The sequence below is a fragment of the Nannobrachium achirus genome (genome assembly GCF_963921795.1).
Source record: "Nannobrachium achirus genome assembly, chromosome: 18".
NCBI lineage: Eukaryota > Metazoa > Chordata > Actinopteri > Myctophiformes > Myctophidae > Nannobrachium > Nannobrachium achirus.
Genome location: NC_137825.1, coordinates 22,746,759 through 22,874,821, shown reverse-complemented (window position 1 = coordinate 22,874,821; position 128,063 = coordinate 22,746,759). Strand labels below are relative to the sequence as shown.

Genomic DNA, 128,063 nt, shown 5'->3' with positions numbered 1-128,063 from the left:
GTCATGCTGTGCTCCAGAGTCCAAACCACTTCACTCTGTGAATATTTTTCTCTTAATTTCTTCTTAAATTCCACATTAATTAAAACAAAAAGATCTGGCTCAAGGCCGGCACGGTTGTACCTTATTTAATCTCTCTCATTATTTTGTTCTGTCTGTCTGTCTGTCTGTCTGTCTGTCTGTCTGTCTGTCTGTCGCGCTCTCTCTCTCTTCAAATTGTGTCCAGTGTTTTATGTAATTCGCTAAAAGGCGAGACCAGTATGTTATACCAAAACTTTATGGGTCAAGTTTATTCTCCTCAAAAAAATGACAAAGGCAGGGCCCTTAACCAATGAGGGGCAGCGTTCTTGGTGACATCACCACCAACAAGTGCGACCCGATATAAATAACAACAACATGTGGGCTCGAGACCAGTATGTTATATCAGTATGTTATACCAAAACTTTATGGACCAAGGTTATTCTCCTCAAAGAAATGACCGACAGTACAAAGGCATGGCCCTTAGTCAATGAGGAGCAGCCAAAGGGTAGATCTTTATGCCCATACATGGTGTTCAATGCGAGCCCACACTGTTTCGTAGGAACGGTATTTCTAGTTAGAAATGATATAAAAACCTAAGATATAAATGAAGGATACTATACTGTGCAATGATTCTATTCTTTTTTAAGTATATATATTCTGTATATATATGCTGTTTATTGTGGCAGCAGTGACTCAGGGGTAGAGACAGCAAAATCATCATGTATTTTGGATTCATGTCAATTTGTGTTTTCAGATACATATTTAACCACTTCAACTGTCAATACTTAACTTGGCATTTCACTCTGTACTTAGTCTGCTCTTTCTCCCCTCTACACCAAAGCTCTTTGCCAAAAATGCAGATCTTGCGCTGCGAGGCGTTGTGAGTTTGTAGATCGGATAATTTTGGCTAAAGTAATCAGAATACGGATGCTAGAATTCAAGAGGTTAATATAAAAAGGAGAAAAAAGTTTCTATCACAAAGATTTAATTTGGATGACCCCCTGTAGTAACTCTGACACCCTAGGGGTCCCGGACCCCCTGTTGAAGACCCCTGTCCAAGAGTATTAATGTCGAAGTGTCCTTGAGCAATTAAGACAATGAACCCCTAACTGCTCCCGATGAGCAGGTTGGTGCCTTGCATGTTTTCCTCTGCCATTGGTGTATGAATGTGTGTGTGAAAAGCACAATCTCTGTAAAGCGCCTTGGATAAACGCACCATTTACCATTTATTGAGTTTTGGGGAATTTTACATTGGCTACTCGGCATGAAGCCAAAGCCATGAACTGAAGCATATAAACAAGGTGATTCAAAATAGCCAAGTGACTGGATAACTAGATAAGTACATGCTGTGATAATGAGTGATACAGATACATTGAATAGGGTACAAACACATTAAACAGAGTAAAACGCCAAAAAAGTCCACTGGGAAAAGGCATAAGGGAAAGCACAGTCCTGATAATGAGGGTAGCAGTCTTTTGTATACCAACACCGCCATCTACTGGTGAATGTGCCTACTGGCAATATAAAAATGGACAACATCAGTAGCCTATAATGGGTCGGCCGGGTATGCATCTGATCTCCATTCTCTCACAGATGAGCCAGTTTGTTTAAGGTTTAAACACCAAACACACACTGAGAACAAAGACGATGGTCATAGTTGGTCATAGTCAGGGATGCTGCTTTGAAATGCAACATTCTGTCTTTGAAGAAGCACTGAAGCAAGGATGGCTCCCGTAAAGCCTAGGATAATTAATAGCTGAACATTGGTTAACAAGCGACACGGTAGGCTAAACTTTTTAAAGTGGCAATGTGTAGTAGTAGTACTGTTCCCAATGTAAAAAACTGTAATGTTCAATGTTGTATTCCTCATAATGCAATTAAGTGACCCCGAGATTAAAGTATTGTGTTGAGGGCTGTGAGGCAATAACCACGTAATTACCCGGATCAAGTCTGTGTAATGACTTCCTTTCCTCTGGTGAACGTCTTTCATAAGCAGCGAACAATTGCCAATTAAGAACCGGACGGATTAAAAGTTTTGTAATTTGATTTTAGGCTATTATTAAGTCTGGCAAATGAATTGTATAATTAAAATTAAGACTTTCTGACACCTCGGGTTGAAAAGACTTTCCCCCCCAGAGCGTGAGGAAATTCTAATCTGAGGGCAAATTTCAACAACACACTTTAATCACTTCACAGCGTGTTGGGCTGAGAACAAGCCCCTGCGATTGATTCACTGTAGGCTACACCTGTGTTCAAATTTCAGAGAACTCAAAATTAAACCCAGTCATTGTCATTTGGAGACTGCACACTTGCTTCTATAATACATTGCATGAGGATTTGCACAATTCAAGGCTCATCTGAATGCCGTTAACCTGCAGTGGGTGAGTAAGTGCGTGTTCTTCTTCCAGATAAACAGAGATATACGTAGGCTAATAATTGGCTGATTTGATTGACCGACCGTTTTTGTTACTGCTTGTCAGAGCGCTATCCATGGTGCTGAATTCGGCTACCTCTCTCTTTAGCCTCTAGAGCTGGGGTCTTCAACAGGGGGTCATCAGCGTTACTACAGGGGGGCCACCAAATCTTTGTGATAGGTCATTCTTTTAAATTAACAACTTCAAACCTGGCATTCTGAGGAGAACTTTAGCCAAAAATAGCAGATCTACAAGCTCTCAATAAGAGCTTGTAGATCGGCTATTTTCAGCAATTAGGTTTGGTGTAGAGGTAAAAAAGAGCAGACCAAGTAGAGAGTGAAAGGTCAAGTTAACTGAAAACACGAATCCAACATAGACTGATGACAGTGCTGTCAAACAAGTCAATCTATCTGTGAAATCGATGAAAATTTGCATCACACATTTATACAAAATGTAGACAGGGTCCCTGCTTCATCTTTCCTCTTAGCTAAGGCCTGAAAACGTTGAAGACCCCTGCTCTCTAGAGCCAGTCTCTGCTTGACCTCTCTACTTTGCCATTACAACTCACTTCACTTGCTTGAGTTAAGTAATGTAAAGTTAAGTAAAGTCCAACAGGGCAGGAATTTCATGGAGGCCATGTGGTCCCTCAGTTTGTGCCTTCTGCCCCTCAGGAAATTATACTGTACTGTATGCCCATCCCACACTGCCCCATCTGATTGTTGTATTTACTCCTGTGTCTCTTTCCTATTACTACAGTTGGACACCAGTGTCTTTTGAGATTGAGATTGCACATAATAGCCTGCACTGGAGCCGACCATAACTAAGTTACGCCATATGTATTACAGTATACCAGTAAGACGCCTAAGGGCGAAAAGCAACCTTGGTCGTACCATGTCTTGGCCATTTGGCCAGTGGTGTATATCGGACCAGATACCCATATATGGAGACCCCTGATACCCATACAGTACATGGAGATATGCTGTGAGACCCCAAACATGCTTACTCAGTTATTCGTTATGTGAATGTCCTATGACGTCTATGATATCTGACATCATACGTACAATTCCTAATATGCCCATGGAGATCCCTGTCTGTAGAACCAGCCACACAGATATGGGCTGTCTTGGCCATATATGGATTCTGTTAGTGTGGTATGTGGCCGATGTGGCATCCATATATGGGCATTCCCATATGAATTCCTGATATGGGTTTAATATTGATGACATCAAGGATCTCCATATACTGTAAGGGCATAAAAGGGATTATGTTAATGTGGTTCCCCTGACATCTCAGTGATGTCAGAGGGTGATGTCAGAGTGTCAAACCGAGCGTACAGGAGACATGACACAAAGACGTTACACAGAGACAAGATGTGACCGTTTTCATACTAAACAACAAGGTTTCGTTTTACATAATTTGGTGGTGGCTAATTCTTAAACATTGAAGACCGTTTTTATTGTAGCTTGCGCAATAAAGATGGCTCCAACTAAGCTACCCCTACAAGCACCCCAGGCCATCACCCAGGTTCTACAACACAACCCACACAGTATGACAATAAATGATCAAATAGAACACAGACACCAATCAAGTACTGTGTTCTTGTGCTGTGAAATCCTTCTAAGCCAAATTGGCACATCTTGGGACACACAGCATGCACCTGAGGGATTTAACCGTCCCCCCATACACCCAACATGAAGTACTGGAGGTGCTGAGGCAGTGAAGCCTGTGAAGGCTGGGCAGGACCTGTGGTGTAGCGGTTGCACTTGTTAACAAACGGTTCTGGCAGTAGGACCACAATAGACCAAAGGAATTAAGCTATCAAGCTTTTTGGCATTTCTCATTTTGACAGATTTGTGCAGTTGTATGTTTAAGCATATGATCTTGGTCAATGAAGATGACAAATCAAATCAGTCAAATCAAATCAAACCAGGCCTGGAGTCATTGCAGGGTCTAGGTCGGGAGACCTTATAATTGGCCTTTTGCCAAGGACCAGATAGGTAGAATGTGTAGGCTACTGAAGTGCTTTATCCATTTCCTACACCAGAGGGCAGAAAGCAATCACTTAAAAATATTCTCTGCTTGTTTGTATTTCAATCCTCCTCCATAACAGCAGTTGCACTCCAGTCCTGTGATTTTTATTCTAACAATGTCTCCAGGTGTCCGAGGTATGAAAAACAAATCTCCGATTAGAACATTGGAATGAAAATCCTTAGGGTCCCCAGGCACACAAAATAACACATCATTTTGATGTGGATACTTTTTTGTGGACAATTTTACATACAGTACATTAGTTAAGGATTTATTAGTAATCTTTTAGCTCTGTGCCTCGTCTCAGAATGCAGTAGAATGATGTTGCTGTGTATGAGAAAAAAAATATTGGGGTTTTTCATAACAGAGTATAATAAAATTACAATAGTATTGGGGAAAAAGTGATCTCAACCTATTTGCATATTTTGTTTTCATGTGCAAGAGCCAGTTGGCTCGCCGAGGACGTTCTGCCCCAATTAGTGCTCCAACCACCTTCAATCCCCTTGTAATTCACAGCTTACCACAGAACTCAATTCATGTCTGTCAGAACATATAGAATTGGACGTCAAGCTACACTCGCTGTTGAGAAGCTTCAGCATTTGTTAGGAAATTAGACGTTCGTGCTCTCTGTTTTCGTGCAACATTGAATTGCCAATTTTTCGTGTGTGGGAAATTCATATGGTCCTTAGTCCTGGCAGTTCTACGGTGTGCTGTTAACTGTCTCGCGGATTGTATAATGATTGTTTCTGTCACTCAGGCATGCAAGAAACCAACGTTTGCAGCTTGCAAAACAAGAAGAAGAAAAAAGGGAAACTTATATCTCAGTGTCTCAGTTTTATTTCTACAAAACTCCTGTATGACTTAGTGGACCCAGTGAACAAAGAGACGCTGAATCAAGTACAAATCCCCTGTATTCCTCTCAGGGCAGTAGGAAACCCTGTGGGCTCCATGATGACATGGCTGTTCAGGGAGCTTAGGGACTTAAAAAACACACAAGGCATTCTCTTACAATGCAATAGATCAATTCACCTGCCCTTGCCAGTAGTCTCCTCTCTCTCTCTCTCCATCTCTCCCACACTCTCTCTCTCTCTCTCTCTCTCTCTCTCTGTCTCTGCATGTGTCTCTCATATACCATACACCATGGTACCAGGAGGTACCTGGTACCATGGCGCCTCCTTACATAATAGTGTGGAGTGGTTCGAATTGGAAGCAGTTTTGTTTGTGAGCCAGTGAGGTGAAGGCACTGGCTGGCCGTTTCAGGTTTGATTGATTTTGTGGGAATCACAGCAGGGTGCTGGATGTCAGTGTTTGGCGGATATCTTCTCCCCATTTTATAAAAAATATATCCCTTGTCAGGTTGGATACGCTTTGAGGCAGAGGGCTTTAGCCAAACAAGCTGTCATTCCTCCTACCACTTGAGCTATTTTTTTTAACTCTGTTTCTACCCATCTCTCTCATCCTATCACCTATCCAAGCGAGCTCACCCTCGGTCTCTCTGTCCCATTACAATAAATTAAATTCAACTCAATTCTCTCTCTTTGTTTGCTGTCTCTTTCTCCCTAGTGGTGTCTCTCTGTTGTTCTCTTTTGCAGAATCTCTCTGTTGAGGTCTCTCTCTCTCTCTCTCTCTCTCTCTCTCTCTCTCTCTCTCTCTCTCTCTCTCTCTCTCTTCTTTTGCTGTCACCCTTTCTCAATATCTCATTCTCTGTCTGCAGCTCTCTCTCTCTCGTTCTTCTCCTGTCCTCATGGAGCTAGTGAATTAAACTATAATGAAACATCGTAGTTGTAAGGACTTCACAGTGTGATAGGGGACAGCCGTTATGCAAACAATGCCCTATGTCTCACAGACACTGACCTTTGACATTCCTATAGGGTGGGGTTCTTTGTGCCGTTTTTCCGCTGTGAGCACTTTCACTTCTCACGTTTTTGCACTGACCAAATGGAGACTTTTTTGATTGGCATTGCACTTATAACTATCACTATAAGTTATTTGTTTTATGACGAGATACGGTGAGACATTATGAAGCACTGACTGTAATGGACACCATTTGTTTTATCTTTTATCGTTGCTCTGTATTGTTTATGTTTTTTGCCTTGTATTGCTGTACACAACAGTACCTTTTCTTTTTCTTACAATTTACCTGTAACTCTGTAACCTTAATTGCTGTGCCGCCTCTGGGTGACTGAATTTCCCCCACAGGATAATAAAGGTATCTATCTATCTATCTATCTATCTATCTATCTATCTATCTGTCTGTTCCTAAATAAGCAGTTTATGCGTCTATGTTGATAGAACCCTTATCCAATCAATTAAGGCTACAGTTTTCCTGAGGATCGGTCTGCTTGTTCTTTCTATGCACGACAAGTGACTCCATCATCAGGGGGCATGACTGAGGCTCCTGCAGTGCCTTTGAGTATCTAAAGATTCCATCACCATAATGCCATGCAAAATGCTTGCGGCAAAATGGTTTATTCAGGAACTTTGTTTGATAGCTTGAGAAACTTCCCATTAATCAATGACAACTATGAGACACAGGGCGGTGACTGGATAAAGGCTGTCCTCTATCACTCCGTGAAATCCGTTACGACGACGGTGTTTCATCAAAATTAATTTGCTAACTCCGTGAGGACAGGAGACAGCTGCAGAAAGATACAGAAAAACTGAGAAAGAGAGAGAGAGTGAGCCAGAGAGAGATAGGTTGACATTTCTCACTAACCATAATGTCAATTTTTAAAATGGTTTTCAGTTATTTGAAAAGAACCTCAACCTTGAGATGTGAAAAAATGTAAAGCCCCATCCCCGGTCAGGTCGTCCCTTCTCTCTGTCCAACATAGTTAAACAGTTCCGCCCGGAGCATCTGTTTGTGATATAACCTACTATGCAATGTTATCCCTTTTGGACACATACTGTACTGTAGAAATGGGCCTTATATAGGCTGAAGATTCAGATCTACAGAATATTTCAGAACATAATTGTGGTGCTCAAAAGGCTGTTATGTGTCGACTTCTGAATCTTCCACAGTTAGTGGGTTTAACCTCAATGCAAGGGAAATAAATAAAACAAAACTTTACAAAATGTACAGAATAAATCACAATCAACCAACCGCAAAGCAAAGCAAAACTCCAGAGATGACTGCACGCGCCATAACCTTGGAACATTCACAATGCTTTTTGATTGGCTCACTATTTATTTGTGCAAACACATGGTTTTGTCTAGTCGTTGGAGAGTCTCCTGCGGCTGGATATTGATTGTACTGTACTGTTTCTATTGGACCAGATCTCTATCTGCGGAGGACGTTCCAATCCAGATGTGAACTTGTACTTTTTGTCTTTCCACAGGACTCTTGTCCTCCTGCAGTTGTGTGTTCTGTTCCGTTACTGCTAAGTGAGGTGTGTGTGTGTGTGTGTGCAGGCCTGCAGGGGTGTCACAAGGGGGGGGGGAGTGGGACTGAGTTACTAGGGCCCAAGGTGGAGGGGCCTTCATTATTTTATACTTTAGCTATTGAAAAATAGCAGATCTACAAACTCACAGCGCGGCACCGAGTGCGAGCTTGTAGATCTGCTATTTTTGAAAAGTAGTGAAAATGTGTGCAAATCTTTGAATGTATTTTTTAAGCGAACATTTGTAACTAAAATCTTGCTTCTGGGGGGGTCCCTGTATCATTTTGGGGGTCCTTCACATGAAAAGGTTAGCACCACTGACATAGAAACATATAAAAAAAAGAAAAAGCTGTAAGCTTGTATATCTGCTATTTTTTAGTTAAAGCACAAAATATGAAGTGAATCCTTGTACCCAGGGCCCAGAATTTGGTGTGACACCCCTGTGTGTGTGTGTGTGTGTGTGTGTGTGTGTGTGTGTGTGTGTGTGTGTGTGTGTGTGTGTGTGTGTGTGTGTGTGTATGTGTGTGTGTGTGTGTGTGTGTGCGTATGTGTGTGTCCAGGTCAATGCTCTTCATCCGCTCGCATCTTAAGACTTCAGCCAAGTGTTTCACAACAAGCGCTGCACAGAATTCTGATGCGACCCCATCTGTGCCTGGGTGAATAATTTCCTCCCAACAACTCGATGTCCAGATGTACTTCAGGGGTGCCCGTGGGTACAGTAACCTACACAGCCCGTGGATATCAGCATTGTCCAACTCCGGCATAAACCTTGTTCTTCCTGTCATAGCCCAGTAGCACACATACTGGAAAACAATATATTAAATGAATGTCGATTTGATATACTGATGTGCCATTTCAAAACTTCACACATCATGCCATTGGCAAGACAGTGGATTTTCAGGGGATTGGCTGAACATTGAGCTTGTAGATCAGCTATTTTTGCTATTTTTATGACCTTGTCTGACTTAAAAGTTTAAATGTACCTATGAAAGTGGATTCTGCTTTCAATGGGAAAGGAGTGGTGTCTTGCCATTTGCGAGTATCTGCAAAAATAAGCTCCATTGGGAAAATCGCGCTCTTTCGAACGACCATCATTTTGACCAGAGGGTTAGCGACTCACTCCACGGAGGTTAGGGTTAGGGTGAGGGTTAGAGTCGGGTGTCGAAAAGGAAAATAGCAGTAAATACCGAAGAGTTGAAACAACACATCTGTAGATAAAATAATCCAAAACACCCGGACACTGTCATCACTTGCTCAATAAAGAAAAAGTTTAATAGCGGTCAAGGACCTTCTTAAGTCATTCAGATGCCTGAACAAGGTCCTTGACCGAAACGTTGTGCTATTAAACTTTTATGATGGTGCCTGACAAAAGTCCTTGACCGAAACTTTGTCTATGAAACTATGAAAAGTGATGACTGTGTGGTAGTGCAGGTGTTTTTGAATATTTTATCTGTACATACAGTATACTCCGCCGATGCACCTGTCGCAAAGATTTTATATTTTATAAGTGTGCAAGAGACTTTTGATTACCAGTATTATGTATACAAATTCTTTGGGGAAAATGTTGTATATTTCGACACATTAAAAAATATATTTCTTCTTCAAAGTGCATTTGAAGAGAGATGCTGAATTAAGCACTTGGGTAAACAGTTAGCAATACTAAATATTTGTTTTATTTACCGTAGACTTCCCAAAGACACGACACATTTAGCTATTCCAATTAGTCACTGTCTGCATGTCGGTCAATGGCATGCATGCACATATGGTTGTTTGTTTCTGGTCACATCCAACTGGAGCTCATCCCAGCTATCAACATTGAAAGAATGCAGAAGAACACAGGTGTCCTGGAGAATAGGAAACTGGGGGTTGCTCAAGCACACCGAGACGCAGGCCACCACTTAGCGTAGCGTAAAGTGACCACCTCCAACAGCTTGATGAATGGAGGGAGAGCCTTTGCTCCATGTCGGTCACCTGCTGTGCTGAAACTGAAGATGACAAGTACCTATAGTGTCCGGATGTCCTCGACTTCCTTTCCTATCAGCAGGCAGCAAGGTTTTCCAGATACGTGACAGCTGCAATATCGCTTTTGCAGGGAGGGCAGGGAGGGCGTCTAGGGAAGCCATAATAACTCGACAGAGATATGATGTTGTCATTGGACGGTTATCAGAGCAGTTTTGCAGCCTGTGCAGAAATGCAGAAGTTCATAATACCTTTGTGTCAACAGGTCTCTCTGCAAACAGCCTTTGAATCAACAAATCGCTTGTGTTCTGTCAGGGATCGAACAGCCATGCACCTCACATTGTAGGAATGTCCTTACATTTCCCCTTTAGATCTCACTCGTACTCAGCCGTTTTTTTGTACATCATCCGCAGCCTGAGAAATACCAGCCACAGGCCAGCTGGCCGTTAACTTTCCCTGTATTGATTAGCTCGCTCTTAAGCCCGAGCTCAGACTTCTAAACTCTCCGCGTCTCACTCCATCACTGGCCGTAGGTTTAGCCTACATTTCTCTATTCACTTGAACTGCCAAAGGCAGAGTAATTCAAGAAAACATGCAATCGGAAACTGGAGGCTTATGTTTCGGTACCTGGTCTGTCCAATTACAAAGGAGGAGGAAAGCCGTGAGCGCTATTGTGCTGTACTCATCAGTATCAAGGATATGAGACCTCTAGAACACACCATCAGATGAAACAGGATAAGCCGCACCCTGTTTGTGAACCTGCTCCACCGATCAAATAAAATGCGCCTCCACTCAATTTCATATCCTCCCATGACCTTTATTCACGAATAAAGCAAAAACCCACTCCTGCGTTCGACCAAGATCGAAACAAATACCAGCATCTGCATCCCAAGCGTTCACCCAGTCTCGTTCTGGCATGGGAACTGTAGACAGTAATCAAGCTAATTAAAACCATACCGCCAAACCAAATGCTAGGGTTTCTGTGGTTAAAACGGTTTCGCGGTTATAGCATTACTTGATGCATGCAATAACACGGCTGATATGGACCGTGATAGGCTTGTGTTTCAGAGCACTGCACGACCAGGCTACAGTGTTACATTTATTGGGCCAGCTGACAGTGCACCTTGGGACTCCGCTGCCGTGTTCCAAGCCGGACATCAGCCAAAAGCTGGCCAACAGAGCTAACAAGAGTCCAAGCGTACTGCTTTGCACGTGTGTCTGTCTGGAGAGAGAACCGCCGCCACGTCTAACATGGTTTCCATAGACACTCTGGGAGAAATATCAATACTTCCAGTGGATCCCATGCTTTATTACGTTACTTGAGGGCGGCTGGAGTTTAGAGGCCGGCTGGTAATCAGAAGGTCACCGGTTTAACCCTCTGCTCGAAGTGCGTCCCTGACCACTTAACCCCTAACAGCATCCCACTGAGCACTCATCATAGCAAGCCAACTGCTGGGTGAATGAAGAAAAGTAATTTCCCCCTTGGGACAATAACATACTCCCTTTTGTCTTGTATTTTTCTGTCTGTACTGAGAACAGACGTATGTATGGCGAAGTGACCACAACGCTGCTTTCTGCACATTATTTCCAGGAATATGCATTATTTTTGGCTGTGTTTGTAGAAGGGGTGAACAGTTTGTGTGAACAGTTTGTGGCTGCAGGGGTGGTGCATTCATTCGGTTGCATGCAGGGGGGGTTTGTATAGAAACACAAGAATCTTAACCCCTAAACCTGACTCTAATCCTATAGCCGTAATCGTTATTCAACATACAGTAGGCGTTGAATCTTCTCAGGCCATCCCATACTGTTCTCAGATCTGAGAACAGTCAGAGACAGAGAGGTCTGAGGAGCTGGCTGCCTCCTCTATTCATGTGTGAGAACAGTGCTGCTTTTGCTTTCCCCTCTGGCTTTACTTGTCAACTGTAGTGAGTGGAAGCGGAGTCGTGGGGGGTGTGGGGTGGTGATGTAGCACAAGCACATATACAGCCCAGGCAGTTTGACGAGTCATGACCACCAGGCAGCTAGAATCACGATCCTGGGCCCAGCTTAACGCAGAGCTGACAATAACCAAGGACCGTCAGTTCTCAGTGGTTCTCAACCTGTGGGTCGGCTGTCCCCAGATGACAGTAAAGTGACAAAATCACTTAATGTTAATACAATAAATAAATAAAGAGAATATAAATTGAATGCAAAAGGACCACAGCATCAAAAGGAATCGACAAATTACAGAACACTACCAGTAAGACGCCTAAGGGCGAGTTCACGCAGAGGGCGAGGTCGTGCCAGACGGAATTCGCACAGGACAGAATTCATTGTTAATATATTTCGGATCAGTTACCCATATGGAGATCCATGTATATGGAGATATGGGCATATTGGTTGGATCGGCAGCAGTGGTGCTTTGGGATTTTCTTTTCAGGGCGGACGGTCATTTATTAACGTCACATGCACGCGCCTCTAGAGGCTATTTTAGAAAGAAAGGATGTCAGCAGATCTAATGGTGGGAAAACAATAGTTTTCTAGTCTTAATTACATATGCATTGTTACTTAAGATTTTATTTTCTACTTTCTTTTAATTCATTTAGAAAATACAGCGCTGCAGGCTAGAGAAACAAAGTTTGCCTTGAACGAATCTCAAACACTAAATACCACAGTAATGGAGCCATGTATGAGGACACACACACATCGACACACGCACATGCAGGCACAGCTGGAAAACTAGGTGTTAAAGTAGGCTATATCCATATGAATAGGGGGGACTTGGGCTTGAGGACGCTCACACATTCACCACTAGAAACCTGTTATGCAACTGATTAAGCCACTGATTAAAGTATAGCTTGTAGTTATCACGGATTTGCAGGGTGGGGGGTTGTCGCGGCTCTCGCGCGGGGGGGGGGGGGGGTATGCATGCGTTTACACGCTTGTGCACCGTTCGGTGCTGTCCATGCGTCTGTTCATGTGAGAATATATTGACCACACGGCGTCCGGTCGCGTAAACGCTACTGATCGGCAGTTCTACAAAAAAGTACAGTAACGGCAGGGGGAGCAGCTAAGAACATAGGCAAATATCTGAGCTATCCGTGTGCAAAAGTTGCAGTCTGTGTGCTGTGAGACCCCAGACATGTTTACTCGGTTACTTGTTATGTGAAAGTCCTATGATGTCTATGATGTCTGATATCATACATACAATCCCTTTTATGCCCATATATGGAGATCCCTGTCTGTAGAACCAACCGTGAGCTGTGAGACCCCAGACATGCATTGATGTGTGTCAGTATCTGTCTCTCAGTCCTTGTCCCCTTTTATGGGCATATTGGTTGGATTGGCGGTTTTACTGACATTATTTGTTTTGTACAACTGTACATCGGGGATCTCCATATATGGGCATACAAGAGACAAGGATGGAATGTGATGTCACAATGTGATGTCACGGATATCCATGGTTTGAACTTTGATGGTGATGTCACAACAGTGAGGCGTCACGACTCTAAGACTCTACGGACAAGATGTACCGATTTTCAGTTGACTGCGACCTACGGTCAAATAAAAACTGTATCGTCAAATAATATAAGAAAGAGACTTTTTAGAATTTTATCTTGTATCTTGTAGAGCATCTATTTTCACAATATTTATCAAGTCATAGTCAAATGTAATGCCTTAACTCCTCAATTCCAAGTGCTTGTCAGGGTGGGGGGTCCCCAGTTCAAATTATTTTGGGTGGTTGCAGCCTGAAAAGGTTGAGAACCACTGCTCTATCTATTGATCTCAATTTAACCTATGTAGAATGACAAAAATAAATTCTGATAACATTTAGATTCTTTGAGAGTGATAGCCACATTGTTGATTCAGCACTCTCCGATGTGCATACTGATAGGGTGGGAACATTTTCACATAGTACTTGACCATGAAATTAAATGACTACGTTGAGTTGACAACATCAGCATCTACAAATGTAGATGAGGTTTCCGCTCCTGAATGTTAACAAACGTTTAAACTATAGCCTTTGCAAATGTGAAATTAATCAATAATGAGCAAACTTGCACAGCTTAGTGTGCTATCAGAAAGCACTTTCTGAAAACACAGGAAAAAAATACATTCTGATAATAACCAACATCGTGTTCAGAAAGGTCGTGACACTGCATGGGCTGTATACTGTATATCTGCCAGTGCTCCAGGTCTCTGCAAACTCCCCCGTCTCGGTTTGCCGTGCACAAGTGTGCAGGTACAGCCCACGAGGGCCACGAGGTTCCCCTGTGCCTAATTAAACTTTGGCTGTTTGACTAGGGTTTCAAGGAAGCCCCTGAAGTCAACCAGAGAGGCATCTCTGATTATGTTTGCTTGGAAAGGATGTGAACTTTTTAATAAGCTCATTTACAGAAGTTTTGCATTTTACGTACGAGTTACTGACTTTTTTGGGGGCGGTATTATTCTGAGAGGAATAGAAATGAAGTCAAGTTGGCACTCTGCCCTGTAGTCCTTCCAGAGAACAGGCTGTTACCAGTCAGCACGACAAACACTGACTCTAAAATGTATGCACAGTGACAGTTTTAAATTTGAGTACACACCCTGTGAGTCACCCTTGAGGGATCATCCTGCACGCTGTGCGGTTGAAGCCATTCTTCAGCGGGGTTTTATTTTTTATTTTTTTTTATTGCATGCCCAGATGTCGATAATGCCAGTAGTTGAAGATCCACCCCTATAATGAAATGCACATGCTTGGAGCAGACCCAAGGCAGATTCCAAGGTCGTAATATGGAAACTTACTTGTTATGGATCCATGAATATGTCACATTGCTTTTTTTTGTTGGACGTGTAAATAACAAATGATACGAGGTAGCGTGTCCCTGTCGGGTGGGAAGGGATCTGTTTGTCCTCTGTCAACTCTCAACATCCGATTTAGTTAATGGGCTGCGAGCCAGTTTGACACGCACACACAAGCACGCACAGACTCACACACGGTTGTATTTGATGGATGATCACAAAATATGTGTGCGTGCACGTGAGCATAATGCCCGACTTATATTATGTTGCACGGTGGTGTCAGGAAATAGCAGATTTACAAGCTCACAATGTGTCATGCTGTGACGCGTTGTGAGCTTGTAGATAGGTTTTTTTCCGCTGTGCGACACCCCTGCACAACTCTTAGTTGCGCAGGCTTGTGTGTGTGTGTGTGTGTGTGTGTGTGTGTGTGTGTGCGTGTGCGTGCGTGCGTGCGTGCGCGTGTGTGTGTGTGAGACTGTGTACGTACATATGTTGGTATGTGAGTGCAGGGGCGTCAAAAGGGGTGGAAAAGTGGGACTGAGTTACTAGGGCCCAAGGTGGAGGGGCCTTAAAGTGATAGTTCACCTATTTTTGACATGAAGCTGTGTGAAATACTTGCCATTAAAATAGTGGTTACAAATGTATTAATCCATTACCAGAGTCCCGTGGTCAGAGTTCTGGTCAGTTTTAGATGAATATAAAGTAGTTCCGGTGATTTGGCAGGGGCTCATGGCCCAATCATTAAAAATAGATGAATCCACAAAACTAGCTTCAGTTGTATTGTTGACCTATTTCTACCAAATAGACCAACTTTCGTTCAACTTTGACCCCTCTGTCACATGGTACTATTTTTTGTGTCCAGTATCACTACGCCGCTGCAACATATTTCCCCAAAACAAGGTGCTTTGCAGGCAGCTGATCAAAACGAAACCTTGCTCTATATGGTAGAAATAGGCCAACAATACAAATGACGCTAGTTTTGTGGATTCATCTATTTTCAATGATTGGGCCACGCCAAATGGCCCCCACCCCATTGGAACTACTTAATATTCATTAGAAACTGACCAGAACTCTGACCACGGGACTCTGGTAATCAATTAATACATTTTTAACCACTGTTTTAATGGCAAGTATTTCACACAGCTTTATGTCAAAAATAGGTGAACTATCACTTTAATTATTTTATACCTTAGCTATTGAAAAATAGCTTTTTGAAAAGTCATGAAAATGTGTACAAATCTTTAAATATACTTAATTCCCCCCATGAAGAACTTTCATGGAGGGGCCCGCAGTGAATCCTTGTACCCAGGGCACAGAATTCGGTGCAACACCCCTGTGTGAGTGAATCGGGGAAGCATCAAGGAGAGTGGGGGGTTACCATCACTCTCCTCATGCAAATATTCATTGGCCTGAACCCAGCGCTTCGAAGGAACTTTGGGTTCATTACAGTTACTTCAGCTGCACATTTTTCACAGGCTACAGCTTAAGTCAAAATCTGGGACACTAAGGTCGCATTGTTTCGCAGTCAGGTTTTCCTCTCATCCTAAATTACCAGTATCTCCACTCCAGAAAGGAGGGGGAAATCGCGCGCGCGCACACACACACACACACACACACACACACACACACACACACACACACACACACACACACACACACACACACACACACACACACACACACACACACACACACACACACACACACACACACACACACACACGCCTCACTTTTCTATAATCAGCTGAGTTGTAAAAACACCCTAATTTAAACCCAGAGTCAACCAATCTACTATTCTGGGCTCTAGAACAGTGCTCCACTTTGGTGCCCTCCTCATTTCCCAACCCGTGACTTATTTCATCTGGTGAACCTCTCTCCCCACCTCCAGGATTTATATCGGCACTGAACGTACCGAAAGCCAATCCCTCGTGAATCAAAGCATGGATTCCCTATTCATTAATTATAAGGTGGCAACGCCTATGCAGGCAAAGTGAGGGATTTTTAAAGTACGACTGCAGCTCTAACCTGTCACTTCGCTCCTTGACACCCAATTAATGAGAATCCAGCCGGGGATTTTCTCTCCTCTAAAAGAGATTATGGAGGGAGCAAGGAGCTGTCACTCGGCCGCCCCTGGGTGCTCTTTTGTGAGAAAGACAGCTATTGTCACAACATCCCTGCCTCCCAGCTGCTTGGCTTTGTAGCTTGAAAGGCATGCCATTGATATGGCTGTTTGTTACCTTGACTCATTATTTCCACCAGCTTGATACGATTTACATATCTTTACGTTACTTAAAGGGACTACACCATGAATTCAAAATGTTTTTCTTGTTTTTTGGTCTTCCCAGTGTCTTTTCCAGCCCCCCAAAAACCCAATTCATTAACTCTAAGCCTTTCCTTTCATTTCATTTCAGTGATTTTCTGAATGGGCGTGTCGGAACGGAACTCGGCCCCATTCTATGTCACAGGGGGCTCATTTCCTATTGGGTCCCGTCGAGAAGGAGGCGGTACTTTTTGGGAGGCTGTATTCTATTGACTATATATATATATATATATATATATGAGGTGGAACCATGAGGTAAAGTGGTGCTAAAATTGAAACGATACAGAGAAGATTAGCATGGTGCCAAGCTAAAATTGGAACGATACAGAGAAGATTTGCATGGTACCATGGTATCTTCTCTGTATCGTTCCAATTTTAGCCCAAAGACAGCACCCCGTTGCCAACAAAGGGCATGTTGGTATTGCATCTGAAATGGCTTGGAATTAGAGACAGACAGAACATGAAATTTCAATATCTGAGTGGTTGTTTAGGCTAAAACCTGTATAAAACCGTATTATGGACCAATATTTATATAATATATATATTTTTAAAAGCATGGTGTGGCCCCTTTAAGCCCACTGTAAAGGTTTTTGAGCCGTACGTGCTAACCGCTCTTACATTTCACTTTTTTCTTTATTTTCCTCAATCATTGCTAAGAGTGTTTGTTCAGTAACAGGGGTCTTCCTGTCCCTCCAGGTCTTTAGTAAACTGAACATGCATTGAAATTGGAAATGATGACAAAGAAATGAGCGGACAACATTTTAACTGTGGGTATTATTAAGTTTCGTTTAGGCTTCAAACATTCAAAAATATGTCTACGAAAATAGCTACAATAACAGATCTATATAAGCCTGTAGACTGGGAATTGTATACATTTGCATTGTATAAAAAGAAGAAAATTGGAGATACAAGGTTTCTGACTAGCAGTGGACAACAGAATGAAATGATGGCATAGACGGTGAGGCGAGACCTTGACCTTTTTGATCCAAAGGTTCATCATGTCCTCAGGGCAACCTACAGATCACTCCCACCAAGTTTCATGAAAATCTAGCCATCCCCTCCCCTGTTATATTGCTTCAGTAATTGACCTTGATCTTTGACCAAAACGTTTGTCATCAAAAAGTTTAATGAAACTCTGTACATTTGTTCTCAAGCTATTTAACAGAGAAAAGGACAAATCTCCCTATTTCAACTTTTCACGTTTTATTGCCCTACTTCATTAAGAGAGTAGTAGTGAAAATAGCAGATAACAAATTCACAATGGCTATTTTCAAAAATGTTATATTAAAAATGAAATGTTTTATTAAAATGCTCCCGTTTTGGACGTGGGGGTATTTCTGAATGGGGATGTTTCTAAGTGGGGGTGTTTCTGAATGGAGGTCTGCCACCCTTCTGTTGATGCCACAGCCAATAGACGAATACACGGAACAGCAATCACAGCTGCGGTGTCAAGCGGCTCCGCTTCGCACCACAACTACGCGGCAGCACTCTGTGGATTCGTCCAGCGGCGTAGCCACGGGTGGGCCTGACTAGGCCTAGGCCCACCCATTTCGTTTTTGTGCCCACCCAAAAATAAAAAATAAATCGCGGAGCTGTACGGCGCGGTGCGGCGTGGCGATGCACGGCTATCTAGGAAGCAAAGAAAGACACCACAGTTTGATTTGATCATAGTTTAGTAAATTATGAAGCGATATTTAAAATTAAAACATCTCCATATTGCTTGGGAAGTCCACATCCATGACAAATGACTATATTATGTCCCTGTAAATAATTAAATGTTCGCAATTTTAAAATAGCCGATGTACAAGCTCACATCTGTGCCCACCCACATTGGGGAGCGTGTCGCTGTTACTACATGTCATCTTTTCGACACCCGACTCTAACCCTCACCCTAACCTCAACCTCCGTGGAGTGAGTCGCTAACCCTCCGGTCGAAATGACCCCACATTGTGCCAAGCCTAGCCAGTTGGTAAATCCTGGCTACGCTGCTGGATTTGTCTATATAGAGGATAGACGAACACGCTTCTTAATATAAAGTGGAATATAACTATTATACTTAAGAAGTAAGAGGCATTCAGTCAGCATACAGTACACTACAGGGGAACTGAAATAAGTAGTAGTGAACTGCAAAGTCAGCCCAAATGCCCATATGTCTAACTTTTAATTGACTATAAGCACGGAGAGGAGTATTCTTGTGTTCTGGTGGTGTTCATGGTGTCTTCAAGCTCGCACTGGGCAGCCATCCTAATTGCTCCAGTAATACAGGCTTTCTTGCAAGGAGGCCTCACCAGTATGTCGTGCGTTGGGAGCAGGCTGACATTCTGCAACGCCGTAGTTATTTTAAGGTGTGCAGAGTGGGAGGATGTATCTTGTCTCGACGCCTCTGTGTCAAAATCACAAAGCGAGCCCCCCTACCCCACGCCTACTCCCCATCCCACCCCACCGCTATGGCTGCCGTCCCATCTCAGCCCCCCCCCCCCCCCCCCCCCCGATTTTCTCTCACCCTGCTTCCTCCCTCCGCGACAGTTTAGCTCAGCCGAGGGGAGCTCACAGGCGTGGTGTAAATGAGGAGTGGGTGAGAGTGGTGCACGCCTGCCTGGTTGGTTAGGGATTGTGCCAGCTGAGCGGTCTCCGGCTGTCCACCCACACCAAAGACCCTGCTCTCAGGGGTGTCGCACCAAATTCTGGGCCCTGGGTACTTTAACTATTGACAAATATGCAGATATACAAGCTCTTGTAGAGCTGCTATTTTTTTAAATCATGAAAATGTGTGGTTAGTGGGTTTTTTTTTAAAACCTATGTTTCTATGTCAGTGGTGCTCAAACCTTTTCATGTGAAGGACAACCCAAAATGATACGTATTTGGCCATCTCAAAATTTGAGTTACAAGAAAAAAAGAAAACATATTCAAAAGATTTGCACACATTTTCACAACTTTTCAAAAATACTGCGCTGTGAGCTTGTATATCTGCTATTTTTCAATAGCTAAAGCATAAAATAATTGAGGTCCCTCCACCTTGGGCCCTAGTAACTCAGTGCCAATCCCCCCCCATTGTGACGCCCCTGCTCGCCCGTGCCCACGCCAAACCCTCTGCCCCAGCTTCCCCTGGCTCTATTCAGAACCTGTCCACTGGCTGGCTGACGCCTTTTGATCGTGCTGGGGCGTAAAAGAAAAAAAAACAGTTTCCATGCAACCTTTTTGTGAGCACAACGTCCACCTTCCTCTTCCAAAATGCTCTTTGCTCCCCCCCCCCCCCCAAAAAAAGAGATAATGAACCAACAGTCTTAAAGTGTTCAGTGCAGAGGCTCAGCGGTGAGCAGGAGGCCCACTGAGCCTGTGCCACGAGGCCACGCCGCACCGCATGATCTTTCCCTTAATTTGTTTTGCCTCAGGTTGATGAAAATGTCAAGCGCCATAGTTGTTTGGTCGTTGCGAGTTATTGCTCCGTGGAATCCCTGTACTCCCGATGACTAATTCATTGAACACCTGCGAGGCAAGCGGCTCCGCACACTCTGTTAACAGAGATGACAGGTGTTTGAATAACACCCAGGTATCTGCTGTCTCTGGTGTTCCCCAAGATTAAAAAGCACGATAAGAACAACACACCTTCTCATAGATTCCATATAGTTTCATCGTTTGACAGCACAATCATCAGTGTATTTTGGATTCATGTCAATTTGTGTTTTCAGATATTTTTAACTACTTGAACCGTCAATACTTAATACACTTGACCTTTCACTCTGTAATTAGTCTGCTCTTTTTCCCCTCTACAACAAAGCTATTTGCCAAAAATAGCCGATCTACAAGCTCACAACGCCTCGCAGCTTGTAGATCAGCAATTATTGGCTATAGTTCTCAGAATAAGCACTAGGCTCAAGTGGTTAACACAGCGGGTGCCCATGAGGTGTCTACGCGACAATTTCTTTGATGTCGCTGGAGGCCCACGGCGCGTTGGACGCGTTTACTGTAATTACAGTATAACTTTATATCTCACCGTTAGGTCGGGGCTACGCCTGGATGTAGCCCATTAGCCGCTAGTCGCTTCGAGTCGACACTGAGAGCATCGCGCGGCCGCTTTTCTCCGTATACTCCAATGCATTTCCCCATCTTTAAAGCCCTTTATCTCCGATGTTTGTTTTATGGCTAAAACTGTGGCCGCGTGCGGCAAAATGTCCAAATTTTGATCGGCAGTGAACAGCTATGATCAACACTAGCCCATACAGTAAGTTACACAATAACATCCTGTCTGCGCTCATGTGACCAAGTGACGTCATCACGCATGCATTGACGCAACAGGGCCTCGTATTCTTCTATGGAAGTGCTATGGGGGCACTCAGAGGGGATGACTGGCGCCACCTGGTGGGCAGTCGATGTGTTAATATAAAAAAATACGAAAAAAGGTTTCTATCACGCAAAGATTTGGAGGACCCCCTATAGTAACTCTAAGGACCCCTAGGGGTCCCGGACCCCCTGTTGAAGACCTAGGCAGATAAATGTAACTGAACTCAGTTGTGTACTCTTGACTTTAGCCTTTGTTATTGTTATCTCGACTGTGAACTACATGTTGCGACAATACAGTATATACAGTGTATACTGTACTGTAGATACAGTGCTGCTGCTGGCATGCAGAATAATGTGTGTGCGTGCGCTCGCTCGCTGTGCGTGAGTATAAGAACGAGAGGGATAGAGAGAGAAACCGACAGTGGGAGAAAGAGCCCGTATTATGCCAGCATGCTTGGGTGTTTGTGTGCAGGAATAAGAGACAGAGACAGAGAGAGAGAGAGCCAGAGCCAGCAGAGAGCGAGGTACGATGAGAAACAGACAGCGATGATGTGATGAGCTCTGACACACGGGGCATAGTTCCATCTCTGTGTTGCAGCATGCCTGGATGCTGCACTGAGGGAGAGTCACTCTTGTTTTACTTAGATCTGCTCATTAATGTGTAAATCACTAAGTCCAAACAGGTCTGGGCATCACACACAAGAGGAAGAGGCACAGAATGAAGCCGTGATGATGTTTTCTTTGACATTTCTGCGCCACGAGTACACCATGTAGATGCTTATAATTGCTATGCACCCTTATGTTGTCTCAGCGTTCAAAACCCAAGTCAGGCGGAACTGGCAGCGTTGGTGACAACCAACGATTTTCACAGCAGTCATTGCTTTCTTTCTTTTTTTGGAATGCAGGCTGCATCTGTCACCGCAAAAAAGGTATAAATTGACATGTCTCTTTTTGGCTGAACTAGAGCCCTCTGGGGTGCTTTACTGAATTGCAAATGGGTAAAGGAACTTTTAACTCCCCCAGCCCTCCAGGAAAAGGGCAAACCTTTTACTCCGGTTCCAAAAGTCAGTCCCTGCCCTAGACAGAGTGGGAGGAGATGTAGATGAAAGCAGATCCTGTGGAGCAAAGTGTCAATGTGTACTACAACCCAGACAGCCTCTCATATGCCTTCGGTGTCTCACTTGTACCCCACTCACTCCACAAAACGACTGTGTGGTCTCTCCTTAGACCAACATTTTGTTTAAAACTTGAGGAAATCTTTTTTCCCCTTCTGCTCGAGCCACCTGACATCATTTAAAGAGGAAAATCACTTTATCTCTGCCTTTCTCTCAGTCCGTCCATCCATCTTCCTCTCTCCTCTCTCTCTCTATATCGCTCCCACCCATCCCTCCACCCACTCCTCCCTCCCTCCCTCCCTCCCTGCATTTTTCCCAGTCTGAGGCTTCCATGGACCCTCTGGCTCCGCTGCCTAGGAGCACTCGGAGAACTTTGTGAACTCCTCGTGTTGGGAGTGGGAATAAGGGGGAGGCAGTTGATTGGGATGCAGCCTGTCGGCAGCAACGGCAGCAGCAGGCTCCTGTGCGGACAGCGGCGGGACCCGGAGATGCCAGAGACGATGATGAACCACGGGGCCACGAGACCCTGGCGCCTCAGCCCCTGCTCCCTCGCCCTCCTGGCACTGCTGGGGATCCTCGCAGGGCCGGTGGGTCACGGCTATGCCGCAGACGACGAGGATTACTACATACAGGAGCTGCTTTCCAGGGATCCGTACAACCGCGTTCAGGAGCCGGAGCAACAGCCTGTGGCCTCGGCGTTAGACAGCCAGGAGGGGCCCAAGAAGAAAGCGGCGCCCAAGGGCAAGGCAGCCAGCAGTGAGAAGACGGGTAAAATGCCCAGTGAATCCAAGCCAGGTAAAAGGCACTTACACATGCAGCAAAGTCCTCAGTGTTGTTAGTTTAACTGTGAGTGTAAAACCTGGATTCTTTTATGTGCAGCCTTAAGGTCTTATGTATACTAAAAGCCGATTCAGCCCCTCTGCAAATTCTATACAAAGCATAGTCAAAATAAATAGTATTTCTGGTTACTGTAAACCATGCATCAATCATAAGAGAAATTGTCTGTGACAAGTTGTGGGCACAACTTCCAGGTTAATAAAACTCTTAACAGTTGACCGTGATGTCAAATGTCATGATGCCATTACTTTGTGATTGCTAGTCAAATCAATAAAGTCAACGTTATTGGTATAGCACTCTTTCAAACAGAGTTACAAAGCGATTCACGCAGCATCAAAGGAAATATTGTGCTAGAGACAACAAAGAGCATCGAATGATGAATGATGAAACTTAAAAGAACATTAAAAGATAAGTCTATAAAAGTAGAACTCATCACTTATTTTCTCAAGCTATCAAACTTTTGAAGTAGTAGTTGAAAGTGTATTGTTAATCCTCAAAGCTTTTAGTTTTTTAAAGTAATTCTGATAAACGTTAAATATAGAGATTAATTGGACAAAATGTTTTGATTAATTGTTAATGTTTCTTCTGCAGACCAATGGCCATGTCTGTCAACACTGAATGGTAACAGAAAGTCAAAAGGAATGACTGCCATTGTGTATTGTATTTTACTTAGCACTTGCGCAAGCAGATCAGGACACATTTGAAATATGATTTGAAGAGGATAAAGTTGTTCCAAGTCAAAAGGCAAAGCAAATCGAAGAACAGATTTTCATTTCATGAAAGGCAATAATACGGCCTACTTTTATTATCCCCAAAGTCAACTGACATGCCCCAGACACCCATTCCGCTACTTGATGAATTGAAATGGAAAATGTAAGACAGAACCCTGGTGTCTACTTGGAGCTCAGAGGACCAGCAGCTGAATTCAATTCAAATGGTTGGTGATGGATGTGCAGAAGAAAGAAAAAAACAACAATAATACCCTCAGGTAGCCGTACCTCACCCCTCCTTAGACAGCGATCAGAGAGCCAGGGTTCTGTGTGGCCTCCACAGCAATAAGCCTATCCACTGCCTGCAGCTCAGCGGCGGTAAGGATTGCATTAGCAAAGCGTGTTGTGCGGAACACACGTGAGCTCCATAATTCCCCCCCTGAAGACAGCAAGGAGCCTGTCATGAGCCACGGGCCTTGCAGCATGTGCATGGGCCTTGCAGGCCTTGCACATGAAAAGGTCGAGGACCACTGACATATAAACATAGGTTTTTCAAAAAAACGTAGAAGCACAAATGTTCACGATTTTTCAAAAATAGCAGATCTACAAGCGCATGCTGTGAGCATGTAAATTTATATCTGTTATTTTTCAATAGTTAAAGCACAATCTAATGCGTAATAATGCGTTCCCAGTCTAAATGGGTTAAACCCCCTCCCCCTATGAAGAACATTCATGGGGGGCCCGCTGTACCCTGTACCCGGGGCCCAGGATTTGGTGCGACACCCCTGAATGGCAGCTCTGGAGGCAGGTTTCCGTCCGGCCCGCTGATTGGCGGCTTTGGCTAACAGGCATGAAGGTGGTAGAGGTTGGTCAATGGCAGATAACTTGAAGCAGCTGCAAGGACAGTGACTTAATGGTTCAGGCATCCATGCATCAGCCTCAGGGTCACCTGCATGCTAGTGTGACTAGAGAAGGAAGGGCCATTAATCAGCTTCCTTGTCACTGTTGTGAGTTGTTAAAGTATATGCATCATATTATATCAACAACAGGGTGCGTTAGTCCTGTAGGCCCATGTACTGTACTGTGTAAGGACAAAAGTGTAGTGCAGTGTACCGCGCTGTATCGCTGTATCTCGTACATTAATTTGTATAATGTGAATCCTGGCAACGGTTGGTCAACCTGACATTTCCAGGTTGGCCTGATTATTGTCAGCGTTAACGAAGTCCATTATCGCGTCGCCGCTGCTCCCGTAGTAGCACAATCGAAATCCATTAACCTAAATCACATGCAGCTTAAAGCATTGTTCGGTGTGCAACCTGCATGCAGAGTAGGCTGACGATAAGGGCTTTCAGATGTGTAAAAGATTGTTATCGCATGGGGCCTATCATGACCTGACATTCAGTCAAGTAAAATGCACATTCCTGGCTCCCATATAGTTCCTCTAGGAATGTAAAAACCCCTTCCACACCTCCCGGGTTCATGCTGGGTATTCATCGCTTTGAACCCCTCAGGTAGTCGCTTTAATAAATGGGATCAGTTAAAAGTTAACACTGCTAAAAGGATGTTTTGGCTTTTTGTCACTATTGGCTAGGAAACTCATTTTGATTAATTGGAAATCACCTACTGTAGGGGGAAGCCCCCCTCTCACACTCTCTGGATAAGAGACATCTTGCATCTCGTCTTAAACTGGAAAAGATTAGATTCTCACTAAGTGGCTCCTCTAATAAGTTTGGGAAGGTATGGGGTCCATTTGTCTGGAATTTAAATCCATCTCTGATTGAGTACATGAGGTCTGGTGGAGCGTTGATATGATGGGCTTGCTGTGGCAGGGGTGTTGTGCTGTTATGCGGATTATAGATGTGTCATGGATATGTGCCGTTTGACTGATGATTTGTTTTGTTTTTTATCTGTCTGATTTATGTATCATGTATTTTCGTGTTTCGAGTGTTTTGCGTGATAATTCTGTTTACTGCGATTTTATATTTGATGGATTGCACTGGAGGAAGTTATTACTTACTTGTCTGTATTCAATGGAAATCCAATAAACAAAAAAAGTTAACACCAGTACAGTGCTGAACTAGACTGCACTCCGTCGAGGTGCCAACTTGTCCTCTACACTCATGACCATGTATGGCCTACTTGTGCACCAGCAGAGTGCGCCTTGTTATTTATATCAGGTAGCACTTGTTGGCGGTGGTGTCAGCAAGAATGCTGGTCCAGTGGTCCCTCATTGGCTTTTGATGGTGATGTCAGCAGGAATGCCGGTCCCTTATTGGCTATACGGGTGTAAATACAGACAGGTACGCCACAGAACGCAGTACTTGCGCACTCTGCTGGTGCAAGTAATGTTGGGTTAGCAGGACAGCAGTCGAGTTTGGTTTTGTTGTGTTGGTTCTGGTCCATGTGAACATGGTTCTGGATTCTCTACGGTCTCATTCTCCACGGACCACGCTGCACTGATACGGTCAGCGGACACGCTGGTCTGATCAGATGTTGTCCATCATCCTTAAGACGTAAGGAACGGCCCGGAGAAAAGCAACGTAAATAATGAAGTTTCTGATCATCCTCCTTATCTCGTCAAGATCCGTTTTAGGACCCTGACCTTCAGGTTTAAACATTATCAATCTGTTAGTCGGAGTCTTAATTGAGTTGCAAGTTTGAATCAGCATTAATGTCCAGAAGAACTGATTTACGGTGACTGAGTGAATGTGCTTAAAATGAAATCCATGTTTTTGAGATGTCTAACGCCCATATCCTTATATGGATTACTAATGTCAGTCGTGTCCAAATATGGAGTCCACAATGTCAGACTTAGATATGTCAGTTAGCTCCGTACATGGAGTTCCTGGCGGTTAGTTGTAAATATCGAGTCCGTAACCTGGCCTGACTCACAGTGACCACAACGACTAAGACGCACAAATATTTAGTGAGTGACTATGGCAACCTATCCAACTAATCTATATTGATTGATTGATTGATTGATTGATTGAATACTTTATCATTCAGAAATGTAAACAGCAAGTGGTACAGTAAGACATTAGGGTTAACACAAGCCTGGGGATTTCAATTGTGGTCCTAATGATGTGAAAGCCTTCATTAGCCTACAAAGGTCTGACACACCATCATTTATTTCACTGTACGTACCTCTTGAATCTTGAATAGAGTAGACTTTGTTTTACTATATTTGAAATGGGGCTTACAGTAAGTGGTTATTTCATCTTGTATTTTTTAAATAAGTTTGGTCCTAATAGTCCCTTCTCAGAAATGTAATGGAGTTAAAAGTATTGTCACGGTCTGCCTCTCCACAGACCATGTCCCTACTTCGACCACTCCCACATTCCATCCCATCTCACAGCCCCAGTTACTCACCTGACTTCACTCCCTCATCAGCCCAGTGCCATGCCCATTCCACACCTGTGAACACTTCTGCAATCACCCTGCTCACTATATAACTGGACTCAATGCAAACACACATTGTCAGTTCATAACTCTACCTGTCGCCATGATGTTCTTGTGCAACCTGCTGTCATGATGTCCCTGCCTTGCTCCTGTAATGCCATGGTCTACTACGTGCTGTAAGGTTTGCAGATCTGTTATTAAATACCTAAAACTCTACTCTGCTTGTTGTTGCTCTGCTTCCGGGTTCTTCTGCTCTTCATCCGTGACAGTATGAACTGACCACTAATATGAACCCAGCAGAGTTACAACTTTTTAAGAGGAAGGTGGTGGACTTTGAGAATGCTGTTGATTGTCTCTTGGCCTCTCCCCCTAACCTGCATGCTGTACATCTAAAGGAGATTTCTATCCAGCAACAGTGGTTTAAAGAGCGGCCATGGGTTAGTCATTTTGTTCCCCATTTGAATGTGGTCCGTGAGAGACTTAAGAACTTTGAGACCAGCTCACAACATGTTTTCCAGCCAGCTTCTCAAACTATTAGGCTAGGAGTGATGGGCCTGCAACCCACTAGCCCTGTTGCTAACCAGCAGAAATTCCAGTATGTTGACCTTCTTTCGTATATTCAAAGTCGTGTTCAAATTCCTGTGTATCCTGACCCAGTCAAAGAATCGAAATTGGGCACCAGTCTGGCTCGGGGAGGTCCCCGTAATTCCAACAAACGGGGCAATATCTCCCAGGGTCTTTTAGCCACCAAGCCCACTCAGCCAGCAGCTATCCAGCCAGCTAGCTTTCAGCTTGCTAGCTTTCAATTGACTAGCAACCAGCATGCTAGCAACCAGCATGCTAGCAACCAGCCCCCACCTACAGATCCATTCGAGGGGTCTCGTTTGGCCATTCGTGTGGGGAACCACGGGCCTGCCAGGAAAAGGCGTGGTCGCCATTGTTCCCCACGGCACAAGGAACTCTTACTGCCCAGTGCCTCGGAGCCAGAGTCCGACCTGGAGCCCAGTCTGCCTGCGCCCTCTGCATCCTCATCGGCTGTATCTGCTGCTGACCTGCCAGAGCCCTTGCCAGCCATCTTCCTAGATGAGCTGCCTGCGCCCTCTGCCCCCACAGCATCCCTGTCGGCCGATGACCTACCAGAGCCCTTGTCAGTCAGCTCCACTGGGGACCTGTGTATGTCCGAGGTCATGGAAGGCCTGGTCCTTGGCTTTCTGTTCAGCTGCTTCCTGCTCTCTCCGTCCTCTGGGGTCCAGTCTCCAGAGTCTCCAGCGCCGTCTGGGGTCACGTCTACAGAGTCTGCTCCAGAGTCTGCAGCATCGTCTGGGGTCCCGTCTACAGAGTCTGCAGCGTTGTCTGGGATCCCGTCTTCAACGGCATCTGGGGTCCTGTCTCCAGAGTCTGCCGAGTTGCCAGCGGCCCAGTCTACAACGCAGCCGCCTCCAGCACCTGCTCCGCTTCCAGCACCTGCGGCGTCCCGTGTGCAGCCTCCAGCACCTGTGTCGCTGCCTCATGCACCTGCGTCACTGCCTCCACAGCTTGCAGCATCACTGGCGTCGCTTGCAGCATCCCTGGCATCGGTTGCAGCATCCCTGGCATCGCTTCCAGAGCCTGCTGCATCACCTCCAGAGCCTGCTGCGTCGCCTCCAGAGCCTGCTGCGTCGCCTCCAGAGACTGCTGCATCGCCTCCAGCATCTGCGTCACCTCCAGAGCCTGCTGCATCGGCTCCTGCATCTGCATCACCTCCAGAGCCTGCTGCGTCACCTCCAGAGCCTGCTGCATCGGCTCCTGCATCTGCATCACCTCCAGAGCCTGCTGCGTCGCCTCCAGAGCCTGCTGCGTCGCCTCCAGAGACTGCTGCATCGCCTCCAGCATCTGCGTCACCTCCAGAGCCTGCAGCTTCTGCGTCGCCTCCAGAGCCTGCTGCGTCGCCTCCAGAGCCTGCTGCGTCGCCGCCGCCGCCTCCAGAGCCTGCATCATCCCTGGTGCTGCCTCCAGCAGTTGCAGCATCCCTGGTGTCATCTGCAGCATCGCCTCCAGAGTCTCCTGATGTCTCCTGCTTCACTACCTCGTCTCAACCTCCAGGTCGTTCACCAGATGAAAGCTCTTCTCTCTCGTCTCGGCCTCTGGGTCAACCACCAGATGACATCTTTGCTGCCTCATCCCAGCATCCCGGCCGTCCACCAGACGACATCTTTGCTGACCTGGTCTATCATCCTGGTCGTCCACCTGACATCTCAGCTCCAGTTCAGCATCCTGGCCGCCCGCCTGACGACGTCTCGTCTCAGCATCCAGGCCGTCCGCCTGACGTCTCCTGTCTGGCCCCGGTCAATGGTCGTCCACCTGGCATCTCCTGTCCGGCCCCGGTCCATGGTCGTCCACCTGACGTCTCCTGCCTGGCCCCGGTCCATGGTCGTCCACCTGACGTCGCCTGCTCGGCCCCGTTCCCTCTCTTCCAGACCCCCTCCACCCACCCTGCTCCGTGTTCCGGGCCAGCCTGGTGGGACGTCTGGAATCCGTCCCTTGAGAGGGGGGTACTGTCACGGTCTGCCTCTCCACAGACCATGTCCCTACTTCGACCACTCCCACATTCCATCCCATCTCACAGCCCCAGTTACTCACCTGACTTCACTCCCTCATCAGCCCAGTGCCATGCCCATTCCACACCTGTGAACACTTCTGCAATCACCCTGCTCACTATATAACTGGACTCAATGCAAACACACATTGTCAGTTCATAACTCTACCTGTCGCCATGATGTTCTTGTGCAACCTGCTGTCATGATGTCCCTGCCTTGCTCCTGTAATGCCATGGTCTACTACGTGCTGTAAGGTTTGCAGATCTGTTATTAAATACCTAAAACTCTACTCTGCTTGTTGTTGCTCTGCTTCCGGGTTCTTCTGCTCTTCATCCGTGACAAGTATAATGTTTCTATTTGAAATGTAGCGCACTGAAATTTATGAGCTTGAGATAGAAAAGAAAAGTTCCTTAACTCAAGTAAACATACTTAGTTCCGGTCCACCACTGCCTGAATGCAAAGGGGCGCGAAAGCCTTGAAAGTGAATTTGAATTATGCACCATGACACGAGTGTCCTTCTTCTTCCCCTTCCACAGGGAAAACGACAAACAGAAAGGCGGAGAAGAGCAAGAAGGGCGCCTTGAAAAGCCCCAACAGCATTTCAGAGGGCGAGGGGCAGTACAGCGCCGTTGAGGAGGGTGAGTAAACAACTACACCTGGGATAGTCATGATCCCCCTCATAAAGTTACATTTCATCAAAGCCATCTTTCTCCTCTCTCAGAATAATTCAACCATTCTGGAAAAGGGGGAAAATGCTTATTTTCCTTAAGAGGAAAATACTGGCAATAACAAAAGATGATGCTCTCAGAAGCAGAGTCAAGCGGAGTCAAACGCTTTGCAGATGAAAAGCGTTCCGTTTACCATGGATCACAGTGTAATTGCCACACTGATGCCAGCGATGCTAAGCTTCATCTCGGGCTTGCTGGCAGCTGCCCGTTGTTTTGAGTCTGGTTTTTACTGCCTCGTACTTCTGATCCAAGTGAAATGACAAAACAGACTAACTGTAATGAGGACTTCATTCTGAACTTCCTCAAACCTTCCAGGACTGTAACTGAACCCTATTAGCCTATAATGTGTAGAGTAAAAGAATTGCCGTGTTTAACAACCAGTAAACACAAGCCAGGGTCTAATAACGGTGGGGCTTCCATGTCGATCCCAGACTTCATGCGGCCTATGATGTCAGTCATCTAGAGTATATGGGCAACTTTCAGCCCGATATCCGACCGCCCTTGACTTCCATTATAAAATGTAAGTTAAATAAATTAATTAATACAAAAGAACATGGGGAAAAAATACATATTGGCAGCATGCGCAAGACATCTGGCAGTGTTGGGTTCAGAAGTTCGCGAGATTTGAATGGATGTGTGCACGTATGCACGCACTTGGCCCCTAGGAGCCATGCCGTAAAAAGACACAAAACATGGTCTGAGGGCCAGTGGTTAATTTATGTCAAGGCTGTTGTAATGCCCAATCTATGCTCTGTTGTAACGACTGTGTAGTGCACTAAAATAGCAGCTCTCCAAGCTCACAATTCGTTGCAGATGTGACACATTAAGAGCTTGTAGATTTGCTATTTTTGGCACGACACCGCCGCATGACAAAGTATAAATTGGGCAAACTTTCTAGCTGTCGGGCCAGACAGCTAGAAATGATGCCATTCAAATTAGCATTAGATGATTGGAGATTTGGTTGGGTTTATCATATCATGTTGAATGGAAAGAGGGAACTTCATGTGGATATCACCTGGCACAGTACAGCACAGCACAATAAAGCACAGCTCAGCACAGCACAGCATGTGCCGTTCTAATAGGCCCAGCAAACAGCAAGAATCTGGAGAACCACGGACCCTACATCATGTCTTTGTGTCAGAAATGATGACTACACTAGGCCTGTTATCTGAATTATGTTGTTTGTTTAATGTCTCCGTCCCTTGGGAACAGCTGCTTTATTTGGACCACACTTGTAGTGAATTTTGTAGTGAAAAAGTGAAGAAGGCCGTAAAACACAGAACACTTGGGAGTGGAGTCAAAAAGTCTCACTCACATGGGTCTGTGCCGCGTTGCAGATTGGCTCAGCTGTTAACCGAACGGTGTCTGCGTCTGTGTACCGTTGGTGCCTGTTGAGATTGGCACATTTTCTGGGGCAACCTGCCAAGATCACACATGTCACACATGTTGTCTTCTTTTTTAGTTTTTTACAAAGTAAAAGCGCCTGAAATTTAGTGCATTTGAAACTACATTGCATTGCACATCATGTGGTGATCGCTGCTTGCCTCCTGTGAATTGTTTTATTTTTGTTTCTTTGCTGAGTGAGGTCAGCAGACAAATTGACGTGAGTGAGGTGAAAAAACCTGGGTGAAATCTGCCAATCTCAATAGGCACTAACGGTATGTGTGTTGGGGGAAATTGCTGCGTGACCCGACGGTCGCTTCTTGCCCTTACGGCGTGTTACTTGTTATTCCATTGACTCGCGGTTTTGTATATTTGTATGCAATGCAGGGGAATTGTCATGTGCCAGCATACAGCAGAACAAGAGCACATCATTAAATGATGGACTCAACCACAGAAAGGATATGCATGTTCACTTTGCCAGTCAATCATAACGGCGTATAGAACGTCATAACAAGATGCTTCTTTAGTCAGGGCCAGCAGTAGCTCACGTATGGACAGGGCTGGTTGCAGGGGATGAGTGGTGGTATGACAGCACGCATCCATGGTTATGACGGTCTGGCCCACTGACAAGGGAAATCAGAAAGTTCATGGAGTCTTATAAACAGGCTTTTGATGTGCAGCTGTACTGGCCATGTGCGCTGGGAGCTGTGATTCAGAGCGGAGTCACACTCATTTAGTCAATTATGTGGGCACAGCACTTTGTCCTCGACTCACAGAGGTTACGCTCTCTTCTCGACTCTTTTCCACTCGGCTTGACAAGTTTTCCAGGACGCCTCCGTGTGCGAACCGATTGACGTCACGCTCGCAGCATAACAAAAGTCGTATCAAACGATGCGTATCGATTGGTCGAAGGCCAAAATGTTCTGAGGTTTGAAGTTATTTATTCGCATGTTACGTAAACATCACCGAATGAAGGAGCAGATCATAAAATCTATACCATATGACTGTGATGGGGAATTAAGAGCTATACTGACACCCATAGACTGACTAATCTTCAATCTCATGTTTTGGACATTGGTCCTCAGCATCGATGTGGCCAGTGGCCTAGTTATAGGAGCACACAAGACACTTGTGTTTTTGCATACTACGTTATTGTCAAAGTTGGATGATTTTCAGCACCTCCCTGCAGACAACTGCATACAGATGGTGATAGAGATTTATGGTGGATAGGATAGCACGTGGCTGTTTACGCCTGTTAACCTTGTTCCTTTGGACTGCTGTGAGGATCAGGTTGACCCTAATGAGTTGTGATCCCCCCCTCTCAGGGCCCAGGGGATCGTTAAGAATTCCCCCAGGGTTAAGGGCTGATTCGAAATATATAGTCCATACAGGCTTTTCAGCTCAGGGTCAGAAGTGGGGCAACACATGTGGTTTCGTTGCTGTATAGGGTTACTGTAAATATTTTACTAATTGGTCACACAAGCGGCCTCGCGCCTGGCTTATTCATCAAACTTTCACACCACAACTTTTCAGTGAGAGGTCTGCCGGTTGTAGACAGCCTGCGGTTAATCCGCCAAGCTTAAATTAGATCCCGTTATGGTATGTGGACTTTGGATCTAAGAGAAGATTAGTTTTTTTCCCCCTCTCTCTTTTCAACATGTCAATGTACTTGTCTTTTCTGTTGAAAGGATGATGGGCACTTCGCTACACAGCAAAAGTAAGACGCAGGAACGTGTTAATTTAACGCATTTGTAGTAGGATACACAAACACACGCACAAGCAATCTCTGTCCGTCCGATCAACGGTGCAAACCAAAGTGCTGCTGTCATCATGGAAAGAGAGAGAGACTGAATGTGATCACACCCAGCATTTTATAGTGCACACTGGGAACACTGGCCAGGTGCTCCAAGTGCACCTGATTGGCACCCCACATGACTCTAGCAGGACCTGTGGGAAGACAGCTATACAGGGGATACAGAACCACACAGGCCCTAGTAGGCCAGTAATGGGCTGTGACACGAGGTAATCGGTCGGGCTGAGTACCCGGTGGAAAGTTGGCCTGCTACGAGGTTGTCCAGAACCGCTGATCTTGCGCCTATAGGAATATTATGGAGATCCAGTTGTCGTTACTGCAGAGCCGACCATTATGGCATACAGTATATTGAAATAACCACATATGTAAATATCCTTGTATGGGACCGACTGATTTCAAATTGTGTTTTAAATATATATGTGTATAAAATATACATAAAAGTAATTGATGACTTAAAGTACTGAACTTTGTATTCTAGAGAGCCCTGTCTTCTTTCATGTGAAGATGTGCTTGGTGATCCTCTGTGGACAGTGACATCTGCAGCACATGCTTGCATGTGCTGACCTATATGCCCAGGCGGAAATACGTGCTTTGAAATTCCATAGCTCCGGTCCAGAGAAGTCTGCAAACATTACAATCTGACCCAGGGAGCTGCTGGGCCTGCCGGCCAGCCAGGATCTCACAAGTCAGTCAGCACTTTTGCCTGTTGTTTAGCCTCTCACTGGCTGATGGTCATTGTGGTGTAAAAAGGATGAGCTGATCGCACACAATGGGCTTAGTTTGGTGGTGAGCAGCATTTCACTCAGTGTAATCACTTAAAGATGGTCAAACAAACTGCATATGGCCTTTTAAGCGCAAATTGAAAACATCATGAAGCGATGCACGGGCTCGCTTCACAGTCCATGACTCCTGGATTATGTTTTTCAACGCGAGCCTACATCCTTTGCCAAAACATTTCTGTAGCCTCAACAACGTGCATGGCTGTGTCATTTACTCAAACAGTAGGTCATTATGGAGCGAGCACTGTGCTAAGTCAATAGAATCATTGAGGGGGAAAGTGGAAAACTGTGGGAGTCATTCTGTAAGACGTTGCCCTTGACGGGTTTTAGGGCTGTATTACGGATGATGGGCATTCTTGTGCATGAGTGATCATCATGGATCTACAGGGCAAAATCCTTCAGCAAGATGTCAAGGACAGGCTGTCATACTGTGTAGTCTGTGGGTCTCAACTTGGGGTCCGGGAACACCCAGGAGTCCTTGAGGGGGTTCCAGGGGGTGCAATGATTGACAGCAATTCATTGATTCCAAACGGACCCTTGAGGTTTGTAACGCACACAGTGTACAAATTGTACTACTTTGTATCTTCATGTTGCTGGCTTCCTTTGAAAATGAATGGTAGCCTGCAGTTTTGAAGCGGACTGTGGGAACGCAGCATAATACTGAAGCTACTACAACGCTATACCAGCCAGTTCCGTGTTGCGTTTAACCCCAGACCTTTTCTCGCTCGTCGGACGCATGTTTGACGTCAACAAGCATGTTGTTGATCAATACTTCAACAGTGACACGGTGACAGATATGCTGCCTGTCTCTTTGTAGCTTTGAATATTTTGTATCGGCAAGTGTGAACGCCAGTGGTGGGAAAAATACTACATTTCTTTACTTGTACCCCTGTAACAAGTAAATGTCTGGTAAAAAAGAAAAAAAGTAAAAGTAAAAGTAAAAGTAAAAAAATGTGTAAAAGTACAAAAGTATTGATATCAAAATCTACTTAAAGTACCAAAAGTAAAAGAACTCATATGCAGAAGTTATCATAATGTAAAAAATTTATAAAACATTTTTTTGTGGATTGACTATTTTCAAATGGCCAATGTTTAAATTGGGCTGAAGTGGTAAATGTATGTTTTGTAATAATAATAAAAATCTACAAAGTAAAAAAGTTAGATGTAAAGGAGTAGAATTTTAATTTTGGACATACCTCAAGTAAAAATACCTCAAAATTGTACTTGAGTACATGTACTTACTTTACGTTTGACCCCGCATGCAGCACTGTTCTGTGGAATAATACCCCAGGAAAGGAAATGGTTTGCTTCTAGGATACCAAGTTATGTCATAAAATATATAGCTGTTTCAACATGCTCTAGAATAGCTCTCATATATTATACTGTACAGTTGGTGACAGGTGTGCATATTTGATTTCAGAAATGCAAAAAAAGAAAAAAGAAAGAAAGAGGCAGCTTCACGGCAAGTGCATTTATCAATTACATGGGTAGCTTTGGCCCGTTTTGAAATGTATAGCTGTGTCATGAGTATGGATGGGACGATACGCGTTATTATCGTTTATCGTGATAAAAAACACTCACGATAATCGTATCGTGGAAATTAAAATGATCGTGATATTGTGCTCCGTCATGCACTGGGATCAATTCACCTTTTATTTGCCGAGCTGCATATCCGGTACCATTTAAACCCTCTATAATTGGTAAAAGGTACTTATAATATACATACTTGTCTTTTTTCCCCTCTCTATCAAATGTCTTTGCCAAAAAATAGCCGATCTACAAGCTCACAACACGTTGCAACGCGACGCGTTGTGAGCTTGTAGATCGTCTATTTTTTGGCAAATGTTCCACCCCAGGATAATGGATTTGAATATCGCGATAATATCGTAAATCGCGATTTCTTTTGTCACAATAATAGTGATATGAAATGTTCATATCGTCCCATCCCTAGTCATGAGATGCATGAGAATAAAGCACCAGGCACACAATTACTTTCCATTTGCTTCATTTGGGTCCAATGCACCTTTTCTGTTTTGATTTGCCAAGAAAATAAGATGTTTAGCCATTTGGGAAAGGGAGAGGGGAATGTTGAAATTTTATGCAGGTGACAAGAGGATCTCTTCACATCTCTCTCCATCTCTCTCTCTCTCTCTCTCTCTCTCTCTCTCTCTGTGGAGGCTTTGTATTATCTTAAAAACAGTCTCTTGTTTGATGCATCTGTTACGACTTAGTTTCACTGGCAAGCTAACATGTTCTAAATAAAGTGTGTATAGAAACATTGACACTGATGGAGCAGTGTCAATGTTTTTTATTAACTAATCATTTTAACTAATAAAAAAGCAATACAATTTAAAAACAAAGTCAAAGAAATTGTCAAAAATAGCAGATCTACAAGTTCACAACCCGTCTCATTGTGAGCTTGTACTGTAGATATGCCATTTTGGGGGGGGGGGGATTTAAGTGATTAAGTGTCCTGCTTGTGCAAGCATATTGCTGTAACCAGTGGCAGATGTTATGTGAAATTACCAGAACAAGAATAACAGACAGGTCAATTTGTCCTTCTTCTCAACTAGAAGAATGCCCTCCAATGGGACTGGAGACACTGAAGATCGACGACTTCCAGCTTCATGCCTCGACCACGAAACGATATGGGCTTGGAGCACATAGAGGTCGTCTCAACATCCAGGTAAGCAGGGGTGAGATGCCATGGGCTCGCGTGGGCTCGGCGAGCCCACACTTATTTTGCTGAACGCACGCGCATATGCACACACTAAACACACACTTAACAATAAAAACAGCGTGCGCGCATGACGTCATGAATTTAGAGGACCCACACTTCTAAAATCCATATCACACCACTGCAGGTAAGGTATTGTTATCTCAATCAAGTACTGTAAGCAAAACGTTAAATACAATTCTTGCAACCGCCATTCCAATGCCTATGCAAATAGTCCATGGGCCATACGACACGAGATGTCGGTATCGGAAAGGTGGCAAAGGTTATCATGCATTTTTGAAAAGCTCTATATCTGTAGATTATATTTTGGTATGATAACCCTTTCTGAGACACAGCTAAATTGGTGTTATCAGCCACTAGAGTTGGTAGTAGCAAAAAAACATTCCTTGGGCTAAAAAACTGCCCCACACGACTATGGTTTAGTGATGAAAAGTGATGAGTCATCACTTTTCACTCTTTTGTGGGGGCCGTTTTAGCCCAATGAATGTATTTTATGCAAAACAGATGTTTGCAATGGATTTGGAATCATGAAAAACCCCTAGTTTGACCCCTCATATGCTACTTAAAGCAGTTTTTTTTTTTTTGCTTTTTTCCCCTGTAATGTAAAGTTAATGGGACACCAACTCTAGTGGCTGATAACACCAATTTAGCTGTGTCTCAGAAAGGGTTATCATACCAAAATATAATCTACAGATATAGAGCTTTTCAAAAATGCATGATAACCTTTGCCACCTTTCCGATACCGACATCTCGTATGGCCCATGGACTAAAAGGCTTCACATGAACACCAACCCCATATTGGAGAAGTTTGACATTAACTGCACTGAAGATATACTGTATGCCTGAGTATTGTTTCTGTTTTATAAAAAACAGTAAGACTCCCTAATCGGGAGATAAGCGACCGTCACGTTGCATACACAAACTTTAGAAGTCAATCTTAGCCAATCAGGAGGGAATATGGGAAATGGGAAAGATCCATGTTGATGACATAACTTTAGAGATACTGTGTAGCGCTTTGCGTGAATTTAGGGCAAAATCTTTGGGAGCAGTGCCCAAAAATGTGTTTTGCAAAAATCGGGCTGATGGTGGCGCTAGAGGAGGGCCATGTGAGAAATCAGTTTGGCATCAATAGGACCAACGGTAGCGGAGATAAGAGTAGGGCAAAAGTGTGACGTGACAGACAGACAGCGCCGATGGAGCCTTTCAACTTGCGACCTAACGGTCGCAATTACTGTCACTATCTGTACAGGGTTTTGGTAGGCTATATGAATATCCTATATCACCAGTAAGACTCCCTAATCGGGAGATAAGCGACCGTAGGTCACTTATCTCCACAAATAGGGCAAAAATGTGTTTTGCCAAAATCTTCCTGATCCATGTTGATGACATGAGTGTAGACATACTGTGTAGTGATTTTCGTGATTTTAGGGCAAAATCTGTAGGAGCAGTGTCCAAAAATGTGTTTTTAAAAATCGGCCTGGAGGTGGCGCTATATGGGAGAGATTCATGTTGATGGGATGACATACTGTGTACCGATTTGCGTGATTTTAGGGCAAAAATTGTAGGAGCAGTGTCCAAAAATGTGTTTTGCAAGAATCGGCCTCATGGTGGCGCTAGAAGAGGGCCATGTGAGAAATGAGGGGTGGGGTCTCCGCGCCGGCAAGGCGGACGAATAGGTACCGGCCCCGGCTGTCCCGGTCGCTCCTAGCCGGAGTTACGGCATTTTATGTGAGCTGCAGTGTAGGGGGTCCTCCACTGGGGGCGCCACCACTTTTGCATCCGTTCTGGAGCACCAGGAGTGGGTGGTCCCCGGGAATTCCCCGTGAGCAGCCCCGTTGGGGTGGTCATTTGGTCAGTTTAGCACATTTGGTAATTTTTTACATCTGGGGGTCCCCCAGGGACCTGGGGGTCCCTGGAGCTCCGGGGGTCCTTGGAGGTTGTAGTTTGGCAGGTAAGGAACGTGTGTGCAAAATTTGGCATGGATCGGGGCAACGGTTGCGGAGATATGAGCAGGGCAAGAGTGTGACGTGTGAGGTGTGACAGACAGACTGTCTCAGACTGACTGACTGACGGACTTACACTTTGTGCAGGGTTTGATAGTAAATGCGACCTACGGTCGCAATTACATACCTACATGTCTGACATTTCTAAGAAAGCAATTAACCACAATGCAGAAAAGAGAAAGTTAGATACAGTAGATGTAGGCTATAGTGGCATTTCTGAATATGTACCCAAAGGTACAAACTGATCTATGGAGATGTAACCTCGCGTCACCAGGCTTTCTCGCGGGAAAGCCTGATGCTCGTTTAATAAACATATCTTTTGATCCAGTCTAGCGGCGTCGCTTTGTTTTGGTTCCCCAGCCCCTGTTTGTTTCCCCAATCCCTATTTAAATGCTAGAGAAGTGTGGTCTTTCCAGTCGCTGCGAGTTGGACTAAAAGATGGATATACCAAACAAACCTTTCAAAAAATAAGCAAAAATACGCTGCATCAAGGTTTTTTTTGGGTAGGTACTAAAACGATGTCCTTCAGCACGGGAAATTGTTTTGGGTTAAAACTGATTCCGGTTTGTTATTTCCTGCCAAACTGTAGTCTGTTTTGACAAAATGACGTAGGACGCCATACGCTCCAGACCAGATCAAAAGCCCGAAATTGAAAGCAATCCCAGGTTAATTGAGGTTAAAAAGTTATTAAAAAAATGTTTTGCCATGATTTGGGTAATGCTTCAGTTTTAACTCCTCTAAACCATTGTTGTTGTTTAACACAAATCTTCTCTTCTCGCGGCCGAATACATATCAATTTGTGTAGTTAAATGTGCAATGATTTTTTGTCTGTGTATTTTCAGTCTCACATTGTCAGCTGCAGAGCTTCTCTGTCAAACTTGCGAATGGGAACAGACCATATACCTCCCATCCCATCACATTTAATAAATATTGAAAAAAGTAATAATAATACCCTGATGTGAATGCACATACTGTATACACAACACAAGTGTATATTTTAGCTAATGCCCTGGCTTAGATACTCCAACATTGTTGTGGTTGTTGTGAAACAATCTTTACAAATAGGGGTGTTTCAAAAGATCAATAGTTCCATTTAGCAATGGAGACAGACATGCAAGAAAGAAATGCTTTGGTGAGACCACAAGTGGGCGGTGTAAAAAAGTGAAATCCAGTATCGAGCTGTTGGATGTGTCTGCATGAATATGAATTTACATATACAGTTTTTGGAAGAAATTGAAATTGGGATGTATAACAGTAATACCCAGTGATCATTATTTATGAGGACATATGCCTGTGGCACACCATCTTTAAGCCCTAGGCATGATTGGACCAGACAATGAGTTTACTCAAAAAGCTGATGCAAGCATATACATACACCCCAGGCAATGCCAATTGTATGATTAAGACAGCTTGCACGTGAACGAACATAGGCTCAGACCTGTGTGCAAATGGAATCAATAGGATAAATTTGGTTCCATTTGAAAACTCTGAAACGGTACATTTGGTTCCTAACTCTGTCATTAAGCCGGGGACCCCTGGCTGGAACCCCCTCAGACACCCCGCGTTGATATCCATGCTTTATGGTACAAACTTAGATCCATATTGTATGCCGTGGAATATCATGCAGATTGATGCATGCTATAATCTGCTATAAAATAGCAGATCTACAAGCTCACAGCGTGGCACCGAGTGCTGTGCTGCGAGCTTGTAGAAAATCATGAAAATCTGAAGTATTTTTTACCCGATTCTATAAATGTCTTCTAAATCCTTCTAAGGTTTTTTGAAAAACCTATGTTTCCATGTCAGAGGTGCTCAAACTTTTTCATGTGAAGGACCCCCAAAATGATATGGATTTGGCCACGGACCCCCCATTTCCAAAAATTTGAGTTACAAATGTTCACTTAAAAAAAAAAGATTTGCACACATTTTCACGAACTTTCAAAAATAGCAGATCTATAAGCTCGCAGCGCGGCACTCGGTGCCGCGCTGTGAGCTTGTAGATCTTCTATTTTTTCTATAGTCCAAGTATAAAATAATTAAGGCCCCCTCCACCTTGGGCCCTAGTAACTCAGTCCCACTTTCCCCCCCCCCTTGTGACGCCCCTCAATGGAAGTCATAAACGGTACTTGGTAATGCATTGAATTAATCAATAATTGAACTGACTTTGACCTATATGTATGAAACAGCATAGCTCCCTGGACTGCAAGTAGTAATTGTTTGTTGTGCTGGCAGAGACAGCATCCCTGGATGGAGCTTCAGTATACAGGCCAGTTTGGCCCTTCTCCGCTTTCAAGTCGAACAACATCATATCCTTTGGTTTGAGTTTCAAATACATTTTTTGACTTGACAGGGACTCAAATGTTATGCTAACTTCATGGAACACAACCGACATGGTTGTGATAAAACATTTGAATTATGTGGACTTGGGAATCCGCATGAGAACGTTGTGGGCTCCAATGCAGATCTCAGACTCCATGTGGCCAGCCTGTGACATCAGTTATCTAAGGCGTCTATGACATAACCATATTCCACTATAAAATTAAAGTTGAATATTTCAAAAAGTATAAAACATAATGTGAAGCTGGTTAGTAGTGGTTCTTTCGTGGCCTACTGGCGGTGTGCATAGGAAATCCACAGATTGAAAAGAGAAAGATAAGCTTTGGACAAACACGCAGACAGATTCACAGACCGACAGACCAACACCACACAGACAGAGCCTCTTATAACACAGCTAGCCTCCTACAGAGTTTGTAGAAGCGCCTATAGAGTCAGCATCAGCGAGCGCACCTCAGTGTGGGTGACATGAATATGCTTCAGTTTATGTCACAGACTCACAGTGAGTGTAACAGGAGGGAGGCAAGCAGAGAGAAAGCAACACTGCTGCCATCAAACCGAAGGGCAGATCCCCAAACCTAATAAAGAGGATCGGCATATGGGAGGAGAAGAGGTATTTCCTGTTACTGTAGGCTCTGCCTTGAGGTCATGAAGCCGAGAGCGATGTCTGGTTCGCCTCATCGCTACTCCGAATCTGAGCATTATGATTAATGAAACACACGCACAAATTGTGTAATTCACTCAAGAAGTGCAACACGTTATCGAAAAACCAGTGAAACAAAGCCATTGTTCGTCGGTGATTTGTTTACTTCTTTCCGAGTACTGAAGTGTGTTTTGGGCAGTGGTGTAAAGTAACCAAGGACATTTACTCAGGTACTGTACCTCAAGTACAGTTTTGAGGTACTTTTACTTTACTGGATTATTTCCAATTCTCTGTACTTTAACTTCTACTTCACTACATCTCTCAGAGGCAAATATTGTACTTTTACTCCACTATGTCTATGAATTATGTAACTTTTTCGATTTTGATTATTATTACAATATATTACCCATTTCAGCCCTGTAGTCCTAGACATTTCAGCCACTTGATCTGCTATTTTCTAAAGATTTTTATACATTTGAAAACTTGTGAAACAGGACTTTCTGTATAATGGGAAATTAAAGTATACTTTTTACTTTCCGTACTTTAAGTACATTTTGATACCAATACTTTTGTACTTTTACTCAAGTAGGCCTACATTTAGAATTACCGATTTTTACTTGTAAACAAGAGTATTTCTACATTGCAGTATTGATATTTTTACTTAAGTAAAACATTTTAGTACTTTTCCCACCACAGGTGGGTGCACATGTGCAGATGGGGGATCATGGAGGGACACAGATAATGCACCCCAGTCTTGAGAAAAAAAATATTTGCAAATCTGGAGGAACACGGGGGTAGCAGATGTGGCTTGTTGAACCAGGCTTGTCTCCAATAGGCTAGGTTTATTTCCATTTCTTTCTGGGTTTTTTTTTAGATTTATTTTTTGGCTTTTATGCCTTTATTGATAGGGATAGACAGTATAGGCTGACAGGAAATGGGGGAGAGAGATGGGGAGTGAACATGCAGCATGCAGAGGACACCGGGATCGGGACTCGAACCTGCGGCACGCTGTCTGGCTACACTCAGCCTAGGTGCCTGGACCGCTGCACCAGAGTTCATTTATTTAAAACTGCAACGGATCCATTTATATATGCAGCAAGTTGAATTAACACAGAGGATTTAGCTGTATATATGATTTAATTACAGAATCCAAAAGCATTCTAACATGCTCTCCCAAGTCACTTAACTCAGCCAGCTGGCAGACATCATTTCCCTCACCTTTGCCCATTTTGCACTGCACTAATCTGATCCTAGGTCAGAATAATCAGCATGTCATGCTTTTTGCAGTATACATTTTTTTCTGGGTTTTTCTAGGGTTTTATGTGTAATGATAAATGGACGCGGAACACGAACTGACCCAGACCAGTAAGGCCAAAAATATAACAGGGATGCAAACCTATTGTCAGGTGGTTTCGGTTTGGGTAGACCCGTGAAGATCTTTATGGATAGAAAGTTATTAGGTGTACAGTTTGTGAATGAAGCATCAATGTTGTGCCATACTAACCTTAGATTAGCAATGAGGTGTTACAAGATCAGATAAGCCTAACCACTTAGCATTTGGAGGTGAATCAGTGATGGTATACCAAAATGCAATCTTAAGGATGTCGACAGTAGCTAATTGTAATATGATTCTGGCTGCTAAAGGTGCAGAGAGACCTGGTTAGCTCATTCAACACCTATACTGTTATTATGATCTTAAAACTCTGATGCATCATACTTAACTATAATCATTATAGTTTTAGCACATGAACCACATTATTATCACAGACGAATATTAAATCACAAGGATTGAATGTAATACCAGAAAAGTATTTATTACAAAACCATGCGAAGTCACCCATTTAAAATGTCCTGCGATGACCCAAAGAAAACAAAACAAAATAACACCCGAGCCGGGGCTTTGAAACGCAGTTTTATGGTACCATTATCGTTGGCGCGGTCGTTGGAGCTCATTTGAAACCCTCGAGGGAAGCATTGTCCGTACTCAAGTTCCTTTGAAAAACGGAAAGCTGTTGCAACCACTTTTCCAACTCCTCTATCCAAGATGGGCAGTGCGTGGGAGAACCCAGAGCTGAACCTCTGTCTGTGTTGCGCACATGATGCACAAATGGACTCTCTGGCGTCAAGACCTGAGCACCTCGAGTCTGAAACAACTTGTGTAGGAGCATTTGAAGCACACTATATCCAGAAAACCGTAGCACTGATTTTAGTCAGGAACACTCACGTCAAAGTAGATTTAACCATCTATTGCAACAAATGGAATACAGTTAAACTTGGCGTTAAAGGGCTCCGCTTTTGGAGATGTTCCCTGAATTTTGTCCAAGCAGCTTGCAAGGCAAAATCAAGAAACGTTACAGTAAGCAAAACCCCCAGGGATACAATAGCAGGACAAAGCAAATACATTGACATATTAGCTTATATCAGCAGACATAAATCAAAAGTATTTGAGCCTGATAAGGCTCTGATAAGGTTGAGGCTGGGGTGGGGGAGGCAGCTAAGCAGCAGCGGATACGAAGCAGACAGCAAGACAAGCAGAGCTACAGTATAGTGAATGAAAGCCATATTTAGAGAAGCCTCCCTTACAGAGCGTGAGCTCTGATTGGCATATGACAAAGAGACATAATGACTAGCAGAGCTGTGAATGAGTAATAGTAATAGGAATAGGAGCCGACTGAGGCGGGCGAGACTCTTGTGTCGCTATGCTTCATAAACGTCCTCTAACTATAAATGTCCATATCTTTACAGTTCTGAGATAGCATCCATATACTCAATCAGATTACGGAACTTCCAACCAGCTCTTAAAGTCTCTCTGTTTTCATCCTCTCTCATGCTCTCAGTCTGTCTCTCTCTCCTTCTAGAGACCCACCCCCTGTAAGACCCCGCTAGGTTGGCTATAACACATTGACACCTGCTTCTCTAATAAACAACATACGGGACCTGAGTTGTTCAAGGACTACTGAAAATGGAGAACATTTCAATACCTTACCAAACTACCGGTATACATTTATCAATAGTAATGCAACAACAGCAATAATTGAACAAGCGCAGCGGCATATTCTGAGATACATAAGCAAAATGTAGCAGGGTACTACCGTACATACATTACTCATTCACACACACACACACACACACACACACACACACACACACACACACACACACACACACACACACACACACACACACACACACACACACACACACACACACACACACACCTGCAGCATAGAACACAAAAGAGGCTGGTCCCTTCGACCAGTGGAAATCTGAATCAGAAACGCTATTGTCACATCACAGGTTATACAGTACATGAGATAAAGGTGCAACAGATCAAAGTCATGTTCCACCACATAGTCCACAGATGGCGATAACTTTCACAGGTACAATCCACATGGTGGATCCACAAGGACAAGTAAAGGCCAAAAGAAAGTCTCCATAAATTCTTCCATACTCAGATTTTGGTGGGATTTGTGCAAAGACACAGTGACAGTGGTGTAACTCAAGTGACTTGATAGCTGACTTGACAGTGATTAAGATGTAGTGCTAAAATGACCTTGCAAATATGCTGTCATAACTGGGATAAACGCAGCCTGTCAGCATATTCGGTTGCTTAACGTGTTGTAAGCCAACAACCCCAATTCATCACAGCGCTATACTTAGTTGTTCTGGCCTTTTTGGAAAGAGGAGGCGCTTGATACATTATAATTGGGTTAACGTTTTTTAGTTGCTAATAGCCGACGCCAAGTAAGTGTCACCAGGATGTATCCTCGAGACACATCGAGAAAATGTACTGTATCCGCATATTGCTGGAGAAAATTCAGAAATGCAGTCAGCTGTATCAGAGAGCGGCAGGGGGTTTTCAGCACTCTCGCTTGTCTGGGAAACTTGGCCTGCAGTCAGACCTAACTGTACAGTATATCTCATCTTCCCTTGCTCCCAGTCACTCCCTGTTCACTCCCTTTTACAGTGATGGCATGATCCTGCCAATCCAAATAACCTCGCCTATATTCACACAGTAGCACTTTCTATAGTCTTAGCCTGGATGCACAATGATGCACATCACAATGATTTACTCATTGTAATGTGAAAGATGGGCAGGTGGGTCTAAGTCAGGGGTTTTCAAAGTGGGTGACGGGGCACCCTGGGGTGCCGTGACGGCAGTCCAGGGGCGCCGCGAGATAATTTGATAATATTTGGAATTTATTTGGACACAAAATATTTAGATCATTTTAAACTTGAAGTACAAAGTTATTTTCAGTCAGTTCTAACCAAAATGGCTTTTATCTCAACGTTTACCTCGCAACATAATCACTATATCGTCATTGTCGGGCAGAAACCTTGTATCTCCATGTTTCAAATGTCTTTTGGTAAAGCAAAGCCCTGCTTCATCATACAAGAGTGTTGCACTAAACTAGTGATGCTCAAAACGCATAGTTTACCATAGCCTGGCATGGCCAGACAAATATTAGGCCTGTGACGATTCACTTACCTCCCGATTTGATTCGATTTTCGATTCATAGGGTGACGATTCGATTCTATCACGATTATTGCGTTTTCCTGCGATTTCTGATTCTTCCCCAAAAATTACAGCTTTTTTATATTGAAACATTTTAAAACAATTCTAAACAATATAAAACATTAAAAGTTGAATTATATACTTCAAATCAATGCAGCCAAATAAAGTCAGTCAATCTTTCTGACATTTATTTCAGCCAAAGTGCCAGTGGTACAACATTACAACATGTTCCTGGTCAAGATGCCAGAAAACACAGAACACAACAGTCATATATATATTTTTTAATAATCGCTGTGCTGCAGGCCTACAGCACTGTGCTAGCTTTAGCCATAACATGACATCCTCATGACCTAAAACTGTTCCTTTAGGACCTGTACTTACTCTGACTGAAAGTGGTTATTTCATCTTCAGGTTAATTTCGCCTTTTTTTATTTTTTTTTATAAATAAATAAAAACGGGAAAATCGATTCTGAACTTTGAAAATCGATTAATTGAATCGCCGACATTAACATCACGATAATATAGTAAATCGATTTTTTTTGCACAGGCCTAACAAATATCACTGCGTAGATATTAATCTGGAGATAAACCCGCCCCACATTTGCATTCTGGGCCCTGATTGGTCCCTCTCTACTTCGGAGGGAGTGAAATCCAATCACAACTGAACGGTGCCAGACCAAATCTGCAGAGAATTTTTTTTTTGCAATGGCAGATTTGTCTGGTTTCCAGGCTACGATTGCCACACAAATCTAAAAACATTTATTTTGTGCATTATGATTACTCATGTTGATTTTCTTCCACATTTGTCCAATACACAAAATAAGATGCTTACTTTAAGTCTCAAATCTCCACCCTCTGTCCATCCCCATAATTTAATATCCATGTTTGGCAATGCCATGGCAGTTTACTCCAAATAAACACCACAGAAAGGCAGAACTGTGCGCAAAGCTAGGCTAAGCCACATGCTTATGATGGTGATTGGGGACACAGCTAGCAGCTCCTTATTCATCGAGTCTCAAGTCTCACAACAGAGGATTCCGGGTCATTTCAAAAGTGCTGTTTTTCAAACTCAAGTCTCAAGTCTGCAGCGCTGCCCTTTGAGCACCTGCACAGTACTTTCGCTGGGGAAAGTAAACAGACCCGCACCGCAACGTAACTTCCGTTAAATGCAGCTCTTCCGCTAGAAATCTTGGAACCAACGGGAGGGCATATTGTGGCCAGGGCGAGGGGGACTTGGAGCTTCAGTGCCCAGGGGCCCTCAGAGGTGTTAATCCGGTCCTGGTTTCTGTGTGTAGAGTCTGAAACAGAATCTCAGCTGCTGCTTCTTTCTCCCTGGCAGGCTGGCATTTATGAAGATGACCTGTATGACGGGGGCTGGTGTGCCGGGAGAGACGACCCACTTCAGTGGTTTGAGGTGGATGGCAGGAGGCTCACCAAGTTCACCGGGGTCATTACACAAGGCAGGAGCTCGCTGTGGTCGTGAGTACAACTACAAACCACTCCTACAGACATGCTCTGCCGGTGCTAGTGCAGTACAGTTTACTGATACTCCAAGCCCACAGGCACCCGCTAACATTTGACCTTCGAAAAGGATTTCTGTAATAAAACAAAACTTTTTCCACAGCAAGTAGAATAGCCTGTGCCAGGCCTTTGGCCCTTTTATTACTTTTAGTTACCACTCTCTGGGATTAAGGATACCTATATATCTGCTGTCAGGCAGAAACCAGCTAACTCCAAAATGTTTATGGAAATGAAAAAATAATAATAATGAAAAAAGAATAATATAGGTTTTGTCCAATCATTGACAAGAACAGCTGAATGGACCTCCAAGCTCACCATGAACACACATTTGGAGATACTGCATTGAGATAGAACGGTAGGTTCCGTACGGAACCATTGTTTACTTAGATATGGAAGGATGACCTCCCACTTGGGTAATGACGCCCCCTGGCGATCATTCAGAGAAACTACTTCAGCTCCCGTACTAACGTAGGTAGGAAGGGCCTGTCACTCAAACCGGAGTGACCCGCCTCCAGGCTATATAAGCCCCCGGAGGCGGAAGTAACATCCTCTTAATACCACTCTCTGCCACATTCAGTGAAACAGAGGGGCATTACGTGGGAGGTCATCCTTCCATATCTAAGTAAACAATGGTTCCGTACGGAACCTACCGTTTACTGTCAATATTCCAGGATGACCTCCCACTTGGGATTCTTAAACTCCCCTCTAAGCCACAACCTACTCTCATACCCCCACACACCCCTCATACGGGTGAGCACAGCCCAAACGGGCGTGACCCATCACCCAGAAGGTCCCAGGCCCACCGGACCTGGGTGTGAAGGCATGAGAAAATAAGGAGAGACCCTGACAGACCGAAGTCCGCTTCATTCAACTAAATGAAAAGGACAAGTCCGCCTTATAAGTAAGACACACTATATAAGGAAAACACAGGGTCCCCCCCAAAATACCCCAGGTGGCTACATGCCCACCTGTGGGAGGGGAAGATCCGACTCCTCTATGACGTAGAGGAGGCAACTGCACCCAGAACCGAATGCGCTAGCGAAGAGGATTCGATATCCAGGTGATAGTAGGCTGCAAAGGTAGAAGGCGAAGACCAATTCGCCGAAACACAAATCTCCTGAACGGAGACTCCCTTTGCCAGTGCCCACGAAGTAGCCACACCTCTAGTGCTATGGGCTTTAAGTGCCGCCGGCACTTCCACACCCGCACTAGAGTAAGCCAGCCTAATAGCATCCACAATCCACCTCGAAAGAGTGGGTCTAGACACCGGCTTTCTGACAAGAACATTGCCCATTTCCACGAAGAGCTGAGAAGAAGCTCTAGAAACAGCAGTCCTGTCACAGTAGGCCTTCAATGCCCTGACAGGACAAAGGCAATTCAGCCGTTCATCCTCCACCGAGACAAACGGAGGAGGATGAAAAGCCAGAAGAACAACAGGCTCCTTAGGAACCACCATGTTCTTAGGAACAAACTTAAGATGAGGCTTGAGCAACACCTTGAGATCATTGTTCATAAACTGCATGCACTCCGCAGACACCGAGAGAGCTTGCAGGTCACCAACTCTTTTAGCCGTGGCCAAAGCCAGCAAAAGAGCCGTCTTGAAACTCAAAAGTTTCAAAGGCATCCCTACAAGCGGCTCAAAGGGAGCCCGACATAGGCCCCCTAGAACCACCTGCAGATCCCAAACTGGGAACAAAGACCTAGTCACCGGCCTCAAACGTTCAACTCCTTGCATGAACTTGATGACCTCCGGGACTTTAGAAGGTGCCTTGCCCGCCACCCCCAGGTGACAGGCATTAATAGCCGCCAAATACCCCCTAAGGGTAGAAAATGCAAGACCACTTCTCAAGCGGTCCTGCATAAATTCCAGAAATTTCCTGGGCTGACGCCACATGGGCCACCACCGGTGGAACACGCGACTCACACCAGTCCTCAAAGGCATTCCACCTTCCATCATAAGACGCCCTCGTAGAAGGCGCCTTAGCACTCTGAATGGTAGCAACCACTTCAGAAGAAAAACCAGCCGCCAGCAGGTTTAACCTTTCACGTGCCAAACCCACAGGTCTAGGACCTGCAGGTCTTGGTGGAAGATCTCCCCCCTGGCCTGACTCAACAGATCCCTGCACTGAGGCAGCTGCCAACCCGGTTCGCAAAGGAGAGGGGCGATCGCCGACCTCCACGAGCCCTTGTAGGGAGCCACCAGGAGCATCTCCAGACCGAACCTCCTGACTCTCTCCAGAGTGAGGGGGGAAACGCGTACAGTAGACCTCTCGGCCACGTGTGCGCTAAGGCGTCCAACCCCAAGGGAGGACTGCCCTTCACCGCGAAGAACAACGGACACTTCGTATTCTCCGCTGACGCAAACAGGTCCGCCACTGGCTGACCGAACTTGCGAAAAATCTGGCTCGCCACCCTGGGGTGGAGAGACCAATCCTCGTAGCGAGAACCTCCCCTGGACAGGAGATCTGCTCCGCTGTTGAGGAGACCTGGGACGTGTAAGGCCCTGATCGACTTGAGGCGCGACAAGCACCAAACCGTCAATTCTCGAGCCAGACGGTCCAGTGGCAACGACGACAGGCCCCCCTGTTGTTGACATAAAACATGGCCGTCGTATTGTCTGTCCTGACCAGGACGTGACAATGCAAAATCCAAGGCTCGAAATGCTTGAGCGCCAGGAGTATAGCCATCAACTCCAAATAGTTGATGTGACGACCCCTCATCTCCAGAGGCCAAAGCCCCTGCGCTGTGCGCCCCTCGAAAGTGGCTCCCCATCCACTGAGACTGGCGTCTGTCGTGATCGACTTGCGGGAAACCACCTCGCCAATCGAGACTCCGCTGGTGAGGAACCCCTCCACCAGCCACGGAGACAGGGCGATCGCGCAGGAAGGGGAAACCGTAACCTTCTTGTACTTCAAGGAGGGCGGGATCCCGAGGGATAACATCCATCTTTGAAAAGGTCTCATATGAAACCTGCCCAAACGCAACAGATGTACTGCGGAAGCCATCATTCCCGTCAGTACCATGCAACTCCTGTAAGTGACCTCCTGGCCCACTTGAAAGGAGTCGAGACATTCCCGAAACCTGTCCACCCTCTCCTCTGAGAGACGGGCCGACATGTCGGATGAGTCCAGAAGGACCCCAATGAATGTAAGACGACTTGCTGGAGTCAGCATGCTCTTGCCGTGGTTGACTATGAAACCTAAGGCCTTCAGGTGAGCCAAAACCACTTGTGTGTGACGCGCCACTTCGTGGGCGGAGCTCGCTGAAATCATCCAATCGTCGATGTACGTCGCCAACCTGACGCCCTGCTGTCTCAGCGGGGCGATGGCTGCTTCGGTCACTTTCACGAAAACCCTCGGGCTCAGTGACAGACCGAAAGGGAGTACTGTATACTCGTACAGGCGACCCTCGAAGGCGAACCGTAGGAATTTCCTGTGTGGGGGATAAATCTGGACGTGCTGATAAGCATCCTTCAGATCCACTGAACAGTGGAAATCCCCTTGCCTGACCGACCGTAACATGGTGGGTACAGTTAGCATCCTGAAAACGTATTTCTTCAGGTACACGTTTAGTGCCTTTAGGTCCAGGATGGGACGTAGCCCCCCCCCCTTTTTGGGCACCAGGAAATAACGGCTCCAAAATCCCATGCGGGATTGGGTCCTGTCCAGCTCCACTATAGCACCCTTGCTTAGCAAGGAGCTGATCTCTTCTCTCAAAAGATTTGCTTTCAAACCACGCGCCCTGGTATGAATAACCCTGCTCGAAAGCGGGGGTATGTCTGCGAACTGTAACCTGTAACCCCTGGTTATCGTTCGAAATACCCAATGGCTCGGGTTGCATAACTTCCACTGGCGCGCGCAGCGTGCTAGCGTGTTTTGAGCGAGAGAAACCCCACCACTGTGCTTCCGTGACGGCGGAGCTTTTTGGCGGCCGGACCGGAAGTGGGGAACCTGCGTATCCGTATCCGGAACGACCGGATGCGGAGCGCAAGGGTTCAATAGGCCGCATGGCGGAAACACCTTCTGGTTGTACCGCTTGACTAGCGGAGCTATTTTGCGGCGGGACCGGAAGTGGGGAACCTGCGTATCCGTATCCGGAACACCCGGATGCGGAGCGCAGGGGTTCAATAGGCCGCAAGGCGGGAACACCTTCTGATTGTACCGCTTGACTAGCGGAGCTTTTTTGCGGCCGGACCGGAAGCGGGGAGCTAGCGAATCCGTATCCGGTGAAACCGGAAGCGTTCGGTTTTCGCTCGCTAGAGCAACAGGAAGAGCAAAGCGATTCGACTGATAAACAGACTCGCCCACAACTAAAGCATTCTCCCCTGACAGGAGAGGAACTTTTACGTTTAATACCTGCTCTAAGGCCTTTATGCTTGTCCCTTGACCCGGGCTCATAGTAGGCCGACAGAATTTCTGACTCAAAGTTAAATTCATAGCATCGCTCACGCGAGGGAAAATCCACTCGCGCGCATGAGGAACCACATAATTGTTTGACGTTAACATTACTGGTTGCTGATAAAACCTGTGACTGATTAAAGAGTCCTGACGGGACTTCATCATTCTTACAGGAGGCATGCATAAAGGAGTCATATTGTCGACGCGAGGGATATCCCACTCGCGCGCTTGAGGAACCACATAATTGTTTGACAATAACATTACTGGTTGCTGATAAAACCTGTGATTGATTATCGAGTCCTGACAGGACTTCATCATTACTACAGGAGGCATGCACGATGGGGTCGTCTGTGCTAGTGCGAGAGAGTTGGACAGAGACAGACTTTGCTCTTTCAACATATTTATTGCCGACACAGGAGGCATCAAATTCAACATTTTCATTTCCCCGACACGGGGTACAGAAAAACGCCCTCGTTTGGGGGGAGGGGGACCGAGAGACACCTCGGACCCCCGCCCCAGCACAATCCCCCTCTTCCGAGTGTCATTTGCGCTGTCCCCTACCGCGGCCACCGCGGTAGGAAGACTGCTGCCTGCCATCCTTGGACGGGCGGCGCGGCTGAGCGCGCTCGGGAACCACAACCTTGCTGCGGGGCCTGTCAGGCGCCCTGGCTGCAGAGGCTCCCCTGGAGGAAGATGAGTGCTTCTTAAAAGAAGCAGAGCGGCCCCTTTCCTTGACGCGGGAGGAGCGGGACGCCCTCCTAGCTTGCTGCGGTTCTTCCTGTGGCACTGTGGTGGACTCGACAATGTCCTTAGCAGCCTTAAAGAACGTGACTCTGCCCTGCAGCAGCTCCAAACCACCGCCCATGAGGGTGGTGGGACTGTTCTCCATGTTGATGAGGGATTTATACATCTCCCCGCGAGGACCCAGAGGCTTCTCGCCCACGTCCCTCTTAGGCTCGAGGTCGACATAGTCGAGCCAGCGGGCTCTCTCAGCTTGGAGGTTATAATCCATGGACCTGCCCATCCACTTGACCGCATGCCAATTGACCTTCAGCATGATGTCGAATAGGGTGTTTAGCTCCGCAGTGTGCTCCCCCGTGGGCAGACCTTTGACCAGGTCTTTGGTGGAAGCTAGCAAGAGCTGGATAATATTAAGGTCCTTAGCAGCCAGAGCAGCGGACCGGTAGGCGTTACGAGCCCTGTCCGACTGCATCTTGTCCTCCAGGACAGTGAACCCCGGCGGGTTGGTGCCGACGGGGCCAACAAACGGCCCGTTTTTAGCCGTGCCCACATCCTTGTACTGGGGTCTGACGGAACCCAGAAAGGATTGTGCCAACAGGTGGTCCAGGTTAGGGCAGGTGGACATGCCTGCCTCCGCACCGCCAACCACATCCAACACAGAAAAAGGCAGCTTCCTGGGGTCTTTGTGTGTCTTCCATGAGGAATGGAGGGCCTTGGTGAATCCTTTCACCAGCGGCAGCCTGGAGAGGACATACGGGGCGGGAACCGAAGGCTCCTGCCCGGGCATTTCGTCATCATCCTCGGCCTCTTCAGAGGGGAGAGGAGGTGGCAACTCCTCTCCAACTCTGGCAAGAGCTCTCATGTAGACCGTGAGATGATCCAGCATTTCTGCTGCAGAATCGACGTCCTCTGCTCCCGCTTCACCCGCTTGACTGGCGGGTGGAGGGGCAGTGGTGCCTGAGGAGGACTGGGAGCTCCCTGCGGCGTCCAGTTGACGTGCTGGAGCCGCAGGGGCATTACCTTTCACTGTGACCGTGAGTCGAGAACCATCGTCCTCGACGGAGTCCTCCTCCTCCTCGGCCGTGTATCCAGAGTATTCAGAACCAGAACCCTCGCTCTGACAGGAGCTCAGGTCCGACTCGCGCCTGAAAGTCTGGACTGTTTTGGTGATGCTCACGTTGAGGGGAACGTCCCCGACGGTCACATCCGAGCGTTTCTTTTTGGGCACCGCGCCCGAAGGGGAAAAGGCTACCGGAGGGATGTTAGCCTTCTTGGTCGCCTTCTTAGCGGCGACTTCACCAGACCCGCCAGCTCCAGTGACAGTGGAGCTAGCTGCGGTCGGTTGCGCGGCAGGCGGTGTCTCATGTAGCACGGCGCCATCTTGACTTGGAATGGCGCGCTGTTTGCCAAACGGATCTCCGGAAGGCAGCGCCGCACCTTGACCAACGGTGCGGGCCGCCTGGGGAAGGAAAGACTGGGCTGTGGGGTTGAGAGCAGTGGACCCACCTGGTGGAGCGCAGGCCCCGAGGCCTGCCCTGGCTAGGTAGAACCGGTGTACCAGTACATCGTGGTCGTAGGCCACGCAGAAGTCACAGAAGGGTCCTGCTCTCCCCTGAGGACTCAGTGCAGAGAAGGCGTGTGCAACGCCCATGCAGCCGACACAGAGAGGGTGAAGATCCTGTCCGTCGATGAGTCCTGGACAGCCTGGACATTGCCTCGGCAGGAAGGCCAGAGGATCCATGGCGAAGCAATGTAGCTAGAGTTAACAAGAAGCAGACGAGCTAACAAGCTAACGGCTAAAGCTAGGCCACGCTTGATTCGGGCAGGGCCTGAACAAGCGGTAAGCAGTGTAGCTAACGTTAACAAAGAGCAGACGAGCTAACAAGCTAACGGCTAATGCTATGCCACGCTTGCTTCGGCGGAGGCCTGAACAAGCAGTAATAATCCTTTGTTATAGAAGGAAATAACCGTCGTTTTAGGACGGGACAAGAATAAGTATTCTTAAGTACGGGTTAATTCAACACTCGCCGGTGGGCGACTCCAATGCCACCGCTTTAGGCTAATGCGCGAAGAATAATAATACAAAGGCTGAGTTTCAACTTATCTGAATGTGATATCGCAGAGAGTGAAAAGAGGATGTTACTTCCGCCTCCGGGGGCTTATATAGCCTGGAGGCGGGTCACTCCGGTTTGAGTGACAGGCCCTTCCTACCTACGTTAGTACGGGAGCTGAAGTAGTTTCTCTGAATGATCGCCAGGGGGCGTCATTACCCAAGTGGGAGGTCATCCTGGAATATTGACAGTAAATGAGCATTTCCACAATAGGAGTCAATGCTAGTGTCGTCACTCTCATACTAGATCATGCTGACTAAAGGTGGTTGCACACTGCTGCGTTTTTCGGGCCGAATATCGGGGTGAATTTCGGAGCGCGTGAATAAAAAAATCAACCTCACGTTATGTCAGTCACGTTTGCACACTGACGCCCGTTTCGCGCACCACTCAGTCCCTTGCTCTCTCTATCTCTCTCTCTCTCCTTGCCCTGAAAAACGGATTTCGCAACGAAAAACGCAGCAGTGTGCAACGAGCTTAACTCTACCCCCTTTGGTGGGTATATAAAATAGAACACAGATGTTAAGAATTCTACTAATTTATGCTTATGTTATGCTTTATGTTATACCGAGTCAGGGTGCTGCCAATCTGGGAACCACATCATCAAAGAAAGGGCGACGCCCACTCGGCCTGTCAGAAGCGTAGCGACTCTGAGGCTGTCTCGAGAGATTAGGGTGCTGCTATTGTACATAATATTGGCTCACGAGAAAGGTTCTATTACATTAAGTGGATCGGAACTTTAATTAGTATCATTGGTAACACACGTGTGTTTACCTTACTATTTCATGTCAATATGGCTGCTGTGAAAAAGGTATATGCTAACATCACGTGTCCAGGGCATCTCTCATGCACTTGGCTCCCAGAACAGAGAGATGGGCGTCATTTGTCCTCCCACTAACTTCACTCACTCGCTATTCTTTCTTTCACTGCCAGGCCTCTTATCTTCCTCACAGAATAATTGTTCCATTAGAGTTCTGCCATTGTGAAAGTGGTGGATATAAATCTCTTGGTCTATTTGCATGCAGGTATGCACACAGACTCACATTGACATTACGAAGCAAGCACGCACGTTGGAAAATAAGAGCATTTATTCAAATACTGTACTTAAATGCACTTTTGAGGTACGTTTAGCCTACTTGAGTAGGCTATTTACTGTACATTTTTCCAATCATTTATTCCTCTACTCAAGTACATATCAGAGGCAAATATTAAACTTTAATTATTTAGATATTAGTTACAGATTTATTTTGTTTATTAATACAGAACAAACATTATGATAAATGATGATGATTATTATAGGTTAAGTTACCCAGCAGCATTTAAAGTAATTAAAATCAGCCCCACCTTTAGTGATTTATACAATCTAATAATATGACTGTGAAATTGAATATGTTTATGTTTGTAAGTATTGTGTATATATTACTTGATACTTGAGGAAGTAAAGTTTTTTGAATACAGGCCTTTTGCTTGTAACATAGTATTTCTACATTGATATTGGTACTTTTAAGTAAAAATATGAGTACGTCTGCCCAGCTATACTTTACAACAGTATACTGTATACAGTACCATGCAATCTGACTCATCTAAGCCTTTACTGACCCATGGGACAATACAGATAATTGCTTCCCAAGAATACTAGTTATTATAGCTCTTCTGCATTACAATGAAGCAGTAGTCTCTATGCTCACTGAATCAATAACTAATTAACAATCAATCATGTGAATTGAGCTGTGAGCTATTGCACCGTGGTTTTCTTGAAATATTATTTCAACAGTTCAGACATCTGAACCCTGTCATCTCTATTTTCAAAAGCTTTCAAAAATAGAAAAAAACTAGAGGTAGGTCCTGGTGGCACTAAATGTGAAAAGGGTGCCATGTGACGCTGCATGCATGATTTGAGGCATTTTGTTCCAAAAAATTGTTTGGCAAAAGTCTACCTGCTGGTGGCGCTATAACAGGCCAATGTGAAAAGAGTGGCATTTGACCTAGTGGGAATGTGCGTGCAGAATTTCTCTGTAATCACAAGCTGTGTTCATGATTTAAGTCATTTTGTTCAAAATGGACCAATCCTTTAGGATGGAATATGAAATATCAGACAAATCCGTCTTGATCACGTAACTATAGAGATATTGTGTAGTGATTTGCATGATTTTTGGATAAAATCTCAATGAATAATAGGAAAAGAATTGCTTTACATAAGTCGGCCTCCTGGCGGCGCTATAAAAGGCAGATATGAAAAATGCAGGGCAAAGGTTTTTCCTTAGCCTCTAGGGAGTGCAAACTTGTACACTGATCAGTGGAGTTATAGGTAAAAACACAAATCGGCCTGCTATAGCGCCACCATGAGGCTGATTAGATTTTTTTTGTGGCATTTATTTCTCTGCCTATTGGGAATGTGCACGCACAATTTCACCAAAATCGCACTCTGCGTTTATGATTTCAGGCATTTTATTCAAAACGGACCAATCCTGCAAAGCCAGTTTTAGCCAATCAGGATGGAATATGGAAAATCGGACAGATCCATGTCGATCACATGACTGTAGAGATACTGTCTACTGATTTGCATGATTTTTTGACAAAATCTGTAGGATTACTGGCCAAAGGTTAGTTTTGCAAAAATCTGCCTCCTGTTGGCGCTAGAACAGGGCCATGTGAACAATTTGGGGCAGAGGTTCTGAATTGGTATCCAGGGAGTGTTTGTGCACTGTTTGGCAGCGACCGGGCCAATGGGGCCGGAAATTAACTGGTAACAGACGGACGGACGGACGGACGGACGGACGGACGCATGGACAGGGGAGAAAACATACTCTCCCCCATGCCTTCGGCTGATGGAGAGTGTAACAAATCTAGCTCACAACGCATGGCATCACGATCGACTATTTTATCAAAATAGGGCTTAAGGTCTTTACACACAGAGGCTGAAATAAATATGAAAATCACTGGCGAGTATTTAGTATCAAAATTATTAATGTTGATGGCTCATTCGTACAGGTTGATGCCTTTATTTGCGGTGAATACAAATTCATTGGAGGTTCATCTTTAAACATTTAAGAAGAAGGAGACACCAGCACAGGGTCTTCACTTGCTCAATAAAGAAACACTTTTACTAAATTTGAAACGTTACGGTCAAAAGACCTTCCTCAGGCATCTGATGGTTGAAAAAACAAAACAATTTATAGCTGCATCTGGGGAAGAATGGAACAAGGCCCTAAGTTCACCAAGCAAACCATTTACTTTCTGCTGATTATCACATTTTTCCTAGAAGCTACGTTCACTCCGCGTCTGACCTCTAATAATATTTGACACATTCTGGCCTTTGTACTCCTTAATTGGAAAGGGTGGCACAGACCTCTGGAAACTGCTGTGTGTGGTGTGTGTGTGTGTGTGTGTGTGTGTGTGTGTGTGTGTGTGTGTGTGTGTGTGTGTGTGTGTGTGTGTGTGTGTGTGTGTGTGTGCACGTGCGTGAGTACGTGCATGAGTGCGTGCGTGCGTGCGTGCATGCACATGGGTCTCTATGTGCTCTTGCGTGTGTATGTGTTGCGAGTACAGTACTGTATATGTGTGTGTGTGTGTGTGTGTGTGTGTGTGCGTGCGTGCGTGCGTGCGTGCCTGCGTGCGTGCGTGCGTGCGTGCGTGCGTGCGTGCGTGCGTGCGTGCGTGCGTGCGTGCGCGTGTGTAATTTCCCTTCAAGTTCTGCACTATCTCCGTGCACAGAAGACATGGAGGCCTGGGCGGCAGGGACAGAATTTCCCAGCAATTAGCCGTCTAGGGCTCGGTAGCTGTCTGCAGTTCCAGCTCTGGGGCTTCTGATCATAACAGAGCTTTAATTAGCAGGCCGGGGAATTCTTACCAGAGTATCCCACTGACCGTGATGGCTTTATCTGTCACCCTACTGTATAACCACCAGACATCATGTACAGTAGTGCTGTGTTCTTGACGAAGTCATCTGTACTCCCATCGTTTGTGAGTTCCAATTATGGGCATGAGAGCGAGAGTGTTCTGAAGTTGGAGGTGTCATGTCTCTGTGCCTTGAATACGTTGCTCTCGATTTATATTCTAAGGTTGCTGCTACTGTAAGGAACAGAGTCTGGGGCAGAATCAGAAACTATTTGTTGCTATGTATGAGGTTCATTTAAGGAATGTGGCTTGGCGCAGTGACAACCCAAAGTGAGGCAATTAACTCCGACTGATGTACTAACTACATCCATCCAGGATTCACTGAACAGTGCATTGCAGAACACAGCCTGCATTCAGACAGAAGCCTATTCATTACACAGCCAATCCACGTTATACTGTCTTTCATATTGTTATCCTATTTTTACTAGTGTTACTTTTACCCTATCTTTGTTTCATCCTACTGTTACTGTAAATAACTCCTGCAATTCAAATCATAATATTAATTTGACTGCATATTACTGACATTTGGGGGAGCCTGCTGGCCTACTAGTCCAGGCGCATACCACTTAGGCATTGCCACATAGGCATGGATGCCTGTCGGCGTCGCCGGTTTGATTCCCGATCCGGACGACCTTTGCCGCGTGTCACTCCACACCTCTCCCCCCATTTCCTGTCAGTCTACTGTCCTATCAATAAAGGCATAAAAGCCCAAAAAAACAAATCTTTAAAAATATTACCGACATTTGGTGTGTCTTATTTGTGCTGTAGTGTACGGTATATGCTCAGCAGAATTCTCTTTTCACTGTTGCTAAGCTAGTTCATAAGCAGATACTATAGGATCCACTAAAGGTGCTCTTGATATATTTGCTCTCACTTAGTTGAACTCAAACATGGCAGATTGTAACGAATGTTCTAAGGGTCACAGTTTGACCTCCTAAACTGTTTCTAAACCAACATTCATCAGAAGAGACATGTGCTTGTCTGGAGGCGTGCCGAGCCATATTGTCACGGACACCTCAGCCTAATAAGACATTTCTCTTCCTCTCCTCTCATTACATGCCTAGGAGTGATTGGGTGACATCATACAAAGTCCTGGTGAGCAATGACAGCCACACCTGGGTTACGCTGAAGAACAGAACGGACGACTTGGTGAGTGATGGACATTACGTTTAAAGGCTAATTGGATTTCGTGGAAAGTATAACATGACATCCATAGGCCTACATCCAGTATGAGTATATCTGCAATACAGACATTTTATTTTCAGCTGAAGGAATCCTTTAAATAGATACTTTTATTCAAAATCATACCATATCCATGTAATTTGCTTCAACCAGTCGTTTTTAAATGTTCAAATACTGTATGGCAAGTGGATGGCAAAAAAGAACAAGAAGGATTCAGTTTCTCACTATCACTGGGAAGTTTAACTCACTAAAGACAGAAGCAAGACAAGAAAGGGATGATGAACGACATGGTGATGCAGGAGCCCCTGTGAAATGGGGATACATCACTCTGAAGGGATTCATTTGTGCAAGGATCTTTTTCAGCTGAAAGTCTGTTTTGGCCATCTATGGTCAAAGCAAAACAAAAACATCCCTCCTATAATTTTGAAGTAGCCTAAATGTGCACAATGCACATTCAGGTAACGAATCACGATGCCCACCAAATATGGTATTTGGGAAGTACTTCTCCTCCTCTAGCTTGACCTACTGTAACAACCTCCCACATCACCCTCAGTTCTTGGTTCTCTCTACCAACTTTTGTGCCAAATACCCGTTTGATCTTTCAAAAAGGCAAAGGTGGTGAAAAAAACATCCCACTTAAAGGATTTAATAAACTCAAGCTGTCATAAAGTTCTACTTGGGTTGTTCCTAAAGGATTTTTTTTTTTTTTACTCACATACTTTCTTGCGCGTTGAAGATGAAGTTGACTAAGCCAATAGAACCATTTAAATTATAATTAGACAAGGTCAAAAACTACAGTCATATATTGCTGGAAGCCTGGAACCATGGAAAGAAGACGTTATTTATTTAAAAAGATAATTTTATAGTTATTAATTATGCTTCATTTTAGTCAGTGTAGAGAGACAGGAGACCATGAGGAGAGAGACCGGATTCAAACCTGGCTCACAAGTAGTGTATGGTCTGTGAACCAAGCTACTGTATCAGGCCTTTCAAAATATCCCTTTTACTTTGTACTTTAATGTCTTATCCGCAGTATTTGTCAATGAACATGTATTTGTTGCAGTTATACATACAGTATTTTTATTTTTATTTTATTTTAATAAATCACATGAAAATCAAAAGACTATGAAACAGAGGGCTTTCAAGCTTGACAAGTGTTAGAGGAATTATTCAAAGGCAGCATACCTGGCCCACCGCCTGCTTTACCTGTGTTAAAGCACTCAAACATGAATGCTCCCAACACAAACATACAGTACAGTATTGAGGGACCAATAAACCTCAAATAACATTTACTGTTGTTAAAAGAAAGAAAGGCACAGAGGATAGCTTCCCGGAACCATGATAAATACATAAACAGACCAATGAAATAGCAATAACTCGAGAAAAAGTGAACATTTCACGACCGGAGACAAATATGCTGTGCATTCAGCTTATTGAGACATTGAAGTGAATATTGCGGACTCATCATACCATTACGTGTTCAGTCCCAATATCTGTTAGTTAAATTATTACTGTGTGAAATACATTATGTCACACAAATCTGAATAACTAACATATCCAACTGATGTTCAGTTGTGATCGGCACTGACCAAGAGCTATCCGTGGATATAAACAAAGCTATACTCCAGGCAGACAACCAAGAGATCACACATAATAGGCTTGTACTACGCTCACTACATCCCATTGCCTAGAGGAAAAATGTATCTCAGATGGCTAGTTTGTTGTTAACCCAGCCGACCCAGCATAGAGTATACTACCTCGCATAGCCTGGAGGAATGATTGCTCTGCAATTGCCTAATCTGTTGTTAGGCCAACCGACGTTATAGTGGTCCTATAACGTTTTTGTCTCAGGGCAAACCACCGTAAACTACTTTTTCATCCACGGCACCCCTGAATTACACTGTACATTTTTTTTTTTATCGTATGTCATATTACGCTATTAAGTAAATGTGCTAATCTTTCCCCCTAAGATACAGTATTTCACAGAGGAATATCCGTTTCCATTAGAATAGACTGAAAATAACTTTTATGCTTGACATTTAACCATTTGAACCCCACCATCCCTATTCTATTCTAGGGGGAAACCTTCACCAAAAATACCCGATCTACAAGCTCACAACACGTTGTGCGCTTGTAGATCTGATATTTTTGGTGAAGAGAGTTGGGGTAGATGGAAAAAGAACTCATCAAGTACAGTGCAACTCAGGTCTGTTTTTCTAAGCATAGAGGGTGTAAGTAGTTTAACTAGCCGTTTATTCACTATGGATTGAATCTGCTTGCCTCAGTAGATCTTCATTGGCAACAAGGAAAAGGAGATCCCGGTCAAGAACCGATTCCTGAAGCCAGTGGTCGCCCGCTACATCCGAGTGAATCCTCGCACCTGGTTCAACAACGGCAACATCTGCATGAGAGCAGAGATCCTTGGCTGTCCTATGCCAGGTGACGGGTTTGTATGGGCCTCGTATAACCCATTACTGAGGGTGATTGTACAAAATGCCTTCTAAATCAGCGGTTCTCAAACTTTTTTGTGCCAAGGACCACCAAAATCATATGTAGTTGGACCTCACATGAGTCACATCAGAAAATGTTTTGTGCGAGGCCCAGGGACCATCCCTGAAGGGAAGATGTGTGTTAAAAAATGCAAAATTATTCAAAAATGTTTCAAACACTTTCAAGCACAAAGTGATGCTGGTTTTAATGGATAAATTAATACATTGTCGCTGTCGGGAAGAGACCTTGTATCTCATATCATATTTAATTTTATTTGTTTTTTCATTAATGCCCTACTTCGTCATACAAGAGTGTCACACACAAGTTGTGGACATAACAGGCCTACAAGCTCACAACGCGTCGCGATGTGGCGTGTTGTAAGCTCGTAGATCACCATTATATTTTAGTGCTTAGAGCTTAAGTGGTTAACCTCTGGATATCATAATGTAGTTTTCTGATCCTCTGCAGACCCCAACAATTATTACCACAGACGCAATGAAGTTACAACTACAGACAACTTAGACTTCAAACATCACAGCTACAAAGAAATGAGGCAGGTAAGTTGCAATAAAGCCGGCAATATCCGATTCGATTCTGCCTTTCCCACGTTTTATTATTGAAATTGGTTCAGCTGAAGATTATTCCCGGCACAGCACCAGGACATGCAATACCATATTTTGTTTTTGCTGCTCAAACGATGCGTGCGTTTCATCCATCGAAGCAGTGTGCCCTCTGCAAGAGCTGGAAGCTCTTGCAGCGATGGAAGAAGTACAGCGATGGAGTGATGGAAGAAGTACTCACATGTTTTACTGAAGTAAAAGCATCAATACTGCAATACAGATTATAATATGTTGCAAGTAGAAGTTCCGAATTCAAGATGAACTTGAGTAAAAGTGAAAAAGTATCGGCATCAAAATATACTTAAAGTACCGAAAGTAAAAGTATCCATTGTGCAGAATGTCCCCATTTCACAAGTTCAAAATGTACCCTATATATATTTTTTTTTTCCTTTTTTTTTTTAAATAGACAATCTCCAAGTTCACAATGATTGTTGAACTTGTAAATCTGCTATTTCCAATGGCCGATATAGGGCTGAAGTGGTTAGTGTGTTTATTTTGTAATAATAATCAAAATCTACAAAGTAACAAGTAAATAAAGTTTTCATATAATTTTAGTGGAGTAAAATTACAATATTTTCCTCTGAGATGTAGTGGGGTAGAAGTAAAATAATTGAAAATTGTAAATAACTCAAAACTGTACTTGAGGTAAATGTTCTAAGTTTATGCCACTGACTGTGTGTGTTGCCAAGCCAATGAAAATACATCAAGCATATCTGGAGGGGCGATTCATATTGTTGTCGCCAACAGCAGCCTGTTTGTACTGCGTACAAAGACAGCTGAATTTGCCAGCCAGCATGAACACTGTAACTGAATGGCTATGAAAGGTACAAGCGTTGTGAATCATAATCTCCTCTAAGCAGCGCCTCTAAACAGCCTGCTGCTGGGACAGCATCCCAAACTTCTGTTGTGAACCTCAATGAGGCAACCTCACACAAACCCTTAAACCAGTGGTTCCCAAACTTCTCAGGTCGAGACCCAAAAGAGAGATTAGACGTTTGCCCATGACCCAAACTAGTGAAAATATCACATACAAGCTCTCAACGTGCCGCATCGTGACGTGTTGAAAGCTTGTAGATCTTCTATTTTCACTAGTTTGGGTCCTTGTTGATCGGCTATTTTCACTACTTCTAAATGATTATTATTATTTTTTATTTATGTAGGAAAAGAAAATTAGATTTTACTCGAGTCGTGACCCATAAAAGTTTTACCCACTGTTTGGGAAACAGTACAGACACTATGCAACAGCAGGTATTGCTGGAGTGAAAAAGAAAAAGACATCAATTCAGTGATTGAAGTAGGAACATTTTGCAGCTAATGTGCATCATATTAGTAATAGGTTATTATGTTAAAACCTATGTAAAAATATGCTTAATACCTCTCTGCCCTTGACATGTGGCTCTACTGCATGTGCAGGTGGCTAATACTCACAAGTACCCCGTCTTCCTTCAGCACACTTTAAACTTTCTGGTACCATAACCAACCTCACAGGCTGCAAGTGGAAATAGCTCATGGTTTCTACTACTCCATTAAAGTAAATGCCTCCAAGGGGAGTAAAGTCTTCAATATGGCTTTGACAGAGTCCCGAGATGAAGGTTTTTGACAGGTTTTTGGAAAAGCTTTTTACATCATTTTACGTGCCAGGAGTCCCCTGGTTATGTTTAAAAGCCAGGGTCGTGCTGAAGGGTTGAAAAGCATGTGAGGATAACCTCAGCTGAAACATCCAGTCCCTCAAGTCATGATGTGGCATTAATAAGCCAGGATTCCCTCAAACTACCGTTTTAATGACACCATTCACCCCTAAATACTACGACCTGATAAGTACATCATGTGCATCATTAAGTTCAATGTACTTCCCGAAGACAGAACAGCCTATGTGTGGTGATTAAGCTGCTAGTACTGAAGGTAAAAACAGATAATGCTGGAACAAGTCATGCATTGTTCCAGGAGATATATATGAGCCAGGTGTAATTGTTGAGGGAATAGCAGGCTATTAGCTGAGAACGTGGCAAGAATATCACACATCTTCCCTTGTTTTGTGTACAAAAAAAACAGATGTTTGTTTAATGATTTACTTGGTAAAAATCTAGGTTCAACACGACTTAATTAAAACCCAATCACTCCCGACTGATTAATTATGTCCCACAGCAGCTGGTGCATGTGGGAGCACGTAAACAAAGAATTCTAACATTAATGCTGCTTGTCATGTTAGCCTTCTTTCCTCCTGCTGTAATTCCTCTTCATGTCACTGCTCTCTCCCATGCACATACACAGTACGTACGCGGTAGTGTTGTTGTTATATTTGGCTCACAGTCACCTGCAGTTGCTGTGGTTCATCTGCAGTGGTGGGAAAAAAATAATACTACATTTCTTTACTCAAGTAAAAGTATCAATACTGCAGTATAGAAATACTACAAGTAAAAGTCCGGAATTCAAAATGTAGTTGTGTAAAAGTATGAAAGTATTGGCGTCAAACTATTATACTTACATTACCAAAAGTAATGTTTGAAAATAGCAGATCTACAAGCTCACAACGCTTTGCATCAGATAGGCTATTTTCAAATAGGGCTAGAGTGTATTCATGTATGTTTTATGATATAATCATTTATATCTGCAAAATAACTAGTAACTAAGTTTTCAAATAATTGCAGTGGAGTAAAATTACAATATTTGGATCCGAGATGTACTGTAGTGGAGTATAATTAAAAGTATTGGAAATTGGAAATACTCAAATAGAGTACAAATGCCTCAAAATTGTACTTACTGTACTTAAGTAAATCTACTTATTTACTTTACACCACTGCTGTTGTCCATCTGTTACATCTCTTGCAAGTACATGCCTTGACCCCGTCTCCTCGCTCGGCATCTTTTATTGGCGGAACATTATTAACCCAAGACGACTTTTGTTATTGTTCTCATTGCCATGGTGTTTCAACAACATCATAATATGCGCAACGCCGTGTTAACGTTATGAGGCAGCGCTTCACTCGAGCGCCAAGGGAACCGTCTGTACTCTGTTCAGTGTTTGTTTTGGTGAAATTAGAGCCAGACTGACCAGAGGAATCGGATCTAGACTAGAGGAATGCGATGCTGGACATGATAAGCAAAACAATTTGATCAAAAAAATTAAGTTTAAAAAGAAAAAAGTTCAAAGAAATGTCTTTAAACCTTTTTCACATTTCTCCTCACGTCTCTGGTAGTCTCTTATTAGGCTTTCTTCAGATCTGTAGCAGCCTACTGGTTGTCCAGAATGTTATTTGCAAGTGATCAGATCCAATTTGTGTATTCAGACACCGTTAGAGCAGTGGTTCTCAAACATCCATGGTCGCAGACCCCCACTGGACCCCCATTAAAGATTTGTGATTTTTCAAGTTTATTCCAAATTTAGAAAATAGCCAAAGTACAGGATAAAACTAGAAGCAGTGCTCTTCCGAGCACAGGTCTCCACCAGGCCACACAAATTGCCCTGTTATAGCGCCACCATGAGGGCCATTTGAAAAATTTGGGGCAGAGGTTCTGAATTGGCATCCAGGGAGTGTGTGTGCTCATTTTGGGATCGACCGGGCCAACGGCGCCGGAGATTAGCTGTACACAAACTCGGAGGACGAATGGGCTTGTTATAGCGCCACCATGAGGGCCATTTGAGAAATTTGGGGCAGAGGTTCTAGATTGCCATCCAGGGAGTGTGTGTGCTCACTTTGGCAGCGTCCGGGCCAACGGCGACTGAGATTAGCTGCTCACAAACTGCGAGGACGCACGCACGCACGGACGGACGGACGCACGGACGGACGCACGGACAGACGGACGGACGGACGGACACACGGACGGACGGAGGGGAAAACATACTCTCCCCCATGCCTTCGGCTGGTGGAGACAATAAGGTTAATGCGTGGGACAACTGATTTTGACACTGTATTAACACATTTTAATACTGGGGATCGTAATAAAGAATAAAGACCCCTGGGGGTCCCCGGACCGCACTTTGGGAACCACTGACCTAGAGTATCTGCCAATGGTTGCTGTGGTAATGACACTTTAGCTTATTGGTGAGAATGTTATCTAACAGCTAATACAAACAGGCAACTGAACTGTTTCATCCAGCCCCGCATTTGTTGTTACTGTCCTTTATCTCCTTATATTTAGGCTATAAATGTTTTATTTAACCAATTCTGTCTTGATATATTGTCTTGTTCCTTCAAGCCTCTACGGGGGTATCCCCCCAAAGTGCTGGCAGACAGGTAATTTCTCCCTCAGATTGGAATCAGATTGTTTTTTATTAAAGCTTCAATCTGTACGTTTTATGTCCGCTCCTGACAGAGAGAGGTAATTGCAACTGTAGCACCAGGGAGTGAACTCTGGTCTCACACATAGAAAACCAAACGTCTATCTACCATTCGCAAGAGAGAACCACTGCGTTTCCTACAGGAGATATGGGGGGTTACGAGCCTCAGGCTACTTGTCAAACAGCCACACCATGGTCAAAATGTCTCAACGGATGAGTAAGGAGTCCAACTCCAAGAGTTCAGGAATGGACAATGTCATCCGTTATTACATCATTCCAAGTCAGATGCGAGCGCCCACATTTTTCATGTTTTCTTTGTGCAATGCTTACCGCTGCCGCTCCTACGTCTGGCTTTGTGTGTAGGTCCCTATGTCCGTATGAGCACGAGGCGTCCATACTGTATGAGTGTAACAGACTTGTTCGTGCGTTGTGTTGAAAACATGGGCAAGTGGAAGCATTATTAACCATGTTACATGAGCAGCACAAGACTAACGTCACAGAAAGTACGCAGAGACTGACATCACCACAGCTGATGTCACGGACAGAAGGCCCGTACCAAGAGATATGCACCTGTGTCATGTTTGATACCATGCGAAGTGAGCACTGCACTGTCGTTCACTTAGGAGCTTCATTCAGACTTGAAAATGTAAATCTCTGGGAATAGCGGGAGATTTTAAATCTTATACTTTTTGAAATAGGTCTTCTTGTTCTTCTTTCGGCTAATTCCTATCATGGGTCCCCACAGCGGAACATCCGTTTCCATCTGCTTGCATGGTTTTATGCACCTTCCTCGCTCGCTCCAGCCTGCATGTCCTCCCTCACCGCATCCATAAACCTCCACTTTGGCCTTCCTCTGCATGGCAGCTCCATCTTCAGCATCCTTCTACCAACATATCCCTCATTCCTCCTCAGCACATTTCTGTACAAACCATCTCACCTCTTTTTTTTATCTCAAACTTTCAAACATGGGCTGATCATATAGTAATTTCTGATCTTGTACCCCCTTGTCACTCCTGAGAATCATTGCATCCACAGTTCTGCCACCTGCAGCTCCTTCACCACCTCTATAATCCTTCATCCTCACCTTCATCCTCACTTTAACTAATTTACTGCCTCACCCTGATAATCCTGAGAAAAAGCCTATGTTCCTCTCCGCCAGGCCCGATAAACCAGAGAATTTAATATGCTTTAATCGCTATAAAACATTTAAAAGTATAATCGCTATTTATCGCTAAGCGGTTTCTAATCACCCGCGAAAAAAGTGCTTCCAGTCGCATTTCCGGTATGCGCCGGAGATGGTTTCCGTTTCCAGTCGGGGGCGGGAACAGAGCGCAGTTAACGCTAGCTATCATGTAAACACTAGTAGACGGAGCTCAGCGATGGAAGTGTCTTTTTTCAATGGGATTGTTTTGTTTGAAAGCTGTGATCGGTGTACACACACCTGTTGCATGATCTGTGCACAGATCGTGCACGATGTGCATGCATTATGTCAAGAGATTGAGCCTACACAGTTCCTCCAGGAACAGTACCCGTAGTTAACTATTTTTCTCAAAACATGCTCTAGCTCCACCATACTTTCACCTAGAAACTTCGTTCAAACTGTACTTTCTAAAATCTACTTTCTGAAATATTTCACTTTTTACAACTGTACTTTTATACTGGAAGTCAGTGGCTGATTCTTTAGATTGAGCCAATGCACGCAGATTCTTCACGAACAGTACCTCCCGGTGTCCCTGATGAACTGACGCAAACTAAACGAAGTAGGTACCAAAACACACACACACACACACACACACACACACACGCACACAAAAGCATGCACACGCACACTGGGAGTCCGTACTGTGCTCCAGCATTCAATTTACTCCCTTCTTCTCCTTTCTCTCTGGTCCGCTCCAAAATAGAACAGAGCTCTGCAAGACACGTCAACAGGTTTTGACAATTCCACTTGACACCTATGGGTGTGTTTGACAACGCACCTGTCTGACACTTGCAGTGTGTCAGGGGCTTTACTCTGACGTTCACTGGTAACATCTTCAGAGGGAGAATATGATCAGTGTGCATACTATGGGAAGGAGTGTGTCAGTAAAAGTGTATACAGTATGTGTGTATTAGAATCAGGATCGGAGAATGTCAGCTTTCCTTCATCACAGTCCAGCTGGACACTGATCCTGAGATTCTGCTGTACTGAGAGATCAATGAGTTTCCCTGGTGAGTATTCGGTGGTGTATTTACCACCCATTCTCAACATTGAACTATATCATTAATATACTTGTGGAGGAGTTGTGTGGAAATAAGAACAAAAGTCTCCCCCCCTTCTGTGTTGCCTATAACTGGATAATTGATTGTGGGGTTTGGCTTGCAGAGTTGATGTCATCAAAGTGTACTTTGCAAGCCAAACCCCACAATCAATCCTCCAGTTCTAAGCCTCCAGAACCCCCACCAGTCTTGGGGCCTGGTTCAGACTCATGTGGTGTAACAGGGTACATGTACAACATTGCCCAGGTACTTTCACGGCAGTCTATGATGTCAGTTATATACAACCTTACATACTATGACATCAGTACTGTTATGTCAGTACCCATTGTCAAAGTATTTGGAGGCCAGTCTGATGTCTGTACAAGGTAATTACTGTGATATCTTGCCAGTACCAGTTGTCGCAGCTGTGAATCACTAACTTTGGGGAGTTTGGGGGTCTTATATCCATATTGGGCATAGATGTGTCCAGACAGACATACAGACAGAGAACAACATAAAGTCAGAGGCCAAGGTTCCCAGGACGACCGCTGCTGTAGGGAAGAAAAGGGCAGTCGTTAAAAGACCTGCCAAACCTAAAGTGCCCAAAATGCCCAAAGAGCCCAGAGCTCTGCGCAAGCCTGCAGTTCCTATGGAACTGAAGCCTAGAGCACCACACGAACCACGTGCCACCAAGGTCCACAAGGAGCCCCAGGCTGCAACCGTCACTGGGACAAAGAGGAAGATGGTCCAAGGAGAGAAAGGAGATGAGGGAGGGAGACAGAGAGGAGGTACCCCAGAAGGAGACAGAGCAGGAGAGGAGCAGCACAGTAATAGAATGAAGGAAGAGATGTTATCATTTACGATGTCAGAGGCACCTCGGCAAGGTGTCTGTGCAGGTAAGAGCTCGTCCGGATTGGCGCTGAAGGCCAAGAACAAAGAGGAGCTATTCACGGAGGAGGACTTCACATTTGACATGCCCTCCCCTAAAAAACAGAAGTGCTCTGGCACCCCCCTGGGGCAATCTTCTGCACTGCCATCCAGTGGCGTAGCTAGGGGTAGGAAAGTTAGACTGAGGTAAGGGGGCCCAAGGTGCCAGAGGCCCTCGAAAAGTCTGGATTAAAACTCTTTTTCCCCCAATAATAATAATAATTATTATGCTGTTTATCATTTGTGTCTAAAAACTTAAAATTACTGCTGGAATAAAACCAATGAGCGATACAATTTAAATAATTGAGGGTCCCTATATTATATACTCACCCCTTACAAAGCTAAAATGGTTTCTCCTGCTTTCACGTTGTTTTGAGACCTATAGTAGCTTTGCGGTTTGTGCGTCCGCTTGCATCATGTTATGGTTGTGAAACTTAGGTGTGCTCTACAGGATAATTATGATCATCTGAAGTAAATGGAAAAGTCTTTTCATTGGCCCTGCAAACATAAGATCAACTCTCACGTTCTGTTCGCCCCACCCTCCCCCGGCTTCTTCCACACACAACACGCATTGAACAGAGACAGGGAGAGAGAAAAAAAGACGTAATGTGACATAGAGCAGCATGTTTCATTACTGTAAACTGAGAGGAGAGCTTGACTGTTTACACTCAAGGAAGCAGCTGATGTCTGTGGGTAAGCATGCAACAGAAAATCTTCTCCCCTCTTCCTTCTTCCTTCTTTATCCAACACCATTAAGCAATAAGCATGGATAACGTTTTAAGCACAAACGCAAGTGTTTCGAACGAAACACCTGTTTGCTAAGTTCTGGAAGGAAGCACTCCCAAACTAGTGACATGATCAGTTGATCACAATCGCATCATGTTATGAATGTATGTAGGTTCCCAAATCAAAGTGAAAAATGGTTTGGTTTGTTGCAACAATGACTAGTTATCTAAAGTATGGTAATAGTGTCAAGTAGTGTGAGGATTAATGTCAGAGTGTTTGTGTTTGAGCGCCTCAGTGCGGCCGCTGCAGAGTTCATGTGCAACCTCTTCCAGAGAGATAGATGGAGACACTAGAAACTCTGCTGGAGAAACAAGACAAACTGCTGGATGTCCCTAGTAATAACAATAATTGTATAATATCCCATCATCTATCTAGTAGTCATATGATTATGTCATACAAAAATAAAAATCTAGGCATCACAATATTTTTGTTTCAGTCACAGTAGGCTATTATTGTTTTGTGAACTCCCAAAATGTTCACAGGATCTTGCTGTAGATTAAACACACTGACTGACTTTGCTGTTAAAACAATGTATGTGCATACACACAGACACAGTACACACAAGAATGTCCTGTTATGCCATTCTCATATAGCCTTATATGATCTAGCCTGTTATACAGTAGATTTATTCTCAGATCATTATATCCAACCCTTGTTTTCCATAGTTTAGCTAACTAGCCAAAGTTCTGATTGCATGCAGACTCATTTTTGCATGTAGGCTAATCATGTTCATACTTCACCCAATCTGAATAGTCCTATACTGCTTATTTTTTCTCCTATTCTACTTCCTATGTATAGCCTATATGCTTCACTCCTCATGTGCATTTGCTTGAGCACTGCTGCTATTGATTAGTGATTGTATATTCTGCACAACACCTGCACATATTTAAGCTGCTACTAAAAATACAATGTAGTGTTTTATTGTTATACTGTTTTATATTGGCTTGCATGGGAGGCTGGGCTCAAGTCAGAGTTCTGGTGTCTCATTCACTTGCTGGTGATGATGGTGGTCTGCACTTTTTATTTCATGGGACTGTTGTGGATTATACTGTATTAATAATACAGTAGCTGTATCTGAGTGTGCATGTAATGGATGATTGTGTGTAGTGATCATGGTTAGATCAAGTTAAAATTCCTGGACTTTGTTTCAAGAGCTAGCATTGTCAAATTGTTACACCAGACACTACATGTTTGTTTATATCCTGCTTAGGCTACAAGAGTAAAACTAAAAGTAGACAAAAATGGTAAATGGTGTTACAATTTGACAAATAAGGTAAACATGATTGCTGAGGCGATCACGGCTACCGTATCATTGTGAGACATGTCATTCAAACAGTAACAAAGTGTTCCCGGTTGGCCGGTTCTCCGCTTGCATGGGGGGGCCCATACAGATTTCTGGCCTAGGGGCCCAGAATTGCTAGTGACGCCCCTGCTGCCATCTTCCACTGCAGCAGTCCTAAGAAATGAACTCAACATGAACTGGGACCTTATAGAGGTCCTTTCCACTCTAACGTGTGTGCAACGCCGGGTTTGTGTGAACGTTGTGAAGCTGTTGACGGAGGAGAACACTGTGCCTTTCATGGTGCGCTACCGCAAAGATATGATCAACCACATGGATGCAGATGCCGTTCGGGATGTCCAGCTGGTGTTGGACGAGTTGTGTGCCCTAGCAAAGAAGACCCAGTCTGTGATTCAGACCCTGAAGAAAGACGATGTTCTGACGCCTGAGCTAGAACACAACCTGAGGAGCTGCAGATCTGCTGATGAACTAGACCATGTGTACTCTCCCTATAAGAAAGGCAGTATTCTAAGTAAGGCACGCAGGGCCAGGGAGCTGGGTCTGGAGGATGCTACTCTATTGTTGCTGAACAAACCACACACACTGGACCTGCGTGCTTGGGTTAAACCAGACACTGAAGGTCTGTCATCTGTGGAGGAGGTGTCCACAGGTGTTGAGCAGATTCTGGCTGACATGATAGCCAAAGACTCAGAGACGCTCACCTACGTGCGAACACTGTGTGAGAACAGTAATGTGACCATCCAGTCGTCCGTGTCCAGATCAGCAGTGAAGGAGCTGACTCAGAAACAGGCTCAGGGCCAGGTGTGGCCGGCTGGCCCGCATAACAAGAAAACAGGAACCAAAGACTTTGACAAGTTCCACCTGTACCATGACTTCACGTGCAACATCCAGCGCATTCAGCCTCATCAGACCCTGGCTATTAACCGAGGTGAGCGTCTAAAGATCCTGACAGTCAAGGTGAACATTCCAGACAGGGTGAGGACCGACTTCATCAGGTGGTGCCTCAGCAACAGGTGGAGAACAAAGACCTTTACAAGAAAGGACCAACATAAAATTATAAAAGATGCTGTGGAGGACTCATTTAAAAGACTGATTGTACCTCTACTCACCAGGAGCTACAGGTCTAAGCTGAAATCAGCAGCAGAGAAGGAGTCCATAGCAATGTTTGTGAGAAATGTCCGTCAGAGGTTACTGGTGTGTCCAGTGCGTGGCTGCGTCATCATGGGGGTGGACCCAGGCTTCAGACACGGCTGCAAGCTGGCCATCCTCTCCGCCACTAGTCAGATTCTTCATACAGATGTAGTCTACCTGAACTCAATGCACAGACCAGGCCAGGAAAGTGTGGCAGACAAACTGCGCCGCCTCATGATCAAATACAGTTGTAGCAAGGTGGTCATTGGCAACGGGACAGCATGCCGCGAGATGGAGTCTTTGTTCGCTGACCTCATCAGCAGGCACCACTTCCATCCCTTGGACGTTTCGTATTGTATAACCAACGAAGCAGGAGCGTCAATCTACAGTGTGAGTCCTGAGGCTGTGAAGGAGATGCCAGACGTGGACCCTAACCTGAGGAGCGCAGTGTCCATTGGAAGACGTGTTCAAGATCCCTTGGCTGAGCTGGTGAAGATTGATCCCAAAAGCCTAGGCATTGGAATGTATCAGCATGACACGTCGTCAGGGGCTCTGAAGGCTGCGCTGGATGGGGTGGTGCAGGAGTGTGTGAGCTTCGTGGGAGTGGACATCAACATTTGCTCAGAGACGCTGATGAGACACGTAGCAGGTCTAAATGCAGGCCGGGCACGCAGCATCGCTGAGTGGCGGGAACAGAACGGACCCTTCATCAACAGGGAACAACTCAAACTGGTGAAGGGCATGGGGCCAAAGAGCTACCAGCAGTGTGCTGGCTTCATACGGATCAGCCCTCAGACCCTACACAGTCTGAGTGGTGGCACATCAGAGCCAGCAACCACTGTGGTGTCAGAGAAACCAGCTGCTAGCAAGACCAAAGGAAAGACCAACGCCAACATCCCATTATGTCCCAACCCCCTGGACCAGACCTGCATACACCCAGAGTCTTACCACATAGCCCAGAGTTTCCTCTCTCTGGTGGGAGGTAGCGTGGACCAAATCGGGAGTGTAGAGTTGCGACGTTGTGTGGAGAGCCAGGTTAAGGCCAGGGGTGTGGAAGAACTGGCCGGGACCCTGGACACCAGTCCAGAGACCCTTAAGCTCATCATAGATGGACTGACGCAGCCGCCTGGCTTCGACATACGGCAGGGCTTTGAGCAGGCAGACTTTAAGCGTGGCGTGGTGTCCATGAGTGACCTGAGGGTGGGCGCCGTGCTGACGGGTCGGGTGGAGAACGCCACACTGTTCGGGGCCTTTGTGGACATCGGCGTGGGACGCACGGGCCTCATTCACAAGAGCCACATCACGACAGACAAACTCCCTGTCGACAGCCGCCGCCGCAGCCTGGCTCTGGGTCCTGGCGAGCGAGTGGAAGTGCAGGTTCTCAACGTGGACGCCCAGAGGGGCCGCATCGGCCTGGACCTCATCAGAGTACTCCGATAAGCAAGCACCTTGATGAGGTAGAGGTATGTGGAACACATGGTTCTTCTCATAAAAGAAAGAGGGCACGACTTTTTTGAGTTTACACAGGGAATAACAGATCGAAAAGCTCACAACATGCTCTCTGTTGTGAGCGTGTAGATCTGCTATGTTCTCTATTTGTACTTGATAGGGTTTAAGTGTTTAACTCCGAGAGTGTAGATGTAACCAAATACATGTATGTCCATATGGACTTAACACTGAGGATTTTACTTTGTACTTATTTTCAAATCAGCACCTCATTCAGGCTGGGGAAGCTTTTCATACATACTGTTTCATGGGAGTCAACATATTAAAAGAAGCATTATAGGAATAGTGTGATCCCGGCGGATGAGCCCACAAAATGTAACCACCGTGACACGGCTGCAGAAAGTAACCACAGGACACACCGCTCTCCTTTGGTTGTTACTTAAGCCAGCAGAGCGTGTAAGTTCTGTGATCGGTGCTGTCTGTATCCGACTGTCTGTATCCGGCCAACGGTACAAAGGCAGGGCCTTTAGCCTATATAAATAACAAGGCGCAGGTTGGCACCTCGACAGAGTCTCTTGGGAATGCCTAAAATGAGATTCAGCAAAACCCTTGTCACAATTCCCTTCAAATGCAGGTAACAGTCTGCCTAGGCACTTAGAATACTACAACTCGGGGTGCCCGCTAGCCTACTGGTCCAGGCACATACCACATAGGCTCTGATGCCTGACAGCATGTAGCCGGTTCGATTCCCGATCCGGACAACCTTTGCTGTGTGCCACCCCCCTCTCTCTCTCTCCATTTCCTGTCAGTCTACTGTCCTATCAATCAATCCCCCCCATCAACAAAAATAATAATACTACAACTTCCATGATGCAACGGAACATGTCACAGCACCGAGGTGCAGTACTTTGCGGGAACATCAAAGCATTTGGTGCGCAGAAGAGCATTCACAAAGTGTCTTTTACAGCATGCTATCGAGACACTCAGTTTACACAGAAGTGTGTTCTAACTTCTGATACATAATACACATCTTGTAACCTTCCATTTCTCTGCAATTACAGTATGTATTGTAGAACTCTTTATTATACAGAACTTTGTTAGTGTTTGCGTGCCTGTCTCTCTCAGTCCCAGCATGAACTGACAGGGAACGGTGAAATGTGCACAACCGCTACACAACAGGTAAGGCCACTTTGAAGATGCTTGTCAATTCGTAACCCATTTCCACATAAATGTGGTAAATAATGTGCATTTATACTGTAACCAATGCATGGCCAACCCATAAATCAAAGAAACAAAAGGATCGTTAATTTGTTCACCCCTTCGATCAGACTAACGTAACCTTTGGGCAGGACTCTAGCCTAAACCACCTAGTTAATGTTGGGGTACAATGTTACCATTACTACATAGGCAACACACATTCGGTCCGAGAATTATTTGCCAGCAAAGTGAACCTGTGTTTTGTAAACTTTTTGACTGATGTTATCCGGGTTGTAAGGCTGATTAACAGAAAAGTGAAGTGAAGCTTTTGGTCATGCTTCACTTGAAATCACAATATGTCATATAAATGGTAAGATGGAATTCATTTCCCAGTAGATTCCTTGTGACTCGCGTCAGGGCAACCACACTTGCAATTTCCCAGAATTGCACCTTTCTAGTTATTACTATTTTTATTTGCGAGTGTCTTGAGACAAAATTACTTAAACCCATTTTAGATTTGATTCCAATACTTTTGTACTTTTAGTCAAGTACATTTGCAGAGAATACAGACTATTTCTACAGCAGGGTATTGATACTTTTACTTGTGAGTACTTCTTCCATCACATACTCATTATTGTGGTTGCCTTAGGCAACACACTATAATTGGTGTGGTTGCCATAGGCAACACACTATAGTTCTTGCCCAACCTTATAGAGTAACCCCAAAAAACCTTATAGAGTAAGTTTGCCGGACTACACCTCCAACAGTTTTGGCTGCACAAGAGATACGTTGTTGTTGAGATCATTTATTAGTGAATACATCATCTATATTTACACACTGTTGCTGCCACTGCTGATTGATCCATACAGTAGGCTTACTCACACCTACGTCGATTCGTAACATCGATACCATACAGTAGCAACCAATGCAAATACAAAATACGAACTGATCACTTGCTCATGATGGTGTGGACAGCCAGTCCTAAAGATTGTGTTTGAGACTCGCCTGCGGTTTGAACAATGGCTTTGAGTTGAGATTTACATCACATACTAAGAGCTAATTGCGAACTGTTCTTCTCTCACAGCTTATGAAGGTGGTTAATGACATGTGCCCCAATATCACACGGATCTATAACATAGGGAAGAGCTACAACGGCCTCAAGCTCTATGCTATAGAGATCTCGGACAACCCAGGCGAACACGAATTTGGTAAGAATATCAACAAAACTGTATCATAAAATAAAAGGACATCGATCAATATCATGTACACAACCTCAGAGCACTCTCTGTTTTCTGACAGTGAAAATGGAGCCGGGTCCATTTTCAGTCAGAGTTTACACTCTGGATTAGCTGAAGTGGGTAGGGCTGTCACAATTATTACATAATCGTCTAATCCCAATTATTTGAGGTAATCGCAATTATTTTGCATAATTGTCATAATCGTTTCCTTGTTGAGAAATGTTAATATAGTTACAAACACTTTCAAAAAGTAGTGGAAATACCAGATCTACAAGCTCACAACGCGTCGGCGTCGCATTGCGACACGTTGTGAGCTTGTAGATCGGCTATTTCCACTATCAATGTTCTTTAGTATATAAATATAAAATTATATAAGTATAAAATTGTCAAACATATCAGTAATTTCTTTGTATGTTTAGGTTATGTGTCATGATTGCCATGTGCAACTTCAAAGCCTAAAAGCCAAACAGAAATGTAATTGTCGACAACGAATACACAATTAAATCGTTAATCGCGATTATTTGAGTGACAATTAATCGTCATGTAAAATGTCATAATCGTGACAGCCCTAGAAGTGGGTTCAGTTGCACACTTAATCTTTCCCCCTTCATTCTCTAATCTCTCTTCATCCCCATACGTGCAACAAGGTGAGCCAGAGTTTCGCTACACAGCGGGCTCCCATGGTAACGAGGTCCTGGGACGGGAGCTGCTGCTGCTGCTGATGCAGTTCATGTGCCTGGAGTATCTGTCCGGCAACCCCCGGATACGCCACCTGGTGGACGAGACCAGGATCCACCTGCTGCCGTCTGTCAACCCTGATGGGTACGAGAAAGCCTTTGAAGTGGTAGGTCTGAGAGACCCGTACAGAGTACAGCAAGGGTCTTTAACTGGGGGTCCGGGACCTCTAGGGGGTCCTCCAAATCTTTGTGTGATAGAAGCTTTTTTTTCCTCCTTTTTTATATTAACCACTTGAACCCTAGCGTCCATATTCTGAGAACGTTAGCCAAAAATAGCAGATCTACAAGCTCACAACGCCGTTGTGAGCTTGTAGATCGTCTATTTTTGGCAAATCGCTTTGGTGTAGAGGGGAAAAGGAGCAGACTCTGTACTTAGTACAGAGTGAAAGGTCAAGTGATGTATTGACATTTCAAGTGGGTAAATATCTGAAAACACAAATTGACATGAATCCAAAATGCAATGATGATTGTGCTATTAAACAATGAAACTATATGGAATCATCTCTCTCTCAGCTGGCCTGAAAACGTTGAAGACTCCTGGTGTACAGTGTACACAGGTTTTGTACAGTTGCCTCTCATTTCCCATTCTCTTCTATGTCGTTGTCAACATGCGTTTGCATGCTTGCTGGGTCTCCTCAGGGTTCTGAGCTCAGTGGTTGGTCTCTGGGGCGATGGAGCCAGGATGGAATGGATATTCACCACAACTTCCCAGACCTCAACTCCATACTCTGGGAGTTAGAGGCCAAGAAATGGATCCCGCGCAGGATGCGGAACCACCACGTGCCCATACCTGAATGGTACCAGTCCAAGAACGCCACGGTCAGTCACAGGCTGTTTTTTCTTTTTTTTTATGTCTTATTTCAGGGGTCTTCAACAGGAGGTCCGGGACCCCAAGGGGGTCCTCAGAGTTACTACAGGGGAGCCACAAAATCCTTGTGTGATAGGATAATTATTGAACAATTGAACCCTCACATTCCTATACTCCTAGGAGAACTTCAGCCAAAAATAGCAGATCTACAAGCTCTCAACACCTCACAGCACGAGGCGTTGAGAGCTTGTAGATCGTCTATTTTTGGCAAATAGGTTTGGTGTAAAAAAGAGCGGACCAAGTACAGAGTGAAAGGTCAAGTATCGACGATTTATGATTGTATGTGGTTAAGTGTCAAACAAGTCTATGAATCTATCTATGAAATCGATGAGAATCTCCATCACACATTTATACAATATGTAGGAGGGGGTCCCTGCTTCATCTCTCTCTGCTAAGGGGTCCTTGGCCTGAAAACGTTGAAGCTAGTTGTTCACATCACTGCAAGAGTTTGATAGCCCGTCAAGCTGTGCTTTGTAATTTTACAGTTTGCTTTGATGACAGACAAATTCATCATCTGTACCAGGCATCTATCCACAATCCGACAGGGCCCGCAATAGGGCCACAACCAGAATTGAGACCTTGAATACACAATCTCAATGCTAGACCAGAGCACGTTCCTCAAATTAAAGCTTATAGTATAGTAATATAATTGCTACCACTTGTTTTAATTCATGTCTGTACAGACTCATATGTAGTATTAAACGTACAGAAGGAATTTCATGAACATCTTGTGTGGCCATACAGTGACCATAAACTTTAAATTCTAATCAGTTCAGTCCAAAAAGGATGTCTGTGTGCCATGTAATCGAATTCCCTCAAGGAGACAGTGTTCCTGAGATATTGCTTTCAACAAGAATGGGACATACAGACGGACGTACCATAAAGATGGACAGACGATCCAAGAATATAATGGCCAGGGGCTGTCTCCGGTGGAGCCATAAAGAATACGGCTGTATAAAAATGACTATAAACCACAGTATAATGAAGTAAAAAGTGAATGCCATTTCCCTCACCATGCAAAGACACAGGTGTGGTAATTGATAAGCATTCACATTTTAATTGACTATCATCCTTTTATAAATGCAACAAAACAGATCAGACAGCGTCGCCTCTGGGGGAAGGACAAAGCAGCCGCGTTGAGTCATTCAAGCATGATCTATTTCTGGAGAGATAGGGAGTATTTTTGACGAAGCGGCTGTGAACTAATTCAAGCCTAGAGGCAGGGGCGTCACAAGGGGGGGAAAAGTGGGACTGAGTTACTAGGTGGAGGGGCCTTAAATATTTTATACTTTAGCTATTGAAAAATAGCAGATATACAAGCTCACAGCACAGCACTGCGAGCTTGTAGATCTGCTATTTTTGAAAAGTCGTGAAAATGTGCCAAATCTTTGAATATGTATTTTTTAAACGAACATTTGTAACTCAAATTTTGCTTCTGGGGTTGGTCCATGGAAGTGATGGAACTAAATATTTTGAGATGGGGGTCCGTGGCCAAATACATATCATTTTGGGGGTCCTTCACAAGAAGAAGTTTGAGCACCACTGACATAGAAACATAGGTTTTTCAAAAACCTTAGGTAGCAGATCTACAAGCTTGGTGCCGCACAGTGAGTTGTACTGTATATCTGCTGTTTTTCAATAGTTAAAGCACAAAATAATGCGTAATAATGCATTCCCACTGAGGCTAAATGGGTTAAACCCCCTTCCCCTATGAAGAACATTCAAGGGGGGGCCCCGCAGTAAATCCTTGTACCCAGGGCCCAGAATGTGGTGCGACACCCCTGCTGGAGAGATAGGGAGTATATTTGATGAAGCGGCTGTGAACTAATTCAAGCCTAGAGGCCTATTAAAAGACCCACACTCGCGGGTGTTTTTGACGTCGCCGAGAGCACCAGCAGCAGCGAGTCACGCGCAAAGCCTCAGGAATAGCTCGCTGCAGCTGCAGGGACACGAAGAGCGCTGGGATCCTCGTCTGTGCTCAGGAAGCTGTGAAAAACCGTCCTCTTTCTTCTGCCAGACAGGGCTTTAGAGATAGTACAGCTGGTAAACAATGTGAGCGCACACAGAGAGCGGGCAATATCCCTCCTGTTTTCTAATTATAGCTCGCATATAAATGCAAATATGAGCCGTCGGAATTCAGGCCCGGTTCCACAGGGGTGCTCAGTCCTGCTAAGCACCCTCAGTTTTCAAGTGGAGCACCCTCAGATGAGATTTAGAAAAAGTTATCTTTTTTATTTTTTATTTTATTTATTTTTTCGTTTTGTCTTCTAAGTTAGCTAACAATGGCATGTTAGCTTTGAGAGAACCTGCAGCTTGCGCCTCCCCTCCTCACTCATTAGTGAAGCCAAAAGGTGTTAATAGTCGGCCAACGGTAAACAAAGCTTTTGTTTGGCTCCTACATTTGCATGCACATGACATGCATGCACGCACGTGTGACGTGTGGGGGGCTGACTATAGGTTAACTTAGCCCCCCCCCAGGTTAGACCTATGTTTAATATTTTTCTCAACATTTTCTTGTCAATTATACCAATTCAATGTAAAGGAGCCTTTGGCATGAGAAACATAAGTTTACATTGCCTAAGCAAGTATCAAAATAGTAATACAATAAAAAAAAAAGTAGAAAAGGGGGAACATACCTGTATATACAGTTGGAGGGGGGCAGAGGGTACAGCATTGTGTAAACAGGACTATGTCACATGTCCTAATGTACATGTTAATAGTCTATATACAGGCTATAAAGTAGCAGTATGAAATATGAAATACCATTCCTTTAGCAAATTGTCTTTGGAATGCTTTCTGCATAGTAGCCAATAGCCTACTGTGTTTTATTTGTCATTCAATTTTCAACTAGTTTAAAAAGGACCCCAATTTAAACAAGCCCAAAGACCATTTTTATATGTGTTTGTTTTGCTATTTTATTCACCGAATAATAACATGAAATAATACAATGTCTATTTTCTGAGCACCGACGCAGCATGCTGCACACACGAAAAGCCAATCTGATCCAACTGGCATTCGAGAATGACCTCAGTGTTAAATTCAGAGATGAATGGAAGGAGTTACTGCTGAGGAGATTCAGCTCAAACAGGAGAATGCAGCTCTACTGAGTAAAGCCTGACAAGGGCGACATCAGATATTTTTTGCTTTAAAGCCTATTTGATTTTTTCATAGGCATGTCGCATATGTATATATTTTTATTTTACTATTATACATTTTTACTATTTTTTACTTTTTTACTATTGAGAAGCATACTGTTTTATAGATATAAATCCGATAATGCTGCTATACATTCCCCGTTTTCTTTAACTGTTTTTATTATATTTTGACTCTTGCTTGGCAATGTAAAAAGATTTTTTCTCATATCAATAACCCAATAAATCACCTTTGAATTGTATTTGAATTGTGTGCCGTTACTTTTTGCATAGCTTTTCGGCGTCAAGCCTTTCTCAGCGTGGGAGGAACTTATCAAGATAATATCAAATATAATAATAAAACAAAGCTTCCGATTGTTTTGCTAATATGGTTGGTTTAATTGTCTGGCTGTCATTGCCTGCGCAGTGGGCACAGTCTATATATAGACAGGCTATAGGGGGCGCCGCTGCAGCTGCCGCGCTTTATTGGACATAAAACATTTTCAAATATATGGGCATCCTCACTTAAAAGGGGGGCACCCTCAGCCATTGTGGGCACCAGCCGGGCCTGCGTCGGATGATGCGGGGCTTGCCAACTGCTGGAGATTATTTGGTTCTCGTTTTAGATTAAACAGCTGGGGGTTTTCTACGTGGGGGGGTCTTTAACTTTTGAGGCGTTTTATTTTTAAACTCTGCTGGTAAATGGCTGTATGCCTGTTTGATACTATAATATTGTGTGTCACTGCATTGACTCCCATGCACCCCTGCCCCCTTGAGATCACAATGTGAGGTAATTGCAATTCATCACTGTCGGGTGCGAAACCTTGTATGTCAAAAACCATTACTTTTCAAGAAATGGAAAAAATAACCTGTGTTCCAACGTAGTTATTCTTTAGTCATAAGCTCATGTTAATACTCTTCATTGGAACAATATTCATAAAACACGTTGGCAGTTGAAACACTCACTTTCAAACATAGCTACAGGTTGATGTGTTGGAGCTTGTAGATCGGCAATTTCTTTGCTACTGTGTGTGATACAGTAGTATAGTGTACATTTAGTTTATGAAACCACTGTAATGTTAATTGGGAACATAAAAAGTTGAAATATGGAGATACAGTGATATAGTGTAGTGGTTAGAGCAAATGCCTTTCATGCCAACAGTTGGGGGATCAAATCCTGCCTGCGGTTGGTATCAGCAAAAGCATTTTGTGGCGCCCACTGGCCTACTGGTCCAGGCGCATACCACATAGGCATTGATGCCTGACGGTGTCGCTGGTTCGATTCCCGACCCGGACGACCTTTGCCGCATGTCACTCCCCGTCTCTCCCCCCATTTCCTGTCAGTCTACTGTCCTATCTAATAAAGGCATAAAAGCCCAAAAACGAATCTTAAAATATATATCATATACCGGTATATATGGAGATACAAGGTTTCTGCCCGACAGCAACAAATTGTTTTCAATATCCCGGAGTTAATTAAACCTCGGCACTCACACGATTACACCCCCCCCCCCCCCCCCCCCCCCCCCCCACACACACACACACACACCCCCCCCCCCCCGCCTCATAGGTTGCCATGGAGACGCGAGCGCTGGTGTCATGGATGGAGAAGATACCCTTTGTGCTGGGTGGCAACCTCCAGGGCGGGGAGCTGGTGGTGACCTTCCCCTACGACCGCACGCGTTCCCAGGGGGTGGCCAGGGAGCAGACCCCCACGCCGGATGACCACGTCTTCCGCTGGCTGGCCTTCTCCTACGCGTCCACCCACCGGCTGATGACCGACGCCAGCCGCCGCGTCTGCCACACCGAGGACTTCGCCAAGGAGGACGGCACCATCAACGGGGCGTCCTGGCACACGGCAGCAGGCAGTTAGTGTCCGTTTTGTTTTCCGCAAAAACCTGGGGTTTCTGGCTTGCTTCCATGGTGGAAGCTCATTAACATGGTGTTAACGAGCATTTCTCAGCAGGGTTCGGCTTGTTTGAAAATAAAATAAAACAGAGGCAGGGGCTTTTTGTTTTTTTTACCACTAATGGCCAGTATAGTTCTGCGTATGAGAAATAGCAAAGATAGCCGCACTTTCTAAATGTAAATAGCAACCTGTTTGTGCAGGCTTTATTGTAGACATAATTATTGTAATGACATTGTAATGGGAAAATGCCTATGGTTTTAATATTGCTGTATTGGTAACCATATTATGCTTCTATAATATTATTATAGAAGCAATAACCCACTACAAGCATTGGTAATATCATTAACATATCACATGTAATATCATCAATCCCTTGGGATACAATAGCAATATACCAGTAATTGCTTGAACCACATGCCACAGACAGGTATACAGTAACAGGTACAAAGCCCCCAACACTATGACTCAGGCACAATAGTTCCACCAATATTATTGGTCGGATCAACAGTTCGACTAGCCGTGACGTAGTAGTATTGAAGTGGTTAAATATAGATCTATTTTTTAACTCTTAACTGATTTTATCTTACCTATTAACTTGGTTGTCTGCCAACCAGTGTTGTTTTTGGCGGGCATTTTAGATTTTGTCTTAGTCTTAGTCTTTTTGACGAAATGCTTATTAGTTTTAGTCAGATTTTAGTCATTTATATCCTTGATAGTTTTAGTCTAGTTTTAGTCGACTAGAACTCAAAAGGTTTTAGTCAAGTTTTAGTCGACGAACCCACACAAAGGTTTTAGTCCAGTTTTAGTCAATAGTTTTAGTCAAAAAGAAAAATGTGTCTTTAAATAAATAAATTAAGTATGAGACATTGGAAATAATCAAAGTTGACAGGTGCAATTGAATCCATGAAGCAATAGTACCGGTATATAGGCTAATAACAAGTGTATATTACACCTGCCCCATCCTATTTATATGCACAGTTCACACAGGAGGCAATATAATAATATTAATAATAATAATAATATTGTAATCTATCTATAAATGCGACAAATCTCTGTCTGTTTGTTTGTAATCCGCGTATCTCGAGAACCGTTCGTCCCACCGGCTTCAGATTCGGCACGCGCGTTCCCCGCCGCCGCGCGGAGTGCAGTGCCAGGCCTCGACCCGACCCGACTCGCGGTTTTCCGAAACCGGCGCGAAACGTTCGGAATCTCCTTATGCGGAGCTGATTGTTGACATCAGGCTGTTCCGGAGGAAATCGGCGCAAGCGCTGAGTCATTGTGACATCACTTCATAAAAGGCTCTGACATCACGTACGCCACATGAGTCAACACAAAATCTCTGTGAATGTGTATGTATGTATGTAATCCGCGTATCTCGAGAACCCTTCTTCCCACCGGCACGCGCGTTCTCCAGATATGGGCATAAAGTCTGACATCAGAGTTTTCCGCAACCGGTACTGTGTGTGCAGAGATCTTCATATATGGGCATAAGTGGACAAAGACAAACAGATGGTCAAAACGGGTCCTATGACAACAGGTATATTGGGGTTTGCATTAAAGGGTGGGGCATTCATGGGGTTTGCATTAAAGGGTGGGGCATTCATTCCCTATTTCAAATTCGGCACGTGCGTTCCCCACCGCAGCAGGTAGTGCAGTGCTCGGCCTCAACCCGACCCGACCCACGATTGTTTGAAAAAGCGACAGAAATCTCATATATGGGCATAAAATGGACGCAGATAAACAGATATCTCCATATATGGCATATATGGGCATACAATGGATGCAGAATCACAAAGATCTCCATATACGGGCATAAAAGGGACACAGACAGACAGATACAGAGATCTCCATATATGGGCATAAAATGGATGCAGATAGACAGATATCTCCATATATGGGCATATATGGGCATAAAATGGACCCAGAACTATAACTGCAGTGATCTCCATATATGGACATAAAATGGACACCGACAGACAGATACAGATATCTCCATATATGGGCAAAAATGGACACAGGCAGACAAATGGTCAAAACGGGTCCTATGAAAACAGGTATAATGGGGTTTGCATTAAAGGGCGGGGCATTCATTCCCTATTTACATTGTTCCGAGTTGGCCAGGTCGCCGACTAGACGCTGGGCCGCCCGAAGGGCGGCCCAGCTTCTAGTATAATATAATAATACAATATGCATCTTTTTTGGTATGGTATCACTGAACTGGCCACTTGCACTTTCACACTACAGAGTACAGACAACACACACACACACACACACACACACACACACACACACACACACACACACACACACACACACACACACACACACACACACACACACACGCACGCACGCACGCACGCACACACACACACACACACACACACACACACACACAGTACTGTTGAGTTCCAAGGATTTACAAGTGACGTCACAGTCGTACGCAACGTCCGTGGCTGCTATCCGGAAACAAACAACCCATACGTCACTAATATAGCCTTTGGGAATAATAGCACCGCAGCCAGCGACCTCCGCATCCATGATCCAGCGAAACAAAGTTTGCATCAACAGTTTGCAACAAACAATCCAATTCATTTACGTTTGCTTAAAAGCCAACATTAGCCTGAAGCTTAGCGCTAGATGTTAAAGAAAACGTTGCAATAGTATTAGTAGGAAAGCGACCACGGATGGGTCCAGTTGTCAACTTGTCAATAAGCAAATCGACTTCTCAGCAAGGCAAAGGAGTAAGGACTATCATTTTGTTAAAAGGACCGTCAGCTTACCGGATTGGAATAGCAGCGAATAGCAGCCGCTCCGTCGTCGTAAGTAAGCCTGCATTATTTCCTGGATTGTAAAATAGATCCATATCGTGTCTTCTTTTCCGACGCGACGACCGAATCTATTAATTGATGGTGACGGCGCTGCTGCATGAGGCAGATACAGTAGGTCTTTCCTCAATCAGATGATTAGCTTTCATTTCCCAATAGAAAGTTAATAGCATTTCCAGCAGTAATGTATGCAACTAACTTCTGAAAAGTTGACAACAACAAACAACACGTGTGTATCATGCCGACATTCCAGCCAATCACAGAGCCTGTTGTTATATGCGTCCTAGAACGTTCCATATGATTGGCCACTACTCCTCCATTGAAACAACTTCAGTAACATTGTATGGCTTTCACCTTTCATGCATGTTTATTTAACGTCGTCCGATAGACCAGATGTTCGTCTCGTCTTCGTTACGTCAACGAAAACACACATTCGTCTCGTCATATTTTCGTCAGACTTATGTTGAGCTCGTTACGTTAACGTCACGTCATCGTCGTGAAAAAAAGGGGCGTCAACGAAATCATTTTCGTTAACGTCTCGTCAACAAAAACAACACTGCTGCCAACAGATCATTGTCTTTCTTTCGGCAGGTATTAATGATTTCAGCTACTTGCACACCAACTGTTTTGAGTTGTCGATGTACGTGGGCTGTGACAAATTCCCTCATGAGAGTGAACTTCCGGAGGAGTGGGAAAACAATCGTGAATCACTGCTTGTGTTCATGGAGCAGGTACGGCACACACACACACACACACACACACACACACACACACACACACACACACACACACACACACACACACACACACACACACACACACACACACACCTTTTGTCCGTGTGTCATTTTGGAACTATATTTAGGAAGTGTGACTTCACTTGTTGACCTGGAGTCTTGTTTTGTGCAAAAATGCTGTATTCATAGCGTTCCAACTTCTTACACTTATAACATTCTGTAGAGTGCTCACGCATCTTGTCCTGAAGCCTCACGATGCTGATTTATTGTAAACTAATGTCTTTCTTGACATTTGGGAATAAATCCCTGAAGTGAATGGCAGTAGGCAAAGTGCCTTTGACAAACAAGGCAGCTCACTCAGTGTGCACGTCTCAATGCTGGATGAAGAACGATCTTGGCAAATTGTCATATGTTCTGCTGAAATGTACATAATAAATCACAAGTCCTCATCATACTTTACATACACATCATGTACATGACTAAGTAATAAAAATACTGGTCTGCTGGGAAATGCGGTAAATAATGACACTGACACCCACCAGAGAGCAGTCCATCAGAATGCTCTGAGGTGGTTAGCGCTAGATTGGATGGACCGGAGGGCGCTCACTTTCTTTCACTCTCAACTGAATAAATGCATGCCTTTCTACACTTGAAGACAAGGCACGTGTGCCAACATCGAGGCCATGAAGCTTGTGAGGCACGCCCGAGCGGGCAGCTAGGCAGAGTGAGTGTCCGTGATGAGCAGTCGATGGCCTCGCACATCCACGAACGCGCTGTCCGAATTGGTCAAGCCCTGGTGGACAGAATAGGTTATCACCTTCAAAGTTGCACATACACAGGACGTTGAGTGAAACAAGATAAGTGCTCCCCCATGCCCGACATGGGGGAGATTCCTCCCTGTGTTATTTCAAACATGATTCAGAAGAGAGACCTGAACTTCAGCCATTTCGCTTGTTGACAAAGTGAAACACCATTCGACCATTTATTGTCAATATCGTATCTACTGTACAGTGGCATAGTAGCATATTGAATTTGCCTTCATTTCCATGCAGATAGAGAAATGTGGGACATCTCCCACATATATTGTACATGCTCTTTTGCATCACCACTGAGCAGAAGTTACACATGTGCTGTTTCAAGTCTTCAGGCTTTACTGCTCTTTTCCTGAACATTTCCTGCAAATGCATTTTGCAGGTTTCTTTCCCTGTTTTGCCTTTCAAATTTTATGGAGAATGGAGCGTATTTTTGCAGAAACCCGCAAATGGCAAAAAACAAATCCATTCCCATTGAAAAGCAGAATCCAACTTCATAGGTAGATTTAAACTTCGAAGTCAGAGAGGGTCATAAAATAGCAAAAATAGACTATCTACAAGGTCAATGTTCTGCCAATCCACTGGAAATCTACTGTCTTGTCAATGGCAGGACGTGCGTGAAGTTTTGAGAAATGGCAAATCTGAAAAGCTTTGGTGACAGAGTCCTAATGCTTTTCATGTACAGGTGCATCGTGGGATCAAAGGTGTTGTGAGGGACCTGCAGGGGCGTGGTGTTCCAAATGCCATCATCTCTGTTGAGGGAATCAACCATGACATCCGCACAGGTACTTAACTTCACATATTAGCTAGGGCAGTGGTTCTCAACCTTTTCAGGCCGCGACCCCCAAAATAATCATATTTTAACTGACGAGCACTAAGAGTTGAGGCATTACATGTATAACACGGTTCTATTGAAGCGTTGTGAGCATGTAGATCTGCTATTTTCACAATTTCTGCTTCTAATGTTTGACAATTTGGCCAATATTTAATTTGTACTTTTAGAGGTATTAAATAGTCCTTAAATTGTCACTTTAGAAATATGCAGATACCCTCTATATACACTATACTGTATACTGCTTAGTGAGAAAACAGTGTTTCACATTAAAGCTACCAAAAGCCTATATTAGCCTTTGGATTTTGCAGCCTCTTTGATCACATTAAGCTCACATCATCTGGAGACCCCCTAAAATAATTTGAGGACCCCATGGGGGTCCTGACCCACAGGTTGAGAACCACTGCGCTAGGACATCGTTATTAAAACATCAGCCAGGTTCACGGCTCTTTGGCTTCCCTGTGAAACTCTGACATCACATCATATTGATGACTTATTATGGATGACAACAGTAAAAAAAAAAAAAAAAATGTGAAGAAATGTAGCGCTCCTCTGCATAGCTGTTCGTGCAATTAGCTGTGTGGACAAACCCGGAAGGATGGACTTACAGAAATCTGAGGGACATACTGTACATACGGGGGGCATACATCTAAGATGGCTCGCCCCTTAGGCCCCACACCATAAGAAGCTGTGTTATAGATGCAACGTGATTATATATTTCACGCAGCAGATAATTTCCTGTTTAATTAACGCAAAGAACAGCAAAAACTAAAAAAAACAAAAAAATCAACCTAACAGTGTTCAGTTTGCAGTATGCAGTTATTTGTCTTGTGTCCGTGAAAAGCTATGTGAGTAAGCTTATATTTTTGCAATGAAAGCAACGGGAGCTACAGTACCACGGGGCTTAAGGGATTCCCACGGCTCTTCATTTGAGCTTATGTTTGCTCTGGATGAGTCACTTTCAAGCAAACCAACAGAGCATTCCTAGGATACTGCAAGGAGCAGGATATAGAGCACTGAAACAACTTAGCAGTTGATGCATGCAAATACATTGCTCACGGGATGTGGGGGGTCCATATAGCCTCGTAAAGCAGGCTAGGGGGTCCATGCCTGTTATAACCCCCCACCCCTCAGGTCATTCAGTCTTATCGTTAGTGGGGAAAGGTTTTATCCCTGCTTCTGATCAGACTGAATTAAACATGCATTTCCTTTCCTTTTGGGAAATGTATGTTTGATAATATAACGATTTTACTATGTACAGATGACCTCTATACACTTATGTTACTCTAGTATATACCGTACTTTATGTTGGTTTGTTCACTGTTGAGAAAGAAAACAATGTTGCACATTAAGTTAATCATCTGGGGACCCCCCCAAAATAATTTGGGTCCCGACCCACAGGTTGAGAACCACTGCTGTAAGGCACAGCATAGAGCACTTAACAACACTTAAGAGGTTGTTGTTGGCATCACACCGACTTGCCAGGCAAACCCTCTCAGGTCTCGCACACTGCACTTTGCCATCAGAGGAGCAGCCTCAAGGTTGTCTTTGCCAATTCATAAAAAATAAATAAATGTTGCCTTCTAAGGCAAAATGGTTTTGTACTTAAAAGCGTGAAATCGAATGGCCAGCAGTACTTCAGCCAGTATTATTCCTGGAACTTTGCACGAACCACCGTTTCCTCCCGGAGATCGTTATACTCCCCCCCCCTTTGGCCATCAAGAGAACATTTTGGACTCTTAAAACTGCATCTTATTTCCAACTGCCTCCCTGCAATAACGTTTTATTGCAGGGAGGGCAGTGGGGGCAGTTGGGGCTTGGCTTTGTGTGGGAAGGTACCCACAACTGTGTACCTTTGTACGACCCCAACCGCACATAAAGAAATACAACCGGCCCCTCACTCCAAATGAATCATCAGCAGCCACCGCGCAGAGAGGAGACAGCGAGGGAGTGTGGTGAGACGCACATCAATATGTGAAGGATGTTTTCCCAGACTCTGCTCGGAATTACAACTCATTAGCATTTTATATTGGCTCGTTTACAGCAACCAATTAGCTTTCCCCTTCTGCCACCGGAAAGCGGCGGATGCAAATGCAGATGTGCGCGCGCCGCCGTCGGGGGCCAGCCGTACATCAACGGCACTGACATGACTGCCATCGTATTTCATTGGGCTCAGTGGTACAGTACTGAGGCACGGTGTGGGCGCTGGGTGAACCCATGATCGGGAGGAGGTAAAGCTGTCATTTTCATGAGTGAATCCATCGATGGATCACAGACAGTTCACAAGTTCACTCAGCAACGCCCACACACCATGCTGGGCAGAGATAAGCCACGCCAATCCAATGAGACGAAGCAGAGCCATCTTTAAAATAAAATAAAATCACAATAAAATAACTCAAATAGAACATTGTTTGTTGTGGTGGCCCCTGGGTGCAACCTTTTGTGTATGTTTACAACTGGTAATCTGTTGTATACTACAGTAGGTTATATAGTTTTGGGTTATTTGTAGATATTGTGTGTTTGTTTTGTCATCTGATTATTATGGTCTGATACTTCTTTACAGCAGATACTGTAGATGGGTCATGACTAGAGTAAAAATCCAATTTTCTTTTCATACATAAAATAAAATATACAGTATGTATATATTTAAAAAAAATAATTGTATACATTTAAAAACAAAGAAACAAATCTAAGAAATGTCATGAATAAATTATTATAAATGAAGTAGTGAAAATAGCACAAACTTTCAACGCAACGCGTTGTGCGCTTGTAGATCTACTATTTTCACTAGTTTGGGTACCGGACAAAGGTTTAATCTCTCGTTTGGATCTTGACCTGAAAAGTTGGGGAACCATTGCTGTAGAGTAGACCAACCAAGTTTTCTTTTGCCATGACTTCAGTTCGTACTTAGAAGTTTTAGAGGATGAAAACAACAACAGGGGAACAGTCCGACTCAATTATTAGCATACGTGTAGGCGTAGTCACCTATAAACAATGAATAAATCAACTCATACACACACATGCAGGCACACACCACCTGTCTCTTTCTCATGCAATTGCTCTGATACTGTATGTCTGTGTGCGTGTGTACATGTGTGTGTGTGTGTGTGTGCATGTGTACGTGTGTGTGTGTGTGTGTGTGTGTGTGTGTGTGTGTGTGTGTGTGTGTGTGTGTGTGTGTGTGTGTGTGTGTGTGTGTGTGTGTGTGTGTGTGTGTGTGTGTGTGTGTGTGTGTGTGTGTGTGTGTGTGTGTGTGTGTGTGTGTGTGTGTGTGTGTGTGTGTGCGCGCGTCTCAGCGGCTGATGGTGACTACTGGCGCCTGCTAAACCCCGGAGAGTACCGAGTCACAGCCAGGGCAGATGGCTACAGCTCTTCCATTAAGAAGTGTGAGGTAGACTACGAGATGGGAGCCACACGGTGCGACTTCACCATTAGCCGGACGAACCTATCACGTATCAAGGAGATCATGGAAAGATTCAACAAGCAGCCTCTCAGATTGCCCGGGAGGCAGCCGCAGCTCCAAACTGGCGGGCCCAGACAAAGACGTGCAGGGACATAGGGACCTCTCATTGGAGCAGGAGGTAGACGAGGTTCTCTGCTCTCGTCATATTGGGCTGCGATCAAGGCTGGGATTGGCGCCGATTCATACAGACTGTTGATGGAGTCGCCGTTTACAGGCAGGCAACGCATCGAGATTGTCTGCTGCTTAAAAACCACTTAAACCCTGTATACTTTGTTTGACTGGGGTCCCCCAGGGGTCTGTTCTAGGCCCACTCCCAGTTTTTCCCCCTCTACACCAAATGCCTTTGCCCCGAAAGTAGCTGATCTACAAGCTTGTAGATTTCCTATTTTCGGTGAATGTTCACCTGTTAGGACATGCCCAGAACAGGGACTCGAGGATTCATGTGGTTAAAAATGAGATGCTTGTTTTTTGGTTTGGTTTTGCCATGGCATAAGCTCTGTGTGTAAGAACCTGGTTTTCTTCTCATTTGCTGGCTGACTTTGTTTAACTCAAGGGCCATATACTGTACTATTAATTATGTGTCCTATTTTTCCATTGATATTCATTATTCAGGCACACCCTGGGCTTGTCCACTGAATTCAGATACTATACTCTTTGTGAACTGAACACTTTGAATATCCAAGTAAAAATCCCTTTAAAAAATGTGGTAATCAGAAGAGGAATGACCTTTATATAACACTTACAAGCCGTTACAAAACCTTTTTTTACCAGCAGAACTTATACAGTTAAAGCTTCATCCTTACAAGCAGTCCTTTATATCGTTACTCATTGACTCAGCGACATTTTGTCTCTGATTTGTGGTTTTTATACAACACATTACTTTTTGCAAATTATTTAATAAACTATAATGTTTGTCTTAACTGGTAGTCAAGACTCTCTTTACTAAATGAAGTGCCAATGCTGCAGATATCCCTGTCCGCAGGTATTGTGTCAGTCCTGTGTGTGTGTGTGTGTGTGTGTGTGTGTGTGTGTGTGTGTGTGTGTGTGTGTGTGTGTGTGTGTGTGTGTGTGTGTGTGTGTGTGTGTGTGTGTGTGTGTGTGTGTGTGTGTGTGTGTGCGTGCGTGCGTGCGTGCGTGCGTGCGTGCGTGCGTGCGTGCGTGCGTGCGTGCGTGCGTGCGTGCGTGCGTGCGTGCGTGCGTGCGTGCGTGCGTGCGTGCGTGCGTGCGTGCGTGCGTGCGTGCGTGCGTGCGTGCGTGCGTGCGTGCGTGCGTGCGTGCGTGCGTGCGTGCGTGCGTGCGTGCGTGCGTGCGTGCGTGCGTGCGTGCGTGCGTGCGTGCGTGCGTGCGTGCGTGCGTGCGTGCGTGCGTGCGTGCGTGCGTGCGTGCGTGCGTGCGTGCGTGCGTGCGTGCGTGCGTGCGTGCGTGCGTGCGTGCGTGCGTGCGTGCGTGCGTGCGTGCGTGCGTGCGTGCGTTGGGTCAAAAGGTCAAAATGTTCAAATGTCAGAAATGTCAAAATTACAATAACGTGGGACAGAATATGCAACCTAAAATTGACGTTGACATTTAAGTATGTTTTCATAAGCGACATTATGCCATCACTGTTTAATCAAAATCCAGTACTAGGAGTTTGATTGATTGATTGAACACCTTATTAGTAGTTCGCATAGGAAAAGCACATAACAGCACCGTTCAGATGCAAAGTCTACGAATGGGTTCCCCTGAATAAATAAAGGAAAAAGAATAGGATTCAAACTCAAGAAAGCACTAAGGCTTGTTTACATTGGGGTCAATTCATTCAGAAACAGTCACTGAACATGTTTCATAGCCACCCTGTCATTGGGTTCCAAAAAAAGCTTGAATGACATTTTGTATACACAGTACACACGTGCACACACAACATAAGCAGCTAACCCTAGCAGCAGCAGCAGCAGCAGCAGCAGAAAGAAAGGTTCCTACCTTGAGCCGTCTTCTATTCAACTTCATCAGTTGTGCGAGTGATGGCCAGGGCCAACCTTTGGAACCCATGGATAGAGAGATGCAGTAGAGTCCGCTTTGCTCTAGTTCGTCCCCTGATGAACCCTCCAGCGGCGTCGATCCTCCATACATCTGTGCTAGCTTGCCAGTACTTTCCTCCCCTGCTGGGAGTTATGACCTAATGACAATAATACCTGGAATTTATATTGCGCTTTTCTAAGTTATTATAAGGAAAAAAATGCAGTCACTGAATAGGCCGCTGTAATTTTTTATTTGGATAGTTCAATTGCAACTAAACCAAATCAGATATTGATGCTCAACAAACTCTAATAAATGTGCAGGAGAATGTACTGTATTTCAGCACACCCTTTAGATTTCTCATAACATCTTTTTTATATTTTACATGAATATAGTAGCATATTTTTACATTTTATGATTTTATTACTGTAGATTGTGTAATAATTACTGCCATAACGGTACTACTTCCAAAAGAAAATGATAATGCCTATAGAGTGATTAGAGTAGGCTACTTTTTATATAGCTACAGTAGACATAGGCTGTATAATACTGTAGCTAGGTATACAGATAATATGACTTTTCCTAGGTGAATAGGGATATAAAATCATTCTTCTTCCAGCTCAAACATTGTTAAAATCGAGTCCTTCTTTTTGTTATCATTTGCAGACCTTGAAAAAGTAATTCATTACATGCTTTTTCATCCTACATATAATTTTAGAGATCGCTCAGTCGTAGGTCAGTCACAAATGCATTTCTACCTTTATCTCTTCAGCAACTGATCCCAATTTTCACATTTTTCATTGGCCATTAGCATTAGACAGAGGCTGACGGAGCCCGATTTCCATTTTCACCAAATTCAAGCTATTTATTCGTGTTTTTATACCACTTCTGTTCAACTCAACTTCAGCCTGTTGTCAGGGCAACGGTCCGTTCCTCCAGGCCATGGGATCTGTAACCCCACACCCACCAATCTCACAGTTAGGAATGTTGCAGTCTCTCTCTCTCTCTCTCTCTCTCTCTCTCTCTCTCTCTCTCTCTCTCATGTGGTTTGCCTGCATGCACGGGTCACTCATGCACCGGGTGCATTTGATGTGTGTCTTATCTTCCGACGGGTATGGCAAAATTATGTAGAGCAAGCGCATTCTCACGCACGCACCAGTTACAGTTACTTTCTCCATAACCCACACTCTGCACATATATTGGAGCACATATCTTCAAACGGGTAAGGTCTAGTTTCATTAAAACGAATTTTCTCTTCCCTACACTTTATTTTTACATGCACACATTGAGCTAGGCCTACATTGAAATCTGACAAGGGTAGTTTATACCTTGAAATAAATTGAGAGATTAAATATAAAGTGCCATTACACACGGCAGTTGAAGTTCTGTTCTCTATTGTGTGTAAATGTTAACTCACCTCTGGTGAAACGAGGCTTTCTTTCAGCTGTCACAGACTCACAGGTGTGACACAGCAGCATTATTCACTTTCCTGACAACATTGACAACTCTATTTTCAACTTCCATGAGGTAGAAGTAGAACGGTAGGCCTACGTTACACCGTCACGTTCTTTATTTACTTCCAAACATAACGGAGCTTGAGCTCAGTTTGACTGTGACTTCTGACAGAGTGTGTTTGCAGCAGGTGCGTCGTGAGGGGCGGGGAAACTGGAGGAGTTTAAAGAGCCCGCGTGAAGCCTGTTTACGGAGTCTACCAGTCTACCAGCGTTGCCAGATTTTGCAAGTGAAATAAGCAACCATGCAACCAGGTTTATGAAAACAAGCCCCAAAGAAGGGTTCCCAAACTTTTTTTGGCTCAGGGCACCCCTATAAATATTATTTTCATCCTACAATATTTATATTTATGCCGTATTTTAGCGATTATGTTGCGAGGAAAACGTTGAGATAATAGCCATTTTGGTTAGAACTGACTGAAAATAACTTTGTACTTCAAGTTTAAAATGATAGGCCTACTAAATGTGTTTTTTAAGTGTCCAAATACATTCCAAATATTATCAAATTATTTCACAGCACCCCTGGACTGCCGTCACAGCACCCCAGGGTGCCCCGTCACCCACTTTAAAAACCCCTGTACTATATTAGGCAACAGCACTTTAAACCTATATATTTACATTGGATATGTGAAAATAGCTGATCTACAATCGCTTTCTGAGCTTGTAGATCTTAAAAAATATCTAAAAATAAATAAAAGCAAGAAATGTATATATAATATAATTAATATAATATAATTATATACAGTACAAGAGACTTTACAGAAAAACAAGCCCAAAGACGCTTATAGTAAACAGACATGGCACCTCTAATGTCTAACAATAACCTGCTTTCACAGAGCGTCTTCTAAAGTATCTGACAATAACACATTATTTTGGCTCTCAAAATAATACAAATTTGTTTTGTTTGTAAGACTACAAGACTAAACAAGGATGTCGCCTCCAGTTGTCAAGCATGCACACTTTAGATTAAAGGTAGGGTAAGTGATTTTCTTTGGTTATAATAAGTGTTAAATTAATTATAGCCCGCTCATTGTTTTAGACTAAAGTGTTTGTTCAGTTCAGTGCTACATTTCTCTCCAACTCTTTACTTAATAGAAAATTCAATTTCATCCAGTCAGGATAAAATAAATAACTCATAAAGTGAAATTAACTGAAAAGGTTACATTACATCACCTGGAGGTATGCGAGTGACATCACTGTTGCTGGAAGTTATGTGGGAACAACTACTGAGTGGCAAAAAAGAATTTCTGCCATTGACAGCCCATACATCCAAACAGAAAAGTCCTATTTGATTGTATTAAACAAAGTTAACTCACCAACATTGCGGCTGTACTGAAAGCTTGAATTATCCTCTTTCTATGTGCAAAGTTTTTGTTTCATAAAAATCCACCTAGGCATGTTATGAGCTACTTACTGTCAAGACATTCTGTGCAAGGGATTATATTTCCAAGTGGCAGAGTTTGGAAGCGCTCGTTTTCAACAACGCAACATCCTGCTGCCTCCTGCATTATGTGCAATTTAGAAAGAGGTGTTATGCAGGACCGTTGAGTGATTTGCAACTAGCACTCCCAAACTCCAATGCTCCTTGCTGCTCAATGTTTTGCCACTCAGTCTAGATTAGGGGGTGGGTCCCAGTGGACATGCATACCCTCTATTCATGGTCAGAATGCCACATTCCCCCCTTAGTAGTGGAGTAGGCCTGACACCTAAAATGATTCTCTTATACATGTTTGTTTTAATTTGATGACAAACATTGATTCTGACCTACCAAGGGCTGTGAAAGCAGGCAGAATGTGACATTGAACTGCATGTATGTGGCATTGCCTCAACTGTACCAGGCATTTGTGTATTATATGTTGATAAGGGTTTATGAGCGGTGCTAGCTGCTCTAATATGACTGTGTGTAATGTATGTCCATGCAAGATGGACAGCCCCTCAAATACGTATCCGTATGTCCATTTTCTGATTGGACAATGTAATGATTAGACTTCATGTGGGTCTATCGTGGGTCTATCCTGTGACGTCATGTGGGTCTATAATCAGCACCACTCACTTCACACTGGTGTGATTTCACAATGCGTTATTAGCCCCCCCATCTTTGCCAGGTTACAACGTACAAATGTAAAGTCTATATATGGGCATATCTGCACGCCCGCCACTTTATATTTTAGATTATTATAGCCTACTTGGAATACCAGATTGAAGGGTTAGCCTATAACAAATCAGGGCAACCCAGATGAGTCTAAACTGGCATGTTGTTATAATCTAGGATCTAGGTGGCCATACACAAACTGTACACATACACATACACATACACATGCAAGCACACACACACACACACACACACACACACACACACACACACACACACACACACACACACACACACGCACACACACACACACACACACACGCACGCACGCACGCACACACAGACTCACACAGACACACACAGACACAAGCACAACACACACGCACACGCATGCATGCACACACAAACTCACACACTCATGCACGCATGCACACACACAGGCAGGCATGCACCCATGCACGCACAATGATTTTCCCAAACTATTGGACCCAATTCTCATTTCTCAAGGTACCTGTCCGGTCGGCAGCAGGAATCTCTTAACAGCCATTCACACCAAAGAAACATGCACGCAGTCTAAGCGCATATAGGAACACATTCTGTGCGCCTCCAGTCCGCAATGGCTGTTGTTGATTACAGTTTACAGTTTACAGTTTAGGCATTTAGCAGACGCTTTTAATCCAAAGCGACTTACAATAAGCAGATAAAAACATCATAATAATAAACAAGATAATATGTCAGTACATCAACAGCAATATAACAAATGCAAATGGATATCTATCTAGGAAAAAAAAACACAATATAATCAAAGTTCTAAAAACCTAAAAAACAAATGCTAACTAGCTTCATGTATGGTCATTGATTTTTCTGTAGTGCTAAGGGTTTAGGTGGAGTCTGAAAAGGTGAGTCTTCAGTCCACGGCGAAAGCTAGCGAGTGAGTCCGTTGTTCTAAGTGCGACAGGGAGTTTATTCCACAACTTGGGGGCCAGGAGGGCAAACTGTCTCGGACGAGTGGATTTTTGCCCTGGAGTTTTTAGCGAGGGTTCTGTCAGCATCCCTATGTTGGCTGATCTAAGTGAACGGGTGTGGGTGTAGGGGTTGATCAGGTTTTGGAGGTATGGAGGAGTCATACCTTTGGCTGCTTTGAAGGTCAGCATCAGTGTTTTGTATTCAGTGCGGGCCGCAACCGGGAGCCAGTGGAGGCTGCGGAGAAGGGGAGAGACGTGAGAACTTAGGCTGGTTGAAGTCCAGTCGTGCCGCAGCATTTTGGATCAGTTGGAGAGGTTTAAGTGCACATGTCGGGAGACCAGTGAGGAGAGAGTTACAATATATAATAGTCAAGTTTTGATATGACAGATGTCTGAAGGAGGAGCTGGGCTGCCTCCTGGGTGAGGAAGGGTCTGATTTTACGGATGTTGAGTGTCTGTCGGATCATTTCCCTGTCATTCCCCACAGCCATAGCTACACACAGAGCTGCTTTCATCGGCTTCAATGAACCTTTAGGCTTATTCAGACCATTTGCGTGTTGTGTGTGTGAGCACACGCATCCCATTCATTTCCAATGGAGGCTTGCGTGCAGACCGTCTAGCGCGATACGGCAAAATTCACGCTGAACGCACGCTGACAAGAACAGCTCTAATTTGAATGATGTTAATCTCAACCGACTTTATTCAAATCTTGTGCGTGCTTGAGCTCTTGAGGTCAATGAAAACAGCGCTGCTCTGTGAGTCTGCGTGTAGGTATGACTGTGGGGAGCGACAGGGAAGTGATCAATCAACAACAGCCGTCGTGGACTGGAGGCGCACAGAATTGTGTTCCTATGTGCTGCGTGTGTGTTTCTTTGGTGTGAATGTATGGTTTATGCTCCAGCTTGAGCTCCCTGCAGCCATTCATTCTTCCATATGGGTTGCATAAGATTCCTGGAAGGCGGTGGGCGTGGATGCTGGTGGCGGAGGATGAGTGCTGAAACCCCTGTCTGCTGTAGCTCTGTGCAAAAAGACACAGGGAACAGCAGCTGACCCCTGCCTGCAGTTCAAAGGCCAGCGCTTCCTCAGAAGTCTGTCCAAGCTTTGAAGTGTGAGCATGGTCTGTCTGGATATCACAGGAGCGGAGTGGCAAGAAGCAGCGTTCAACCAGCTCTTAACCTCCCTCTCAACCAGTGCTGCTGAGCTGCTAAAGCAGATTAGGGCTCATGGTGGGCTCAGGCAGATTTGAAGGACATCAAAGGGGACAGATCAACAAACACAGGGAGGATGCTCTTGGGGAAAACGTTGTGTAATTATATCCTATACATGGAATATTGCAAGCATAATAGTCCATAGTATGTGCATGTTGCGTGCTGTATTTTAGGCCCAAAGGAGTTATGTGCATGTTGCGTGCTGTATTTTAGGCCCAAAGGAGTATTGTATTAATGTAGAAAGTAACAATGTCTGCATTTATTTACAGTATATATTTTTTTAGTGCTGAATAGCACTAAAAGTCTTATTTTGGCTCGTGGGAACCATTAGAGGTGCCCCAAGCTGAAGAACCAGTAGAGAACATATATGTTGAACCCAGGGTCCCTCAGGGTTCTATACTTGGTCTCCTTTGCTGAAAATAGATGTGTCGTGTAAACGTTTGTAGATCTGCTCTTCTGTCATAATGTTTGCCTACTATCACTGAATGTTCACTTATTTTATGACATTTCCAAAATATGGATGTTAGGGTTTATGTGGTTAGCAGGTTCTTTGAATGGCAGTGGTGATATACTGTATACTGTAACACCTCAGAGAACTGCTGAAGCACTGCAATCTTTGCGTGTACAATGTGCATTTAAGGATACTTCAGCACAACTTGAGGACAACATGATGGCCAGACAGCAATCATTGATTCTGATTGCTTGACCAAGCAATCAGAGAGACTGAAAACTCTACTGAGGGGAGAGGGAATGTTGGGTGATCAGTATGCTACTGTGGTCTGTTAATGGTGGCTGGTGAGTCATATTACATTTACTTTCAAAGTTCTTCTTTGAAAAGTACTCTTTTACTTTGAAATCGCTTGTGATAGGTGCGCATCACGTTTCATAGTATAGACTCAAGGACAAGGAAACACAGACATAACTTTGTTAAGTGTGTTCCGTGCTGGAATGGCTCAAAATTGGAATCTCAAATGCCATAAAATATGGAATTGTCCGTGTCATTTAAATGCAGAGTTGTTGGAGCTTTGTCAAGCCCTAAAGATATTTGCTGGTAGATGCAGAGGGAGACTCCACATTAACATTTCGAAAACATGTTTATCTGAGAAAAACAGATTGTTACAGTTTGTCTCTGTGGACAGTTCAATTTGGCGTTTTTTTGCTGAATGCCAACTGCTAAAAGAGAACTTATTTCATACTTAATAGTTTCTAATATAAGCCTTTCCATATGTGTCTCGAAAGAAATCACCTCAAAACAGAAAGCACAAGTGTGAACCAAATCATTTTGCCACGACTTTCCTGGAAAATTGTTTTAACCACTTTCATCCTGGCATCCCTATTTTGGGCTTATCAACTAAATAGGCATTTTTCTATTGTTTTCTTTATCAAAAGAAAGATAAACAAAATCAAAACAAGAGTCTTTAAACATTTTTCAAAAATAGACGTGGACATTTGTTCTGAATTCCATTCTATTTGTTGCTTGTCACAAAGGGTTTGTTTTTAAGCAGACAGTGACATTTGCTTTCCTCTCTGAGGTGTAGTTGTTTCACACCTGAGGGGCCGTGTCAGTCGACCCTGCAGGTTGAAAACAACTGTTACAGCCACACAGGTAGCACCTAAGTGACGATTAAGCCTTGTCTTGGGGCCAGTGGCCCCTGAAGGGGAAATCTCCAAAAGTAAAGTACTGTGGTGAGAATCAGTGTTCAAGTTCACAGTCATTTGCAGCCAAGCCTTCCTAAGCCAGCCACTGTCACAGGTTTCATTACCAAAATACATTAAGAAAAAAAGGAGCTTTTCGTTTTCATAAAGCTTGCCTAGAAAATACGACCTGAATGGCTGTGAAAGGCCAACGCTCTCGTTTCTCCCACCCACTCTCACTTTCCATTCCACATATATTCCCTGAGCCTAAAAGGGGGAAAAAAAGGTAAAAGACGTAATTATATTTTCTCTTGTGTCACCATGGATACATGCAGGGGTGAATTCTGGGCTATCGTAAGTAGCAAACGTAACAAACAAAATGATTAAGGTGCTTTTATTACAGAGAGTAATAAGAAGCGGCTTTGATGTTAAGTATTTACATATGTAGTAAAGACAGCATTGGACTACTCAGATAAAAGCACAAAAAACTGCCTATTTTAATCATCATCATCACCTTTCCTCCTCATAATCACTCTTACAATCACCATGAAAATGACCTCTCCATTGCTTCATTCATTGTACCATCAGCGGGATTATGATAATCATCATTATCATCATCCTTATAATTGCCATTATCACCCCCACTCAGTTGGAACACCACATAGTCCTCATCATAGCAGCATCAGCAGCAGTATCAAGCCAACCAGGTAGAATAAATAAAGATGTACCGGTACATAAATAAATTAAAACAAAAACGAAAAAAAATAAGCAACCTCTTTGAAGCATACTGTAAAGTCAACATCTGTAATAAAATGAGGTATATACCACTCAATCCAGTGTCAACTATCAACAATAATTAAAGTGTAATAATGTAATGCATTAGAAGCAGTACATTCTTTAACACCTTAACAAATACAGTATTTTCATAAATTACAAGTATATCAAAAGACACAAAAATACTTTAATCACATATTTGACCTAAATCTTGTTTGTTTGTGTGTGTGTGTGTGTGTGTGTGTGTGTGTGTGTGTGTGTGTGTGCGTGCGTGTGTGCGTGCGTGCGTGCGTGCGTGCGTGTGTGTGCGTGTGTGTGTGTGTGTGTGTGTGTGTGTGTGTGTCTGTGTGTGCGTGTGTTTGTTTGTTTTAGTTTTAATATATTGTATGTATTTGTATTCACCAACTATTGACACATTAGTAACCATATTTATCATTAATGAGAAAAATAACTCTATTCTATATCAGTGCAAAACATCAGCAAGAAATTGCCATGGGAAGCAGAATGGGAAAAGAGAAAACAGATTATGTTCAATGCTAATGAAGGGAAAGTAATAAGGCAATGACAGTCTCTTATCTACTGTAATCTCTCAGCTCGTTGTCTGTAAGGATTTCAATATAGATTTCTACTCCATTTCTTCCCATTTTAATTCATCTCTGAATGAAAATGGTACTGATATAACATCATTTAAGGCATTTTCTTTGTCTTGGGTGGTTATAGTGTACAGTACTGTGGAACCAATTCCTATATAACTAGTACAATTACATTATGGGCCATGAAGATCAAAGAATAATGTAAGACAGATACCATTATGTGGATTTATTATCAAATAATGTGAATTTCACTTTTGAGCACTGTGGAAATCATTACGATGCCACATTCATCCATGATGTATGGCTGTATTGTAGCGATCCTTGCCTTACTGGGCATTAGGGTTGTGTATTAAATGGCTTTGGCACTTTGCATGTAAAATACAGTTCTGTAAAAATAATTGACTGTCTTGACAATTTGAACGCATTCTTATCCCAATTGCCACGCAATGTAACTAAATCAGGTAGGTGAGAAATGAAAATATTGGCAGATATGTTCTGCATATTGATTTCTCAAGGCTTAAAGGCTGGGAATATTCTAAACACCCACTCTATTCAAATCAACTCTTTGACAATCAAAGCCCAATCACAAAGCCCTTTGATACAGAGACAAGGCCGGCTCCTCTGGCACGGAAAATGAAAGAGTAATAAAACAGCAGTGGCGTGACGAGGGTAGGATTAAACCTTGTCAATCATCAGATGCCTAGGACTTAGCTGTCTCCAAGGAATGTTTGTAAAGTACTGTACAACTAATTGAGCTAAATAAATATATGTACAAAGTAAGCGTTCGTTATGAGAATTAGAGTGGAGAGGCAGCATCGGATGCTACATCTAATTAAAAGCTGCATAATGACCAGATTATGCATTAAATTAATAACGCTACGGTAATGATAGCAAACGCATGATGTTAGTTTTGATTGAAGTTTCCTTTGTGGGGAGCCACCTGGCTCCATCAGACCTGATTCATAATTCATCACGCGGCAGTGTCCATCGTATGTACGGTGGCGCGATAGCCGATTCAACATGCTAACAACATGTCGCATTCGACACAGTCTTAAGACGAAGTATAAATCAGGCTTCATACGACAAAGTATTCAACATTAAGCATTAGTTTACATGTGGTTGTCCATGGAGGCAAAGAAGACAGCGAATGAGAACAAAAAGCACATTTTCTTTTAAAGTCAGTGTAGCCAAGACGGCGAGAAATAGAGTCATTCTTGTTGATCTGGTCTCTCTGTGGAGCAAAAGCCAAGGCAAGTGTTGTCAATTAAGCTCCACTTGACCAAACAACCTGAGGGGTACACGTCACGTCAGTCACGACAGCATGGCAGAGCTGGTTTGATGGACCATTTTCCCATTAAAAGTGCACTGGACCAACGATTAAGACCTTCAGCTGGACACAGAGAGCGCTCGCGTGGGCGCACACGTGCACACATGTGCACACATGTGCAAACACGCGCACGCACACGCACACACACACACACACACACACACACACACACACACACACACACACACAGTCACACACACACACACACACACACACACACACACACACACACACACACACACACACACACGGCTCATTGGTGAAAGACTGTTCTCAAAGAATCACTTCCTTCCATGCTCCATGGTAGGCCTTGTGTAAAATAGTTGGCATACTGTACCACAAAATTATTGTCAAATGAAACTGACAACAATGTTCTGAGGCATGCTCTTCGGTAGCATGCCTCAATACCAGTCAGATCTCTATGTGTATTATATCAGACTGACTTCAAGTTTGTATCAAGTTGGAGTTATGCTACTTTTCAATGCTACAATATGTCACACTTAAACTATTCATCAGCCATGAACAGTGCTCTGTGATAAGACAGCACCTGTTCTTTTTTCAGATGTAGTAAGAACACACGGTGCATTAAAATAAATATAGAGGTACCACAACATAAACATACTGCTGCAAACCTGAAGAGCTACCCTAATTACAATAATGAGCTCACAAGTTTGTTGTTCTTCTTGGGTGACACCATCTGTCTCTCCGAGTGGAGGTGAAACGTAGCAGGTTTCCTAAACCACCTCACAACAAGTGCACTGCGCCGTTCGGTTCTGGGAACGTGCCGCAGACGAGCACAGTTAATATTCCTATACGTAGGAGTCGAACAGTGCCATCCAAACAAAGGTTGTAGTGGGCTTCTGTGTGGGAACAGCTCATATTTATCCCCTTCTCCACTGGAGATACATCAGTCACACGCCACCCCTTCATCATGACAGCTGCCATGTCAACCCTCAGACCATATCCCACTGCTGAGCACTCTGTCACTCCGCTGCCTGTATGCTGTTCCCTGGGTTCTCGTGCCCTCGTCCAGAGGCGTTTAAGGAGCTACGCTTCAGTACCCTGTTGATGATGTCGCTGCACGTCTTCCTGTACTGGTGTCGGAGCAGGGAGTACACGAAGGGGTCACATGCTGCCTTGCTGTAGGCCAAACACTTGGAGACGATTCCCCAGTGAGGGTTGATAGGCACGGACGGAAATAACTCCACAATCCTGCAGGCAAGCAGAAGCAAGAGGGACAAATCAAAATGCTGTAAAAGACAAGAAAGCCCTGGCAGTGGACATACTGTAATGTGAAAAACAGAAATACCACTGCAAGTGGACTAAAAAGTGAATTAATGATCTATAGCAGTAGTTCTCAACCATTTCAGGCCGTGACCACCCAAAATAATCATATTTGAACTGGGGACGCAGCACCCTCCCTGACAAGCACTTTATTGAAGGGGTTGAGGCATTACATTTAGTTTGACTCGGTTCAACAGATACGTATATATATATATATATATATATATATATATATATATATATATACGTGTGTATATATATGTGTTTTGCCTCTTTCTTACTGTTGGGACCTACCCAAAAGCATGTGGGGACCCCGGCTCCCGACCCACAGGTAGAGAACCACTGATCTATAGCGTCTAGTTAACATGTGAGATTCTTGCACCTCTTATACCTTTTACTCTTGTTTTAATTAAAGATGTCTATCCTCAGAAGCAAATTCGATATCAACTGGCCCCTGAAGGCCAACATCTCACCTTGCAAAAATGTCTCTATAAACAATTGACTGTATGCTAAACATTACACTTCCAAAAGCTCTCTCTCTCCACCAAAGGCCCCGGGCTGGGGGAACCCAGAGGGCTCACACAAGAATTAAAGAGCATCTGGCGGGTGACCTACGCTGTCAGGCCGCTTCTTCTCTCATTTTAATGACGCAGTTCAATGTTCTGCTTCTTTGTCTAGTATTTCAATTTAAGTTCTTCCAGGGCAATTCATCTCTTCAATCCTTTTGTTTGCAATGATGTGTTTAATGGTCTGTTTTTACAATTTAATTACGAATGCAACGTGAATGTTTAAGTGTATGCTTGAGTGAATGACACTTGCATTTGTAACTGTTCTTTTTCCCCTTCAGTACCCTAAGCATGTACGATGTCTGAAGTGTTTTATCACCTGCTCCACTGTGTAGCAATGAAAGATAATTATTTTCTGTTTCCACTGCAGTAAGGGCTTAAAGCTACAATCCACATGTTTTATTTCCATTGTCTCCTCTCCCAAAGATAATTGCAACAACGTGCAAACTGCGATAAATATGGTAGTGACTGATCCGACAAGCTGTGTGTTTCAAATAACTTTATTGTCAACCAGTAGGTGTACTACCCGATACTACAATCTAAATCACAATTTCTCAATGGGCAGGGAGACCACTTCCAACCACTACAGATGTGCTAGTCACATTCTAATGAGTTATTGAGTGAGTTAATTAATCAGGAGTGTTGTGTCTTGAATATAAAATAAATAACTTGAAACAATACAACCAAAAAATACTCTTCTAATAGAGTTTAATGGCACAAGAACATTGACATACTGTAATGTTATTTTACAGGAGGTAATGTTGTAAAGCCTTGACACATCTTTAATTGCAAGTACATTAGTACAGTCATTTCCAAGGTTAACAATGGGCTTCTCTTGGTTTCAATAAGACTCCTCCGCCACAAGATCAGAGTCTCTCCCCACGTCACTCAATAGGCCTCATGTATTGATTGTACACAATCTCCTCAAAAAAGGTTAGCATCTTCAACATTAAGTTCCTCCTCATCCACTTCAAACATCTCAGAGCAGAGGCCCACATGACATCTGCATACGGCTGTAGCTCTACATGTTAAGGATCTGTACAAACTAGGCAGGTAGTTGCTTTTCCGTTTTTGTCTGCTCACTCTCCAGATTAGTGAGAATACATTGGATCAGGACTGTGGTTTCCTAAAAACGCAAAAGCAAAAGAAAAATGTTATTTTTAAGTTAAAGTCTCATCAGCTTCAGACAGCCTTTATTACTTGCCATCCCATTCAAACTCGCAGGAGAGGTTAAACTTTGCTCAAAATATTCCGTCTGCGGTGACAAACATGGCTTGATCCTCCTCAGATAACATAATTCAAAACAAACAAATAGTTAATTATTCATGTTGACTATGAATATGTTCATTCACTAAATATTGCTATAAAACATCTTTACACCTGGGGTATATTTTCCTTTACTAACTCAGTTCTGGCCTCAATGCTGTATGACTTACTGAGCAATTACCTAATTGTATGAATGGAAATCAAAGTTATCATGTCACAACATTGCAATGTTGAAGTCCTACTCAGATTATTACACAGTTGGGAGAGCTAGTATATTTCAATGAACTGAAGCTAAAACGACTAGCTTGAGAATGTATAGAAGTATAAACCAACTCATGTCCACAGTGATGTTTGTTTAGTAATTTGAACAAAAAATAAATCCAGAAAGTTGAAGACATAAACAAAACCAGTCTGCCTTGACAAAGTGCTTCAACAGCTATGTCAGACAGTGTGGAATCTTGAGGGGTGGATAAACAACAGCATAACTGATCGGTACAATTAAGCAATTAATTTATCAAGGGTGCACCGTGCACATATTAAGAATTTGGTGTTTACCCATTGCAAGTCAGTTACAGATCCTTTCGAGTCTTGGTACCATTACAATCCCATAACAGTTTGTTTGTATCTGATCTTTTCAATTGAAAACCAGATGGGTGGCACAGCAAATGCAAATCTAATCATGTGGATCTCAGAATCCACATGATTAGATTTTAATCGGCGTGGCTCCAATGTCGATCTAGGACTTCATATTTATGGTAGACAAGTAGTCTATGACAAACTTTGGCCAAGGTTTCAACCTTAGCCCCAAAGACTTGCATTATGAAAGTTGAAACATAATGTGAAAACACAACTACTGAAGGTACTTCTGTAAGTTTGGCAATGACCCAGAGGTGTGAACCTTTTGCCAATTGAAATCATGCTCATTCAAAAGATAGTTGTCTATGAGTATGTGACACCGTTTGGAGTCACTTAGCCACCGGGGTAAAGGCAGTTAAAAGACATCAAGTAAATGTCTCAGACAACAGATAAGCTCTATAAGCTCACCACACATTGCGTCAGGACACACTATGAGCTTGTAGATATGCTATTTTCTGTGTGCAACACTGGCACGCAACTTAGTATAAATCAGCTTTATCCTTAGAACTATGACAGGACCCTGTCTACTACTATTTATTTAAACATATTACTACTTGTAATGTCACTATAATTCCTCTTGGAAATGGCAAGAAAACACCACTTACCTTGTCTTTAGTTTACACTCTAAATGTGAAAAATGTCCTCAGTGACAAGTGTTTCTGGATTCCGTTTCTAGAACTGAGAGTCAAAAATAACAAAGATCGGGCCTAATAGGTGAGCTCAGGTCTACCGTTAATCTTGGTGCTGTTGGTACAATTTCTAAAGTCATCATAAAATTATTACTTATTACTATATTATCATTACCAAAAGGATGGTAACACTCAATTTTATAATTTCTTATGAGGTCAAGTATCATAATTACTGGTCACTCACAGACTTTTGCTTTTGTACAGGATCATGTATTATAATTTCCATAGCTTTAATACATTAAAATAATAATGTATATATGCATTATGATCAGTGTTATAATGCATCATTGTGTGATTATAAGTCTCTATAAGTGGTCATTGGGTGATTTAATTAAAGTGAAACAATGGCATAAAATGTATGCAAGAACAGAAAATATTTCTGCCTACACCTCCAGGAATGTCATTAAAGCACGCATTAATCACAATACTGTATTTCTAATCACACTATAATGCAACACTTATAATACATTTAGAACATTATTATAATGTATTACAACTAAATAAATTATAATGCACTATGATCCTTGCCCAAATTGAGTGTCCAACAATAGTAGCAAAAGTATTTTTAAGACCCTTCTAATGGTCCACACCGCCAGGATTTTGCCTACCTTTAACGTGGGCGCGCGCGCGAATCCATTGCGCGATGGTTCACCGATTCCATTCACAATACGATCCAGTCACGGTAAGCTACAAAACACAACAGCCTGCCATTTCCCAAAGCGAAACCTATCGAGTCCAGCGTGGCCGTTGCATAACATTATACCGGATGGGATTTTGGCAGACAGGATACAGGCGTCGTTGTCCCGCCCCCCCATTTCCGGTTTGGAAGATCTGGATCCGTTTTTTGTGAATAGGGCCCTTCCATAGAGCGCTATGGACGGCGAATCGGCGATCATACTTTTTTGTTTTATAGTTATTAAAGCTAATTGATAACTCGTCATACTCGTCATAAGCAGAGTGGACCCATAAATATAGCTCGTCAAACTCGTCATATGCAGTGGGTGAGTTAATAGTTGACCTTATAAGTCATTATAAAATGTTTATGATAAGCATAAGGAGCATTTATGAGTGTTATAAGCATCATAATGCATTATAGACACAGTGCTTCATAGGAAGTGTTACATGGATATTCTACAGTGCTATTCTAAGTGTAAGTGGGTTGATTGATTGCTTAATCCAAGTTTTAGTTCGTTGTGATGAGGTTGGCCAGAAGAGCCACATGGGACTTTCTGTATTCCCCACCAGTCCCTAGAATCTGTCCTGTCCTTCCTCATTTAATATCCTGAAGAGACTATCCCTTTAACCACTAGAGCTTTAGGTTGCATCAATACCCTTTGGACAGAAGGTAGGCAGCTGTCCACAGTGGGACCGTCTCCTCCCTGTCTGATATATACTGTACTGTATATTTTTGGCTTATGAGGCTGTTCTCCATCTGCACTGAAGCTCCCCTGCTCCCATTTCTCCGGTTGCAGCCATTTCTGCCGCAGCAGAATTTTTCTGTCAGAAAAGAACGAGTCAGTCCCATTGGGAGAATGGAACAAACACATCTAAGCAGTGGAGGCTTGCTAGAAAGCAGCCAATTATCATTTAACACAATACGTGACTCTGGAATAAAAACATATCTTTTCAGATGAAGACAATGGGCCATTCATATTCATAATGCGCCAACAGTGACATAATTATTTGGTACATTCATTTGACTTTTATCTACTTACTGAACAATCAAATTAAATTAGACGTCTTCAGCTTTCACACCTACTTGCAGTACACTCAAAAGTGCTAAAATAGTTAATTAACAGATGTAGTCTTGATCAACAAGACACAGTTAAAAATATATTTTATGATATTGCAAATGAATATGCTACCAATTACATTCCCTCCAACTTCCCTATTAGAAGCCTCATTACATTAATATAGCACTGCCTAGTACTGATGTGGTGTCATGGAAGCGGTAAAATCTGTCCATTACCTTTCCTCTATCCACTCTGTGTGATTACACTGACTGCAATCAAGCTGTGTCAGCATGAAGGTCGGCTACGCAACCCAGCAGAGCCGTCACCCTCGGCTGAACACACGTACTGTACAGCACGCACGCACTCACACACACACACAGCGCTGGAGGTTAATAAGTCAGCTCCTTCGCCACGCAGTAGAGCTTTTACTATACATGACCACACACTGTTACTCTGAAAACAGGCCAGCCACTTGAGGCTCCCCTATACGGGGAGAGCTTTTAGTGTATTACACTAAATCCACTAAGAAACTGGCAAACTGCCTCCAATTAGTGCATTGGTCAAAGGCATAACAAGTAGGATCTGTCACTTGGCGTTTGTAAACACAACCAGGGGCGTCACAAGGGGGGGAAAGTGGGGCTGAGTTACTAGGGCCCAAGGTGGAGGGGCCTTAAGTATTTTATACTTCATAGCTATTGAAAAATAGCATATATACAAGCTCACAGCGCGCTGCGAGCTTGTAGATCTGCTATTTTTGAAAAGTCGTGAAAATATGTGAAAATCTTTGAATGTGTGAAAATCTTTGAATCTTTTTGTAACTCAAATTTTGCTTCTGGGGGGTCCCTGGAACTAAATATTTTGAGATGGGGGTCTGTGGCAAAATAAATTTGGTGCGACACCCCTGAATACAACATACAAGGTTGGACCCTCCCTCCCGTCTCAATCACACGTACTGCCCACAGGTTGACACCAAATGAAACAAACCGATCAAAGTACCAAAAGAAAATGTTGTTAGACTGACAATATGTTCTTGGTTCTACCTACGTTATTAGATGACTATTTCTATGCATTTGATGTATTAACCTTGTGCTGTCGCTCTGGATTAAGAGCGTCTGCTAAATGCCAAAATTGTAAATTGTAAAATAAGGGTAGAAGGAAGGGTCTCAGATACAGACACACACACTTCTAGTGGGTCACAATAAATAATGGAATTTCTCACTCCCAACACAGCACATACTGTCTGGCACTTGGTCAGGAGGACCCCTTTGCAAGTCAGGGTCGTTCGGCTTGGCTTGCACTTGACTGGCGTCTCTCTCATGGGCAGCTTCTATTATTAAGGCAGCTTCTGCCCTGGGATCCGAAAAGTACGTTGAGCAAGCATCAGTATTATGACAACTTGTGAGAATGCTTCAGATTGAGAGGGCTTACTGTTGTTTTTTTCAGGAAATTCCGATTGGTTATAGGCTACCTTTAATGTGTAGTGTTGCTATGGAGTTCAACTGTAATTCTGTAACAAATTATATAATAATCAAAATGGGAATGATGAGGCATGAGACCAAAACACGTTAAAATCAAATTGAGCAACTGATATTGTATTTAAGAATGTTATAGTTGTATTCTTGCAGTGTGTCTGTGTTGGCAGCATTGAACGGTCATCTCTCTCAGCTCAGAGATAGATTGATGGGAGGTGAGGAGCGCCAACTGACAAATGGCCCGCTTTATACTAGATTGCACACCAGTGTTGCACACCAAAACTAGACGATCTACAAGCTCACAACGCGTCGCATCGCGTGCGCTTGTAGATCAGCTATTTTTGGTGGTGCGCGGTGACACCAAACTGAATATGAATCAGGCTTTTTACAGCGGTGCGTCTCTCAGGCCAGAGGGGGGCAAAACTGCTAATGCAGCAGCAACAGCAGAGTGGCGGCATATTACTTATCACAAGGTCAGCCAATCTCATCTCCCGACTCTGGACTGTGTGGAGCGAGCAAAGGGGAGGCAGAGGGGCTGTGGGGTTGTGGGGTTGTGTGTGTGTGTGTGTGTGTGTGTGTGTGTGTGTGTGTGTGTGTGTGTGTGTGTGTGCGTGTGCGTGCGTGCGTGTTGGGGGGAGGGTTGGGGATACCAGCAACAATAGGACTTGCCGCAGTGTGCCACTGAGGTCTCCCTCTCTCTCTCTCTCTCTCTCTCTTTCTTTCTCTCTTTCTCCCTGGAGGGCCTCTTGTCTTCTCCACTCACCTGGTGATCACATACGGAGCAAAGCAGAGCATGAAGGTCCCGATGAAGGTACTGATCTTCCTCGTCGCCCTCTGCCGTCTTCTCTTCTGTTCCTCCAAGCAGCGCTGTCGAACACTGCCAAGGCACAGCATAAAGTAGGAGTACAGTACAGCACAGTACAGTACAGTACAGTACAGTACAGTGCAGTGCAGTACAGTACAGTACAGTACAGTGCAGTGCAGTGCAGTGCAGAGAAGTACAGTGCAGTGCAGTGCAGTGCAGTGCAGTGCAGTGCAGTGCAGTGCAGTCCAGTACAGTACATGCAGCCCTGCTGTGTCTTTATGATGCGCTGGTTTGACAGCCACAAAGATCACAGGAGACTGCACTCTGTGTGCATGCGCGCGTGCGTGCGTGTGTGTGCGCGCGTGCGCGTGTGCGTGTGTGTTTATGTGAAAGGCTATGTGTGCTGGGGGTAAAATGGCAGTGGCTGATTTCTGAGGTCTACAGAATTACAGTATATGCTGGGTAGAATCCATTAATGCCAAATACTTTGATCTGATGAAAGCTGCCGCCCACCTTCCAGGATTACAACTTAAACCCTGCGTGTGTGCGTGTGTGTGTGTGTGTGTGTGTGTGTGTGTGTGTGTGTGTGTGTGTGTGTGTGTGTGTGAGAGAGAGAGAAAGAGAAGATGTGCATGTTTCTATCACTATTTGTGCCTGTGTATATGTGTGCTTGCATACATTTGTGCACGTGTACTGTACAACAGTATGCATGTGTTTCTGTGAGGGAGAGAATGTCTGTAACGAGTAATGTCATGTTTGTAATGACTAAGTAACATGTCACATCATATTATGTCGTGATATGAAGTTTATGGTCAACAGTTTGTGCAAAAATTAAATAGCTTACTTCACCTAAATGGAGAGACAAATATTGTATGGCCTTGTTCTGTTTATATTACAGTAACTCACCAAATCCCAAATGCTTCCCAATGTATGACATTTCCAAATGCAAACCAACACATATTTTTCCCTCAGCAATGTTAATGTTGGGCTTTATTGAATTACGTGTAATGTGGTAATCAGGAAGCTTTTACTGTGGCACAGCAGCATTTCAGCAGAATCAGATTCAGGAATCCCTCGCGAATACTGAGCATGAGTGCTATTCAAATGTCTACAACATGGTACTGCATTCTGAACTGTTCAGCTGGATCCTATAAGGAGAGAGAACAGGGGCAAAGCCTCTTTGATATGCCTAGTGAATATTCAGGGTGATGGTATTCAATAGAAAAAAAGTGTTTGTGGCATTGTTTCCTGTATGACTATATGCCTATTGATCTGTTTTTGAGGTTTTTTGTTTCCATGATTATCCATTCTGTTTTTTTAGGAAGGTCTGTGGCACAATGAATGCTAAATGGAACAAAACCCAGCAGCCTTGTAGGCCTATACTTTTATTTCATGTTATTTTAACTTATATTGTAGCTTATTGTAGAACAGAACTGTGCATGGGGATAGATAGATAGATAGATAGATAGATAGATAGATAGATAGATAGATAGATAGATAGATAGATAGCAGATCTACAAGCTCACAACACCTCACGCTGCGAGGTGTTGTGAGCTTGTAGATCGGCTATTTTCGGCAAAGGGGTTTGGTGTATAGGGGAAAAAGAGCAGACTAAGTACAGAGTAAAAGGTCAAGTTTATTAGGTAAGGACGGCTCAAGTGGTTAAATATCTGAAAATACAAATTGACGTGAATCCAAAATACACTGATGATTGTGCTGTCAAACGATGAAACTATATGAAATCTGGTGGTCCCCGTTTCATCTCTCTCTCAGCTAAGGGGTCCTTCCTTGGTCTGAAAACATTGAAGACCCCTGGCTTATATGACATAACTGTGCATGGGGGGTCATGGGGGGGAGGGGTAGATAGATAGATAGATAGATAGATAGATAGATATTATGCAATTATGCAAGCAGGCAGATAGATAGGCAAGCAGGCAGGCAGGCAGGCAGGCAGACAGACAGACAGACAGACAGACAGACAGACAGACAGACAGACAGACAGACAGACAGACAGACAGACAGACAGACAGGCATGCAGGCAGGCAGACAGACAGACAGACAGACAGACAGACAGACAGACAGACAGACAGGCATGCAGGCAGGCAGACAGACAGACAGAAAGACAGACAGACAGACAGACAGACAGACAGACAGACAGACAGACACAGACACACAGACACACAGAGTGTATCAAAGGAACTCACCTCGGGTGAATATCCACCAGCAGCACTAAGGTTTGCATTGTGATAACGTCTATCCGTTTGCAGTGGAACCTCGCCACTTTGAGCACTTTGAGGTACGTGAAGCACAGCACTACGAAAGAGAGGAGGAACGTGAAGGAGTGGAAAAAGACGGTGAAGACAACAAACGGGGTCCGGCTGTTAGCCCGGCCGTTGGCCAGCGTGCAGGACGCGTACAGCCGGTGGTATCCCACCCAGGACAGGCAGGTGGCCACCGTGGAGAAGGACGCGGAGTGCGCCCACGTGTAGCCGAGCACGAACGCCGCGTCCCGGTGGCGCATCTTGGAGTGGTAGCGCAGGGGGAACACCACGGCGATCCACCTGTCGATGCTCAGCGCCGCCATGCTGAGCATGGAGTTGGTGGACAGAAAGGTCTCCAGGAAGCCCACCAGCTGGCAGAAGCCGTCGGCGCCCGGCTGGCCCTGGTTGACGAGTCCCGCCAGAGTCAACGGCATGTTGGACACGGTCAGCAACAGGTTGCAGAAGGTGAGGTTCAGGGTGAACAGACCCGGCACCTGCTTCCTGATCTCTGGGTTGTACAGAAAGCAGATCAGCACCAGCACGTTGGACAGCAACGACACGATGATGATCACTACCACCAGACCACAGAGAAGCACCTCCGCAGTGTCCATCGTGTGTGTCCCCCCCCCCAAATGAACTCAGTCAGTTATTCCCACTTTCCGTGCGTGCAGGAGGCTATATCCAGTCTCTTTTTGCAGTTAAAAAAATTACATTATTTTAGCTGTCACATTTCACCCGTAATTAACCACGTCCACGCATCACCCCACGAAGATCCACTGAAGCAGCATCGCGCGCTCCTCGATCTCCGCCAAAGCAGGAGCCAACATAAATGATGTTATGTGAGGGTTACAACGATTCCCATAATAAAAAGTGTCGGTGTGCGTGGGGAGAGACCAGAAAGAAGTAACCTTAGCCCCCCCTCAAAGTGGGAGAGTAGAGACAAAGCCCCCTGCTGTGCTATCCTGACGCTGCGTCTTGCTGTGAGATGTTGCCTGTGTGATGCGCTCTCCTCTCCACTCTGTGATGCGCGCTCTCCTCTCCACTGACTCTGTGGGGCTGCTTTGTCCCGCTCCTCGTGAGCAATGTGAAGAGCATATTAATAGCGGTTAAGAAGATGGGTCTTTCATTGGATTTAGAGTGTTAGAGTGTTCCTCCGAGTTACCTATCAAATTATCCCGCTGTGCCGCTTTTAGTCCACGCTTTCATCAGAGCAAATTGGTATAAATTAGTCTAACAAAATGCAACATTTGGAAACTAGCCCATTTCACTAACATTCAGTTTCAACTCACCACCACTTATGATTAGAAATTGTGATGACCGATGAAGGAAATAGGCCTAACTCCACTGCTGTGCTTGCATTATTTGCAAATTGATGCTTTTGTTTTTCTGATTGCCTGCCACGGTGCTCATAGCCTTCTATCAAACTTTACACCACATTAATGTAGGCCTAAACGAGACTGCACTCTGTCTTCGTGCCAACTTGCGCCTTTTGCACTCATAGTTTCCCAATAAAACGATAAGTGCGACCAGCAGGGCGCGCACATATATGGTTATGAGTGCTGTATATGGGTGGGCAAGTTGGCACTCTGTTGAGGTGCCATCTTGCGCCTTGTTATCTGCTGGCGCAAGTAATTAGCCAATAACTTGCATGCTCTGCTGGCGCAAGTAATTAGCCAAGTGATGCTTCCTGTTCTTGATGCTGTAGACCAGGGCTCTTAAACAGGGGATCCGGGACCCCTAGGGGGTCCTCAGAGTTACTGCAGGTGGGCCACCAAATCTTTGCGATAGGATCATGTTTTTTACATTAACCATTTGAACCCTATAGCATCCCTATTCTGAGTGGAACATTAGCCAAAAATAGCAGATCTACAAGCGGCTATTTTTGGCAAAGAGGTTTGTAGAGGGGAAAAGAAGAGCAGACTAAGTAGTATACGGTTCATTACTCCAACATGATGACAGTGCTGTCAAACAAGTTTTTAATCTGCCACACAATTTTTTACAATATGTAGTGGGGGTCCCTGCTTCATCTCTCTCTCAGCTAAGGGGTCCCTGGCCTGAAAACATGGAAGACCCCTGCTGTAGACAATCAGTGCTTTTCTCCTCCATCATTAAAGGATGCTTGACTTGGATGTGCTTAATTTCTCATCGGGTTGCTACTGCCTACATAAACATGTTGGGGAGGTTGACTTCCCCATGATGTTTGAGCACTGTGCAGGATTCTCCCTGCGAGTCCCCGTGTCTCACAGCGTCTTCTTCTGACACCGGGCATCGATCTTAATGTGTCGCTGTATATAAGGTACATGTGGTGATAGGAAGGGGGTCGGTGGAATAGCCTATACCCTCTACACTGTAAAATGCTCAGTGCCCATTTTACTATGAGAGTTAAATGAACGCTTAGGATTCTACTGTATAGGGTATGGTGTGTGTGTGTGTGTGTGTGTGTGTGTGTGTGTGTGTGTGTGTGTGTGTGTGTGTGTGTGTGTGTGTGTGTGTGTGTGTGTGTGTGCGTGCGTGCGCGCGCGCACGTGCGCGCGCATGTGTGTGTGTGTGTGTGTGTGTGTGTGTGTGTGGGTGGGAGGGTGACATGAGCCACTGTTTCTCATGCAGCTGTAGGCTATAATAATTCATATTTCCTCAAGTTTTAGTGCTGAAACATTTTTAAAAATATCACACCGTGCTCAATGCAATGTCTGCAGACTGTTAAGATGATGAATCAAATACATTGCACCAGCTCATGGGGCACATACATATTTTACCAGACACAACAATATTTGTAGTCAGGGGTCACCAACAAAGTATTCAAGTCAGACCCACACAATACAGTATTAATAGCCGGCCCAAGGTGAAATACAAAGTCTATGGGGCTCTCTGTTTTAGTCAAAATCCAGTCCACAGGATAAACAGCCTAGAGTGACTCCTATCTTTTCCATTAGGAAAAACATGGCTCCTATGGAAAAGATACCATAGAACATACATGGGCAACTGGCGGCCCGAGGGCCACATGTGGCCCCCACCTTCACTTAATGCGGCCCTCAGGTTAATATCATAATACTATAATACTATATTATTGATTTCAGCTGTTACAATTCTAAACATACAAACATGACCCGCTTTAATTACTTCAGTCTATATTAGTAGCTCAATGATTAGTACAACTAGTATTTTCATTTGAAATTGAATAAAAATGTTACTTTTCATGCAGGATTCCAATTCAAGAATAGCGAAAAATAATTCAGGATTCCAATTCAAACATAGCAGAAATAGCAGATCTACAAGCTCAAGATTTGAGCTTGTAGCTATTTTTGCCTGTATTATGCATTGTGGCCCTCTAGACTGAGTGTGAGAATATAGTGGCCCTCTCCATCATCAAAGTTACGCACCCCTGCCATAGAACATGGATGTGTGTGTGTGTGTGTGTGTGTGTGTGTGTGCGTGCGTGCGTGCGCGTGCGTGCAGTGTGTTTTTCAGTGTGTAGGTGTGCGTGCATACGTGAAATGTCAGCATTTCACGCAGCTTATTGGCGTTTATTTGTTGTAATTGGCTGGTACTATATTATGTTCCTCTTCAGACAGATAGTTACTAAAGAAGGCAGCAGGGCAGCTGCAGTGCTTTTGGACAGCAGTATAAGTCACGAAGCGAGTAGACAGATATGTACCATCTTATAATGAGCATCAGCGCAGACCAATTATATGAAGACCAGAGATTCGGGCTGCTACACGGCCCTCACATCTAGATTTTGGGCTGCACGCCTACATCGCAATGCCGATCTGACCATAGTGTTGTCCTTGTCACTTTTATATCCATATATGGACATCCCTGAAGTCATCAGTATATGCAGATATTTTGGAATGCCAATTGGACAAACAGTGGGCACCGCACTCCCTCGAGTCCTTGCTGCTGCACGCGTCAGGTTTTGATTGATTGATTGATTGATTGATTGAATATTTAACTAGACTGCACTCTGTCGAGGTGCCAACTTGCATCTTGTTTAATCGCGGCCATATGGCCTACTTGTGTGCCAGCAGAGCGTGCTAGTACGGTGATCGGTGATGAGTGCAGGTAAATAAAGTCGTTCAGAAGAACCTTGTAATGCTGGTCTGTGAAAAATGACTGTATGAGAGAAACTTCTGTGTGAAGGAAAGAAACTTGTGTTTGTATGAAAGAAAACGTGTGTGAGAAGGAGAGGAAACGTCTTCCTCCTCGTTTGGAAGTTCAGGTTCCAACGTACTTCCGTCTAGGTTCACTCAGAGTGACTCCTCCTTCCTTCATGGCACTCCTGAACGACTGGACGGCATCAGAGCGGTACTGCCAGGGGATGCTCCTATAGACCATCCTTGTGATGCCCGCCTGGTGGCAGCGCAGCGCCAGCACCTCGCCCACAGCCTGGCACGCTGCCACACAGCGGGTGGAGCCTAGCTGCTGTTTCACCGCCCACTCCCTGGTGGAACAGGACAGAACCGGGTCCGGCCGGCCGGCAGAGAACACCTCCGCCGTCACATGGTGCTGGGTCCGAGAGAACACCAGTCTGTGGTAGAACTCTCGGTGAGGCCAGGTGGTCTTCCATCCTCGTTCCTTCACGGCCAGAGCCATCTGCTCCAGGTTTCTGGGGTTTCTGTTGGTGAAGATGTGGCTGACCGCCTCCTTTTCCTCAGCCATGGGTCTGGGTCTGGGCTGGGGGGCCGCACACAACCACCGAACTGGTGATTTCAAAGCTGGATTTGAACATAACAGCCTCAGATGAAGATGGGTTTCTCCTAAAAGTGCCATCTCTGTTCTTACATGAGCATCAGTCAGACTGTCTAACAGTATGAGGTTTTAAAATGTTCATAAAGTAATATTTCTATATTCATTAAACAGCATTAACATTAACACACTGCCATCTTTGACATTCGGACAACATCCGGTGCAACGTTTTGAAGTCAGTCGGCCTATATATGCGTGATCTCAATCTGTCAGTCCTTGTCCCTTTTAATGCCATATATGGAGATTGCTGATGTCATCAGTATATGGCTATGGCCATATATGGGCATGCCCCCTTTTGTGCCCATATATGGAGCTATGGCCGATGCCATGATGACACATTGAGGTTTGGTAACACACTCCATAGTTGGGTGCCTTCTCAAGCCAATTAGGTAGGACTAGAAGCCGGGCGGCCCAGCGTCTAATCGGCGACCTGGCCAACTCGGAACAATGTAAATAGGGAATGAATGCCCCGCCCTTTAATGCAAACCCCATTATACCTGTTTTCATAGGACCCGTTTTGACCATCTGTCTGCCAAAGCTGGATTTGAACATAACAGCCTCAGATGAAGATGGGTTTCTCCTAAAAGTGCCATCTCTGTTCTTACATGAGCATCAGTCAGACTGTCTAACAGTATGAGGTTTTAAAATGTTCATAAAGTAATATTTCTATATTCATTAAACAGCATTAACATTAACACACTGCCATCTTTGACATTCGGACAACATCCGGTGCAACGTTTTGAAGTCAGTCGGCCTATATATGCGTGATCTCAATCTGTCAGTCCTTGTCCCTTTTAATGCCATATATGGAGATTGCTGATGTCATCAGTATATGGCTATGGCCATATATGGGCATGCCCCCTTTTGTGCCCATATATGGAGCTATGGCCGATGCCATGATGACACATTGAGGTTTGGTAACACACTCCATAGTTGGGTGCCTTCTCAAGCCAATTAGGCAGCCCAGCGTCTAGTCGGCGACCTGGCCAACTCGGAACAATGTAAATAGGGAATGAATGCCCTTTAATGCAAACCCCATTATACCTGTTTTCATAGGACCCGTTTTGACCATCTGTCTGCCTGTGTCCATTTATGCCCATATATGGAGATATCTGTATCTGTCTGTCTGTCTGTCGGCGTCCATTTTATGTCCATATATGGAGATCACTGCAGTTATAGTTCTGGGTCCATTTTATGCCCATATATGGAGATATCTGTCTATCTGCGTCCATTTAATGCCCATATATGGAGTATCTGTCTGTGCCTCCAACTGTGTTGCAGACACAGTGCCGGTTCCCCCTTTAATGCAAACCTCATTATACCTGTTGTCATAGGACCCGTTTTGAACATCTGTTTGCCTGTGTCCATTTATGCCCATATATGGAGATATCTGTATCTGTCTGTCTGCGTCCATTTTATGCCCATATATGGAGATCTTTGACCATCTGTTTGTCTCTGTCCATTTATGTCCATATATGGAGATATCTGTATCTGTCTGTCTGCAATCCAGTTTATGCCCATATACGGGGGCATTCATTTTATGCCCATATATGGAGAACGCGCGTGCCCGTGGGACGAACGGTTCTCGAGATACGCGGATTACATACATACATACACACTCACAGAGATTTTTTGTTGACTCATGTGGCGTACGTGATGTCAGAGCCTTTTATGAAGTGATGTCACAATGAATCAGAGCTTTCGCCGATTTCCTCCGGAACAGCCTGATGTCAACAATCAACCCCGCATAAGGAGATTCCGAACGTTTCGCGCCGGTTCGGGAAAACCGCGCGTCGGGTCGGGTCGAGACCCGGCACTGCACTCCGTGCCGCGGCGGGGAACGCGCGTGCCGAATCTGAAGCCGGTGGGACGAACGGTTCTCGAGATACGCGGATTACAGACAGACAGACAGACAGACAGACACACACGCAGAGACTTCTCGCATTTATAGATAGATAAGGTTGAAAATGGATCTGTCTTTTAAGAATCTATAGGCTATGGTCCATTTTAAGGATGAAGATTCTTCTAGGCATGAATACAGGAATTAAAATGTAATATTTACGATCATAGGTAGGAAGGATATAGACATTTTTTGAACATAACCTGTTGTCTTTACCTCTTTTTTTCGTCAAATCTTAATTAGAGGGGTCAGACCACCCCCAAACATAATCCCCCTGTAATTCGAACCATGTGCATTAGGGCTGATAGTTATTCTATTGGGTCCATTTTTAAATTCTCAGAGTAATTAACACTGAGGATTTTATTGTGTACTTATAAAGTAATGGGAGGCTGCTGGACACAGACAGACGGCCATGCCAGCTGCTGGCTATTAGTTCCAAGTGGACAGGCAGCTCTACCCTGGACCAGGGTGAGGCTTTGTCAGGGCCAGGCTATGGTCTCCCACATTATAGTGTTTCACATGAGGAAGCAATCACCCTGCAGATAAACGGCACACACCGGAGCTACAGCTCTTCACATGCTGTCCTCTTCTGGGAGGCAGCAAGGGGATGTTTAATTTACTCACCATTGTACTGCGAAGTATAAATTAGGCTGAGGTTCTTTGGATCCACCAGTTGTTCTCATAATGACATTCAACTTGAACACTAAAGCATAATTGTTTTGCTTTTTAATACCATCTGACTGGACAAAAATGCGGCACTGCTTGTGCATGCACGCATGTGCGTGTGTCTGAGCCATCATTTTCCTATCAACTGTGAGCTAAGCTTACAACAAAGCGATCCCAATTAAGGATCATTCTGCTTCATGGAATTAGCTTTCATGAAATAATTATGCATGCTGACTTTAAAAGCAAAGAAAACATACAACTTTATCTTAGCCTGAGCATTATGTTCATGTTAATTAATATGAATTAGGAACTTCACCAAGCCAGAGCCGTATAATGGAGAGTTGCGTCACTCCCGTTCACTTCATGGGGCCAGGTCGTCTACGCACACATCTATTGGCGTATAGTGACAAACGGCGAACCGGAAGTTTACAAAATGCATTGAAGTCTATGAGGTGTAAAGTGACAATGAACCACGTGACCAGCGCTGTTTCTGACCCCGCAGTGGCAGGACTCTCTGATTAGACGGCTCTGCACCAAGCTATTTGATGACAAAGCGGTCGGACTTGAGCATGGGGGGGCTTAGCTGGGAGTAAGGTGTCCTGCTCATGCAGGGACAGATTGTTGGGGCTGGGAATCAAACCTGGGACCGGGAATCAAACCTGGAACCTCCAATTTCCACAACAGCCTCTCTACCCATTCAGCTGTCTGGCCACCTGGAAGGTCAGCCAGTTCCCTTGTCTAACCGTCCTCTCTCAGATCCTCACCTTGACCTTGAAATTAAACCTATCCTACTTACCTTACTGTAACCTAACCTAACCTTACTGTATACCTACATTTTACTAGCTCTAGTTCTGGCACAACACTCATATTATGCTGTGTCAGCTCACAGCAGACTCTGTCAGCACCACTGCTTTAAACATGTAGTGTTGATGCTAGTAGGAAAAAAACACTGAAGCGTCCACAGATAAGTGGACTAAAGGCCGCACCAATGCAGCTAGGGTGCCAACGCTGGTGAATGCTAACCTGGTGAAATGCTAACCTGCCGATGCTGGTGGTCATTGCTAACCTGGTGAATGTTGACCTGGTCGGACCAACGGGAGGTCGAACCAATGCTCAGTCCCCGCAGCTAGTCGCAACCCCTTGCAACGATACAGTTTTAAGGTCAGTCCACAGACTCCACACCAATGCAACTCCTTGCAAATGCCATAGGGGATAATGGTTGCAAGTAGTTGCATGTTGTAAGGAGTTCCAGCATGGGTGTGGACTGGCCTTTAGAAAGGGGAGGAGCCAAACCGAGTTCCTGTTTCTACACACAAAAAAAGGAGGTGGTGCCCCCAAAGGCAAAAACAAAAAACTCCCCCCTTTTTTACCGAATGGGTTCCCACCCAGATTGGCTGACAGCTAGCCTATCATTTCCATTAGTCTCCAGATGTGATTGGCCAGTAGTTACGTTGAGTGACAGCGTGCCTTCCCTTTTTTACAGGTCGCTCCAATGAACTGCAGCGGCGAATGAGGTATAGCTTTTTATATCTATCTCCATATATCTCCACAGGCCACACTGCTTTTCCCACCTTGACATTCCTCTCTCCTTGTATTCCTTCAAGTGGCCTATGTTGATAAATGCTATTCCATGCAGATATATGTTGGTTTAATTGTTCACATATGTTGGTCGACCACAATTGCTAAGGATGTTATTTAGAGCATGTTGTTTAGATGCTATATTTGATGTTTACCTGGAATCCAAGATTCTTTGAAGCACTTAATTGTTTTATTTGTGCTTTACTTACGTAACTAATTACATTTGCCCAAATTACAGTTGTTGACTTGGTTTCATGCATTTACTCTGATCTTGTTCTTGAGCGGCTGCTAAATTGTAATTGTTTCCATGGTTGTCAGCAGCACTGGGGATTATAGATCAAACAAGGCTTGCTGGACTTTGTTTCACTACCATCTCTAAGCAACTGCTTAACACGACCACTTTAACCATACGGTACCTGAACTTAGGTCTGCTTGGCTCTGCCCTTGTTTGTGCAATGCATCGTGAGCAGGATACTGACCCTTCAGAACCCACTAATCAGACAGGTCCTGTTTGAAAACATATTTAAAATATATATACCAAGGGTTAAACTTCATAGACATATTTTTGTATATTTTTAACGATGCACCCTACTATAAATGTGCAAAATCTCTGTCCGTCTGTGGACAGAGGCCTACATCTGCTTTAGTTCAGTGTGCCATGCCCGTCAAGGCGGTCGGAAAGTCCAGAACTGCCTATCCAACTGCTCATACATACTTTACATAGGCATATATGGAAACACGGTTATCCAGAGCTGACGATCCGACCCGCTTTACCCATACAGTATGACTCACTTCAAACGATATGGGCATGTATTGATGTCATCAGGGAACTCCATATTTGAGCTTAAAAGGGTCGGAACACAGGCACACAGACATACACATACAGAGCTCTCAATATGGGCATAAAGCAAACACAGACAGACGGTACTAAAAAGCCCTGCAAACTTCAAAAACGTCTTCAATATGATGTAATAGACTGGCCTGTTCTCCATATTTGGACAATGACATGCCTGGCACAGCACTCCATATACAGTATGGCACAAAAGGGACACAGACAGATACAGTAGATACAGAAATATCCATATATGGGCATAAAGGCACGCAGACGACAGTTGTGTACAACTGGTATTGCATAACTGGGTGGGGCATACATTTCCAACTTGGATAGTTCATGTGTCGCATCGTTCCAGGGAAGCCCAGAGAAGCGGTCTAGTGTTTTGAAATATACTGTATATCTTTTCATTATGAGAATGGGGAACATAAATTATAATTCACCTAAAGGCATTCTGCTCATGCCGTAGGTGTGGCGGTGCATGCCTTTGGCAAAATTATAATCTTTGCCGAATGCTCTGTATCATTGTCGTTGTTGATCTGTCATGGCTGTTTCCTTATGCGGGCAGGCGTTGTGATAATCTGAAATCTGACTGCTTTGAGGAATGCTCTGCTTACTATCTGTGAGACAGGATCTTAAGACTTCAGATCTCTACTTTGAAGATAACACCTCTTGTCAGAAGATCTAATCAGTACATGACTATACTGTAGGAAGTGACAGTGAGAGGGAGAGAGCCTTAAAGCATCCCCCTTTTTCTTTTTCTTTTTTTTGCAGTGACAGTGTGGGTTAGGATTTTCTGCCAGTTCTAATTCCACACTTGACTTCCCTTAGATTGGCAGGCTAGAGTCTGATTTTAAGCACAGATGTACGTGCTATAGTCTCTGAATTTGAATAATTTGCCTTGAAAAAGAGGTGTCAATTACATATTAAGAATATATAAATCAGTACAAGTGACACTTTTTTCTTAATTACAGGATATTGTGAAACAGAATGAGCCAAATAAAAATTGTTAAAAGTATCAGTGGTATTCTAAATTATATCTTTTTTAAAGTCAGAGGATACAATTTATTGGTGGTATGGGAAGTCTGTTACACACAACAGGACTTAAAGGTGTGTATAATAAGTAGATTGGCATATAGTACAAAGAAACCAAACAAACAGAAACGGTTTACTTTAAATGCAGTCATAAAAGAGTGGATAATTTGTCCCTGTAACATTCTTTCAGGTGAACAACCTCACATATTATGCGATTAGATATGTTGGGAACTGAACCTTATAATGATGATGACAGAACATCACCACTTGTATTGGTGTCATGTTATGCAAATGATTCAGCTGTAATGGTCTTGTACAGACTATTGTAAGACCTCAACTTGTCTTGACTAGAGTGCCAGTGGTTCTTGCGTGAATATGCACAGACAGTCCAGATAAACCCATATTTATGAGAGATACTGACAATTACTGTATATTGATTCACATTTAATTTGTTGCAAGTAACAAGCTAGGTGTCCAATGTTAATGTTGTGTATCTTTTTGTTATTTATTAGTTGTTACTAATAAATAAATTATGGATCTCTAAATCCATAGTTAAAATAAGAAGAGACGAGCCAAAGGACTATATTTAAATTGCTGTATTGAGGAGAGACAGACAAGGTAGACAGACAGTTCTAAATCTCTCCCCACCCTAACGGTAGGTCGAGCATTCTCTCTCTCCTCCAAGATGGAGGAAAACATGTATATAAAGACATACAGTTTATGACAGTAAGAAGCGTGGAACTTATTCATTTGTTCCCAAATCATAACAAGGAAGTAGTAGGAACTCATTGATTCGTTCCTATATCATAACAAGGAAATAACAGGAAGAAAGTGCCACGTAGTGTTGGTAATTTTCCACCACTAGTGACTTATATCAGACAGAGGAAGACAGTGAGTCTGGTGACATACAGTATAAACCAAAACATGATTCTATTCAGGGCATTCAAAGTTATT

General features: G+C 44.1%; 4 protein-coding genes across 4 annotated transcripts; 2 read left to right on the top strand and 2 right to left on the bottom strand.

Annotated features, from left to right (window-relative positions):
• Positions 1-22,701: 22,701 nt before the first annotated feature.
• cpxm2 (carboxypeptidase X (M14 family), member 2) lies at positions 22,702-93,642 on the top strand (the record flags this gene model as incomplete). The annotated part of the gene is made up of 17 exons (XM_080747297.1): positions 22,702-23,071; positions 24,127-24,201; positions 27,880-28,502; positions 28,618-29,719; positions 30,335-30,436; positions 37,075-37,187; positions 48,074-48,213; positions 60,463-60,547; positions 62,869-63,019; positions 63,539-63,627; positions 78,079-78,202; positions 78,880-79,076; positions 79,609-79,788; positions 84,539-84,836; positions 88,294-88,433; positions 89,937-90,036; positions 93,380-93,642. The coding sequence occupies 17 exons, from the start codon at positions 22,702-22,704 to the stop codon at positions 93,640-93,642; spliced, it is 4,152 nt and encodes a 1,383-aa protein (XP_080603423.1).
• Positions 71,046-75,791, top strand: LOC308303713 (S1 RNA-binding domain-containing protein 1-like; the record flags this gene model as incomplete). Its single annotated transcript, XM_080748187.1, has 2 exons — positions 71,046-71,262; positions 73,375-75,791. Exons 1-2 carry the CDS (start codon positions 71,055-71,057, stop codon positions 75,789-75,791), a joined length of 2,625 nt encoding a protein of 874 aa, XP_080604313.1. The 5' UTR covers positions 71,046-71,054.
• A 12,984-nt stretch (positions 93,643-106,626) lies between the features above and the next one.
• LOC308303251 (G-protein coupled receptor 26-like) lies at positions 106,627-116,966 on the bottom strand (the record flags this gene model as incomplete). Its single annotated transcript, XM_080747579.1, has 3 exons — positions 106,627-106,855; positions 114,053-114,166; positions 116,299-116,966. 3 exons carry the CDS (start codon positions 116,964-116,966, stop codon positions 106,627-106,629), a joined length of 1,011 nt encoding a protein of 336 aa, XP_080603705.1.
• A 3,601-nt stretch (positions 116,967-120,567) lies between these two features.
• Positions 120,568-121,011, bottom strand: LOC308302977 (large ribosomal subunit protein uL18m-like; the record flags this gene model as incomplete). Its single annotated transcript, XM_080747296.1, has 1 exon — positions 120,568-121,011. One exon carries the CDS (start codon positions 121,009-121,011, stop codon positions 120,568-120,570), a length of 444 nt encoding a protein of 147 aa, XP_080603422.1.
• Between the last annotated feature and the right edge of the window lie 7,052 nt (positions 121,012-128,063).